The sequence below is a fragment of the Coptis chinensis genome, chromosome 2, assembly GCF_015680905.1.
Source record: "Coptis chinensis isolate HL-2020 chromosome 2, ASM1568090v1, whole genome shotgun sequence".
Classification (NCBI taxonomy): Eukaryota; Viridiplantae; Streptophyta; class Magnoliopsida; order Ranunculales; family Ranunculaceae; genus Coptis; species Coptis chinensis.
In genome coordinates, this window is record NC_141457.1 from 110873694 (window position 1) to 110990685 (window position 116992).

At 36.7% G+C, this 116992-nt stretch overlaps 2 protein-coding genes, 4 long non-coding RNA genes and 9 pseudogenes across 17 annotated transcripts; 6 read left to right on the forward strand and 9 right to left on the reverse strand.

Moving 5' to 3' along the window:
* Nucleotides 1-25751: 25751 nt before the first annotated feature.
* Nucleotides 25752-26432, reverse strand: LOC147520594 (IN2-2 protein pseudogene; annotated as a pseudogene).
* Nucleotides 26433-32195: 5763 nt separating this feature from the next.
* LOC147520595 (uncharacterized) lies at nt 32196-84944 on the forward strand. Its single transcript, XM_086592140.1, has 3 exons — nt 32196-32411; nt 82989-83361; nt 84099-84944. The coding sequence occupies exons 2-3, from the start codon at nt 83077-83079 to the stop codon at nt 84732-84734; spliced, it is 921 nt and encodes a 306-aa protein (XP_086448266.1). The 5' UTR covers nt 32196-32411; nt 82989-83076; the 3' UTR covers nt 84735-84944.
* Nucleotides 33313-34534, reverse strand: LOC147520596 (putative aldo-keto reductase 2 pseudogene; annotated as a pseudogene).
* Nucleotides 39509-40748, reverse strand: LOC147520597 (putative aldo-keto reductase 2 pseudogene; annotated as a pseudogene).
* LOC147520598 (uncharacterized) lies at nt 42180-44027 on the reverse strand. Of its 3 annotated transcripts, none has more exons than XR_015212733.1 (3): nt 43880-44027; nt 42728-42867; nt 42180-42468 (listed from the first exon to the last, which is right to left on the reverse strand). It is a non-coding gene; the product is annotated as an uncharacterized LOC147520598 (long non-coding RNA). The 3 variants fall into 3 exon arrangements; XR_015212732.1 differs by having other exon boundaries at nt 43021-44027; XR_015212731.1 differs by having other exon boundaries at nt 42728-44027.
* Nucleotides 50496-51658, reverse strand: LOC147520599 (UDP-glycosyltransferase 84B2-like; annotated as a pseudogene).
* Nucleotides 60373-61922, forward strand: LOC147520600 (putative aldo-keto reductase 2 pseudogene; annotated as a pseudogene). The gene has a single exon (XR_015212705.1). The product of XR_015212705.1 is annotated as a putative aldo-keto reductase 2 pseudogene (transcript).
* LOC147520601 (IRK-interacting protein-like) lies at nt 62410-63583 on the reverse strand (annotated as a pseudogene).
* LOC147520602 (auxin-induced protein PCNT115 pseudogene) lies at nt 72968-73597 on the forward strand (annotated as a pseudogene).
* LOC147520603 (putative aldo-keto reductase 2 pseudogene) lies at nt 74412-76013 on the reverse strand (annotated as a pseudogene). Its single transcript, XR_015212716.1, has one exon. The product of XR_015212716.1 is annotated as a putative aldo-keto reductase 2 pseudogene (transcript).
* A 520-nt stretch (nt 84945-85464) lies between the features above and the next one.
* On the reverse strand, nt 85465-86669 carry LOC147520604 (putative aldo-keto reductase 2 pseudogene; annotated as a pseudogene). Its single transcript, XR_015212715.1, has one exon. The product of XR_015212715.1 is annotated as a putative aldo-keto reductase 2 pseudogene (transcript).
* A 3196-nt stretch (nt 86670-89865) lies between these two features.
* On the reverse strand, nt 89866-99027 carry LOC147520605 (uncharacterized). 5 transcript variants are annotated; one of them, XR_015212730.1, is made up of 12 exons: nt 98860-99027; nt 98533-98758; nt 98246-98440; nt 97599-98139; nt 96630-97472; nt 96136-96337; nt 95456-95618; nt 95296-95347; nt 94262-94389; nt 92840-92949; nt 90304-90420; nt 89866-90176 (listed from the first exon to the last, which is right to left on the reverse strand). It is a non-coding gene; the product is annotated as an uncharacterized LOC147520605 (long non-coding RNA). The 5 variants fall into 5 exon arrangements; XR_015212729.1 differs by having other exon boundaries at nt 97599-97774; nt 97880-98440; XR_015212728.1 differs by having other exon boundaries at nt 97599-97774; nt 97856-98440.
* Nucleotides 90679-92700, forward strand: LOC147520606 (UDP-glycosyltransferase 84B2-like). Its single transcript, XM_086592138.1, has one exon. It carries the CDS (start codon nt 90874-90876, stop codon nt 92323-92325), a length of 1452 nt encoding a protein of 483 aa, XP_086448264.1. The 5' UTR covers nt 90679-90873; the 3' UTR covers nt 92326-92700.
* A 752-nt stretch (nt 99028-99779) lies between the features above and the next one.
* On the forward strand, nt 99780-102412 carry LOC147520607 (uncharacterized). Of its 3 annotated transcripts, none has more exons than XR_015214439.1 (4): nt 99780-100468; nt 100619-101108; nt 101845-101959; nt 102154-102412. It is a non-coding gene; the product is annotated as an uncharacterized LOC147520607 (long non-coding RNA). The 3 variants fall into 3 exon arrangements; XR_015214440.1 differs by having other exon boundaries at nt 99780-100032; nt 100179-101108; XR_015214438.1 differs by having other exon boundaries at nt 99780-101108.
* A 1697-nt stretch (nt 102413-104109) lies between these two features.
* LOC147520608 (uncharacterized) lies at nt 104110-105174 on the forward strand. Its single transcript, XR_015214441.1, has 3 exons — nt 104110-104439; nt 104902-104983; nt 105106-105174. It is a non-coding gene; the product is annotated as an uncharacterized LOC147520608 (long non-coding RNA).
* Nucleotides 105175-116992: the final 11818 nt, after the last annotated feature.

Here is a 116992-nt window from a genome sequence, read left to right on the forward strand (position 1 = left end):
GGTTTAATTAAGTTTTGTTTGGGCGGACAAATTTGGCTTAGTCTATGGGCGATTCGGTTGATGTCAGGGCGGTTTTGTTTTAATTTGTGAACCGGTTTAATTTAAAGTTTTGGGCCGTTTAATATGTTTGGGGGCGGTCCATAGGACTTATTAGAGATCCAATTAGTGCTTTCAACATTTTAAACTTTGTGAGGGTTCGAGGTTTGGGCTTGCCAAATTGGTCCGAACCATGCCCTTAGCCACGAACCCAACAGCAATACGAACTTTGACTTATCCATGAACCATGGCTATGACCTGAAAAGCTTGTCGAACAATGAAACATGCATAATGTTTGACTTTGATCATGATATGTTGACTTTGACCTTTGATGGTTGACTTTGACCTTTGACCATGGCATGTTGACTTTGACCATGACATGTTGGCTTTGACTTTGACCATGACATGTTGACTTTGACCTTTGACCATTGACAGTTGACTTTGACCTTTGACCATGGCATGTTGACTTTGACCATGACATGTTGGTTTTGACTTTGACAATGACATGTTGACTTTGACCATGGCATGTTGACTTTGACTTTGACCGTTGACTGTGGAATGTTGACTTTTCCAGTTTTTCACACTTTTGATTTTATGGACAATTGTAATAATAAAATATTGTCGAATATTGTATAACTTGGTTGGTCATTATCTAATTTAGATTTGATGTGAAGTAGTGTGTAAAACATATATATATTTAGGCTTTGATTGTGTGTTTTTGATTATTGGTTTAATTGTGTTTATGTTTTATTTATATATTATATGGACAAATGTAGTAATAAAAATTGTTGAAGAAGTGATAATTGGTTAGTCATTATCTAAGAAAAATTTGAAAATGATGTTGTGTATTTTTGACACCGCGTGACGATATTGAGATGTTAGGAGACATTATATTCTAATCTGTATAATAAAAATGTAACGATCACGTTGAAGCAATTGTGACATTATATGATATGTTGGGATGTATATATTAAATGCAATAGTTTTGGAGAAATTAATGTATAAACACTCCATTACTTTATCCATGTGAGATGCTAGTAGAGTAATTGTGAATATTTCTATTGGGGATGTGGCTTAGTCAATAATATATTGGCAACGTGAAAGAACGAAAGTGGTTAGGAGATATAATTGAGATATTTAGGAATAGTGTGGCTTATTGCAAAATAAGGTAATTGACCTATTGATATAGTGGAATGATTATGAGTCATTAATGTATGACACTTGAATAAATTTGGTAACGAAAATCCTGTAACAGAATTGATTACCACAACTCATGTGACACATTGGCCCGGCGTTTCGATTGAATCTGAATGGCCTTATATTAGTAATTTGATTGGCCCTTCCGGCATTTCGATTAATCTGAATGGCCATCGGGCGTAAGTAATGATGATTGGTCCTTCCGGGCGTTTGAGTAAAATTTGAATGGCCCTTCCGGGCGAAAGCCGAATAATTGGCTTGATTATTCCGTTCGCAAAATAGAAGCGACGCGATATTTTATGCCGAATAGTGGCCGCCCCTTACATAATGGCTTCGTGGGTGAGGATTTACGGTGTGCGGCATCCCGAAACTTTAGGGTGGTTACGCATCGGAGTGGTTCATTATGTAAGGGGAGGCATGTGGATGTACATGTCGGCGTTGGGTAGCGATTGTGGTAGCTTGGAAACTAGGTAAGACATAGATACGTCTTCGTGATTTTAGGGATAAAAGAAAACCTTAAATTAATATAATTATGGTAATATGTTTGTTAATGATGTATCCGTAGATAGATGATTATATATGGTTTTGCAGAAGGGTGGGTCAAACTAATTACTTGGGCAGACGACTTCTGTGATTGAGCATGAAATGAAATGTTTATATAATATGTTTGTTTGGTTATTTGTTTAGTTCGAACCTCAAAAGCCTCGATGGAGGAACTACATGCCTTATTTATTATCCAGAGTTTGTTGGTGGTTAGTGGGAAGTTAAAAGGCTGCCGATGGAGGAACTCACCGCCTTTAATTATTATACTTAAGGATCTTTGTATTAGTGTTGTTGAAAGTTAAAATGGCCTCGGTGGAGGAACTAAGCGCCTTGTGGATTGTGTATATATATGTATAAGTATATTTGTATTTCTCTATACTCACACCATCTTATTGTTTATGTTTTGACCCGATTTGCATGTTATCTTATGGGTGTGTGGAATAAATGAACATAGTTGATAAGTCTTAGATAGTTTAGTGTTGAAGAAGGTTGGTTGAATGGCTTGTGCTTTAGTTAGCAATGCATCTCGAGTTTTAATTTTGTTTTCCTTAAGGTGATATAGATTTTGGCCTAGACGATGTTTTTAATTTTTTCATTTGTAATTTTAAATAAGGAGTTATTGAAAAGAGATTTGTAACCTAATCTTATTTGTAAATTTTTGTAATGAAGAGGACATTTGTTTAACCACTTTTTTTTATTGGTTTTTATTATCTGCATATTTAAATTTGTTTATGGGTTTTGGAAGTTGAGAGTCGTCACACACTTGGATATCGGGCGGTCGGGGACAAATATGTGTTTTCATGTTTTTGTCGAAATTCGGTAATACTTTTTGCATGTGTATTATACACATATATACATAATGGTGTGTGCATGTGTGATATTACACATGCATAGTAGTGTTTGCATGCGTGTTATACACATGCGTAATGATGTTTGCATGTCTGTTATACAAATACATAATGGTGCGTGCATGTTGTTATACATACACATGCATAGTAGTGTTTGCATGTGTATTGGACTACTACTCTCAAGTCCCAACTTAAAAATATCATTTACGACAACAATATTGAAATCGAGATAAATCACACGATTAATTAACATAATATTCAAACATTTGAATAGGAAATTCTATTGTTGTTCAATTGTTTGTTGAACCAATGTCAAAATCGACCTAATTATTCTTCAATCAACAATAACTTAGAATTTGAAAGTGGAAAAAGTAGATTGCAAAGTGAGAAGAGTGTTTGTCATGAGAAAATAAGATGTTTTCTCACATCTTAAATCCCTAATCACAACACACAAACTAACTAGCTCAAACAAGGAAACAACGAGATCTCAAAAATATTTACAAGTTTATAGTTGAAGTGTTTTTTTTTAGATGGAGAAGAAGGTAGATGTTTGTCATGAGAGTATAAAGTGTTTGATGAGAGAATAAAGAATTGATTGATAGAAGTGGAATTAGGAGTGTAAAAAAGACCCTCGGCCCAGCTCGACCCTCACGTTTTGAGGGGAGGGTAAGGGCCAAGATGTGAAAGCATGAGGGCGGCCCTTAGCTTGACCTTCAAAGGCCCTCACAAGGCCCGCATTAAGGCCCTCGCAACTTTTTTATGTAATTTTATTTATATTTTGTTAAAAAGTACGTAATTGTATAAATAGCAAAATGAAAAATATGTTTTACGTAAGTTAGTGCTTTGTGTAGACTCCTCCAACGTTACATGAAAAATCTAGTTTAAAATAACAAATTGTTCTATTGTCGGGATATGAACCTGGGTCACTTCTCCATGTATAAGCAATAATAAAATATAAATCAGAGTGATGTGATATGATCCTTGGTATATAGTAATGAAGTTAATCAACTTCAACTAATCAAACACAAGTTATTCTACAACCTACAACACCATATCATATTTTTGGTCTCATATACATTTCTTATTGATTCATGGAATACAACGACACATAAAACCTAAGAACAAAACTTTTGAATATTACTATCTTACAAATTTTATCCAAATTATTAACCAAAGTCAAGATTGAGAAAACCTATTATTTAAACTTAACTTGATAATTACTTTATCACGTATCAATTTAGCAAGATTATACTGTAAATAAAGAGTTTAAAATAGTAATCAAATCCGGCTCTCTATCCCGGCCCTAAAACCCAGCCCTCAATTCTTTAAAGAGAGGGCTGAGGTGAGAGTTATGGATTCCCAAATTTAACATTGCCCCTCATAGGCCCGCCCCTCACTACATGAGAGGGTCTAGTCGGCCCGGCCCTCAAGTCATACGGGGTTCTTGGTTTGAGTCGTAAACTTAATCTAAGAACTGCTTAATTGTTTTGTCGTTGTTGTTGTTGTTTTTATTTGATCATTCATAATTATGCTATTGTCCTCTTTCTTGGATTAGTATTTGTGCACATACAATCGTCTCCATGTCATAACAGAATATCACAAAATATATTGCATTAGGCGAAAACAGTTAATTGCATTTCATCTTCACCACCAACTATCATTCCAAACATAGCACAAGGACTCCAGAGACCAGAGTGTTTGGAGAAAACACTCTTAGGCATCCACTGCAAATCTGTTTATTAGTGTTTGCGCTTATGTCGCATCTGTGCATCTCAACAAACATATTGACGTGCAATTTGTGCATAATCCCTCTCTCCCATGGTTAGTTGGTTTTGCGGTGAAACACAACTTCAATTGTGCTATGATGCTTTGAATTCAATCCTGTGTACTTTACAACATCTACTACCACTCCGGCCTATAAGATTTGTTGTTGTCCAACTATAAATGGAAAACCCTTATATCTAGAGAAGGCAGTGAAGTAAGTATTTCCCAGAATCCTAGTTCATTTCACTAGTTAGAAAACGATGTATATTACATAACCAACTCCGTTCCAAATGTTTGAACGAGTTTGTATTTAGGAGGATAGGATTTGTCATTCAGAAAGAATTTGCAGCACAGCTTGTTCCACGCTTGTCTTAATTATTTGTAAAACTTGTTATTAATAAAATTTTACCTTGATTGAAAGAATAATAATAAACTCCCTTCGAAATGCCTCCCATGGTCCCATGGTCAACCACATCCATGCTAACGACCTTGGAGCCCCCATTATTGCAACAACTAAATTTGCCCACAATCGATTGTTCCTGTCTATGGATGTTGATATTAGATTATTAGGATCCATAGTGAGTTCTATCTTTGATGGAAACCTATGTAGGAAATGCAACGAAGACAAGCGGGGTTTGGAGCACACTTGCATCCAATGGCAAACAGAAGCTAGATGCTTCGGTTATCTAGGTTTCATTTGGAAACCTATCCATGTTAGCTAAGCAGATGGAGAACATTGTGACAAAGCAAAAGCGAATTAAAAGTTAAGGTATGAGAAAAGACTCTACAATTTTTTATTATTAACGATTGATTCCTCTGTTTTAGACTATGATCTCTTTTACAGAGTAATTGAAATAGAAATGCTACTACAAGTATACTAATGCCTAATCTATGACTCATAATCTATTTAGGAATAGCTAAATCATAAAGACTAATTATATCCTAATTCTAGAACTACAAAAAAAAAAAAAAAAAAAAAAAAAAAAAAATAGAAACCTAATACTACCTTATTGTCTTGCATCACATTGCAAATGAAGTTACGAATATGAAGTTTGGCGACGGCTCGGGTAAATTACAAATTGGGTATAGAACCAAATGGATGGGAGGGATAGCAGGATGATGGTGCTAGCAAAGTCGATGGTGCTCTCAAGCAAAGCGTGTTGTAACACCCCAGCCATAGCGTGCTTCTTAATTCAAGGCGAGTGGATTCAAGTGTTAGAGGCAATTGCCACCCGGCATGCCGTTGATTTCATTACCACTATTGTGGATCAACCAACCCAATGCGAAGTTTTTAGTGGGACGTATTTGAGGTTGGTGTAAAACCTGTAAAAGCTTAATTAAGAGGGTGAAGATGGGGTGGTCAACAAAGAAGACATTCACAAATGCATATCGAGAAAACAAATGGACTACAATCCATTGAATTAAAGAGGGAGCGATTAAATGAAAACAATCGGGGAAGCGGAAAGAGTTGTCCTTCTCGTGAGGAATTTTCAAATGTTTATCGATAATATTAGATATCCAAGAGTTAATTAAAAATGGAAAATATTAGATATCCAAGAGTTAATTAGATATCGTCCATTGCAGATAATTGGGTACGAAATTAAGAGTGTGTTTGTTCTGAAGGAAAGACTATGGAAAGGAAAGGAAAATAGGTGTGGTCCACCTTTTCCATAGTTTTTTGGCTGTTTGTTTGTCCCATGGAAAGGAATAGGTCATTCCGTATGGAAACAAAACTAGGGAAACAGAAATGGTTTTGTGTCCGTGCCCTACCCCTAAATGGTTTTGTGTCCGTGCCCTACCCCTAAAAAAATCGCGGGAAAAAAAAAAAAAAAAAAAAAAAAAAAAAAAAAAAGGCGACAACTCAAGCCACCACACCCTTCTTCTTCTCTTCTCATCTTACACCACTCAAACTTCATACTCTATCTCAGGTACTTTCTTCTTCTCTTGTCTTTCTGTTTGTGGGATAAGCATATTTTTTAAATATACAATTTTTTTCTTATTATTAGTAATTAATTAACTTGGTAGGACCAACATACTATAATTCCTTAATAAGTTAAATGCATCGCAGCTATTACACAATAGAGTGCCCGTTGATCTAGTAGTGAAACAAAAGCAAGTTCGCTTAGCATCAGGATTCCTTATATGCTTCAGGGTTTAGAAATCAGCGTCACTTATATATATGGTAGTGTGAGATTACTCATACTCAAGAACTTTCAGTACGTGAATTACACGTAGCTGCATCTAAAGTTAAGCTGCTGCACACATGACTTAAAACAAATAAGGGGCATCTATGTCTGCAGGATTCTTAAACTGTTATGGTTTGGAGTATATTTCATCCTTCAAACATATGGATCTTTGTGGATATATTACACTCTACCTTGAATAATATATATATTTTTTATCTCTACGAAGATAACCGACATGGAAATAAATGGGAAGTGATGTTATCAAGGAGATCCCGAAGTTTGCCTGTATTCAAAAAGAGTTTGACCATAAAAGTGCTATATTTATACATAGTTTAGTTTTGAGCAGTAGTGCATGGACTTTTTTCTCGATTAAAAACACCTCAAATCCAGTGGTGTACGAGGAAGGTGGTTCGTGCATATAATTACAAAAGTTATATTCGACAGAAAACGCCATTCCTATTCGGGCTTTGCATTTTCTATTGTTAGACTTTGTGGAAACTGTGGTGGTCTCCTCAAGCAATTCATTAACTTGGGACTGTGGTGGTCTCCTCTTCTTGGAGTAAGGTCCATTTTACTGCTGATTTGACGGTGAACCAGAGAGGTTGATTTACAGTGTATAGATTTACTCTAAACATACAAGATCGGATATCGCAGACATTTTCATGTTAGTTAATATTATATATGTTGTTCTTAATATTTATCTGTTAATTAATTGTATTAATATTAACTCCTTGATAATATTATATGTTTATCTGTTAATTAATTGTAACTCTGTTGATCAATAATGACTGTCTTAGGAATATGGATGACTACGAAATAGTTGCAGTCTTTTGTGTAATTGCTGCATATTTTGTAATGTCACGTATGCTTGAGAACATGCCTATTGAGAGGGTGCCACGTAGAAATCGGGACTACGAGAGACATCTAGCTCTAGAGAGGTCAGATTCGAGGAAGATGATAATAATTGTCATAAAATGCTCCGGTTGAATAGAGTATGTTTTAATACTTTATGTGAACGACTTCAAGAAAGAGGTTTAACTGCTAGTAGGTGGGTTTCTGTAAAGAACAAGTGGCAATGTTTCTTTACATTTTAGGCCACGATACACGTATGGGGCCTACTGCTTGGACTATGATAAGGTCACAAGAAACTATCCACCGACATTTTCATAGAGTTTTGCAATCTGTATTGAGGCTTGGTAGGGAATACATAAGACAGGCACGTCAAACGAACTCCCCAGCAACAGGAAGTAATATGAAGCCTTGGGCCATGAGATATTTTAAGGTAAACCGAGTAAAATACTTACTCTTAAACCTAGCTAGCATTTGCCTTAAAGGTATAAAGTTAGTCGTAATTATATTTATTTTTTATTTCCTCGTTTTATAGGATTGTGTTGGTGCAATTGATGGTACTTTCATACCGGCAATGGTACCTATAGCAGACCAACCACGGTATCGCAACCGGAAGGGGAATTTAGCGCATAACGTTCTAATGGCTTGTACATTTGATATGAAAATATCATATGTATTGGCCGGATGGGAGGGTTCTGCTCATGATAGTCGGATATTGAGAGCTGCTCTAAACCATCCAAGGGAGAGCTTGTTTGTTCCACCTGGTAAATATTACTTAGCTGATGCCGGTTACCCACTTGCCCCAGGCTTCTTAGTTCCGTACCGGGCAACAAGGTATCATTTATTTGAAATTGGAGAAATGGCAGCACGGAACGAGAAAGAGTTATTTAACTTTAGACATTCTTCACTGCGTAATGTAGTTGAGTGTACTTTTGGACTTCTGAAAAAATGGTTCGCTTATTTGAGGGCAACTCCTTTTTACAATGTGGATATACAAGTTGATTTAATCATAGCTTGTTGTATACTACATAATTTCATATGAGAGGTTGATCCTGTCGATGTTGGTGGATGGCGGATGAACCGGATGTGGAGGAACCTAGAGATATGGGTAGCCAAGCTCAGGATTATAGTGCACTGAGGCCAACTAATGAGTGGAAGTTGTTCAGGACCAACCTAACTGAGAGCATGTGGAATGAGCGTCATATGTTTCAAACACAAAGAGAGTGATCGACTACTTTTATGTTTTTTAGTTATTTATATGTTGTATTTGTTTTTGGGTGGTAAGAATATGTACTTGCATCTGACATTTATGCAAAGTGTGAATTGCAAATGCTATGGTTTGATTATATGTTGTTGATTAAAATGATGAAATCTAAATTTTATGGATCTTTTCAATTCCTATGTACGATATTTTTGAATGATTTATATTGTGGAAATAGATGTGTTATGATCATATAATAATTTTAATAGGGATGACAACACAAGCAACACCTCAAACACCACAAGCACCAATCTGTGATCGAAAAGGGAGACTAGTTTGGACTCAAATCTATGGATGATGTCATGTTAGAAGTTTTCTTGGAACATCTTGCGAAGAAGGGTTTAAGGGGAACCGGTGGATGGAAGAAAGAAATCACATTCTTCGCTGCCATCGAGGCAATGAGAGATCAGTTGGGTTTTGCTATCGATATTGAACATGTTGAAAACCGAATCAAGACAAAGAGGGCTGCGGTTAAATCATTCAAAGATTTGAGATCTTTTTCTCATAGTGGTTTTGGTTGGAATCCGGATACAATGATGATAGAAAATGATGCTTCAGTATGGGCAGATGCAATTAAGGTAAGAATGTTTATGCGAACAAGTTTTGTTAGTTATTGTAGTATAGTGAGTACTTTAATTATTTGATTCTTTGATAACATAGTTATTAGTGCCCAAGCTAAGATTTTATGTTCCTTTAATTTTGTGACAAATACTATATTGTGTAAGCAGTTTTTGTTGGTTTAATTTCTGGTGTTGGTTAAGAAGATTCTTGAAAATTTGTGCTTGAGAATTTGGTCTCGGGGCTTGAATAAGATTTTTAGATCTGTGAGTCTGCTTTCCAATACAATTGGATTCATCTTGTTTCGATATTTGCACAGTAAGTTACGACTGTTTTAGTACATAATGGTCAGCCTGGATTTTTCTGACGAAGTTCTGTGTTTGGTGGCGTTCTGTGCATTTTCTGTTGGGAACCTCGTTTCATGGCCTGAAAGTTAGCTGTAGAAAATCTAGTGTAGTTTCATACCCAATTTACCCTGTACTAATCCGAGTTATACAAATAACGTTATGACAGTTTTAGTGCAGATAGGTCAACCAGGATTTTTTTGACAAAGTTCTGTGTTTGGTGGCGTTCTGTGCATTTTCTGTTGGGAACCTCTTTTCATGGCCTGAAAGTTAGTTGTAGACAATTTAGTATAGTTTCATACCCAATTTACCTTGTACTAATCCGAGTTATACAAATAAAGTTATGACAGTTTTAGTGCAGATTGGTTCAATATTTTTTTCTTGAAATCCAACAAATATTTTTTATGTCGCAGGCAAACCCGAAAAGGAGGACCTATAAAGGTAAGAAAATACCTAGGTTGTTGGAGTGGGTTGAAGTGCTTGGAGACAATATTGCTTGTGGTAACATACAAAAAACTGGTCTTACGGTGGATGAGGACGCTACAGTGGCAAGTGAGATGGACATGTTATCACAGGTTCAATATTCAGATACTTTGCTTAGGGAAGGCATGCGTATCCATGTGGATAACTTCCCACCAACTAATAACGAGGGTGGAGGCTCCCACACTGAAACTTCCCAACCATCAAGTCAGTCTGCCCGTCCAAACAAATTGCCTCAGAAGAAGCGCAAGAGCATGGAAGGTGGAGGCAATGATGTTATAGAAGGCATGAGGCTTGTTATGCAGAATGTGGCAGATTCTTTGCGTGTGAAGAGTGAAATTGAGCGTGAGAGGATTGCAGTTGAGACTAGTAAGAACAATGCTCTAGCCCTCACTTGGGACCAAATTTGTTTAGCCATTGATGAAATTGATGTGTTGGATGAGGAACAAAAGATTGCAGCTATGGAGTTGTTTTCACAAGATGGTCTTTGAAAACCTAAAATTTTTTCTCAAGATGAATACTAACAAGCGTGCTAGTTGGTTATTGAAGAAGCTTGGTGATAATTGAGTGGATGGGTTCTCAAGTCTTTTGTGGTTGTTTTAGATACACTTTGGATATGCTTTCATGTGTTCTTTTTCTTTTTATGATGGAGTGTTAAAGTCTTTTGTAGTATTTCAGATCCATTAACTATTTTGGATGTTTTCAAGATTATTGTAGTATTTTATTATTGTTTTAGTGAATGCAACAATAGTTTATGTGTTTGAGGGAGTTCTCTATTATTATTGTTAGACAATATTATATATGAGTTTGGAGGTGTCATACAAGTGTTCATACTCCTAAAACAGGGTAGTTTTTGTGTTTTTTTTTTGTTCTATATGCTAAATTCATTTTAATTTACAAGTTTCATGTATATATCTGCAAAATGAAAAAGGTCATGCCATTTGTTTTTTATTTTATTTTTCCGAGAGCAATGAGTTTTGGAGAAAAATGATAAATAGTTTGGAGAAAAATGATAAGTAATATTGATGAAATATTCATGTTTCCAACTTTCTTTTCCTTTCCACAGCTTTTGCATAACAAACAGGATTATTCCTTTCCTCAGTTTTACTTTCCTTTCCACAGTTTACCAAACAGACACATATTTGAAACTCTTTCCATTCCATTCCTTTCTACAGTGGACCACTTTCTTTATTTCCTTTCCTTTCCATTAGTAAAATTTTAACAAACACACCCTAAATTAAAAATCCAAGAGTTTGTTCAAGATAAACATACCGCTTTATTGAAACAAAAAAGAATGCACACTAACACTCACACCGAACGTAAAGAAAAGTAGGCACACATCACCAAAACTTGTAAAGCCGGTTCCCAATATCAATTATCTTGGCCACTCTTCCATGAAGACAATTCGAGTATCCGATTCCTTCCAAGTCCTTACACCGTTCCATATCTTTTGCCCTTAACAGCGTCTTCGAAGCTAAACCTTCAAGCTCACCCATCTCTTGGTGAAAGCTTAACAGCTAGAGCACCAATATTTTGATTGAGATTGTCAATTTTAGTAGTGCACGGAATTGGACACACATCATTCCCCGGTGATGAACCCATGCCAAAGCAAGTGCGATGGAGTGCATCCCTTTTAAGAGCTATCTCATTTACGAGATTGAATATAAGTTCGTTATGCTCCAGATTCTTAGGTTGAAACCTCGGTAGGTGCTTTCGAAATCACCCTCGGACAAGTTCTCAACCAAACTTTGCACGAGGAAAGAAACCCCTTCCTAAAGGACTATAAGTGATAAGCACCCAAAACTGTAATATTAAACCCCGAGAGACATAGCATTTTGGTCGATTATGTGTTTAATAATCATGTAATAATTATATTTTCGTACTTTTGCGAGGGTTTCGCAATTAAAATGAATATAATGATAAAACATACATCGGCACGGGGAATACGGGGAATATTTGAAGTTTCCACTCAACCCCGTGAAGCCCAACAAAGCCATTGACTAGAGAGCGGTTTCCAAAAGAACAAAACCCGGTCGCGTAACGAGGTCCACATATAAAAAGCAAACAAACTTAGGACTTCAAATCGGATAAATCTAGATGCCGACGGCGTTGGCTAGTGAAGCCGACATAGCAACCCGGCGAATTTAACTCTACGCGAAAGAAGAAAAAAAACGCGCCAAAAAATCTGGCCCAAGCCTTTGGACACACTAAGTGGACCCCACTCTGCGGGCCCCAAGGGCATGACGAGTCAGCATAGGCAGGTGGCAAGTGATGGTTTTAATTTGATGCCACCTCGCAATAAAGAAGACACGTACCAATTCAAACCAGGTGGTTTGAATTGAAATTGGCTAAAAGACAAAACACAAAAGGACAAAACATTAAATGAAAGTTTTGTTTCGTAACAAAACTTTGGGTCAAATTAATTCACATGGAGACAAAGTTTTGATTCTCTCAATTCAACAAAAGACCAAAACCCAATTAAAACCGTCTCCAGTCTCCAGCCTATATATATGAGGGGGTCGCCATCATTATTTCCCCTTCAGTATATTAATGCTTTAGCTACACTTAGTTTTCTTCTTCCAGTACTTACATTCTATCATTTCAATTTTAGCAGTTTAAATACAGTAAGTTATTTTTACCTTAATAACAGTCACTTCTTTTCTAGTTTAATTCTTGTCCTGCATTTATTTACATAATGTATACAGCAAGTTTTATTATTCCTTCTATGATAATGAGCTAATTCTCCTCTGGGGAGGGTTATCTTTCTTTCGTGTGAAAATCGGATTGACTCTTTTAATATTCTAGAATCACTACTTAGGAAGTAGGCTTATATTTGACATCCGGTCCCAAAATGGTGGAGATGTAGATAAAGTTGGATTGCGGATGCTCGAAGTAATCTCGCTTTAGCGACCTGCAGTGTCGACGGCTTTCCAATTTGGTCCGGTGATGTGAAATCGAAGCTAGGAGCGGAAATAATATACCGAGATGCGGTATTATTAAAACTCCTTATGCTAGTGAAATCGACCTAGAGATGTGGGCATGCACTAGGGATCGATACTCACGGCGCCTCCTCGGGCCAGGCTAATTAGAGATGTAGTGATGTGGTAATAAAAACTGTTGAAAAATGATTCTTGCATGAGCATGATTAACTCTCTCCCTGTTTCTCTACTTTTGTTTACCTACATATAATCGCCGTAGTAATTTATATTATTTGCATTACCATTATTTTAATTAAAACCCAACTAAAAGAAACCTAAAAATCCTACTCACTTAAAGTTGTAATTCTAGTTGTGAACCTATCCGAGCCCTAAGGTTTGGACGATCCCTTACTCAACCTATCCTACCAATCCCACGTGAGTAAGGTAACTTGACTAAAACGTACGACTATACGGACGTTGGACTTTGGACTTTGGACTTGGACTGTGGACCTCGGACTTTAGACTGTGGACCTCGGACTTTACTAAGAATAAAAATCCAAATAAACGTATGTAAAGAGCGTTTTATCAAATGGCGCCGCTGCACGCCTAAGGACTCTGGACTTAACGTAATAACTGGAATACATCCATAAAAACCCCCCTCCCCTACCTCCTCATCTTTTTAATTTTCATTTCTGTTACAAATACTAACAAGTTACGTAACTGTTTACCCTAACTTGTTTTACTAACAAATATCTGTGAACCAAGTTTTGTTTATTTTCATTTAGCAGATCCCCTAAGTATTCCGTAGAATTTGAAATCTTGAACAGACAAAAGAGTCTCGGACGAGACCTAATTAGTAGTCTTGCGAGACTAACACGGAGTATCAACACTCCGGTTTTCAGGTTCAGGCCACTTTCCTTTTCAGTACTCTTTTGGACTTTTTGGTCCTGTTAGTCGATCGCTTTTCGAGGAATCGCAGGACGCCAGGTTTCAAACTCTTAAACTCCTCAAACTTTGTCGAGGATATTATTTGCTATAACCTGTTTTATCTCGTATATTTGTATGTTGGTATGAGAACTCCGTGCATGTAAGGTAGTTCGTCATTACATATTCACGTAACACAATTAATATGATTCGAATATATTTTGATATATGTGTAGCGTCAAACCACCTGCTTAGAATATTTTTGTATGTGTATGTTACATCAATTCACGTACACAGTATTCAATTGCATGAGTTCGTTATCGACATTCCCCTAGCTCACGTATAACTTACACATAGTGCACGTATAGGTAATATAGATTTGCATGGGTAGACTGTCTGAGTAAACTAGTATATGTTAGTTAGTTTCTATTTTGGCATCTATCATTTTTAATTGCATGTTCCGTAATCACGTCTCCATAATACATTAATTACGTAAACACAAAAAAATAAAAAAAAATAAAAAAAATATATAATAAAATAATAATAATAATAATAATAAAAATACTAATAATTAAAAATTTCATCTTAATCATCTTAAATAGTACCCTGCATAATACACCTTTTGGCGGTTGAATATTCACACGTTATCCTAGCTTATCTGCTCGAGTTAGCAACAGCTCAAGAAGACGTGTTTCACCTCCCTCCTTCCTAACTTCTAAAACCTCCAGTCATTATTCGTTCCTTATGAGCACTAAATTAAAATTCATATTTGTATGAGACTACGGTCCGGGTAAACATAAGGAATTAGAACTTACATATCATCGCCGAAAAATACAAGAAACAACTGTTTATGTTATCTCCTAGGCATAGTTCCTCCTCCGTAAATCAACCTCGTCAAACATCTCCGTTTCCATTATCTCCTTTAATTATGGTGAAGAAAATCTCACGGTCGAGAAACCCCCTTCGATTTCTATATCGCCTTTACAAGAAGGACTCCGCTTCTGCATTAAACTTCGATGAGATTGCAGGAGATTTTCGTGATTCCGCCAAACATTTTCGGTTGTTACGCATTTTACCATGGTTTAGACCATGAAAACCGTACAATCATCTTCGCCGGATGCAACAAGTAGTCACCACTTTTCGCCATCCGACCGCGTTACTAACGAACAAGTATTGCTTTAGGTTGTTTCCCCTTCACCTTAGTTGATAAAGCTTCGGTTTTTGCACGGACAAGCCGCCTAATCCATTGACACATGGGCCAAACTTGTTCAAGCATTCATGATAAAGTTTTATACTCGAAGAAAACTACGAAATGCTTCAAAAGATTCAATTCTTTTCGCCAAAGACACCCCGTGAATCCTTTTTCGGGCGTGGAGTAGATTTATCGATCTACTTCTCGAATGTCCCCATCATCAACTCGACGGCCGCTGTATTAGTCCGTTCATTCTTTAATGGTCTCTCTCGACCATCAAAAGGAAACATTAGATATCATGAACGGGCGGTTGTTTCATGGACAAGGGCTTTTTACCGAAGCATACACTTTTTCTTGAGAAACAGTTTCACGAAGCACCCCGGGGAAACATCGATTCTTCTAGATCTTCTAAAGACACTCCTACCAAGGTTACGTCTATGTTCGAGGTCAAACCCGATCCGAATTAAAAACTCTAATCGAGTCCCTAAACAAAAGGTCGATGCTCTTTTCGATACAAGTAAATGAACAAAAACCCAAACAGTGTCATGGTGCCAACGCTTCCCCATGTCCTCTTTGCTTAAGTCCCCGAAAGCACGCCGATACTTATTGTCCTTTGGTATACGAGTGCCCTCCCCAACCTTCTGAAGAGGCTTGTGCTTTTAACATCCCTAATGCACCTTGGCGACAGCATCCGAATTTAGCCTGGGCAACCCCTGTCTAACAACAAGCTCCTCCGGGTGTCAACAACGTTCCTGTACGACCACCCGCGAACTACAATTCCTATCGTCAAGGAAATCCTCCGCAATTTCAGCAAGGGCAAAATAATTTTCCCAACAACACCAATATAGGGTACCAAAACAACCGCAACCTTGTTCCCGCTAATCAAGGATATGGCTACCAAAATCAACCCGTAAATAATAACCGTGAACTAGTTCCTGCTGCTCCTTTAATCCAATCCACAGCCGATAAAACGGCTGAAACTTTTCTGACATACATGAACCAACAAAATCAAATCCTAGCTTCTATCCAATGTCTCTTCGGTTGTTAGCTCCGGGATAAAAGTCAAAGGCGTGTTCCCGCCGGCGGTTCCAAACCCTAAGCCTACAAACACTGCCTTTGAACTCAACAATGCACCAGGACCTAGTAATCCAAGCCAGGGTGAGGTAAATGCCATTACCACTCTTCGTTCTGGCCGAACCATCGACAATAATATACGTATGCCAGACGAGGAATCGACGGAAGCCACGACTAACGTCCTTCCAACTCCTACCTCGCAACCTATAACGGACGAAGTTGTACCTTCAAAATCTACACCCACGTCCCTAGGAAAAGATACCACTGATCCTTATACGCGATTCCGCCCAAAAGCTCCGTTCCCTGCCCGTTTGGTAAAGAACAAACATGATGAACATTTTGATGAGATCCGTGAAACCTTCAAAAATTTGACCATAAACTTACCTTTCCTAGATCGCTAAAAGCATTTTTGCGAAGCATGCCAAGTTTTTGAAGGACATGTGCACCACCAAACGGCGACGAATGTACCTCAACAAGCGTTCCTCATCGAAAGGCGGTTTCCTCGATTACCACTACCAATGGTGTGGTAAAGTACAAGGACCCTGTGTCGACTAAACAGTAGATGCGACGCTAGGCGTTAACAAGTATACCGCTACCGCACTTTTAGACCTAGGTGCCGGTGTTAACCTACTTCCTACCACTTATTTAAGCATTAGGTCTTCATGAATTAAAACCTACCAATATGACTCTGCAACTTGCATGGATCGCTTCCATCAAGTACCCAAAGGGCATAGTAGAGAACGTTATAGTAAAGGTCCCGATTTTTACTACCCAACCGATTTTGTCATTCGGATCTTGAAGTAGCGTGATGACTCCATCCCTATCATCTTGGGGCGTCCTTTCCTTGCAATTGCCAACGCTCTCATAAATTTGTCCGGGACGGTTCAATGACATTGTCTTCGGGGAACCTTTTCGTCGAACTCAGCGTGTTCAAATTAATGAAACAATTTCCGATCCTATAATGGAGGCGAGATTAGCTTGGTTGATAGTCCGGAACATGATTATTTCACAAACTCTTTTCCCTAGGCGAGATACACCAATTTCATTCTTTTGATAATCCGAGTTTGACGATGACTTCGTACATAAAGGGATGTCCATGCATTATTAGAGTCGGTACTCTATTTGACCACTAATGCTTTCGGTACAAACTAATTCAGAAGAACCGGATTAAGCTCTTTTCCATTGAAGAGATGATCCTCACAAATCCTTGATCCCCAATCCTCCAACTCCGGATTTAAAACCTCTACCCCCTGATTTGAAGTACGTGCATCTCGATCTCGATGGTAGTCACCCTATAATAATTTTTGCTCACTTGACTACAGACGAGGAGGCACGTTTGATTCATGTCATTCGTGAACACCGCTCCGCTATCGGATGGTCCTTAGATGATATCAAGGGAATAGACCCTAGCATATGTACGCATCGTATACATCTTGATGACGACACAAAGACATCGCGAGAACCACAACGCTGCCTTAATCCCGCCATGAAGGAAGTGGTGAGAGAGGAAGTTTTACGTTTACTTGATGCGAGTATCATATACCCTATCTCCGATAGCGACTGGGTTAGCCCTGTCCACGTTGTTCCCAAAAAGTCAGGCATTCAAGTTGTACAAAATGAAAATGGTGAGTGCATCTCCACTCGAATTCCTTTAAAATGGAGAATTTGCATTGACTATCGCAAACTTAATACCAGAACCCGTAAAGATCACTTCCCTCTCCCATTCATTGACCAGATGCTAGAACGTTTAGCCGGTCATGCTTACTACTATTTTCTTGATGGCTATTCCGGATACTTCCAAATTGTCATAGATCCAGCCGATCAAGAAAAGACAACTTTCACGTGTCCCTTTGGCACCTTTGCATACAGACGAATGCCTTTTGGTCTTTGTAATGCCCCAGGCACCTTCCAACGCTGCATGCTTCACATTTTTAGTGATATGGTGGAACGCCATATGGAAGTCTTCATGGACGACTTTTTTCCATTTACGGAAATTCCTTTGACGGCTGCTTAGCCAACCTTTCTAAACTATAATGGCATAAGAGAGAAAAATCTGGTACTCAATGGGAGAAGTGTCACTTCATGGTTACCAAAGGACTTGTTCTAGGTCATATTGTTTTGAAAAGGCGGGATAGAGGTTGATAAAGCTAAAATTGTTAAAATTGCTTTGCTACCTTTCCCACGGACGACGATTCGTGATATCCGCCTTTTTAGGCCACGCTGGGAGTTTTTGGGAGATTCATTCGGGGATTTTTCTAAAGTTGCTCGACGACCTTTAACCAATCTCCGCGCTTAAGGATGCGATTATTCGACTTCAATTTCAATTGCAAACAAGCTTTTGATACTCTAAAACCGCCTCGACTACGCTCCTATCATTCAACCCCCTGATTGGTCTCAACCATTCGAACTGATGTGTGACGCTAGTGACTTTGCTGTTGGTGCCGTATTAGGCCAACGACGTGATGACAAAACCATTGTCATTTACTACGCTAGTAAAACTCTTAATGACGCTCAACGGAATTATACCACAACTGAGAAAGAGTTCCTAGCTGTTGTCTATGCTTTGGATAAGTTTCAACCCTACCTAGTTGGAACATCCACCATCGTATATACTGACCATGCCACACTTAGGTACTTACTCGCGAAAAAGGACGCAAAACAACGATTACTCCGCTGGATCCTTCTCTTGCAAGAATTCACCCTGGAAATCAAAGACAAAAAAGGAACCGAAAATGTCGTAGCCAACCATTTATCAAGGTGGTTGGTGACATCGATAGTGATTCCGAAGTTATCGGTGATTCCTTCCCAGACGAATACTTGTACTCTATTTTTTCTCATCTCCATGGTAGTGATGCGGATATCGTTAACTACCTAGTTACGGAGGAAGTCCCTTCCTTTTGGTCGCGCCCCGATCATAAAAGTTCTTGTCCACCTGTAAAATATTATTTAAGGATGAACCTACCTCTTTTAAGTATTGTTCGACCAACTCATTCGTCATTTGCATTTCGACCGGGAGCCGACGTATTATCCTTTGCCATGAACAATCTTGCGGAGGCCATTTCAGTGAAAGAAAACTGCGGCCAAGGTGTTACAATGTGGTTTTCTTGGCCTACCCTTTTTCGCGATGCACACGAACATTGCATAGCTTGCATTCGTTGTCGCGACACCTAGGTCGAATTACCAAACGAAATATGATGCCCCTAAATCCTATCTTGATTGTGGAAATTTTTTGATGTATGGGGCATTGATTTTATGGGACCCTTCCCTATTTCTCAAGGTTTTCTATACATTTTAGTTCTTTGTAGACTATGTGTCCAAATGGATTGAGGCACTTTCGCATGTATATAAATGACCATAAGGCTGTCGTGAGATTTGTAAAAGAAAACATTTTCTCGTTTTGGTGTCCCCAAAGCTATCATCGGTGATGGGGGTACACATTTTTGTAATAAAATTTTTGGGTTCTTAATGAAGAAATATGGAGTTACTCACAAGGTTGCTACTCCATACCACCCACAAACGAGTGGCCAAGTGGAAGTCTCCAACAGAGAGATAAAGTTAATTCTAGAAAAAACTGTTAACCCATCAAGAAAGGACTGGTCTCTCCGCTTATCGGATGCCTTGTGGGCATACCGAACAGCATTTAAGACACCTATAGGGATGTCTCCTTACCGCATTGTTTTTGGAAAACCTTGTCATCTGCCAGTTAAACTTGAGCATCGTGCCCTTTGGGCCATCAAAAGCCTCAATTACAATATCATCGAGGCAGGCGAGAAGCGAAAACTGCAATTAAATGAGCTTGAGGAGATTCGGAGTGATGCTTATGATCTCTGAAATCCTACAAAGCTAATATGAAAAGAGTACACGACAACAAGCACATTTTGCGTGGGATTTCAAAATTGGCCAAAAAGTTTTCTTGTCAACTCAGATTACACATTTTTCCCGGTAAATTGAAAACACGATGGTGCGGTCCTTTCATTGTGTCATTTGTGAAACATTATGGGGCAATCTCTTTGCTTAATCCAAAAGATAACAGGTAATTTCAAGTCAATGGACAACGCCTAAAACATTACCCGCGTAATTACGCCACCGATGTTGAGCGACTCTTCTTCAGGATCCGGTCTACACAGACTAGATGTTTAGTTGGCGTACTCAATCTTATTTCTATAGAGGGTACGCCATTTTGGTAGCCGGGCCATCTTCTATCTTATGATCTCCAAAGTTCTTTGAAGTGTGTGGTTGCAAGCGCCGGAACCTTAGTCCACGAAAACTCTATTCCAGAACTGAGTATAAATGTCTTCTGTAACACGAGCAAACGTGCTTTTCGATAAACGATGGGTGCCTAAAATTTCACCTCCTTCCTTCTCCTTCCTTTTCTACTCTCTGCCTCGCGAACTTCAGCTAATCATTTGGTGCAAGTCTCACTCATTACAAATAGGGAATGGTCGTAGTTCTTTTGCTCGTAAACGACGTGCGCGAAGGATGGGTGGTGTATGCATTGTCAAACACCCTTCCAATACAGGCCACGACTTCCTATCCGATACTAGCCGGTTTAAAGTATACTTTTGTCGCGACGGTACTGCGGGATAATCTTTCGCGCCGCTACCGTTTCTCCCGGGTTGGGATTCGTCTTAAGGATCTGACGTTAAAAGACTCGATTCGTCTTGAGGATCTGACGTTAAAAGACTAGATTCGTCTTGAGGATCTGACGTTAAAAGACTCATCTTGTAGATATGTTTATATTGTTGCCTTTTCCCTTTGCATTAAGTTTTGCACATGAGATTCGTGTCCAACCTCGGATGTCGCATACTTGGAACACAAACGGGCAATGGATTCCACCAGACCAACCCTAGAATTGGTTACTTTGAGAACCCTTGGGGCGGTTTGAGGATAGCCGTATGTAATAAGGGCAATTTTATTAAACCATAGCCGCGGTCAGGATGGTACCGCCCCACGCCCTAACCCCATAATACATAAAGGTAAAGCCACAGTTTGGCTGGATTGGGTTCGCTCCAGAGCCGACATGACAGTTGTCTATGATTATAGAAGGTGACTCTTCTGGACATCCAGTATTCTTCACGTATATTTCTTTGTCTACAGGTGGCACCTTTCTTTGTCCGTCTTCTACTATGGCAGCCCCAAAGATAATTCCGGAACAATCCTTCCATTCATTGCTGAATTCTCCTGCGTATGGACATCTCTTCGGAGATTTCATCACACGAGTTGGTTGGAACTCTCTTATTCTACATCCGGAGCAGACATACTCCCCAGGTTTGGCCACTTATTTTTACAATCACATGGAAGATCTACCTGCTGTACAAGGTTTCCCTTTGAACGGATTTACAATCCGTATTGGTAACTTACGACACCCTTTGTAACGAAAGCAAACAAATTCTTATGGCTCTAGACCTTCCTCCTCTTGAGCCAGACTTCCCCCTTCAATACATGATAGAAAATGACTTTAATGACTATTCTAGGGAAGATTTTGCTGCCCGGTATGGCGATGGCCTTGCCCACGTCAGAGAATGTGCCGAAGCTGGCCGATGGCCAGACTTCACTATTCCATTAGCTAGTATGACCATGAATGTTGGAACTGCAATGTTATTTATTCTTCTGAACATCATGGGAGATTGGCATTTTTCCACTGCATCAAAGTCAGCTTGTAAGACATTCCATGCCTTGGCCCAACAACATACCTACTTTGACATTACAGACCTAGTAATTGAGAATCTTAAGAGGGCTCGGTCTTTTCGGCAGCACTATATCACCCTGCCAGTTACAGCATGCAGGATAATGAGGACATACTTCCCGCAGTTTGCGGCAACCTTTCAGGACTGGGTAAAGGTCGACTCTATGTGTCCAACAAACAAGATAATTCGTTCCTTGCGATTTCGGACATGGCGACGCCCCGCTAGGTATCTAAAGAAAGTTCGTTCTTTCCCTGATGATGATAAAATGATAGCTCATCTGGACACTGCAAAGAAGAGGAAGTGGAGCGAAGTCTAGAAAGCTATGATAGATTGGCGTGATGCAAAAGAATGTCATTTCTTCAGAGACGAAGCAAGGATGGACCATCCCCCAGTTCAAGGTTGGGGCAATGTGAGTTGATGCATGTACATATTTGTTTTATGTTTTGATGTGAAATAAATAAATAATCTAACAGTGTGCTTCTACTTTTATGATATATAATATATAGTGTGTTACAATAAAATTCTGTGGAAGATGTCAGCTATATTTTTGCTCAAGCCTCTCAGGTAAACTCTTTCTTCCTCTTAAACACTTTGAGGACACAGCGTCAGACTGTTTGGGGGTGGTGAGAACCTTTTGCAAAAAAATTAGGCATGTATAGTTGTATATAGTTTACTTGATAAACGTATTTAGTGACAAATTCTCGTTTCCCCTTCTATGATGAAAAATATTTAGAATCTCACCCTAGCATCAGAATTAGGACTTGTTCTTAGAAACTTAATTTAATAAGTATATAATAGTTTTTACATCTTTTCATGAGCATTCATGCACTGACTATCATTAAATGTACACAGCAGTAAGTTTCTGGGACCAACGGTTAGACAACTTAATTTCCATATCATGTAAGAATCTAACCAAAAGCCTCAAAATGTGTGATATATGAGTAATGACACAGAGGAGTAGTTCTTCCGAATAGAGAAGTTCACACGTCTACTTACTTGATCACTACCCAAACCCTAGGCGAGAATTTAGGCCTTCTTTGGATCGATATAGCCAAAAATTCACACCTGTAAAAAATTTTACCGCTAGTTAAGCCCCATTGAACCTTTCATTAATCCTTTCTACTTCACAAAAAAATTATTACCCATCTATTAACCACAAATAAATAAGCCTACCTAGATGATGAGTATGAAATAGGATGAAGTCTGAGGAAAAATGAAGAGAAAAACCTTGTCACAAATCAAAATCAGTTACCTGTTTCAGAAGAAAAGAAAAAGAAAATAGAAATATGTTTCCAAAAATCAAAAGAAATATCAAGGTTAGAATTCTCCCCAAATCAAAAGGGAATACAAAAGCTTGAAAAATCCAAGTATGGAAACCATGTTGGAAGCAGGAAAGAAAAAAAAAGGATTTCTCTAGTATAAATATCTCGAAGACCTTATTCTCTCATACTTATCATTTTTGAATTTTCCATTCCATTTTCTTCTACACTACCTCCTAAAACCCAAAAACACCTAATAAAGACCTCTAGCTCAATTAGGAGTAGGATAGTGTGATAATAAGTAGTAGTTGTGACTTCTCGACCTAAGCTCCTCTGATTGTCATTGAGTATGTGAGGAAACGTGTGCCCACTGCACACTGGAGATAGCAAAAATTGAGGAAAAAGAAGAGAGAAATCGTGTTTCGACACATACCGCGGTGAGAACCTACTTAAGGGCCATTTATCCAAAGGATCGAGAAAACGGCCTGCTTTCGTACATTTCATTAAAAGATCACCGCATGCATGCTCATACGTAGATGTTTTGATTATTGTATGTATATTAACTTGAATTTCAAAAGAATTAAATCCTTGTTTCCCATTTAGTGAGATGGCTAGATACACGAGATTAATTAAGGAAACAAGCCTTTGTTACTAAGTCGTTTGTAGTATAAATGAAGTTTGTGAGTATCTTCTCACGGAAAACTCTCACGAGGCTATAACTTCGTCCACTAGGGAATTCCTAGTGGTTTAAGGCCTTGTTGCGTATGGTCAATGCAACCGCAGACTCTATGAAATGAGATTTAGCTTAGGACAACACATTTTGACCACTTATCATTTTAATGTCTCTTCTTTGCTTGAGGACAAGCAAAGTCTTTGTTAAGGGGTGGTGCGATAAGCACCCAAACCGTAATATTAAACCCCAGAGACATAGCATTTTGGTCGATTATGTGTTTAATAATCATGTAATAATTATATTTTCGTACTTTTGCGGGTTTCCGCAATTAAAATGAATATAATGATAAAACATACATCGAAGTACGGGAATACGGGAATATTTGAAGTTTCCCACTCAACCCCCGTGAAGCCCAACAAAGCCTGACTAGAGCCGAAGTTTCCAAAAGAACAAAACCGGTCTGAGCGAGGTCCACATATAAAGAAGCAAACAAACTTAGGCGCCAAATCGGATAAATCTAGATGCCGACGTTGGCTAGTGAAGCTGACATAGCAACCCGGACGACGAACTCTACGCAAAGACAGAAAGTCGTAAAAACGCCAAAATCGGCGCCGCCACTTGACACACTAAGTGGACCCACTCTGCGGGCCCCAAGGGCATGACGAGTCAGCATAGGCAGGTGGCAAGTGATGGTTTTAATTTGATGCCACCTCGCAATAAAGAAGACACGTACCAATTCAAACCAGGTGGTTTGAATTGAAATTGGCTAAAAGACAAAACACAAAAGGACAAAACATTAAATGAAAGTTTTGTTTCGTAACAAAACTTTGGGTCAAATTAATTCACATGGAGACAAAACTTTGTTATTCAAAGTTTTGATTCTCTCAATTCAACAAAAGGCCAAAACCCAATTAAAACCGTCTCAGTCTCGGCTATATATATATGGGGGGTGCCTTCATTATTTCTCAAAGATATTAATGCTTTTAATTTACGCTTAGTTTTCTTCTTCCAAGACTTACATCTCGTCATTTCAATTTCAGCCGGTTTAAATCTGATAGAAGTTATTTTTACCTTTAATAACGATCTTCTTTTCTAGTTTTAATTCTTGTCCTGTATTTATTTACATAATGTATACAGCAAGTTTTATTATTCCTTCTATGATGATGAGCTAATTCTCCCCCCTCAGGGGGAGGGTTATCCTGCTCGTGTGAAAATCCGGATTGACTCTTTAATATTCTAGAATCACTACTTAGGAAGTAGGCTTATATTTGACATCCGGTCCCAAAATGACTGAGACTGTACAAAGTTGGACTGCGGATGCTCGAGAAGGTGATGTCACAAGCGACAAAATGTTCGTAGCGACTCTACAGTGTCGGGCTCTCTCTCGGTCAAAATTGATGTGTGAATCGAGCCGAGGCGGAAATAATATACCAGAGATGCGGTATTATTAAAACTCCTTATGCTAGTGAAATGCGACCTAGAGATGTGGGCATGCACTAGGGATCAATACTCGACGTCGTCTCCGAAATGAGACGAATTAGAGATGTAGTGATGTGGTAATAAAAACTGTTGAAAAAGGATTCTTGCATGAGCATGATTAACTCTCTCCCTGTTTCTCTACTTTTGTTTACCTACATATAATCGCCGTAGTAATTTATATTATTTGCATTACCGTTATTTTAATTAAAACCCAACTAAAAGAAACCTAAAAATCCTACTCACTTAAAGTTGTAATTCCAGTTGTGAACCTATCCGAGCCCTAAGGTTTGGACGATCCCTTACTCAACCTATCCTACCAATCCCACGTGAGTAAGGTAACTTGACTACAACGATCGACGACTATCTACGGACGTTGGACTTTGGACTTTGGACTTGGTGTGGACCTCGGACTTTAGACTGTGGACTTCGGACTTTACTAAGAATAAAAATCCAAATAAACGTATGTAAAGAGCGTTCTATCAATAAGCAACAATTCCAATACCAAGTTCTCTACAAGCGGGAACAATTTCTTCCTCGGCGTCTCTTGTCCACAAAGACCATTCTAAGCTATGCGGCATTAATTGGATGCAACGCGATGTGCTCTTTCTAATTGTTGAAGCGGATGCTTCGGACAAACCAATATATTTAATTCTCCTTCTTCAACTAATTTCTTCAGTTCTCTATCGTTACTTCAATAGGAACTCCGGTATCGACACGATGTTGGTAATAAAGATCGATGCAATCAACTTGTAGCCTCTTCAAACTAGCTTCACACAGGCTGCTCTAACATAGCGGGATCTCCACGTATGCTTATTTTCCCATCGGCGGAATGGAGACCAAACTTTGTAGCTAACTCCACTTTGTTGCGAATGTCTTTGAGAGCTTTGCCTAGAAGGATTTCATTTGTGAATGGACCGCATTACGCGTCGGATGTGTCGAGGAAAGTAATGCCTGTATCGATGGCATGGTGAATTAAATCTATCATGTCGGATTCGGGCTTTGCGGGACCGTAAAATGCCGACATCCCCATACATCCTAGACCTTGTCTAGAAACCTCAAGGCCTTGAGAACCCAATTTTATCTTCTCTATCTTTGCCATCTTTATCTTATGATTTTGTTTTGGATTGATTTGAAATTATCTTGAGTGGGTGAGTGGAATATATAGTCGACTACTTCGACTATAGATAGATTTGGAATAAACAATGTGACGTTTGGAGCGATGTTAATGTCACGGTGGTCCAATGTCCACCACAAAGACGACAAGATTACTTGACCACGGGGCACATAGGATAATATTGAGTTTTAATTTTGATTTTAGCTAAGCGTCGGCATATAATTATGACTCAAGTAGCTTTAATTATTATTATTTTTTAAAACTTAAACTGGGGTTAAAACAGACCCTTGTTGAAGTTATCCCTCACATGAAGATGAGGATGAAAGAGAGAAAGGAGTACTATTCGTGTGAAGAAGTGCCTTGTAGCTCAAATTGGCCTTATTGAGGTCTTGGCTATGCCCCTTGTCGAAAAAAGAAGATAGTCTTTTTTTCAGCCTCTCGCGAAACAATGTTCTTTGGACTTTTTTTGAGGGCTCGAATTGACCTTGCCGAGAGCGCGCCCGCGCCCATGCCTAAACTTGCAGTTTCTATTTCTACAGTAACCGTGAAATTACAAAGTTGAGTATAAAAACACAACAAGTCACGAAAAATAAACCCAATTTTGAGAGAGATCAAAATTGAGAGATAACCTTTGCAGAGAGAAAAGCCTGTAAAGAGAGATGAGTAATCTAGTAAGGTGGAGAGACTTGAGAGGAGTGATTGCAATCTTCCTTCCCAAGTTATAAAAAGATTTGTTCTTGTAGAAGTAGGCACCATTGGCCGAACCACGTTACATCTTTGTGTTGTAGTATGTTTTATCTTCTTTGCATTATTATTACTTGTTAGTGATAGTTGTTGATTACTTGGAAGGTTGGGCTTGTTGTTGGTTGTAGTCGAAATTTAGAATTTGTCTGGAGTAGTTGTTTGTTCCATATTGCAAGTTATCTTAGTAGTGGGGATCGATTGGAATTGTTATTCCCCAACAACCCCACCTGTTATTATTGCAAAAGTTAAACCTTACAAGCCTCCTAAGAGTTAGATCATTAAAAGGAGGAACACGAAAACATTATACCAAGGGCTTCAAGCCTAATATGTATAAGATAACATACTAGTCATTCTACAATCGAACCTAAGAAAGTAGTCCTACTTCCTAGTCATGATTTCTTTAACAATCTTAGGATGATCTTTCCTAAGATGAGTCTGCGCTTTCTCATAGTTGCAAAAGAAACCTTTGTATGCACAACACACATAAGTGAGTCCCAAAGTATCATCCAAATTTTTTTTGGTGTAGTCCTCAAGATTTATCATCTTTTTGTTTTTCGTTAGCGACTTTACTTTATTCATCATTACAAGCGTAGGCTCTATTTCTCTTGAAGAACGCTCTTGGATCCATTTGCTTCTTTTTGACTTTACAGTAGTCCATTGATTTTAATCCTTAGAAGGCGCTACATAAAGTGTTGGGGCTACTGCATCTGTAAAGAACTCAGTCTCATTCTCTGAGAGATCATCATCTTCATCCTCATTTCCAGCAACTAGCCCTTCATACATGTTTTGTTCTCTACTACTTGGCAGTTGGTTAATCGGAATAACTCTAGGTTGACTTTGGATTGGTGTGACCATATTACTATTTTCTCTCTGGTTACTTGAAGTTCCTCTCTGTGAAAAGGTGTTCACATAAAGAGTATCCATAGTTTCACCAATCATATTTACTATTGGAGTTGTTATCTCAGCAGGCACATAAAGTGCTAGCTGAAGTCAAATGGAAGGATCAATTCCCGTCTCATGTACACCAGTATTGAGCTCTTCAACCTCTGTTCCATTCCCCTGAGCATCACTACTCTGACCATTTGGTTCATGTTGGGGCGGTTGTACCCGGTGGAATTTTGCTCCACGATCTCTTCGCCTCTATCATTTCTTATGCAACTTGTTCTTGCACCCGGAGAGGGCACTAGGGCGACTCTAACTCTCCATATTCTTCTATTCACATCTTCTCCACTTCCATTGCCAAAGATACGTTACAATATTCCCTCACAACATTCTCATAGCTTGCATTTGCATTAGGAGTCATTCTTTCATTCGCCTTCCCTCCGTGAGGCTGTTTACATTGTTAGCATCAATCCGGTGGATTTATGCGATTATTGAGTCTACTCATTCTTCCCATGTTTAGTGGTATTCAGCCTTCGGCCTTGACTTTGCATCGGATCACCCAAACATTTTTAGTTTCATACCCAAACTTTTGACACTTCTCACATCTGTTTGGGATCGAGGGTACTCAAGCGAGATAATCCATTCATCTCCTGGTGCTAGTTCAACTGTAAATAAATCTGGAAGCTTGGCAGAAACATTTACCTCGATACATAGTCGAGCATAATCGATTCGCTTCTTTTACTTTGTAGCTTCATCTTGACTGAAAGGAATGCCCACCTTGCTAGCTACGAACCCTAAATCATCATCAGTCCACAACTCCTTAGGGACGTTGTGACATTTAACCCACATAGGGATTGTTGTTACCATTGCTCCCTGTTTTTCAACACCTCGAGTCCATGGATTTATGATAAAACAACGACCACTAAAGATTGGACCTTCCTTTAAAACTGCTTGTCGAGCTTCATTGCTTGAGAGTTTGAAGTAAAACAAATCTTTATCCGCAATAATCTCAAATGTCCCTTTATCTTTCCATCGCTGTTGAATGACGTTTTTCACATTTGGGAATGAGAGGCGCTGCTCTATAAAGAATCCCACTATGTAGTCACTCCATTCATTACATCCTTGCATAATCAGATCCATCGGTACCTGAGTAACACCATTCACTTCTTGTAAAGTGAAGTGCTTTAATGTTTTTTTAAGAGCAGACACCCTATTTTGAAGGAATAAGCTACTCCATGATGATCACGAAGGCATTTGAAACAAGCTGGTATAATTCGGTTGAGGAAGGTGCTGCCACTAAGGAGATAAGTGGCTCAGACGGTGTAGCATCTGCTGAGGGGGAAGGGTCAGCACAAGGAGGCTGAGGAAGTGGAGTTGGATGGGAAGGAAGAGGAGGAAAAGAAGATATACTGCTATCCATCGATAGATCGGTTAAGAAGGATATAGGATCTCGGTTTAGAGTTGGTGACTAGAAAAAAAAAGGCTTAGTCAACCGAAGTCAAGGGAAGAAAAATAACTAAAAAAATAAGCTTTTAATAGGGACGCTATGTTCAATAAAATCTAGTGATAGAAGTCCAGACCTTCTCTCTCTAGAAGCCATTTGAGAGGAATGTTATTTAATTTTGGTTTTAGTTAAGGTCGGCATATAATTATGGCTTAAGGATAGTTTTGTTCAATGACATTTTGCCCTCCACTTTGATGATTTTGGACAAAAACATGTCTTTACTTTGTTTGACCACTTTTCTCTTTTCTTTCTTTCTTTATCTCCCTCCACCAATTTTTGGGAATCAGATTTAATTATAGAGAATGGGCGATTCAGATTTTAGCAACGAATTTACATGCAAAGAGGTGTATGCATGTTTTAATACACATACATAATATTATTTGCATGTGTATGATACACATGTATAATGATGTGTGCATGCGTGATATACACATGCATAGTAGTGTTTGCATGTGTGTTATACACATGCATAATAATGTTTGCATGTCTGTTATACAAATGCATAATGGTGTGTGCATGTTGGTACATACACATGCATAGTGGTGTTTTCTTGTGTATCGGACTACTACTCTCAAGTCCCAACTTAAAAATATCATTGACGATAACAATATTGAAATCGAGACAAATCACACGATTAATTAACATAAGATTTGGACTTTTGAATAGGAAATTCAATTGTTGTTCAATTATTTGTCGAACTAGTGTCGAAATCGACCCAATTATTCTTCAATCAACAATAACTTAGAATTGAAAAATAGATTGCAAAGTGAGAAGAGTGTTTGTCATGAGAGAATAAGATATTTTCTCACATCTTAAATCACTAACCACAACACACAAACCAACTAGCTCAAACATGGAAAACACTAGATCTCAAAAATATTTACAAATTTATAGTTGAAGTGTTTTTTTTTAGATGGAGAAGAAGGTAGATGTTTGTCATGAGAGAATAAAGTGTTTGTCATGAGAGAATAAGGAATTGATTGATAGAAGTGGAATTAGGGGTGTAAAAGAGGCCCTCAAGCCCTCGACCCGGCCTTCACGTTTTGAGGGGAGGGTAAGGGCCTAGATGTGAAAGCATGAGGGCGACCCTCATCCCGACCTTCAAAGGCCTTCACAAGGCCCGCATTAAGGCCCTCACAACTTTTTTATGTAATTTTATTTATATTTTGTTAAAATGTATGTAATTGTATAAATAACAAAATGGAAGTATGTTTTACATAAGTTCAAAATAACAAAATCTAGTTACATGAAAAATCTAGTTTAAAATAACAAATTGTTCTATTGTCGGGATATGAACCCCGGTCACTTCTCCATGTATAAGCAAGAATAAAATATAAATCAGAGTGATATGATGTGATATGATCCTTGATTGGTATATGGTAATGAAGTTTTTAATCAACTTCAACTAATGAAACACAAGTTATTCTACAACCTACAACACCACATCATATTTTTGGTATCATATACATTTATTATTGATTCATGCAATACATTGGCACATAAAACCTAAAAACGAAACATTTTAATTTTATTATCTTACAAATTTTAGCCAAATTATTAACCAAAGTCAATATTGAGAAAACATAGTATTTAAACGCGATAATTAATTTATCGCATATCAATTAGCAAGATTATCTTTGTAAATAAAGAGTTTAAAGAGTAATAAAATCGGCCCTCAAACCAGGCTTTCTGGTCCGACCCTCAATTCTCTAAAGAGAGGGCTGAGGTGAGGGTTAGGGCTTCACAATTTTAGCATTGTCCCTCATAGGCCCGCCCCTCACTACATGAGAGGGTCGGGCCGACCCCTCTCAAGTCATATGAGCTTCATGGTTTGAGTCATAAACTTAATATGAGAACTGCTTGATTGTTCTTTCGTTGTTTTTATTTGATCATTCATAATTATGCTATTGTCCTCTTTCTTGGATTAGTATTTGTGCACATACAATCGTCTCCATGTCGTAATAGAATATCACAAAATTGCGTTAGGCGAAAACAGTTAATTGCATTTGAGCTTCAACACCAACTATCATTCCAAACATGGCACAAGGACTCCGAGACCGAGTGTTTGGAGAAAACACTCTTAGGTCTCCTTGCAAATCTGTTTATTAGTGTTTGCTTATGTCACATCTGTGCATCTCAACAAACATATAAACATGCAATTTGCACATAATCCCCTCTCCCATGGTTAGTTGGTTTTGCGGTGAAACACAACTTCAATTGTGCTATGATAGATGCTTTGAATTCAATCCTGTGCACTTTACAACATCTACTACCACTCCTATAAGATTTGTTGTTGTCCAACTATAAATGGAAAACCCTGATATCTAGAGCTAGTGAAGTAAGTGTTTCCCAGAATCCTAGTTCATTTCACTAGTTAGAAAATGATGTATATTACATAACCAACTCCGTTCCAAATGTTCGAACGAGTTTGTATTTAGGAGGATAGGATTTGCATGTCATTCAGAAAGGACTTTTCGGCACGACTTGTTGCAGCTTGTCTTAATTATTTGTAAGACTCGTTATTAATAAAATTTCCACTTGATTGAAATAATAATAATAAACTCCCTTCCAAATGCCTCCCACGGTCCCATGGTCAACCACATCCATGCTAACGGCCTTGGAGCCCCCATTGCAACAACTAAATTTGCCCACAATCGATTGCTCCTGTCCATGGATGTTGATATTATTTTATTAGGATCCATAGTGAGTTCTATCTTTGATGGGAACCTATGTAGGAAATGCGGCGCAGACAAGCGGGGTTTGGAGCACACTTGCATCCCAATGGCAAACTAAAGCTAGATGCTTCAGTTATCTAGTTTTCATTTGGAAACTTATCCATGTTAGCTATGCAGATGGAGAACATTGTGACAAAACGGAAGCGAATTAAAAGTTAAGGTATGAGAAAAAACTCTGCAAATTTTTATTATTAACCATTGATTCCCCTGTTTACAGACTATGATCTCCTTTTACAGAGTAATTGAAATAGGAATGCTACTAAAAGTATACTAATGCCTAATCTTTGACTCATAATCTATTTAGGAATAGCTAAATCATAAAGACTAATTATATCCTAATTCTAGAACAACAAAAAAAAAATAGAAACCTAATACTACCTTATTGTCCTGCATCACATTGCAATGAAGTTACAGAATATGAAGTTACAGACGGCTCGGGTAAATTACAATTTGGGTATAGAACCAAATGGATGGGAGGGATAGCAGTGCGATGGTGCTTTCAAGCAAACATGTTGTAACACCTAGCCATAGCGTGCTTCTTAATTCAGTGCGAGTGGATTCAAGTGTTAGAGGCAATTGCCACCAGCATGCCGTTGATTTCATTTCCACTATTGACGGATCAACCAACCAATGTGAAGCTTGTAGTGGACGTATTTGAGGTTGGTGTAAACTGTAAAAGCTTAATTCAGAGGGTGAAGATGGGGTGGTCAGCAAAGAAGACATTCACAAACGCATATCAGAGAAAACAAATGGACTACAGTCCATTGAATTCAAGAGGGAGCAGTTAAAATGAAAACAATCAGGGAAGTCCTTGTCAGAGGAATTTTCAAATGTTTATCGATGATATTAGAAGCTGCTCATCTTCTTTCTAAACATGATATTTCATCATCAGTCTGTCCTATTTGTTCACTACAGTGTACAGAGTAAATTCTGGTAGATTTAATTCATATATTTTCGGTCTAATCAATGTGCAAAAGAGGTGAAATGCACAATCTATACGTGGGATCTCAACAAAATTAAAGAAACACCATGTATACAAAATTTAACACCTAGGCAGATAATTGGCTACGAAATTAAATTAAAATTCCAAGAGTTTGTTCGCATAAACATACTGCTTATTGAAACAAAAAGAACGCACACTAACATTCACACTGAACATAAAGAAAAGTAGGCACACATAACCAAAACTTGTAAAGCCAGTTCTCAATATCAATTATCTTCATTCACTCTTCCATGAAGACAATTCCGGAGTATCTGATTCCTTCCAAGTCCCATAACCCGCTCCATATCTTTCACCCTTAACAGCTTCTTCCGAAGCTAAACCTTCAAGCTCAGCCATCTCTTCAGGTGAAAGCTTCACAGATAGAGCACCAATATTTTGATTGAGATTTTCAATTTTAGTAGTGCCTGGAATTGGACACACATCATTCCCCTGGTGATGAACCCATGCCAAAGCAAGCTGCGATGGAGTGCATCCCTTTTTAAGAGCTATCTCATTTTACGAGATCGAATATAAGTTCGTTATGCTCCAGATTCTCAGGTTGAAACCTCGGTAGCAGGTGCTTTCGGATATCACCCTCAGACAAGTTCTCAACCAGCTTTGCACCTGAGGAAAGAAACCCCCTTCCTAAAGGACTATAAGCAACAATTCCAATACCAAGTTCTCTACAAACAGGAACAATTTCTTCCTCGATGTCTCTTGCCCACAAAGACCATTCTAACTGTACAGCAGTAATTGGATGCACCGCGTGTGCTCTTCTAATTGTTGAAGCAGAAGCTTCAGACAAACCAATATATTTAATTCTTCCTTCTTCAACTAATTTCTTCAGTTCTCCTATCGTTACTTCAACAGGAACTCCTGTATCGATGCGATGTTGGTAATAAAGATCGATGCAATCAACTTGTAGCCTCTTCAAACTAGCTTCACAGGCTGCTCTAACATAAGCAGGATCTCCACGTGTGCTTATTTTACCATCGGTGAAACTGGCACCAAACTTTGTAGCTAACTCCACTTTGTTGCGAATGTCTTTGAGAGCTTTGCCTAGAAGGATTTCATTTGTGAATGGACCGTACACGTCGGATGTGTCGAGGAAAGTAATGCCTGTATCGATGGCATGGTGAATTAAATCTATCATGTCGGATTCGGGCTTTGGAGGACCGTAAAATGCCGACATCCCCATACATCCTAGACCTTGTCTAGAAACCTCAAGGCCTTGAGAACCCAATTTCATCTTCTCTATCTTTGCCATCTTTTTTATGATTTTGTTTTGGATTGATCTGAAAATTATCTTCAGTGGGTGAGTGGAATATATAGTCCACCATATCAATAGATTTGGAATAAGCAATGTGACGTTTGGAATGACGTTAATGCTGATTACAATAAAGAGAACGGCCCATTGGACAATATTGAGTTTTAAATTTGATTTTACGTAGCTTCTGCGAAGAAGTTTTAATTTTGGTTAAGCAATGTGACGTTTGGAATGACGTTAATGCTGATTACAATAAAGAGAACGGCCCATTGGACAATATTGAGTTTTAAATTTGATTTTACGTAGCTTCCGCGAAGAAGTTTTAATTTTGGTTTTAGTTGGGTCGCAGTGGGGCGTGAGCTGAGGGTGGAAAAGAGAGAGGAAGAGATGGGTTTGTGGGTGGGGAGATAGAGAGAGAGAGTTAGGGTTATGGTTTACTTGAGAGGGAGAGAGAGAGGTAAGGACAGACTGACAGAAACCAACTAACCTGTTTTTTGTCCGCATACCTCCATTTCTGCCAAGATCGTTCGCTCCGCTCACTCGATTATAGCTCAAGAAGAATAGTTTTTGTTCAATAACATATTTGCCCTCCACTTTGATGATTTTGGACAAAAATATGTCTCCACATTGTTTGATCATTTTTTTTTCCTTTCTTTATTTATCTCCCTCCACCAATTTTTAGGAATCAGATTTAATTACAGAAAATGGACGATTTAGATTTTAGCAACGAATTTATATACAAAGAGATAGGGGTGGGCAATGGGCCGGGTCGGGCTAGCCCGGCCCTAAACATTTAAAGCCCTTCAAATATTAAAATTTTGGTTCGGAGACCTAAAAAGTCACATAAATTAAGATTAATTTGGGTCACAAGTCTAAATCTCGAGCCACGACCTACCCTAAGCCTCTTTTAAAGGCTTTAGAGGGGATTTAGGTCAGCCTATATAATTTTTCTTTTACTACATCAGGTTTTAAAACTCATTTATATTACAAAATGTCTGATGATCTACAAACTCAAAGTCACCAATCTAGTAATAATCTGGATAAGTCCAACAATTTAAAATGCATATCCATAATCTAATGAACTGAAGTACATCCAGAGTTCGGAATTTGTTCATCCTTTTACTTAAACCTCACTAAAATTACATTTAACATTGAAATACATTGACAAATAATTATATTATCATTTTAAATGAAGAAGTAATAGATATAAAGAAGAAACAGAATAGCTTTGGTTAAGGGCTAGGGAAGTTGTTAAACTGTTTCCAATATTATAAATTGTTTCCATAATAGATTCAAACAAATATAATATTACCTTTCTTCTAATTTAAAAGTGATTCAAGCTTTGTATGTGGAAATGAAAATATTGGCTTTTGAACAAGTGATGGAGAAAGGTTTGAAATTACAAATGCCATTTTTCTGACAAAGGTTGTTTTTTGGTTTTTATGTTACAAATGTCTGCTCTGTATTTCGCTTTAATGGTATGGAAGCAAACCTTTAGTTCTAGACTTGGCTTGGATGTGAATAAAAATATAATTTCTAAGAAGTAAGTGGGAAAAGAAATTAAGAATAATAAGTTCTGAACTTTGACTTGATGATCAAAGGAATAAAGTCTTATTTTTTATTAAATTTAGTGTGCTCATCGTTGTTCTTCATGGTACGCTAAGTTGACAAGTTTTTTGTTATATAAGACAAGTTATTGGAAGTACCCTTGGGTGTAAGTGATAAATTTACAAAGGATAATGTTATTTTAATTGAAAATATTTAACAAATAGTAGGACAATTATGGTATGTGTATTTATAGTGAAAGTGTGAAAGCAGGGGCGGTTAGGGCTTGGTTAGGCCTAGGCTAATGAAATTTGAATTAGGGTCGGACCTATGTTTTAGAACCTTAGCCCTAGACCTGCCCTAGAAGGCATTAGGGCCGGGCCGGCCTTGCCCTAAACTCTGTGAGGGCTTTAGTTATGAGGGCTTTATAGGGCTTAGGGTCAGGTCGGTCAAGGCCGGGTTAGAGTCATTAGGGCCAAATTCCCACCCCTAAACCCGACACTCTAGCCCGACCCTTAAACTCGGCCCTCTAGCCTGGCCCTCAATTCTCGGTCTAAAGAGAGGGTTGAGGTGAGGGTTAGGGCTTCACAATTTTAGTATTGGTTACCATGGGGCCCCTCACTATATGAGAGAGGGTGGGGTAGTCCCTCAAGTCATACGAGCTTCATGGTTTGAGTCGTAGACTTAATTTGAGAACTGCTTAATTGTTCTTTTGTTGTTGTTGTTGTTGTTTTTATTTGATCATTCATAATTATGCTATTGTCCTCTTTCTTGGATTAGTATTTGTGCACATACAATCGTCTCCATGTCGTAACAGAATATCACAAAATTACGTTAGGCGAAAACAATTAATTGCATTCCAGCTTCAACACCAACTATCATTCCAAACATGGCACAAGGACTCCAGAGACCAGAGTGTTTGGAGAAAATACATACTCTTCGGTCTCCACTACAAATATGTTTATTAGTGTTTTTGCTTATGTCGCATCTGTGCATCTCAACAAACATATAGACGTGCAATTTGCGCACAATCCCTCTCTCCCATGGTTAGTTGGTTTTGCGGTGAAACACAACTTCAATTGTGCTATGATGCTTTGAATTCAATCCTGTGCACTTTACAACATCTACTACCCCCTCCTATAAGATTTGTTGTTGTCCAACTATAAATGGAAAATCTTGATATCTAGAGAACGTGAAGTAAGTGTTTCCCAATAGCAATGATTGAATGAAAGCGTTCCTCTGGTATTGGATGTCTTCGGTGGCACACAGGAGCAATTATCATTTCAGAGACTTGGATTTAAGCTGGCACTCGGTTATTATGGGATCCGCTCTTGGGGTTACCAACATTTGATAATGTAAGCCTCTCAGTAGGCCTTGTGAGGATCTCACTCACTTGTGTGTACTATGTGATATGCCCAAGTTCATCAATAAAGATTACTTATTAAAAAAATATATATATATATATATATATATATATCCCAGAATCCTAGTTCATTTCACTAGTTAGAAAATGATGTATATTATATAATCAACTTCGTTCCAAATGTTCGAACGAGTTTGTATTTAGGAGGATAGGATTTGTTATTCAGAAAAGAGTTGCGGCACAATTTGTTGTACGTTTGTCTTAATTATTTGTAAAACTCGTTATTAATAAAATTTCCACTTGATTGAAATAATAATAATAATAAACTCCCTTCCAAATGCCTCCCATGGTCCCATGGTCAGCCACCTCCATGCTAACGACCTTGGAGCCCCCATTGCAACAACTAAATTTGCCCACAATCGATTGCTCCTGTCCATGGATGTTGATATTAGATTATTAGGATCCATAGTGAGTTCTATCTTTGATGGGAACCTATGTAGGAAATGGGGCGATGACAAGCGGGGTTTGGAGCACACTTGCATCCAGTGGCGGAGCCAAAATTGTCTCGGGGAGGGGCCTAGTGATTAGTACAGTGCGGAACCTAAACAAGTACTTGTTTTTTTTTTACACTGTGGAACAATATACACTGAGAAGGTATGGTAAACAAAATAGCTATGCATCTGAGAAGGCAAAAGCCTTAGTATTGACAAACAAAGTAGCACTCGGGGTTTAAACAAGTACTACTACTTTTTTTGGGTTTTATAGATGTGCACTCCTATTTTGAAAGCGAAATTAAACTTGCCCCCTCCAAACTCACATACCGTGGTGAAATGTTTTACGTTATCTCGTGGTGAAATGTCCTAACAACCCTTTGTGTAAAAAACATTCTAGTTGTACATTTGTGTAAAAAACATTCATTTTTACCTAAAACCTAACTCCATAACTCCAGACCATTAATGACAAAAGTACATCAAGTTTGTCATTCATAACTCATAGTTCTAACTCAAAGTTCTAATTGGTTTTCAGTCAGTCAAGACTATAAGTACAACTAGAATAACTACACCTGAATTACACTACTTACAAATTTTTTATTTAGACTTGCACCCCCAATATAAACTTATAATTAGATAAACACCCCCAACTTTACTATTTTATTTAGACTTGCCCTCCTAATACAAACACGGAACAAGAAAAACACTCCCATTCTAAGATAACCAAAAGGATAGTTAGGACATTTCATGCGAGATACAGAGAGACGACATTTCCGCGATTGTGTGAGTTTGGGGGGGGGGCAAGTCTAATTTCGTTTCAAAAGAGGGGTGCAGATCTATAAAACCCTTTTTTTCACATGTTCAGGGGGGGCCTACGCCCTACCTGGCCTCTACATAGGTCCGCCACTGCTTGCATCCAATGGCAAACTGAAGCTAGATGCTTCGGTTATCTAAGTTTCATTTGGAAACCTATCCGTGTTAGCTAAGCAGATGGAGAATATTGTGACAAAGTGGAAGCGAATTAAAAGTTAAGGTATGAGAAAAACTATGCAAATTTTTATTATTAACGATTGATTCCCCTGTGTACAGACTATGATCTCCTTTTACAGAGTAATTAAATAGAAATGCTACTAAAAGTATACTAATGCCTAATCTATTACTCATAATCTATTTAGGAATAGCTAAATCATAAAGACTAATTATATCCTAATTCTAGAACTATATGAAAAAAAATAGAAACCTAATACTACCTTATTGTCCTGCATCACATTGCAATGAAGTTACAGACGGCTCTGGTAAATTACAAATTGGGTATAGAACCAAATGGATGGGAGGGGATTGCAGTGCGATGGTGCTCTCAAGCAAACGTGTTGTAACACCCAGCCATAGCGTGCTTCTGAAGTCAGTGCGAGTGGATTCAAGTGTTAGAGGCAATTGCAACCAGCATGCAATTGATTTCATTACCACTATTGACGGATCAAATAACCAATGCGAAGCTTGTAGTGGACGTATTTGGTGTAAAACTGTAAAAGCTTAATTAAGAGGGTGAAGATGGGGAAGTCAGCAAAGAAGACATTCACAAATGCATATCAGAGAAAACAAATACGTCTAGGCAGATAATTGGCTACGAAATTAAATTAAAATTCCAATAGTTTGTTCGCATAAACATACTGCTTATTGAAACAAAAAGAACCCGCACTAACATTCACACTGAACACAAAGAAAAGTAGGCACACATCACCAAAACTTGTAAAGCCAGTTCTCAATATCAATTATCTTCACTCACTCTTCCATGAAGACAATTCCGGAGTATCCGAATCCTTCCAAGTCCTTGAAACCGCTCCATATCTTCCGCCCTTAACAGCTTCTTCCGAAGCTAAACCTTCAAGCTCAGCCATCTCTTCAGGTGAAAGCTTCACAGCTAGAGCACCAATATTTTGATTGAGATTTTCAATTTTAGTAGTGCCTGGAATTGGACACACATCATTCCCCTGGTGATGAACCCATGCCAAAGCAAGCTGCGATGGAGTGCATCCCTTTTTAAGAGCTATCTCATTTACGAGATCGAATATAAGTTCGTTATGCTCCAGATTCTCAGGTTGAAACCTCGGTAGGTGCTTTTCGGAAATCACCCTCAGACAAGTTCTCAACCAGCTTTGCACCTGAGGAAAGAAACCCTCTTCCTAAAGGACTATAAGCAACAATTCCAATACCAAGTTCTCTACAAACAGGAACAATTTCTTCCTCGACGTCTCTTGTCCACAAAGACCATTCTAACTGTACAGCAGTAATTGGATGTACCGCATGTGCTCTTCTAATTGTTGAAGCAGATGCTTCAGACAAACCAATATATTTAATTCTCCCTTCTTCAACTAATTTCTTCAGTTCTCCTATCGTTACTTCAATAGGAACTCCGGTATCGACACGATGTTGGTAATAAAGATCGATGCAATCAACTTGTAGCCTCTTCAAACTAGCTTCACAGGCTGCTCTAACAAAAGCAGGATCTCCACGTACGCTCATTTTACCAATTACGAAATTGGCCAAATCGGTACCAAACTTTGTTGCGAATGTCTTTGAGAGCTTTGCCTAGGAGGATTTCACTTGTGAATGGACCGTACACGTCGGATGTGTCGAGGAAAGTAATGCCTTTATCGATGGCATGGTGAATTAGATCTATCATGTCGGATTCGGGCTTTGCAGGACCGTAAATTGCCGACATCCCCATACATCCTAGACCTTGTCTAGAAACCTCAAGGCCTTGAGAACCCAATTTTATCTTCTCTATCTTTGCCATCTTTATCTTATGATTTTGCTTGGGATTGATCTGAAATTATCTTCAGTGGGTGAGTGGAATATATAGTCAACTGCTCAATGTGACGTTTGGAATGACGTTAATGTCACGGTGGTCCAATGTCCACCACAGCACGACAAGATTACTTGACAGGGGGCACAAAGGATAATATTGAGTTTTAATTTTGATTTTAGCTAGCGTCGGCATATAATTATGACTTAAGTAGCTTTAATTATTATTATTATTTTAAACTTAAACTGGGGTTAAAGCAGACCCTGTTGGAGTTATCCCTTAAAGTAGTACTATTCGTGTGAAGAAGTCTGACCGTGCGCGCTCAAATTGGCCTTGCCCAAGGTGCGCTGCGCCCTTGTCGTGAAAAAGATGATAGTTTTTTTTTTCAGCCTCTCGCGAAACAATGTTACTGGACTTTTGAGGGCGTGCGCGCTTGAATTGGCCTTGCCGAGAGCGCGCCCGCACCCATGCCTAAACTTGCAGTTTTTATTTCTACAGTAACCGTGAAATTACAAAGTTGAGTATAAAAACACAACAAGTCACGAAAAATAAACCCAATTTTGAGAGAGATCAAGATTGAGAGATAACTTTTGCAGAGAGAAAAGCCGTAAGTAAAGAGATGAGTAATCTAGTAAGGTGGAGAGACTTGAGAGGAGTGATTGCAATCTTTCTTCCCAAGTTATAAAAAGATTAGTTCTTGTAGAAGTAGGCACCATTGGCCGAACCACGTTACATCTTTGTGTTGTAGTATGTTTTATCTTCTTTGTATTATTATTACTTGTTAGTGATAGTTGTTGATTGCTTGGAAGGTTGGGCTTGTTGTTGGTTGTAGTCGAAATTTAGATTTTGTCTGGAGTAGTTGTTTTTTCCATATTGCAAGTTATCTTAGTAGTGGGGATCAATTGGAATTGTTATTCCCCAACAACCCCCACCTGTTATTATTGCAAAAAGTTAAACCTTACAAGCCTCCCTAAGAGTTAGATCATTAAAAGGAGGAACACGAAAACATTATACCAACAGGCTTCAAGCCTAATATGCACTACTACATAAAAGCTCATTAACCACTGTTTTGAAACCGTGGTAATAGCCACCGTGACAAATATTTTTAATAAAACCGTGGTATTAAGTATATCTTATTTACCACGGTTTTGGACAAAACAGTGGTATTATGGTATCCGAAACCGTGGTAAATAGTCCGTACAATTTGCAATATTCGGGGAAATATTGAACAATTACCACGGTTTAGTTAAAACTGTGGTTTATATGAGTATATTTTTTTTAAAAAAAAATAAATAAAAGCCCTGAATATTTGATTTTGATCATTTTCAACCTGTAAAATTATTGATAACCCGCACCTGCCCATTTTAACCATGTCCACACTAAATTAAAAAAAGACATTACCCAATATAAACAATGCATAGCGCAACAAACAAAATAAACAAATTTAGACATCCAACACAACAATGAATTACTAAAATAATTTGATAACTTTTTCGATTCAATAGAGAAATAACCATCCAAATCTACTGGTTCTTTCCAAAATATCTAAAAAGTAACATACTTGTTCCATCTATACATCAAAAAGTTTGACAGTGCCAATATACAAACGGTGAGATCTATCCCCAAACCTTGAAGAGGTCCAAACCTAGTTAAGACCCCACAGTCGGCTCGATCGGATTATGCTGGATGAAATTCAAAATTTCAAGTCGAACAAAATCAAATTTATCTTGTGTGTAGCTATCTCTGAGTGTTAATTTTGTCATCTGCACGATCAATGATCAATCAAGAGCTAAGAAAAAACTGCTAAAATATATGATATTATGGAGAAAAAAGTATCTTAAGTTGAGAAAAAAATAATGTCAACCACTTTGAATATATCAACTACTATACATCAAAGATATATACACATTAGGCTCTTCTAAATATATATCAAGTGATATATATATAGTCAATTAGATTAACAAAAACCACATTAAACTACAAAAAATCTTTATGTCAGCAATGTGATATGTGACAACATACCTTAGTCGAAGTACCTACTTATGGAGTTAGCAAACTGGTTAAGACACTTCCTCGTGACACAAGCCTAAGAAACCACAATCCTTGTTGTGTTTCTTGATATCCCTATCCTGTGATTTTGTATCCAATGAGAAAATCAGACTCTAGTCGACCAAAGGAAAACAAAGTTGTGAGAACTTGCAAGCTATCACACTTAACTCATGAAACAATTAAATAAGATGAAGGAAAACAAAAAAGAACCAATTCGTTTACAGAGCACAAGTATAATTAAAAAAATTAGCATTCTTACAACTTACAAGCCGACCAATGTTAATAGATAAAAGACCTAGCAATGCTTATGCAGTGCAAGGACTGATTATATCTTGAGTGTTAACAAAATGTCTTCTTGCACTTTGTTCAGGAGCAAAAGGTGGTCTCTATAGGGTCTTTCAATAAGAGCTCCACAGTGCAAAAACCACAACAGCCCTCATTACGCATCTCCTTGTGATAACGTACAACCGCTCCTTTCCATATTCCAATACAACTTCGACCCATGAACCCCACCACCTCCACCATAACAATAGCCATAAAACTAAAATTAAAACTACATTTTCCACGATAGGTGCAACAACTCATGGACACACACATAGAACAAAATCAAAACAAAGTGAACTTCCTGCACTTACTTTTACAAGCACATTAACCTGCTTCTTTCAAAGTCTATTGATGATTCCTAACAATTTCCCACATAACACATAAAGGAAAATCAAACCTAAGTCAATCAATGTAATGGTGTAGCTCTTTTCCTTTTCCTTTTCCTTATCCTAATATCTAAACTATACACATGGTCTGTATACATGTAGACAACTAAAGCTAGTTTCTAAATTATCATGTTCATGAAAAAAAAACATCTTATTCACATGCCTAGATACTACTGAAAATCAATAACATACATTAGTCTTCTATAAACCACATGAGTTAAACAAACAAGCTCACCTCCGTGATCAAGGTGTTGTTTCTCCAACCAAATTGACATTATCTTATTTTTACAAGTGGTAACCTTTGAAATAAGGCTTTAATGCTAAGACATAGCATGGCCAGAAAAAATGGATCTAAGATGAATGCATCAAAAGGAAAACCAAATAGATTGTACGCATAGCATAAATTGAAGCTAACCATGCATCCAAACTGCCGAGCAAAAGAGTATAAACAATGGACATTGTGGAAACACTGCTTAACCATGTCTCCACACTTCTGCACAGGAAGGAAAACACCAAAGACACACCCTTAAGCATAAGCGTTATATCAATCCAGAAATATTAGTAATACATGTCAGTGCATGTAAGTTAGTCAAGGCTAAAGACAAACTAGAAACTAAAGGGGTAACCACTTCCTGAATAATTCTCTGCTTCTCCAATAATAGTCTTATACTCTTTTAACTATTCTTAATTACACTCAAACTACTCAGCTACAGACAAAAATCCATGAACAAAAGGTGCTATAAAGATCGATGCATATATTAATCAAACCAGCAAACCATGCTTTCTCAAAAAAAAGACTAACTAAATTATGCTGACCAACAAATCAAAGTAGACGCTAATTCAAATAACCTAAACAGTTGCAATAAAAACCCCCAAACCAGTTTCCTATGCAGGCTTAGTTAGTTCAAAGTTAACTTAATTATATTACATAGTATAGACCATCTTGCTTCTATATTTCTACTGCTACGACAAAGAGGGACAGAAAAACAATGGCTATGAAAACCAATAAACTATACACCATTACTGTGACCTTTAGTCAAACACTTTATAGATGGACTGAAAACCCAAAACAGAAAGATAGCACCACCCAAACAACACAATATTTCCAGTTACGCAAATTAAGAAATTAAGAAGAAGACAACTTATAGAGGATGTAATCTAAGTTTCAGATTGGTAGAACTACAATAAATTTTTCCAAACCAGCAAGGAAAGAACAGAAATAGAACAACTCTTTCAAATTTAATTGCCAAGAAGACACGTGAGGATTTCTCAAAGGATCAGTAAAAAGAAACACATCAAAATCGAACTAAAAGCGATAAACTCATACCGGATGAATTGAAAAAAAGCTTAATCAAATCTAACCGAGCATGACAATTTTTGGAAGGACCAGCCTTGCAATCGTATCCAGCGAGAGATAGATTTTCCTATATGATGAACGATCGGGAAAATTCTAGGAGAGAGATAGAGCGAGAAACCCGGTGCGATTGAAAAGAGGGGTTTTAAGCTATGTTTTTGCCCTATTTTCAGTTTAATTTTTGGTTTTTCAATCGAGTGGTTTTGGAGTTTTGGAGACCCCCTTTATCCACGGTAGGCGTAATTTTTAGAAAAACATAAACCACCTTTTTCCAAGAAACAGTGGGGAATTCGAATATCTAAAAACAAATTGGCGATATTTGGTAGTACCGTGGTATATGGGATATTATTTACCACTATATCACGTAAATAGTGGCTTTTGCTTGTACCTAGATTAGAAATGCGAAATGTACCGTGGTAAATGACTATTACCCACTGTTATTATAAACACAGTGGTATATACTATTTCACCTACCGTGGCTAATGCCCTTTTTTGTAGTAGTGATGTATAAGATAACATACTAGTCATTCTACAATCGAACCTAAGAAAGTAGTCCTACTTCCTAGTCATGATTTCTTTAACAATCTTAGGATGATTTTTCCTAAAATGAGTCTGCGCTTTCTCATAGTTGCAAAAGAAACCTTCGTAGGCACAACACACATAAGTGAGTCCCAAAGTATCATCCAATTTTTTTTTGGTGTAGTCCTCAAGATTTATCATCTTTTTGTTTTTCGTTAGCGACTTTACTTTCTTCATCATTACAAGCGTAGGCTCTATTTCTCTTGAAGAACGCTCTTAGATCCATTTGCTTCTTTTTGACTTTATAGTAGTCCATTGATTTTAATCCTTAGAAGGCGCTACATAAAGTGTTGGGGCTACTGCATCTGTAAAGAACTCAGTCTCATTCTCTGAGAGATCATTATCTTCATCCTCATTTCCAGCAACTAGCCCTTCATACATGTTTCGTTCTCTACTACTTGGCAGTTGGTTAATCGGAATAACTCTAGGTTGACTTTGGATTGGTGTGACCATATTACTATTTTCTCTCTGGTCGTTACTTGAAGTTCCTCTCTGTGAAAAGGTGTTCACATAAAGAGTATCCATAGTTTCACCAATCATATTTACTATAGGAGTTGTTATCTCAGCAGGCACATAAAGTGCTAGCTGAAGTCCAATGGAAGGATCAGTTCCAGTCTCATGTACACCAGTATTGAGCTCTTCAACCTCTGTTCCATTCCCCTGAGCATCACTACTCTGACCATTTGATTCAGGTTGGGCAGTTGTACCAATGGGCTGCTCCCTGATCTCTTCGCCTCTATCATTTCTTATGCAACTTGTTCTTGCACCTTCAGAGAGGGCACTAGGACGACTCCTAACTCTCCATATTCTTCTATTCACATCTTCTCCACTTCCATTGCCAGCATACGTTACAATATTCCTCACAACATTCTCATAGCTTGCATTGGCATTAGGAGTCATTCTTTCATTACGCCTTCCCTCCGTGATTTATTTTACATTGTTAGCATCCAATCCGATGGATTGTACAATTATTGAGTCTACTCATTCTTCCACTTCGTTAGTGGTATTCAAACGCCCGGCCTTGACTTTGCATCGAGATCACCCAAACATTTTTTAGTTTCATGCCCAAACTTTTGACACTTCTCACATCTGTTTGGGATCCAAGGGTACTCAAGCGAGATAATCCATTCATCTCCCGGTGCTAGTTCAACTGTAAATAAACCGGAAGCTTGTCGAAACATTTACCTCGATACATAGTCGAGCATAATCGATTTCTTTTTACTTTGTAGCTTCATCTTGACTGAAAGGAATGCCCACCTTGCTAGCTACGAACCCCAAATCATCATCAGTCCACAACTCCTTAAGGACGTTGTGACATTTAACCCACATAGGGATTGTTGTTACCATTGCTCCCTATTTTTCAACACCTCGAGTCCATGGATTTATGATAAAACAACGACCACTAAAGATTGGGCCTTCTTTAAAACTGCTTGACGAGCATCATTGCTTGAGAATTTGAAGTAAAACAAATCTTTATCCGCAATAATCTCAAATGTCCCTTTATCTTTCCATTGTTGAAGGGCGTTTTCACATATGGGAATGAGAGTATTTGCTTCTATAAAGAATCCCACCACGTAGTCACTCCATTCATTACATCCTTGCATAATCGGATCCATCGGTACCTGAGTAACACCATTCACTTCTTGTAAAGTGAAGTGCTTTAGTGTTTTTTTAAGAGCAGACACTCTATTTTGAAGGAATAAGCTACTCCATGATGATGCAGAAAGCACTGAAGCAACTGGTATAATTCCAGCTGAGGAAGGTGTTGCCACTGAGGAGATAAGTGGCTCAGACGGTGTAGCATCTACTGAGGGGGAAGGGTCAGTACAAGGAGGCTGAGGAAGTGGAGTTGGATGGGAAGGAAGAGGAGGAAAAGAAGGTATACTGCTATCCATCGATAGATCAGTTAAGAAGGATATAGGATCTCCAGTTTAGAGTTGGTCAGCTAAGAAAAAAAAGGCTTAGTCAACCGAAGTCAAGGGAAGAAAAATAACTAAAAAAATAAGCTTTTAAGAGGGACGCTATGTTCAATAAAATTTAGTGATATAAGTCCAGACCTTCTCTCTCTAGAAGCCATTGAGAGGAATGTTATTTAATTTTGGTTTTAGTTAAGGTCGGCATATAATTATAGCTTAAGGATAGTTTTTGTTCAATGACATTTTTGCCCTCCACTTTGATGATTTTGGACAAAAAACATGTCTTTACTTTGTTTGACCACTTTTCTCTTTTCTTTCTTTCTTTATCTCCCTCCACCAATTTTTGGGAATCAGATTTAATTATAGAGAATGGGCTTATTCATATTTTAGCAAGCTAATTTACATGCAAAGAGGTGTATGCATGTTTTAATACACATACATAATATTATTTGCATGTGTATGATACACATGTATAATGATGTGTGCATGCGTGATATACACATGCATAGTAGTGTTTGCATGCGTGTTATACACATGCATAATAATGTTTGCATGTCTGTTATACAAATGCATAATGGTGTGTGCATGTTGGTACATACACATGTATAGTGGCGTTTTCGTGTGTATCGGACTACTACTCTCAAGTCCCAACTTAAAAATATCATTGACGATAACAATATTGAAATCGAGATAAATCACACGATTAATTAACATAAGATTCGAACTTTTGAATAGGAAATAATTCAATTGTTGTTCAATTATTTGTCGGACTAGTGTCGAAATCGACCCAATTATTCTTCAATCAACAATAACTTAGAATTGAAAAATAGATTGCAAAGTGAGAAGAGTGTTTGTCATGAGAGAATAAGATATTTTCTCACATCTTAAATCACTAATCACAACACACAAACCAACTAGCTCAAACATGGAAACAACTAGATCTCAAAAATATTTACAAATTTATAGTTGAAGTGTTTTTTTTTAGATGGAGAAGAAGGTAGATGTTTGTAATGAGAGAATAAAGTGTTTGTCATGAGAGAATAAGGAATTGATTGATAGAAGTGGAATTAGGGGTGTAAAAGAGGCCCTCAAGCCCTCGACCCGGCCTTCACGTTTTGAGGGGAGGGTAAGGGCCTAGATGTGAAAGCATGAGAGCGACCCTCATCCCGACCTTCAAAGGCCTTCACAAGGCCCGCATTAAGGCCCTCACAACTTTTTTATGTAATTTTATTTATATTTTGTTAAAAAGTATGTAATTGTATAAATAACAAAATGAAAGTATGTTTTACATAAGTTCAAAATAACAAAATCTAGTTACATGAAAAATCTAGTTTAAAATAACAAATTGTTCTATTGTCGGGATATGAACCCCGGTCACTTCTCCATGTATAAGCAAGAATAAAATATAAATCAGAGTGATGTGATATGATCCTTGATTGGTATATGGTAATGAAGTTTTTAATCAACTTCAACTAATCAGACACAAGTTATTCTACAACCTACAACACCACATCATATTTTTGGTATCATATACATTTATTATTGATTCATGCAATACATCGGCACATAAAACCTAAAAACGAAACATTTTAATTTTATTATCTTACAAATTTTAGCCAAATTATTAACCAAAGTCAATATTGAGAAAACATAGTATTTAAACGCGATAATTAATTTATCGCGTATCAATTTAGCAAGATTATACTGTAAATAAAGAGTTTAAAAGAGTAATAAAATCTGGCCCTCAAACCAGGCTTTCTGGTACGACCCTCAATTCTCTAAAGAGAGGGCTGAGGTGAGGGTTAAGGGCTTCACAATTTTAGCATTGTCCCTCATAGGCTCGCCCCTCACTACAAGAGAGGGTCTAGTCGGCCCGGCCCTCAAGTCATACGGGGTTCTTGGTTTGAGTCGTAAACTTAATCTAAGAATTGCTTAATTGTTTTGTCGTTGTTGTTGTTGTTGTTGTTTTTATTTGATCATTCATAATTATGTTATTGTCCTCTTTCTTGGATTAGTATTTGTGCACATACAATCATCTCCATGTCATAACAGAATATCACAAAATATATTGCGTTAGGCGAAAACAGTTAATTGCATTTCAGCTTCAACACCAACTATCATTCCAAACATGGCACAAGGACTCCAGAGACCAAAGTGTTTGGAGAAAACACTCTTAGGCCTCCACTGCAAATCTGTTTATTAGTGTTTGCACTTATGTCACATCTGTGCATCTCAACAAACATATAAACATGCAATTTGCACATAATCCCTCTCTCCCATGGTTAGTTGGTTTTGCGGTGAAACACAACTTCAATTGTGCTATGATAGATGCTTTGAATTCAATCTTGTGCACTTTACAACATCTCCTACCACTCCTATAAGATTTGTTGTTGTCCAACTATAAATGGAAAACCCTGATATCTAGAGATGGTGAAGTGTTTCCCAGAATCCTAGTTCATTTCACTAGTTAGAAAATGATGTATATTACATAACCAACTCCGTTCCAAATGTTCGAACGAGTTTGTATTTAGGAGGATAGGATTTGCATGTCATTCAGAAAGGACTTGCAGCACAGCTTGTTGTACGCTTGTCTTAATTATTTGTAAGACTCCTTATTAATAAAATTTCCACTTGATTGAAATAATAATAATAAACTCCCTTCCAAATGCCTCCCATGGTCCCATGGTCAACCACATCCATGCTAACAGCCTTGGAGCCCCCATTGCAACAACTAAATTTGCCCACAATCGATTGCTCCAGTCCATGGATGTTGATATTAGTTTATTAGGATCCATAGTGAGTTCTATCTTTGATGGGAACCTATGTAGGAAATCTTGGCCTTGAGACAAAGCGGGGTTTGGAGCACACTTGCATCCCAATGGCATGCTTCAGTTATCTAGGTTTCATTTGGAAACTTATCCATGTTAGCTATGCAGATGGAGAACATTGTGACAAAAGCGAGGCGAATTAAAAGTTAAGGTATGAGAAAAACTCTGCAAATTTTTATTATTAACGATTGATTCCCCTGTTTCTGAGACTATGATCTCCTTTTACCGAGTAATTGAAATAGGAATGCTACTAAAAGTATACTAATGTCTAATCTTTGACTCATAATCTATTTAGGAATAGCTAAATCATAAAGACTAGTTATATCCTAATTCTAGAACAACAAAAAAAAAATAGAAACCTAATACTACTTTATTGTCCTGCATCACACTGCAATGAAGTAACAGAATATGAAGTTACAGACGGCTCGGGTAAATTACAATTTGGGTATAGAACCAAATGGATAGGAGGGGATAGCAGGGCGATGGTGCTAGCAGTGTGATGGTGCTCTCAAGCAAACGTATTGTAACACCCAGCCAGGTAATACAAGTTTCATCAGGTTTCCACATGTCAACACCAATATCATTCGATTCCCCGTTGCCTAACAGTATCGATGGCACAAGAGGGCCTATAGGGATAATGGGACAAATCCCAGTCATTGATTCGATTGCATCTTTCTCTAACTCATAGAATGAGTTTCCTAATACCCACTTCAATTTCTCCATACTCTTGAACATTTCTGAGAATAACTTGGGAAAGCTATTGAAAGTATTTGAAGGAGAACAAAGGATGGTAAATCTTCATAGTGAAGCAATGGAAGACCTGGTAACTCGTCCATTTTGTGGTCTGTTGACATAGGGAAGGTGTTGAGCTGGTTGTAGAAGCGGTAGTAGATGGCATAGAGCTTAACATGGTTGAATCCATAACATGGCACAGGGAATACCATGTTGTGCAGCAACATCGGACACCCATGGAACAAAAGGATTATTAATGATGCAAGAAAACTTCTGCTGACCACCTTGGGAGAAATTATCCATTAAGGTGGATAAATTTTGAGGACCGAATTTGCTAAGGGAATCCATGTAGTGATCTAAGTTGGCCTTTCTGTCATAATCAATGCTCAACCCATCGAGAAAAGAACTTCGAGGCAATTTGCATATTTGAATCATTGGTGATGGTTGTAGTAGAGGAAAGATTGTTTGAATCAAGCATTTTTTGGCGTGCAACTTCAGTGGTGGCTAATGTTACTTGGAGTCCTTTAGAAGCGAGACATTTACCTAACCTAAGCATGGGATTCAGATGGCCTTGAGAAGAAAAGGCAACCAAAAGCACATGAGTTTCTTGTTTCCTTTCATCTTTAAAAGCCATCGGTTTACACAGAGAGAGGTGATCACTGGGATAATTTTTGTGACCTTTTATGACTTAGAACGCTGATAAGAGGTATATGCCAATTGCTATCCAAGTTGAACCACGATTTGGTGTTTGTGGTGTTTCATTAGGAAAATGACAAACTTATATACCAAAATCATAAAAATCATTTACTAAATTATCAATTCCCTAATTTAAATTGATCCGGTAATAATGTCAAAAACTTTTCCTAATTGACATGTATATTATTTAGCTACTAGAATTAGACTCTGCTACAGTAATACATTATGTTAAACATATCTTACCAAATATGACACTTTCTTGAACTCTTCCAGGATATCTGTGCGAAGGATGTCGCTTACACAATTTGCTTGGATTTACAACTGTAAACCTCACCATAGTTGTTAATTTTCTTGTTTGTCTTGGTTTCATATCGTTGATGGCGGTGGACGTCTGCAGCTCCATTTCTTCACGGTGTTGAACAAAAGCTACTTAGAAGATGGAAAAAAATTCGGCTTACATAAGAGTTTTTATAATAGCAAAAGTATGCAGGACTGCCATTAAAGGATGACGGCATAATACATACGAAACTGTCAGGTAAGTTGGATAGGTTATAAATTTTATACCAGGATATTGGATACGATGATATCAAACTGACAACTTAAGTCCATGTTGTTTGTTCCATATAAATGACTATTAAGATACTTCTGTGTTAAACGTGCAGCTTTGGAAGGTACAGCTGCATCTTTGATTTAGCTTTGCAAGTTCATTTCTTGAACTTTTTTTTCCTTGCATGATACAAAATATTATCCAGATCAGGAGCAGTTGTTGAGAGGCGGGAAGAAACGTTTCAATGCTTGTTGAATTTGTCCTTTATTCATTAGGATTTTTTCTTTTAAACGAAGAAGAAACTAGACAGAAATAGCAAGCCATTTCGCAATGGTGGAAAACTAATCATACCTTGAGTTCATACATACAGAAACAATATTTATCACCCTGAAGCAAATTTATGTTTTTCTGGATCACCACCCATTACACTATGCTCTTGGGCTTTGTTGAGAAAGAAGATTGAGTTCGTCCTCTTTACACAACATATATGTCGCCATCAAAAGCATTGTTGTCCTATTCAAACTGTGCAATTAGAAAATACATGATTGAATACGAGTTTCAAAGAACAGACCAGTTAGGTCTTGGACAATGGAACCAAGAGAGTCGCTACTTTTCGTTGTTGGCCGATTGGTCAATTGAATATACATTTTAATGTATGTTTTTATGCAATGTGATGCCATTCTTTACGTCATATTCTTAGGGGGGGCATACAAAATGCTTAGTTATATATAACCAAATCATGGAAGGTAAAGATCAAGGAGGAAGCAGGGGAAAATCCAGCTAAAAAGATGGGTAAGATGGTAGGGATAAGGAGAGTGAAACTGGGTTCACAGGGACTTGAAGTTTCTGCACAGGGACTCGGATGCATAGGCATGTCTCCCCCCCCCCCCCCCAAAGCGACGGGAGTTCCAATTGAAGTCGGCGAACTCAAGGAGTTAGTTGAAGAAGGAAAGATTAATTACATAGGTTTGTCTGAGGCCAATGCTTCAACAATTAGGAGAGCACATGTAGTTCACCCAATAACTGCAGTGCGGTTAGAGTGGTCTTTATGGATAAGAGATGGTGAAGAAGAAATAATACTGGGTAATGTGATAGAGTGGAATAAAAATAGAGTGGGTAATGTGATAAACAGACTTGAGAAGGAGAAAAAGAGAATGGCAGAGGTACAAGACAAGTTGCAACATATGCCACTGGATGAACAGTTAATACAAGAAGAAAGGGAGGCAATTACTGGGTATGTGAGGGCAGCGATGCATGAGGAAGCATTCCAAAAACAAAAATCACGAGATCAAGTAATTGTGTTAGGGGATGACAACACCACCTACTTCTTCAAGTCCATTCAGTCCAGAAGAATGATGAACAAAATCACGTGTCTCAGGGATACTAATGACAAGGTGCTAGAGGACGCTGATGAGATAGGCAGAGAATGTGTCGAGTACTATAGGAACCTCTACAGTCCAGAAAGACTCAATATGCTGGATTTCTCGGTCTTTGAAAGTCTACCGGAAAGGAATCAGATTGACATGGCTATGAAAGAAGGATTAGAGGAAATGGTCACGAGAGACGAGATTGTGGAAGCTGTATCAAGGATTGATAGTGACAAAGCACCAGGTGGGGATGGGTTTGGCGCACACTTCTTCAAAACTGCTTGGAGAATAGTCGGTGATGATTTTGTTAGAGCAATAAAAAATTTCTTTGTGTCAGGGAGGCTCTTAAGTGAGGTAAACTCTACTTGTGTGACTCTGGTGCCCAAGAATCTCAGCCCTGTATCCCTGAACGACTACAGGCCCATAGCATGCTGCAGCGTGGTATACAAATGCATAACTAAGATCATGGCGGCCAGAATGAAGCACATTATGCCCTTGATTGTGTCACCATGCCAGTCGGCATTTATATCGGGAAGAAGCATACAAGATAATATCTTGTTGTCACATGAACTCTTACACAACTACCACAGAGATGTGCAACCACCCAGGATGGCAGCAAAGATTGACCTGAGAAAAGCATATGATTCGGTGAGGTGGGAAGCAGTGGAATTTGCCCTCAAGAGAGTAGGAATGCCTGCTAAATTTGTGGCATGGATAATGGCATGTATACAGGATGCACACTACTCCATTATGATTAAGGGAGCTCCTCAAGGGTATTTCAAAGGGAAGAGAGGCATAAGACAAGGTGACCCCCTGTCACCGTACCTATTTGTGCTCGTTATGGAGATGTTTTCGGACCTTATGATGCAAAGCGCTACAGTGGGAGACTACAAACTACACCACAGATGTCGCGACCCAGTAATAACCCACTTGTCATTCGCGGATGATCTTATTGCATTTATGCACGGAGATTTGATGACAGCCATGACGCTAAGGGATACGTTGAACTCATTCAGCGCATGCACAGGACTAGAAGCAAATTTGCAGAAGAGTCAACTATTTTGCACAGGGATGGATGCAAGACTATGTGAGGCAGCAAGGCAAGCCATTCAGTTTGCCCAAGGTGCGCTCCGGTGAAGTACTTAGGGCTCCCACTCATCACTACCGGTGACCTATATAGATCGCCGACGCCACTTTTGGCAAGCGTAACTTCGAAGAATTCAGAGTTGGAAGGGAAGTTCCTATCTTATGCGGATCTGCTACTGACTTCTCAAGTCCGTGATCAACAACTTGAGTATATTCGGTTGGCAGCATTCATTCTACCACGAGAGTTATCGATGAGTGAAGCGAGAATGTGTAGGAACTTTCTATGGGTTGGACTGGATGGAGGAAACTCTCACGCTCTAATAAGCTGGGAAGATGTATGTTACCCATATGAGGAAGGAGGACTTGGGGTTAGATGCTTGGCTACTACTAATCGGGCAGCAAACCTAAGGCACATATGGCATATTACAAGCAAGAAAGATACACTATGGGTGCACTGGGTACAAAAAAATCTGATAAAGGGGAGGAACTTCTGGAGTTTGAAAATACCAAGTGATTGCTCGTGGAGTTGGAGAAACATCTTGAAGGACAGAGTCGAAGCAAGGGCTATAGCTATGCATTTGATTGGGAATGGCGAAAACACAAGTCCGTGGTATGATCCATGGCACCCAACTGGGATCTTGGCGGGGAAAATTCGATATGGTACTTCTATCGACTCGGTTTGTAACAAAGCGAGCTAAGGTATCAAGTTTCATAGAAGGCGGACAATGGCATATCCCACAACAGTTCAAGAATCACTACCCGAGGCGGTACAAGGAATTGAAGAAGAGGTAGAGATACACACGGGGAGAGGATGAGGTAGTGCGGACGGTGACGAAGCGGCGAAAGTACCAAATGAAGGATACATATGACAATGACATAAAGCGGGTAAGGCGAGCGGCATGGGGCATAATATTATATGGTTCGGGGAACAAAATTCGAGATTCTCCTTCATTCGCGTGGCTTGCACCGGAGAAAAGGATTGAAGACAATTTGCATAAACTAAAGGAATGGAAGGTAGTGGCATCGGACGGTACTGCGTGCTTTGTAAACAAAAGGTGAATCAAACGTAAGAGCACCCATTTTTACATGTGTGTATGGAAGAGAGATATGGGAAAGTCTGCTTGCGAATTTGGGTACAACAGAGGAATTGCACCCACTTGGCGGCAAAGAGTTGGAATGGATTATTGTAAGAGTGAAGGGAAAGGAGGGTTCAAGATGTATTGGCCGCTATTCATTCGGGCTTTATATCTTGGACTTGGAAAGAGAGGAACTGTCGATGCTTTGATCATAAATTATTTTGCTACAACAACGGTAAGCAACCCGATTCTAAAGGATGTGAGGCCAAAATACACGCCTATGGATGTCAAAATGGAGGAGGGGCACGAAAAATACAAATTTGAGCGGTTGTGGCACAAGGGGATAGAGGTGACTACGCCTGGAACAATCAAATGTAAGTGGACTAGGGCTGATGAAGGTAATCATACACTAAACACGCACGGCGGTGTGCAAGGCCTAGTGGGGCAAAGCGCGGTTGTGCCAGGGACGGTAATGGTTTTTGTTAAAGCGGTATATGGCAGATCTGAGTACAATACCATAGCACTTGTGGAGTTACAAGGGTTGGAGCAAGGGCTCAAGCTAGGCGAGAAGTATAACATCGGAAGAGTGGAAGCTCAGACGGATTCATCAAATGTGGAAACCTTTCTAAAAGCAGGAAAAAAAAATATCCATGGCGGTGAAGAGACTTATCAAAGAGCATCGCAAGCATTACAAAGTAGGCTCGGTTTCTTCTCTATTAAACATGTTTATCGAGAGGTGAACAAATTAGCTGATGCTCTAGCAGCAAATGTTCCAAATGTAACATTTATTGAAATTCTTCCTAGCTCCTTTGCAGAGGATGTAAGGAATATTATGTATGATGATGTAATAGGAAAGGAATACGAGAGATGTAATTGAAAGCTTTTGTTATTTAATGAAAAGGGGTAGGGGGCCTCTAAAACAACCTCGCTTACCAACCAAAAAAAAAAAAAAGAAGAAATAATACCAACTTGTCGAGAACTTGGTATCGGTATTGTCGCTTACAGTCCTTTGGGGAGGGGCTTTTTTTCCTCTGGACCAAAACTGGTTGAAAACGTGTCTGAGGTTTCAGAAAGAACTACCAAGGTTTCGACCTGAGAATCTTGAGCATAACAAACTTAAATATGACAGCATACACAAAATAGCTCTTAAGAAAGGATGCACTCCATCTCAACTTGCTCGATCTGGCGTGGTTCACCACCAAGGAAATGATGTGTGTCCCGTACCAGGCACTACTAAGATTGGAAACCTCAATCAGAATATTGCTGCTCTATCTGTGAAACTTGCACCGGAAGAAATGGCTGAGCTTGAAGTCTTAGTGCGTGTTTGGGTCTCATTTTTTCAAAAAATTATTTTTTCTTAAAAAGCACTTTTATGAAAAAAATATTTATTCTAAAAACAGTTTTTAAATAAACATGTTTGGTTGTGATTTTTCTTAAAAACTATTTTATCAAATCAGATTTCGCATGTCACAGCCATCCGAGCAATTCATTTGCCTTTAGCGCCCAAAGTGTTTCTCTTGAAGAAAAATTGTTTTTTAACTTGAAAAACAAGTTTTACCTAATTATCATAAAACTAGTTTTTGGGACCAAAAAGTGTTTTTTGGATGAAAAACTATTTTTTTAAAAAATAGAGACCAAATATATTTATTTTTTAAAAAAATATTTTTTCACTAATAAACACTTTTTAGTAATAAATAAATAGGATCCAAACACCCCCTTAACTTCAGGAGACGTGGTTAAGAGCGACAGATATGGAGGGCTTTCAATGACTTGGAGGGACTCGGGCACTCCGGATTTATCATCATGGAAGCCTGAATAGGGATGTGTAGTTGAGGATTAGCTATCCTGTTTTTTTCTTGTGTGTGTGTGAAGAGTAAGCTTGGGCATTTTTTTTCGCTTGAACTTATTTTGAATTTTTGGACATGGTTGTGAGGTCGTCAGCTGTTTTTCCCAAAAAAAAGTTTGTAGACCTCAAACAAACTGTGCATAGGATGGATCGTCCGATTTAACGAACTTGGAGAACAGAACTCGAGTAATTACTAACTCTGAATTAGCTGAAATATAAGTGACATGTTTAATTATGAGCAAACAACACAAAATTTCCATTAGACACGGTAAATTAGTATCACATGATCGCGACATAGCAAAAGACAACTATTAAGGTATTGAATCTAATAATACACTAGTTTATCAAAAAAAAAAAGAATCTAATAATACACTCTATACACCATGGCCCAAAATATCGCCGAGATATCCGATATCTCGCCGATATATCTCGGTAAATTGGTACACCGATATCGATATTTCCGATATATATCCACCGAATATTGAATCCTTTTTTTCCCGAGATATATTGGAATTTCCGATATGAAACTTTATATCGCCGATATAATCGATATTTTCGATATAATTGATATATATCGGTTGACTTTTTGACCGTTTTTAAATATAAATATGATATTTCTAATATATTTTCGATATATTTCTGATATTTCTGATATTATATGTCCGATATATCCGATATTTCTGATATTTTAAATAGTTTGGACTAGTCACCAAAAAAACTGATATATCCGATATATCTCGATTTTTTAGTACACTGATATAGATATCGAAATTTTGGGCCTTGCTATACACTGATGCATAAATCTAATGAAAGTCGTTCAGTTTCTGTCTTAGTGGTCTTACTAATCGTCATCATCCACACTATTTTAACCATCGTGGTCCTACAATCAATTTTTCAATGGGAACCAAATGTCCAAATCCACTTATTTTTGGAGTCCGCAACAGGAAAAACAAAGGTTACGGACTTTCTGGCGATTCTGATTCAAAGATGGGACCAATTAGCTAAACAAGAGATAAGCTAAAATATCGTCGTTTTGAAATCATTGATAATGGCATTGTTTGACTTATAACTATTGGAAAAATCAGTTTTCATGTTTTAATTATTAATAAAGACTAAGGACAGATTTGATTTTTTTTTATTGATATCTTCGCATATTAAAAAGTGGTATATATTGACACTTGTGCATAATATTTTTTTTATGATGTTTGGTATGCATTTACGTATGTGCATATGCACTAATACTTGTACATATCATGATATTATTGTCTTTTTCAGACAAAAATCAATTATTATTTTTGAAAGTATTTTTGAAAGAGGCCAGATCTTCTCCGCCCGGGTGGAAAAGTTAAGGTTTTACACCTTACAAAAATATATCAACACCTGTCCACTCATTTAACCCCAAAGTTAATGCAACAAACAGTGTTAGATAAAACAAAATAAAAAAATTGCTACAAATTAGGAAGATTCTGTGCGTGGGTTGATAAAAAAAAAAAAAAAAAAAAAAAGAAAGGAAACTTGAATGCATTACTCAGGCTACTTAGGGAATAGTTTTCAATTTGTAGTGACTGTAAATGAATACCATCATAACCATGCTATCATGGAAGTGCTAGAGGCTCTTGTTCTTTGAATTGTCATTGTCTTGTTGTAAACTTATTGTTTTGATGGGCTCTACTTGTGTTTTCCATTTTTCTTTTATCTTAAAATTTGATCTAGTTTAACACTTCTAAGAAGCTATGATCTTTAAATCCTGGCCTCTCCCTCTTGTACTAAAAATTTGGAATTGCTTTTCTGCTAATCCCAAAACTCTTTTCACATTTTCTTCTATCTTATATCTTTCATCTACTTGCTGGAAACCTGTACTGTGAAACCTCAAATCCGTATCCCACCTAAGTCAGTAATAAGTTGGGAGAGTTGTAAATTGGCAAATTTGTATGTTGCTACATATTGCACTTCAAAATATTATAAAAATTCAGGATATTCAGCACACACTCGCGTCAGTTCGTTCTAACTTCTGATAAGAATGTCAGGATATAAAGTATGTGGTTTCTTTTTTACCTGTGGGCTATATGCGCGGTTGCATGGATTGTTTTTTCCTTTGTCTCAGTCTTTCAGACACATGATACACATACACTTGCAGTACCCATTGTTTCTCTACCAAGCTCCCTGTCAGTACATTAATCAGTACTGGTACGTGGTTATATATCACAGGTAATTCCTACAAATCGATAGATACAAGTGACAACGGGATACTACATTATTATTATTCTCTGGATAGCTCTGTTGAAGAGTTTTCTATGTTTAGTTATTTATGCTGATCCTGGAATGAAGTACTAATGTTCTAAAGGGCGGTCAGAGCTGATCTTGAATTGGCAAGCTCTTGATTGTGGTCAGTGTAGACATCCTGCTTGTATCTACTATTCCACTAGTGCATCAGTTTGGTGCAGTTGGAACTTTCAAGGCCAAGGATTCCATTGAGATGAGTCTGAAGTTTTCTGTCGGGAGTATCTTCTACTTACAGAATCTTCCTAATTTGTAGCGATTTTTTTTTTTTTTGGTTTAACACCGTTTATTGCATTAACTTTGGGGTTAAATGAGTTGACAAGTGTCGATATATTTTGGTAAGGTGTAAAACCTTTACTTTTCCACCCGGGCGGAGAAGATCTGGCCTCTTTTTGAAATGCGGGTAGATTTTTTGATTTGTTTTATCAGAATTGTGTTATTTCTAGTTTTGTCCCCTTAGCTGAAATCGGCCAAGAAACAAATTACTGGATAATCATCAGTCTTGTAATCTTGTCGTGCTGTGGTGGACATTGGACACCTCACACCCATGACCTATTAATCAGCATTAACGTCATTCCAAACGTCACATTGCTTAGTCGAGTATATATTCCACTCACCCACTGAAGATAGTTTCAGATCAATCCAAAACAAAATCATAATAAAGATGGCAAAGATAGAGAAGATGAAATTGGGTTCTCAAGGCCTTGAGGTTTCTAGACAAGGTCTAGGATGTATGGGGATGTCGGCATTTTACGGTCCTCCAAAGCCTGAATCCGACATGATAGATTTAATTCACCATGCCATCGATACAGGCATTACTTTCCTCGACACATCCGACGTGTACGGTCCATTCACAAATGAAATCCTACTAGGCAAAGCTCTCAAAGACATTCGCAACAAAGTGGAGTTAGCTACAAAGTTTGGTGCCGATTTGGCCGATTTCGGCGATGGGAAAATAAGCATACGTGGAGATCCTGCTTTTGTTAGAGCAGCCTGTGAAGCTAGTTTGAAGAGGCTACAAGTTGATTGCATCGATCTTTATTACCAACATCGCGTCGATACCGGAGTTCCTATTGAAGTAACGATAGGAGAAATGAAGAAATTAGTTGAAGAAGGGAGAATTAAATATATTGGTTTGTCTGAAGCATCTGCTTCAACAATTAGAAGAGCACATGCGGTGCATCCAATTACTGCTGTACAGTTAGAATGGTCTTTGTGGACAAGAGACGTCGAGGAAGAAATTGTTCCTGTTTGTAGAGAACTTGGTATTGGAATTGTTGCTTATAGTCCTTTAGGAAGGGGGTTTCTTTCCTCAGGTACAAAGCTGGTTGAGAACTTGTCTGAGGGTGATTTCCGGAAGCACCTACCGAGGTTTCAACCTGAGAATCTGGAGCATAACGAACTTATATTCAATCTCGTAAATGAGATAGCTCTTAAAAAGGGGTGCACTCCATCGCAGCTTGCTTTGGCATGGGTTCATCACCAGGGGAATGATGTGTGTCCAATTCCAGGCACTACTAAAATTGAAAATCTCAATCAAAATATTGGTGCTCTATCTGTGAAGCTTTCACCTGAAGAGATGGCTGAGCTTGAAGGTTTAGCTTCGGAAGACGCTGTTAAGGGCGAAAGATATGGAACGGGTATAAGGACTTGGAAGGAATCAGATACTCCGGAATTGTCTTCATGGAAGAGTGAGTGAAGATAATTGATAGTGAGAACTGGCTTTACAAGTTTTATCTGTGAATGATGAGATAGCTCTTAAAAAGGGGTGCACTCCATCGCAGCTTGCTTTGGCATGGGTTCATCACCAGGGGAATGATGTGTGTCCAATTCCAGGCACTACTAAAATTGAAAATCTCAATCAAAATATTGGTGCTCTATCTGTGAAGCTTTCACCTGAAGAGATGGCTGAGCTTGAAGGTTTAGCTTCGGAAGACGCTGTTAAGGGCGAAAGATATGGAACGGGTATAAGGACTTGGAAGGAATCAGATACTCCGGAATTGTCTTCATGGAAGAGTGAGTGAAGATAATTGATAGTGAGAACTGGCTTTACAAGTTTTGGTGATGTGTGCCTACTTTTCTTTACGTTCAGTGTGAGCGTTAGTGTGCATTTTTTTTGTTTCAATAAAGCAGTATGTTTATGCGAACAAACTCTTGGATTTTTAATTTAATTTCGTACCCAATTATCTGCAATGGACGATATCTAATTAACTCTTGGATATCTAATATTTTCCATTTTTAATTAACTCTTGGATATATAATATTATGGGTCTTTTTGTAGTAAGTCACACTATAATAGGGCATATTTGAGTTTAGTCACACGAAGTTCAAATATTTGATTTTAGTCACACTCTGTCAACTTTTCTGTCTCAATCTGTTAGTCAACGTATTTGACTAAGTCAAACAGTACATTGACCGTATATATATACATAACCTTTTTTTTTTTTTTTTTTAATACAATCCATCATCACTCACCACTATACTCGAGGACAATCTCATTGGTAGAAAACAAATTCTATCAATCTGGTCTAACAACTTGAATCTCGATGAATATCGAAAGTCAATTAAATTAGGTACTCAACAAACAAAACTAGGGTTAATGGTTCCCGAAACAAAACAAAACATTCTTCAAAATTACTCACATCCAATTGGGAATTAATGGCATTTGAAAGAAGTTAAGAGGCAGGGACAAAGAGAGATCGCAATTTGTTAACTTCTCCTCAAAAGGTATGTGCTTCTGGAAAATACAGTTTTCAAAGTCTTGGTACAGTGATTGGTTTATAAGAGCTTCCAAATGATACAATACCACTTTTGAGTGCCTTGAGTTCATATTCAGTCTATATGGGTGAAGAAGTAAGTTTAATTTCTCCATTAAGTTGCTATCTGCTTGTTCAATCTGACTGACAAGAGTCCTGCAAAATTGCTTAACTGATAACCTTGCTTCTGATACTATCTGCAAGAAACCTTCTACCATCACTTCATGACTCAGCTCAGGAGCATGACACCATCTTTCTGCTCATTGACCGATTTCCCTATCTTGGGCATTTCTCCTAGTCGCTCAAGGACCTGGCTATCCCTCCCTTGTACTGCTTGCTTCAAAGCCTTGTTGAGCTCTTCACAATAAGTCTCTAGGTGCTCTAGCTTATCTTTCAACTCACCCAAGGAATATTTCATTTATGAAACCTCCATCAAAGCTGCGTCTCTACTTTCATTGGCTTCCATCAATTCTTTCTTTAAGGATTCCATTGACATTATCCCCATGTCCTTGAAAGTTTGTGAAGCTGCCTCAGATTCTACTCGATTAGGTGATGCTTCACTCTTGTTCTTCTTCCTTAGTCGAGGGAATAACCTTGAAAGAAGTGGTCCTTTGTTCTTCGAATGTGATTGAACTGACGAATGAGAATCGGATGGAGGAGCTGTGCTACTGATCAAATTCTTCCCAATTTTGTTACAGATTTCAGTTTCACTACTGATAGTTGCAGGCTTGCAGTTATTGCAAGTCGTTATGGATTTCAAGTCCAGTGAAGCATTTCTTCTGCTTGACTTGATAATGTCTACACCTGGGGATGTTTGAACTTTGAAGTACAGTTGTTATATGATTAGTACAAGAACTTGAAATGGATTTATGATCTTCTTCAGCTGGATAACTCTGTAGCTCTCTGCTAAAAGAAGAAAGTGGCAAAGGCGGTAGCATTGACCCCTTTAACTGATCGCAATTCGAGAGATTGTTAGAGTTGATATATTTGGAGGTTGACCCAACGACTTATACTTCTCCCAACAATTATTTGTTTTCTACCACTGAGATTGTCCTCGAGTATAGTGGTGAGTGATGATGGATTGTATTAAAAAGGGGAGGGTTATGTATATATATACGGTCAATATACGGTTTGACTTAGTCAAATACGTTGACTAAATGATTGAGACGAGAAAAAGTTGACAGAGTGTGACTAAAATCAAATATTTGAACTTCGTGTGACTAAACTCAAATATGCCCTATTATAGTGTGACGTACTACAAAAAGACCCTAATATTATCGATAAACATTTGAAAATTCCTCTGAGAAGGACAGCTACTGCTTCCCTGATTGTTTTCATTTAACTGCTCCCTCTTGAATTCAATGGACTGTAGTCCATTTGTTTTCTCTGATATGCATTTGTGAATGTCTTCTTTGCTGACGACCCCATTTTTGTTGGGGTTTAACACCGATATCAATCGATCCCCACTACACAAATAATTTGTATTTGAACATAATTCAACTCTAGACAAATTCTAAATATTTCCTACAACCAAACTAACATGCCCAACTCGTTAAACAACTATTAACAACAAATAATAATGTAAAGCAGTAAAAGTATACCACAACACAAAAATTTAACGTGGTTCGGCCAATAGTGCCTACTTCCACAAGAGCTAGTCCTTTATAAAGCGGGAAGGAAGATTACAATCACTCTTTGCAGTCTCTCACCTTACTAGATCACTCCTCTTTCTTTACAGGGTTGTATCTCTGTAAATGTTATCTCTCAATCTTGATTGCTTTCAAGATTGGGTTTCTCTATTTGTTCTTGTGTATTTTTGTGTCTCTTCTGAGTCATAGGTTTTGCCAAAAACCCCAACCTTTATTGCAAACTCGCGGTCCACAAAAATAGAATTCTTCGAAAATAAGCATGGCGGAAGCAGGCAAGGCAAAGCCAAGTCGCGCCGGTCGTGAAGAAGACCTAGAAGTCGACCAAGGCATGAGCGCGGGTTGCGCCTTAAGCAAGTTTTATTTGGCGGCGGCTGGTCGGGGCTTTATGCTATAAAGCATAACACCTTTTTTCCTCATGTGAGGGATAACGCCAACAATCTCCCCCTCGAGCGGTGAGGAGGGATACCTCCATGCAATTTCCAAATCAGCAGAGGAGAGTCTGCTACCATTCTGGCGGTAGGATAACAAATATCAAACTTACCTTTCGGTAAGACTTTGGTCATCATATCCGACCCGTTCTTGTTGGTATGGATCTTCTCGATACCACAAATGCTTGTCTTCGAAGTACTTTAATCCAATGATATAGCGACATGTATGTACTTGGATCTAGAATGGAAACTCATATTCTTGCAAATGGATGGATGAAATTTCCGACCGTCACATAGAACTACAAACTGTTTTACGCTTTAGCCCTAGTTCGTCGAAGAACATCTTCATCCATAGCATCTCTTTGCAACACTTTCGGTGGGCCGCAATATACTAAACCTACGTAGTAGAGAGTAACACACTTTTGCAACTTTGATTGCCAAGAAATTGCTCCCCCTGCAAAAGGAACCAGATAACCGGAGGTAGACTTCATCAAGTCAACATCACCTGCCATGCCTGCATCAGTGTAGCCTTGAAGTAAGGGATTACTTCCACCAAAGCACAAACATGATTTGGAAGTTCCCTTGAGATATCTCAATATCCACTTAACACCTTTTCAATGCTATTTTCCCGGATTTGACAGAAAACGACTTACAACGCCCACGGCGAAAGCAATATCCCGTCTTGTACACACCATTGCATTACATTAAGCCGCCCGGCATGCGGATGCATAAGAAATATTTTCCATCTGACTCTGCTCATGCGGAACTGACCACCAAGCGGACAACTGACTGACTTCGCTTGATCCATGTTGAATCTCTTCAACACTTTCTCAATGTAACTTTCTTGAGAAAGCCACACCTTCTCACTCTTTCTGTCACGAGTGATCCGCATCCCAAGTATCTGCCTTGCTTGACCCAAATCCTTCATCTCAAAGGACTTACTCAAGTCTTTCTTTAGCTTGGATATCTTGTTGATGTTTGGGCCAACTATCAACATATCATCCACATACAACAAAAGCACTATGAAATCTCCATCTGGAAATCTCTAAACAAATACACAATGATCAGAAGCAGACTTTTTGTATCCTTGCTTCGCCATAAAGGAATCAAACTTTATGTACCACTGTCTCGGTGCTTGCTTCAACCCATACAAACTCTTTATCAGCTTGCATACTAGGTGCTCCTTGTCTTTGCCCTCAAACCCCTCTGGGTGGTCCATGTAGACATTTTCTTCAAGGTCTCCATGAAGAAAAGCTGTCTTGACATCTAGTTACTCAATCTCTAGGTTCATACTTGCGGCTATACCCAATACCACCCGGATAGAAGTCATCTTCACTACATGAGAGAAAATCTCATCAAAGTCAATCCATTTCTTTTGACCAAATCCCTTCACAACAAGGTGAGCTTTGTGCCTTGGGTGTGGATTGTTCTCCTCATGCTTGACTTTGTAAATCCACTTATTCTTGAGAACTTTCCTTCCTGTGGGTTTCTCAACTAACTCATAAGTGTGATTCTTATGCAAAGAATACATCTCGTCATGCATGACCTTCAACCACTTCTCTTTGTCTGTACCTTCAAGTGCCTCTTGATAGTACATATGTTCTCCACCATCTGATAGTAGCACATACGTATGTGGTGGATACCTGGTTGAAGCTAGTCTCTCTCTGTCTGACCTCCTTGCCCCATCTGCTGGTGCCTCAGGAGGATGCACTTCTGCTTGCTTTGGTGGTGGTTCATGCATCTCATATGCATCTTCTATATCAATAGATTCTATCCCATCATGAGCAATAGGATTCTCATTATGAGCTTCATGCCCATGGTTCTCTGCATTCTCAATGCCTTATGCATGTTCCACAGTAGGAACTTCTGGTTCTGCATCAACAAGATCATTAGTGAAAGCTTGTAGCTTCTCACCCTCCTCAAAATCAGCTATGATTTGATATTCCAAGAACACCACATCTCGACTTCGGATTAACTTCTTGTTAATTGGATCATAGAGTTTGTAACCAAACTTCTCATCCCCATAACCCAGAAAAATGTACTGCTTGGTTTTGTCGTCAAGTTTGGATCTCTTATCCTTTGGAATATGCACAAATGTCCTGCACCCAAATACCCTCAAGTATCCAAAATCAACTTCTCTGCTGACCATACTCTCTCCTGCGGATAATCATTATTGAGAGGCTTTGACAATGATAGGTTGATCACATATAAGTAGCTTAGAGTGAGACAACATGCATCTCATCATCTCTACAATAGTACGGTTCATTCTCTCTACTATTCCATTATGTTGCAGAGGTGTCTTTGGGAACGACCGCGCTCATGGCTTAATCCCATGACTTTGGCAATACTCTTCAAATGGCCCTATGTACTCACCCCCATTATCTGAGTGAATACACTTCAACAACTTCCCAGTCTCTTTTTCTACCATACTGTGGAATTTCTCAAACATGTCAAGTACTTCATCCTTAGTCTTCAGACTATAGGCCCATACCTTTCTTGACACATCATCAATGAAAGTCACGAAGTATAAAGCTCCCTTGTGGGACTTTACTTTTATAGGACCACATAAGTCTGTGTGCACTAGTTTAAGGACAATGTCCTTTCTGTGAGACGAAAATCTTTGGAAAGACACCCTGTGTTGTTTTCCTACCAAACAGTGAGTACATCTATTTAAATAAGTACCGTACCTTTGATGTCTGGCAAGGCCTTCTGCTTAGCAAGAACTTCCAATCTTTTTTTGCCCATATGACATAGTCTCTTATGCCACAGTTCGGAGGAAGTTTCTTCTTCTGCCGCATTTACTTCTGCTTTACACAAACTAGCCTATGTTTTATAAAGAGAGCAAGTTTTCTTTCCTCTGGCTACTACAGTGGAACCTCTGCTCAGTTTCCATACCCCGTTACCAAACGAGTTTGCAAAGCCATCATCATCTAACTTCCTAGCATAAATTAGGCTTAGACGAATGTCAGGGACATGTCTAACATCCTTGAGTGTCAAGGTGTAGCCGACATTGGTTTCTATATGAACATCACCAATGCCTATAATCTTCAAGACTCCAATGTTATCCATCTTTACTTCACCATATTCACCACAGCTGTAGGTAATGAAAAATCCCCTGTGCGGTGTGACGTGATAGGATGCTCCTGTATCTATCACCCACTCTGTATCCTGGCCTAAGATACTAAGACAGCACACACCACAGTCTGACACAATTCCAACTAGGTCTCGAATAATGCGGGTATTATGCGTCCGTTTCGTTTCCTCTTTACCATGTCTTTATGGACACAGTTATTCTTCTCATCCCTCTTCACTGTTCTGCACTCATATCTGAAGTGGCATTTGGTGGCACAGTAGTAACATTGCCTCTCAGCCTTAGGAGTTATAGCGTCACCCCTAGATTAGCTTCTGTCATCACCTCTATGAGATGGTTTTCTACTTCTACCTCTCCCCCATTTCTCTGTGACAAGGATCTCTGAGTGAGAGGAGCTGTTTCTTGTACTCCTTCTAGTCTCCTCATTCAACAGTGATGCGGTCGCCATCTCCATAGAGATAATTCCATCATTGGCCGCGGAAGAGAAACTGCTAATGTCTCCCAACTTTCGGGTAGAGAGTTTAATAGAAACAAAGCCTCAACTTCGTCTCCCATGTTGATCTTCATCAAATGCAGCTGATTGATGGTATTCTGTACTTCATTAAGATGCTCAGACATTGAAGAACCTTCTTGGTACTTCGTGTTGGCAAACTTCTTAATGAGCATCACTTTGTTTCCGCCTGACTTCCTCTTATAGAGGTCTTCGAGTTTCTTCCACAAGCCAAAAGCTGTTGTCTCTTGGGATACATGTTGAAAGACCCTTTCGTTAATCCACTGTCGAATGTACCCAATCGCTTTTCTGTCAAGCTTGTTCCACTCAGTCAAAGCAACCGCTTCCGATTTTTCTTCCCCATTCTCAATGGGTTGTGCCAAGTCCTTGCACTAGAGTAAGTCTTCCATCTTGGCTTTCCAAATGTTGTAGTTCTTCCTATTAAGACTTCGTCATGCGAAGTGTTGTTCGAATGATTCATTTCTACAAGTTATTTAACCTCAAATCTTCTCTCAGGAATTTTGTCAAATACCCTATGACCAAGATTCGGATAACACCCTAGGCTATTCTAACCAAGGCTCTAATACCACTTGTTGGGGTTTAACACCGATATCAATCGATCCCCACTACATAGATAACTTGTATTTGAACACAATTCAACTCCAGACAAATTCTAAATATTTCCTACAACCAAACTAACATGCCCAACTCGCTAAACAACTATTAACAACATATAATAATGTAAAGCAGTAAAAGAATACCACAACACAAAGATTTAACGTGGTTCGGCCAATGGTGCCTACTTCCACAAGAGCTAGTCATTTATAAAGTGGGAACAAAGATTACAATCACTCTTTGCAGTCTCTCACCTTACTACATCACTTCTCTCTCTTTACAGGGTTGTATCTCTGTAAAGGTTATCTCTCAATCTTGATTGCTTTCAAGATTGGGTTTCTCTCTTTGTTCTTGTGTATTTTCGTGTCTCTTCTGAGTCATAGGCTTTGCCAAAAACCCCAACCCTTATTGCAAACTCGCGGTTCACAAAAATAGAATTCTCTGAAAAATAGGCATGGGTGCGGGCCGCTTAGGCAAAGGCAAGTCGAAAGCACTCCGTCATTTGAAGAGCACTGGAAGTCGACCAAGGCATGTGGGGGGCGCTTTTTAAGCCAATTATTCTCGAGCTGGTCGGCTCTCAGGCTTATGCACGCAAGCATAACACCTTTTCTCCTCATGTGAGGGATAACGCCAACAATCTTCACCCTCTTAATTAAGCTTTTACAGTTTTACACCAACCTCAAATACATCCACTAAAAACTTTGCATTGGTTGGTTGATCCGTCAATAATGGTATTGAAATCAACGGCATGCTAGTGGCAATTGCCTCTAACACTTTAATCCACTCGCACTGAATTAAGAAGCACGTTATGGCTGGGTGTTACAATACGTTTGCTTGAGACCACCATCACACTGCTAGCACCATCGCCCTGCTATCCCCTCCTATCCATTTGGTTCTATACCCAATTTGTAATTTACCCGAGCCGTCTGTAACTTCATATTTTGTAACTTCATTACAATATGATGCAAGACAATAAGGTAGTATTAGGTTTCTATTTTTTTTTTTTTTTTTTTTTTTTTTTTTTTTTGTAGTTCTAGAATTATGATATAATTAGTCTTTATGATTTAGCTATTCCTAAATAGATTGTGAGTCATAGATTAGGCATTAGTATACTTTTAATTGCATTTCTATTTCAATTACTCTGTAAAAGGAGTAAACAGAGGAATCAATCGTTAATAATAAAAATTTGCAGAGTTTTTTCTCATACCTTAACTTTTAATTCGCTTCCACTTTGTCACAATGTTCTCCATTTGCTTAGCTAACACGGATAGGTTTCCAAATGAAACCCTAGATAATTGAAGCATCTAGCTTCAGTTTGCCATTGGATGCAAGTGTGCTCCAAACCCTGCTTGTCTTCGCCACATTTCCTACATAGGTTTCCATCAAAGATAAAACTCACTATGGATCCTAATAATCTAATATCAACATCCATGGACAGGAGCAATCGATTGTGGGCAAATTTAGTTGTTGCAATAATGGGGGCTCCAAGGTCGTTAGCATGGATGTGGTTGACCATGGGAGGACCATGAGAGGCATTTCGAAGGGAGTTTGTTATTATTCTTTCAACCAAGTGAAAATTTTATTAATAACGAGTTTTACAAATAATTAAGACAAGCGTGGAACAAGCTGTGCCGCAAATCCTTTCTGAATGACAAGTTTTATCCTCCTAAATATAAACTCGTTCGAACATTTGGAACGGAGTTGGTTATGTAATATACATCGTTTTCTAACTAGTGAAATGAACTAGGATTCTGGGAAACACTTACTTTACCGCCTTCTCTAGATATCAGGGTTTTCCATTTATAGTTGGACAACAACAAATCTTATAGGAGTGGTAGTAGATGTTGAAAAGTACACAGGATTGAATTCAAATCATCATAGCACAATTGAAGTTGTGTTTCACCGCAAAACCAACTAACCATGGGAGAGAGGGATTATGCGCAAATTGCACGTCAATATGTTTGTTGAGATGCACACATGCGACATAAGTGCAAACACTAATAAACAAATTTGCAGTGGAGGCCTAAGAGTGTTTTCTCCAAACACTCTGGTCTCTGGAGTCCTTGTGCCATGTTTGGAATGATAGTTGGTGTTGAAGCTAAAATGCAATTAACTGTTTTCGCCTAACGCAATATATTTTGTGATATTCTGTTATGACATGGAGACGATTGTATGTGCACAAATACTAATCCAAGAAAGAGGACAATAGCATAATTATGAATGATCAAATAAAAACAACAACAACAACAACAACGACAGAACAATTAAGCAATTCTTAGATTAAGTTTACGACTCAAACCAAGAACCCTGTATGACTTGAGGGGCGGGCCGACTAGACCCTCTCATGTAGTGAGGGGCGGGCCTATGAGGGGCAATGCTAAATTTGTGAATCCCTAACCTCACCTCAGCCCTCTCTTTAGAGAATTGAGGGATAGGTTTTAGGGCCGGGCTAGAGAGCCGGATTTGATTACTATCTTAAACTCTTTATTTACAGTATAATCTTGCTAAATTGATACATGATAAAGTAATTATCACGTTAAGTTTAAATAATAGGTTTTCTCAATCTTGACTTTGGTTAATAATTTGGATAAAATTTGTAAGATAGTAATATTCAAAAATTTAGTTCTTAGGTTTTATGTGTCGTTGTATTCCATGAATCAATAAGAAATGTATATGAGACCAAAAATATGATATGGTGTTGTAGGTTGTAGGTTGTAGAATAACTTGTGTTTGATTAGTTGAAGTTGATTAACTTCATTACTATATACCAAGGATCATATCACATCACTCTGATTTATATTTTATTATTGCTTATACATGAAGAAGTGACCCAGGTTCATATCCCAATAATGGAACAATTTGTTATTTTAAACTAGATTTTTCATGTGACGTTGTAGGAGCCTACACAAAGCACTAACTTATGTAAACCATATTTTTCAATTTGCTATTTATACAATTATGTACTTTTTAACAAAATATAAATAAAATTACATAAAAAAGTTGTGAGGGCCTTAATGTGGGCCTTGTAAGGGCCTTTGAAGGTCGGGCTAAGTGCCGCCCTCATGCTTTCACATGTAGGCCCTTACCCTCCCCTCAAAACGTGAGGGCCGAGGGCTTGAGGGTCTTTTTTACACCCCAAATTTCACTTCTATCAATCAATTCCTTATTCTCTCATCAAACACTTTATTCTCTCCTGATAAACATCTACCTTCTTCTCCATCTAAAAAAAAACACTTCAACTATAAACTTGTAAGTGTTTTTGAGATCTAGTTGTTTCCATATTTGAGCTAGTTGGTTTGTGTGTTGTGATTAGGGATTTAAGATGTGAGAAAACATCTTATTCTCTCATGACAAACACTCTTCTCACTTTGCAATCTATTTTTTTTCACTTTCCAATTCTAAGTTATTGTTGATTGAAGAATAATTGGGTTGATTTCGACACTGGTTCAACAAACAATTGAACAACAATAGAATTTCCTATTCAAATGTTTGAATATTATGTTAATTAATCGTGTGATTTATCTCGATTTCAATATTGTTGTCGTCAATAATATTTTTAAGTTGGGACTTGAAAGTAGTAGTCCAATACACATGCAAACACTACTATGCATATGTATATATACCAACATGCACACACCATTATGTATTTGTATAACAGACATGCAAATATCATTACACATGTGTATAACACGCATGCAAACACTACTATGCATATGTATATCACACATGCACACACCATTATGTATATATGTGTATAATACACATGCAAACAGTATTATGCATGTGCATTAAAACATATATACACCTCTTTGCAGGTAAATTCGTTGCTAAAAATTGAATCGCCCATTCTCTATAATTAAATATGATTCCCAACAACTGGTGGAGGCTGATGAATAAGGAAAGAAAAGAGAAAAGTGGTGAAACGTGTCATAGACACGTTTTCGTCCAAAATCATCAAAGTGGAGGGCTGAAATGTCATTTAACAAAAACTATCCTTTAGCCATATGGAAATTATGGCGACCCTAACTAATACCAAAATTAAAACTCCTTGAGGCCATAATTATATGCCGGCCCTAACTAAAACCAAAATTAAAACTCGATATTGTACTAATTAGCATTAACGTCATTCCAAACGTCACATTGCTTATTCCAAATCTATAGTTGAGTAGTTGACTATATATTCCACTCACCCACTGAAGATAATTTCAGATCAATCCAAAACAAAATCATAGTAAAGATGGCAAAGATAGAGAAGATGAAATTGGGTTCTCAAGGCCTTGAGGTTTCTAGACAAGGTCTAGGATGTATGGGGATGTCGGCAATTTACGGTCCTGCAAAGCCCGAATCCGACATGATAGATCTAATTCACCATGCCATCAATAAAGGCATTACTTTCCTCGACACATCGACGCGGTAATGCGGTCCATTCACAAGTGAAATCCTCCTAGGCAAAGCTCTCAAAGACATTCGCAACAAAGTGGAGTTAGCTACAAAGTTTGGGTACCGATTTGGCCAATTTTGTAATTGGTAAAATGGCGATGCGTGGAGATCCCGCTTTTGTTAGAGCAGCCTGTGAAGCTAGTTTGAAGAGGCTACAAGTTGATTGCATCGATCTTTATTACCAACATCGGTCGATCACCGGAGTTCCTATTGAAGTAACGATGGGAGAACCGAAGAAATTAGTTGAAGAAGGGAGAATTAAATATATTGGTTTGTCCGAAGCATCTGCTTCAACAATTAGAAGAGCACATGCTCAGAATAGGCTTGCTTAATGCGTAACCCGCGCTCATGCCTTGGTCGACTTCGTGCTCTTCTTGTAGCGACCGGTGCTCGACTTAGCCTTTGCCTGACACCACGCCAACCATGCTTATTTTCGAAGAATTCTATTTTTGTGGACCGCGAGTTTGCAATAAGGGTTGGGGTTTTTGGCAAAACCTATGACTCAGAAGAGACACGAAAATACACAAGAACAAATAGAGAAACCCAATCTTGAAAGCAATCAAGATTGAGAGATAACATTTACAGAGATACAACCCTGTAAAGAAAGATAAGTGATCTAGTAAGGTGAGAGACTGCAAAGAGTGATTGTAATCTTTCTTCCCGCTTTATAAAGGACTAGCTCTTGTGGAAGTAGGCACTATTGGCCGAACCACGTTAAATTTTTGTGTTGTGGTATACTTTTACTGCTTTACATTATTATATGTTGTTAATAGTTGTTTAGCGAGTTGGACATGTTAGTTTGGTTGTAGGAAATATTTAGAATTTGTCTGGAGTTGAATTGTGTTCAAATACAAATTATCTATGTAGTGAGGATCGATTGATATCGGTGTTAAACCCCAACAAAAATGGGGTCATCAGCAAAGAAGACATTCACAAATGCATATCAGAGAAAACAAATGGACTACAGTCCATTGAATTCAAGAGGGAGCAGTTAAATGAAAACAATCAGGGAAGCAGTAGCTGTCCTTCTCAGAGGAATTTTCAAATGTTTATCGATAATATTAGATATCCAAGAGTTAATTAAAAATGGAAAATATTAGATATCCAAGAGTTAATTAGATATCGTCCATTGCAGATAATTAGGTACGAAATTAAATTAAAAATCCAAGAGTTTGTTCGCATAAACATACTGCTTTATTGAAACAAAAAAAATGCACACTAATGCTCACACTGAACGTAAAGAAAAGTAGGCACACATCACCAAAACTTGTAAAGCCAGTTCTCAACATGGACCAAAATATCGCCGATATATCCGATATATCGCCGACATATATCGGTATTTTGGTACACCGACATCGATATTTCCGATATATATCCACCGAATATAGAACTCTTTTTTTTCCGATATATATCGGAATTTCCGATATAAAACGTTATATCGCCGATATAATCGATATATCCGATATTTACGATATATATCGATTGACTTTTTGACCATTTTTTAATATAAATCCGATATTTCCAATATATTTCCGATATTATATGTCCGATATTTCCGATATTTTAAATAGTTTGGAATAGTCACCAAAATAATTGATATATCCGATATATATCGGTTTTTTGGTACACCGATATATTGATCGATATCGATATTTTGGGCCTTGGTTCTCAATATCAATTATCTTCACTTACTCTTCCATGAAGACAATTCCGGAGTATCTGATTCCTTCCAAGTCCTTATACCCGTTCCATATCTTTCGCCCTTAACAGCGTCTTCCGAAGCTAAACCTTCAAGCTCAGCCATCTCTTCAGGTGAAAGCTTCACAGATAGAGCACCAATATTTTGATTGAGATTTTCAATTTTAGTAGTGCCTGGAATTGGACACACATCATTCCCCTGGTGATGAACCCATGCCAAAGCAAGCTGCGATGGAGTGCACCCCTTTTTAAGAGCTATCTCATTTACGAGATCGAATATAAGTTCGTTATGCTCCAGATTCTCAGGTTGAAACCTCGGTAGGTGCTTCCGGGAATCACCCTCAGACAAGTTCTCAACCAGCTTTGTACCTGAGGAAAGAAACCCCCTTCCTAAAGGACTATAAGCAACAATTCCAATACCAAGTTCTCTACAAACAGGAACAATTTCTTCCTCGACGTCTCTTGTCCACAAAGACCATTCTAACTGTACAGCAGTAATTGGATGCACCGCATGTGCTCTTCTAATTGTTGAAGCAGATGCTTCAGACAAACCAATATATTTAATTCTCCCTTCTTCAACTAATTTCTTCATTTCTCCGATCGTTACTTCAATAGGAACTCCGGTATCGACGCGATGTTGGTAATAAAGATCGATGCAATCAACTTGTAGCCTCTTCAAACTAGCTTCACAGGCTGCTCTAACAAAAGCAGGATCTCCACGTATGCTCCTTTTCCCATCGCCGAAATGGACTCCAAACTTTGTAGCTAACTCCACTTTGTTGCGAATGTGTTTGAGAGCTTTGCCTAGTAGGATTTCATTTGTGAATGGACCGTACACGTCGGATGTGTCGAGGAAAGTAATGCCTGTATCGATGGCATGGTGAATTAAATCTATCATGTCGGATTCAGGCTTTGGAGGACCGTAAAATGCCGACATCCCCATACATCCTAGACCCTGTCTAGAAACCTCAAGGCCTTGAGAACCCAACTTCATCTTCTCTATCTTTGCCATCTTAATGATTTTGTTTTGGATTGATATGAAATTATCTTCAGTGGGTGAGTGGAATATATAGTCAACTACTTGACTATAGATAGATTTGGAATAAGCAAGGTGACGTTAGGAATGACGTTAATGCTAATTAGTATAATATTGAGTTTTAATTTTGGTTTTAGTTAGGGCCGGCATATAATTATGGCCTCAAAGAGTTTTAATTTTGGTATTAGTTAGGGTCGCCATATAATTATGGCTCAAGAATAGTTTTTGTTCAATGACATTTCAGCCCTCAATTTTGATGATTTTGGACAAAAACGTGTCTCTACTTTGTTTTACCACTTTTCTCTTTTCTTTCTTTATTCATCCGCCTCCACCAATTTTTGGGAATCATATTTAATTATAGAGAATGGGCGATTCAAATTTTAGCAACGGATTAACATGCAAAGAAGTGTATGCATGTTTTAATATACATGCATAATACTGTTTGTATGTGTATTATACACATATATACATAATGGTGTGTGCATGTGTGATATTACACATGCATAGTAGTGTTTGCATGCGTGTTATACACATGCGGTATACATAGACATGCATAGTAGTGTTTGCATGTGTATTGGACTACTACTCTCAAGCATGGCCCAAAATATCGCCTAGATATCCGATATCTCGCCGATATATCTCGGTAAATTGGTACACCGATATCGATATTTCCGACATATATCCACCGAATATTGAACCCCTTTTTTTCGAAATATATCAGAATTTCCGATATGAAAGTTTATATCGCCGATATAATCAATATTTCCGAGATAATCGATATATATCAGTTGACTTTTTGACCAATTGTTAATAACTTAATATTGAAATTTCCGAAATATCCGATATATCTGAGATATATCGGCGAGATATCCGAGATATATTGGTGAGATATCTGATATTTTAGAAACTTTGGACTGGTCACCAAAAAAACCGAGATATCCGATATATCTCGGTTTTTGGGTACACCGATATATTAACCGATATCGAAATTTTGGGCCTTGCTCTCAAGTCCCAACTTAAAGATATCATTTACGACAACAATATTGAAATCGAGATAAATCACACGATTAATTAACATAATATTCAAACATTTGAATAGGAAATTCTATTGTTGTTCAATTGTTTGTTGAACCAGTGTCAAAATCGACCTAATTATTCTTCAATCAACAATAACTTAGAATTTGAAAGTGGAAAAAGTAGATTGCAAAGTGAGAAGAGTGTTTGTCATGAGAGAATAAGATGTTTTCTCACATCTTAAATCCCTAATCACAACACACAAACTAACTAGCTCAAACATGGAAACAACGAGATCTCAAAAATATTTACATGTTTATAGTTGAAGTGTTTTTTTTTAGATAGAGAAGAAGGTAGATGTTTGTCATGAGAGTATAAAGTGTTTGATGAGAGAATAAAGAATTGATTGATAGAAGTGGAATTAGGAGTGTAAAAAAGACCCTCGGCCCAGCTCGGCCCTCACGTTTTGAGGGGAGGGTAAGGGCCAAGATGTGAAAGCATGAGGGTGGCCCTTAGCTTGACCTTCAAAGGCCCTCACAAGGCCCGCATTAAGGCCCTCGCAACTTTTTTATGTAATTTTATTTATATTTTGTTAAAAAGTACGTAATTGTATAAATAGCAAAATGAAAAATATGTTTTACGTAAGTTAGTGCTTTGTGTAGACTCCTCCAACGTTACATGAAAAATCTAGTTTAAAATAACAAATTGTTCTATTGTCGGGATATGAACCTGGGTCACTTCTCCATGTATAAGCAATAATAAAATATAAATCAGAGTGATGTGATATGATCCTTGGTATATAGTAATGAAGTTAATCAACTTCAACTAATCAAACACAAGTTATTCTACAACCTACAACACCATATCATATTTTTGGTCTCATATATATTTCTTATATATTCAAGGAATATAACGACACATAAAACCTAAGAACAAAACTTTTGAATATTACTATCTTACAAATTTTATCCAAATTATTAACCAAAGTCAAGATTGAGAAAACCTATTATTTAAACTTAACTTGATAATTACTTTATCACGTATCAATTTAGCAAGATTATACTATAAATAAAGAGTTTAAAATAGTAATCAAATCCGGCTCTCTAGCCCGGCCCTAAAACCCAGCCCTCAATTCTTTAAAGAGAGGGCTAAGGTGAGAGTTAGGGATTCCCAAATTTAGCATTGCCCCTCATAGGCCCGCCCCTCACTACATGAGAGGGTCTAGTCGGCCAGGCCCTCAAGTCATACGGGGTTCTTGGTTTGAGTCGAAAAGTTAATCTAAGAACTGCTTAATTGTTTTGTCGTTGTTGTTGTTGTTTTTATTTGATCATTCATAATTATGCTATTGTCCTCTTTCTTGGATTAGTATTTGTGCACATACAATCGTCTCCATGTCATATGAGAATATCACAAAATATATTGCATTAGGCTAAAAAACAGTTAATTGCATTTCATCTTCACCACCAACTATTATTCCAAACATAGCACAAGGACTCCAGAGACCGAGAGTTTGGAGAAAACACTCTTAGGCATCCACTTTGCAAATCTGTTTATTAGTGTTTTGCTTTATGTCGTGATCTGTGCATCTCAACAAACATATTGACGTGCAATTTGTGCATAATCCCTCTCTCCCATGGTTAGTTGGTTTTATGGGTGAAACACAACTTCAATTGTGCTATGATGCTTTGAATTCAATCCTGTGTACTTTACAACATCTACTACCACTCCGGCCTATAATATTTGTTGTTGTCCAACTATAAATGGAAAACCCTTATATCTAGAGAAGGCAGTGAAGTAAGTGTTTCCCAAAATCCTAGTTCATTTCACTAGTTAGAAAACGATGTATATTACATAACCAACTCCGTTCCAAATGTTTGAACGAGTTTGTATTTAGGAGGATAGGATTTGTCATTCAGAAAGAATTTGCAGCACAGCTTGTTCCACGCTTGTCTTAATTATTTGTAAAACTTGTTATTAATAAAATTTTACCTTGATTGAAAGAATAATAATAAACTCCCTTCGAAATGCCTCCCATGGTCCCATGGTCAACCACATCCATGTAACGACCTTGGAGCCCCCATTATTGCAACAACTAAATTTGCCCACAATCGATTGTTCCTGTCTATGGATGTTGATATTAGATTATTAGGATCCATAGTGAGTTCTATCTTTGATGGAAACCTATGTAGGAAATGCAACGAAGACAAGCGGGGTTTGGAGCACACTTGCATCCAATGGCAAACAGAAGCTAGATGCTTCGGTTATCTAGGTTTCATTTGGAAACCTATCCATGTTAGCTAAGCAGATGGAGAACATTGTGACAAAGCAAAAGCGAATTAAAAGTTAAGGTATGAGAAAAGACTCGCAATTTTTTATTATTAACGATTGATTCCTCTGTTTCTGAGACTATGATCTCTTTTACAGAGTAATTGAAATAGAAATGCTACTACAAGTATACTAATGCCTAATCTATGACTCATAATCTATTTAGGAATAGCTAAATCATAAAGACTAATTATATCCTAATTCTAGAACTACAAAAAAAAATAATAATAAAAAAAGAAACCTAATACTACCTTATTGTCTTGCATCACATTGCAATGAAGTTAGAATCATGAAGTTACGGATGGCTCGGGTACATTACAAATTGGGTATAGAACCAAATGGATGGGAGGGATAGAGGGATGGTGCTACCGGTCGCGATGGTGCTCTCAAGCAAACGCGTGTTGTAACACCCACCATAGCGTGCTTCTTAATTCAAGATGCGAGTGGATTCAAGTGTTAGAGGCAATTGCCACCAAAGATGCCGTTGATTTCATTACCACTATTGACGGATCAACCAACCCAATGCAAAGTTTTTAGTGGACGTATTTGAGGTTGGTGTAAAACCTGTAAAAGCTTAATTAAGAGGGTGAAGATGGGGTGGTCAACAAAGAAGACATTCACAAATGCATATCGAGAAAACAAATGGACTACAATCCATTGAATTCAAGAGGGAGCAGCTTAAATGAAAACAATCGGAAGCAAGAGTCGCCCTTCTCGGAGGAATTTGCAAATGTTTATCGATAATATTAGATATCCAAGAGTTCATTAAAAATGGATAATATTAGATATCCAAGAGTTAATTAGATATCGTCCATTGCAGATAATTGGGTACGAAATTAAGAGTGCGTTTGTTCTGAAGGAAAGACTATGGAAATGAAAGGAAAATAGGTGTGGTCCACCTTTTCCATAGTTTTTTGGCTGTTTGTTTGTCCCATGGAAAGGAATAGGTCATTCCGTATGGAAGCAAAATTAGGGAAACGGAAATGGTTTTGTGTCCGTGCCCTACCCCTAAAAAAAAAAAAAAAAAAAAAAAAAACTGCTCAAGCCACCACACTCTTCTTCTTCTCTTCTCATCTTACACCACTCAAACTTCATACTCTATCTCAGGTACTTTCTTCCTCACTTGTCTTTCTCTTTCTGGGATAAACATATTTTTTAAATAGACAATTTTTTTCTTATTATTAGTAATTAATTAACTTGATAGGACCAACATACTATAATTCCTTAATAAGTTAAATGCATCGCAGCTATTACACAATAGAGTGCCCGTTGATCTAGTAGTGAAACAAAAGCAAGTTCGCTTAGCATCAGGATTCCTTATATGCTTCAGGGTTTAGAAATCAGCGTCACTTATATATATGGTAGTGTGAGATTACTCATACTCAAGAACTTTCAGTACGTGAATTACACGTAGCTGCATCTAAAGTTAAGCTGCTGCACACATGACTTAAAACAAATAAGGGGCATCTATATCTGCAGGATTCTTAAACTGTTATGGTTTGGAGTATATTTCATCCTTCAAACATATGGATACTTTGGATATATTACACTCTACCTTGAATAATATATATTTTTTTTATCTCTGAAGATAACTGACATGGAAATAAATGGGAAGTGATGTTATCAAGGAGATCCTGAAGTTTGCCTGTATTCAAAAAGAGTTTGACCATAAAAGTGCTATATTTATACATAGTTTAGTTTTGAGCAGTAGTGCATGGACTTTTTCTCTGATTAAAAAACACCTCAAATCCAGTGGTGTACGAGGAAGGTGGTTCGTGCATATAATTACAAAAGTTATACCTGGACAGAAAACGCCATTCCTATTCAGGCTTTGCATTTTCTATTGTTAGACTTGTGGGAAACTGTGTGGTCTCCTCAAGCAATTCATTAACTTGGGACTGTGTGGTCTCCTCTTCTTGGAGTAAGGTCCATTTTACTGCTGATTTGACGGTGAACCAGAGAGGTTGATTTACAGTGTATAGATTTACTCTAAACATACAAGATCGGATATCGCAGACATTTTCATGTTAGTTAATATTATATATGTTGTTCTTAATATTTATCTGTTAATTAATTGTATTAATATTAACTCCTTGATAATATTATATGTTTATCTGTTAATTAATTGTAACTCTGTTGATCAATAATGATTGTCTTAGGAATATGGATGACTACTGAAATAGTTGCGATCTTTTGTGTAATTGTTGCATATTTTGTAATGTCACGTATGCTTGAGAACATGCCTATTGAGAGGGTGCCACGTAGAAATCGGGACTACGAGAGACATCTAGCTCTAGAGAGGCTGTATTCAGAAGATGATAATAATTGTCATAAAATGCCGGTTGAATAGAGTATGTTTTAATACCTTATGTGAACGACTTCAAGAAAGAGGTTTTGACTGCTAGTAGGTGGGTTTTCGTGAAAGAACAAGTGGCAATGTTTTTTACATTTTAAGCCCACGATACACGTATGGGGCCCCTTGCTTGGACTATGATAAGGTCACAAGAAACTATCCACCGACATTTTCATAGAGTTTTGCAATCTGTATTGAGGCTTGGTAGGGAATACATAAGACAGGCACGTCAAACGAACTCCTCAGCAACAGGAAGTAATATGAAGCCTTGGGCCATGAGATATTTTAAGGTAAACCGAGTAAAATACTTACTCTTAAGCCTAGCTTGCATTTGCCTTAAAGGTATAAAGTTAGTCGTAATTATATTATTTTTTATTTCCTCGTTTTATAGGATTGTGTTGGTGCAATTGATGGTACTTTCATACCGCAATGGTACCTATAATGAACCAACCACGATATCGCGAACCGGAAGGGGAATTTAGCGATAACGTTCTAATGGCTTGTACATTTGATATGAAAATATCATATGTATTGGCCGGATGGGAGGGTTACGCTCATGATAGTCGGATATTGAGAGTCGCTTCTAAACCATTCAAGGGAGAGCTTGTTTGTTCCACCTGGTAAATATTACTTAGCTGATGCCGGTTACCCACTTGCCCCAGGCTTTTTAGTTCCGTACCGGGCAACAAGGTATCATTTATTGGAGAAATGGCAGCACGGAACGAGAAAAAGTTATTTAACTTTAGACATTCTTCACTGCGAAATGTAGTTGAGTGTACTTTTGGACTTCTGAAAAAACGGTTCGCTTATTTGAGGGCAACTCCTTTTTACAATGTGGATATACAAGTTGATTTAATCATAGCTTGTTGTATACTACATAATTTCATATGAGAGGTTGATCCTGTCGATGTTGGTGGATGGCCGGATGAACCGGATGTGGAGGAACCTAGAGATATGGGTAGCCAAGCTCAGGATTATAGTGCACTGAGGCCAACTAATGAGTGGAAGTTGTTCAGGACCAACCTAACCGAGAGCATGTGGAATGAGCGTCATATGTTTCAAACACAAAGAGAGTGATCGACTACTTTTATGTTTTTTAGTTATTTATATGTTGTATTTGTTTTTGGGTGGTAAGAATATGTACTTGCATCTGACATTTATGCAAAGTGTTAATTGCAAATGCTATGGTTTGATTATATGTTGTTGATTAAAACGATGAAATCTAAATTTTATGGATCTTTTCAATTCCTATGTACTATATTTTTTTTAATGATTTATATTGTGGAAATAGATGTGTTATGATCATATAATAATTTTAATAGGGATGACAACACAAGCAACACCTCAAACACCACAAGCACCAGTACGCGATCAGAAAGGGAGACTAGTTTGGTAGTTTGGACTCAATCTATGGATGATGTCATGTTAGAAGTTTTCTTGGAACATCTCGCGAAGGGTTTAAGGGGAACCGGTGGATGGAAGAAAGAAATCACATTCTTCGCTGTCACTGAGGCAATGAGAGATCAGTTGGGTTTTGCTATCGATATTAAACACGTTGAAAACCGAATCAAGACAAAGAGGGCTGCGGTTAAATCATTCAAAGATTTGAGATCTTTTTCTCATAGTGGTTTTGGTTGGAATCCGGATACAATGATGATAGAAAGTGATGCTTCAGTATGGGCAGATGCAATTAAGGTAAGAATGTTTATGCGAACAAGTTTTGTTAGTTATTGTAGTATAGTGAGTACTTTAATTATTTGATTCTTTGATAACATAGTTATTAGTGCCCAAGCTAAGATTTTATGTTCCTTTAATTTTGTGACAAATAATATATTGTGTAAGCAGTTTTTGTTGGTTTAATTTCTAGTGTTGGTTAAGAAGATTCATGAAAAATTGTGCTTGAGAATTTGGTCTCGGGGCTTGAATAAGATTTTTAGATCTGTGAGTCTGCTTTCCAATACAATTGGAATCATCTTGTTTCGATATTTGCACAGTAAGTTACGACTGTTTTAGTACATAATGGTCAGCCTGGATTTTTCTGACGAAGTTCTGTGTTTGGTGGCGTTCTGTGCATTTTCTGTTGGGAAACTCATTTCATGGCCTGAAAGTTAGCTGTAGACAATCTAGTGTAGTTTCATACCCAATTTACCTTGTACTAATCCGAGTTATACAAATAAAGTTATGACAGTTTTAGTGCAGATAGGTCAACCAGGATTTTTTTGACAAAGTTCTGTGTTTGGTGGAGTTCTGTGCATTTTTTGTTGGAACCTCCTTTCATGGCCTGAAAGTTAGTTGTAGACAATTTAGTATAGTTTCATACCCAATTTACCTTGTACTAATCCGAGTTATACAAATAAAGTTATGACAGTTTTAGTGCAGATTGGTTCAATATTTTTTTCTTGAAATCCAACAAATATTTTTTTATGTCGCAGGCAAACCCGAAAAGGAGGACCTATAAAGGTAAGCAAATACCTAGGTTGTTGGAGTGGGTTGAAGTGATTGGAGACAATATTGCTTGTGGTAACATACAAAAAACTGGTCTTACGGTGGATGAGGACGCTACAGTGGCAAGTGAGATGGACATGTCATCACAGGTTCAGTATTCAGATACTTTGCTTAGGGAAGGCATGCATATCCATGTGGATAACTTCCCACCAACTAATAACGAGGGTGGAGGCTCCCACACTGCTACTTCCCAACCATCAAGTCAGTCTGCCCGTCCAAACAAATTGCCTCAAAAGAAGCGCAAGAGCATGGAAGGTGGAGGCAATGATGTTATAGAAGGCATGAGGCTTGTTATGCAGAATGTGGCAGATTCTTTGCGTGTGAGGAGTGAAATTGAGCGTGAGAGGATTACAGTTGGGACTAGTAAGAACAATGCTCTAGCCCTCACTTGGGACCAAATTTGTTTAGCCATTGATGAAATTGATGTGTTGGATGAGGAACAAAAGATTGCAGCTATGGAGTTGTTTTCACAAGATGGTGCTGAAAACCTAAAAATGTTTTTTCTCAAGATAAATACCAACAAGCGTGCTAGTTGGTTATTGAAGAAGCTTGGTGATAATTGAATGGATGGGTTCTCAAGTCTTCTGTGGTTGTTTTAGATACACTTTGGATATGCTTTCATGTGTTATTTTTCTTTTTATGATGGAGTGTTAAAGTCTTTTAGTATTTTGAGATCCATCCATTAACTATTTTGGATGTTTTCAAGATTATTGTAGTATTTTATTATTGTTTTAGTGAATGCAACAATAGTTTATGTGTTTGAGGGAGTTCTCTATTATTATTGTTAGACAATATTATATATGAGTTTGCAGGTGTCATACAAATGTTCATACTCCTAAAACAGGGTAGTTTTTGTCTTTTTTTTTTGGTTCTATATGCTAAATTCATTTTAATTTACAAGTTTCATGTATATATATCTGCAAAATGAAAAAGGTCATGCCATTTGTTTTTTATTTTATTTTTCCGAGAGTAATGAGTTTTGGAGAAAAATGATAAATAGTTTGGAGAAAAATGATAAATAATATTGATGAAATATTCATGTTTCCAACTTTCTTTTCCTTTCCACAGCTTTTGCATAACAAACAGGATTATTCCTTTCCTCAGTTTTACTTTCCTTTCCACAGTTTACCAAACAGGATTATTCCTTTCCTCAGTTTTACTTTCCTTTCCACAGTTTCACATATTCAAACTCTTTCCATTCCATTCCTTTCTACAGTGGACCACTTTCTTTATTTCCTTTCCTTTCCATTAGTAAAATTTTAACAAACACACCCTAAATTAAAAATCCAAGAGTTTGTTCGCATAAACATACTGCTTTATTGAAACAAAAAGAATGCACACTAACACTCACACTGAACGTAAAGAAAAGTAGGCACACATCACCAAAACTTGTAAAGCCAGTTCCCAATATCAATTATCTTCAGTCACTCTTCCATGAAGACAATTCCGGAGTATCTGATTCCTTCCAAGTCCTTATACCCGTTCCATATCTTTCGCCCTTAACAGCGTCTTCCGAAGCTAAACCTTCAAGCTCAGCCATCTCTTCAGGTGAAAGCTTAACAGCTAGAGCACCAATATTTTGATTGAGATTGTCAATTTTAGTAGTGCCTGGAATTGGACACACATCATTCCCCTGGTGATGAACCCATGCCAAAGCAAGCTGCGATGGAGTGCATCCCTTTTTAAGAGCTATCTCATTTACGAGATCGAATATAAGTTCGTTATGCTCCAGATTCTCAGGTTGAAACCTCGGTAGGTGCTTTCGGAAATCACCCTCAGACAAGTTCTCAACCAGCTTTGTACCTGAGGAAAGAAACCCCCTTCCTAAAGGACTATAAGCAACAATTCCAATACCAAGTTCTCTACAAACAGGAACAATTTCTTCCTCGACGTCTCTTGTCCACAAAGACCATTCTAACTGTACAGCAGTAATTGGATGCACCACATGTGCTCTTCTAATTGTTGAAGCAGATGCTTCAGACAAACCAATATATTTAATTCTCCCTTCTTCAACTAATTTCTTCATTTCTCCTATCGTTACTTCAATAGGAACTCCGGTATCGACGCGATGTTGGTAATAAAGATCGATGCAATCAACTTGTAGCCTCTTCAAACTAGCTTCACAGGCTGCTCTAACAAAAGCAGGATCTCCACGTATGCTCATTTTCCCATCGCCGAAATTGGCCAAATCGGCACCAAACTTTGTAGCTAACTCCACTTTGTTGCGAATGTCTTTGAGAGCTTTGCCTAGTAGGATTTCATTTGTGAATGGACCGTACACGTCGGATGTGTCGAGGAAAGTAATGCCTGTATCAATGGCATGGTGAATTAAATCTATCATGTCGGATTCGGGCTTTGGAGGACCGTAAAATGCCGACATCCCCATACATCCTAGACCTTGTCTAGAAACCTCAAGGCCTTGAGAACCCAACTTCATCTTCTCTATCTTTGCCATTTTATTATGATTTTGTTTTGGATTGATCTGAAACTATCTTCAGTGGGTGAGTGGAATATATACTCGACTACTCGACTATAGATAGATTTGGAATAAGTAATGTCATTATCAAAAAAAAACCAGAATAAGCAATGTGACGTTTGGAATGACGTTAATGCTGATTAATAGGTCATGGGTGTGAGACTGTGAGTTGTCCAATGTCCACCACAGCACGACAAGATTACAAGACTGATGATTATCCAGTAATTTGTTTCTTGGCCCATTTTAGGCTAAGGGAACAAAACTAAAAAGAATAAAATTCGGAAATAATGAATCAAAAAATCCAGCCCCATTTGAAAAACACTTTCAAACACAATACTTGATTTTTGTCTGAAAAACCCAATAGTATTTTGGTATGCATAAGTGTCCGTGCATTAATAGGAGTGTCAAAAAAAACCGTTGACCCATCATTCGGTATGGTACCCGATTTTCACCCGCCACCCAAATCCGCACCGACCCCAAAATAGACCGCCCGCCCGCCGCTTTTTCGTGATCCGGTTATGGGTGTAGGTTCTACGCTCAAACCCGACCCGTCACCCCACCGACTAACCGTATCAAAAGTCATTGACCCAGACCCCATTGACCTGTGATTTTAAACTCTCTAACTCTAATATTTTTGTATTTTGTTTTATATTTTATTTTAACTTTTGTAGGAATTTGAGATATAAACACAAACTTATGAAGTTCAACATCAATTCCAAATATTCAAGTTTGAACATTGGGCAAATATCAAAAGTTCAAATTTCACTTTTGAATTTTGGAAGATTTAATCATTCATCCTTGTATTAATTTTGAATTCTTATTTTAGTTTATATTTTATTGTTTTAGTACCATAGATTCTCGCATTTTCATTTTCATTTTATCATGCTTTATGAAAAATAATCAATTTAAAAATGGTAAATCACGGAAAAAGTTTCAAATTCTAGATATGGTTTTGGTTCAAGTTCAAGTTTTTTATGTTTGTTTATTTTTATTGATTGATTCAATTTTTTTGTTGTGAATTGGAAATATATATATTATTTGCGAATTAGAAAGTTTTTGGGTGAAATTGGGTCAAAATGATAATTTCCACCGACCGCCTAAAACCCGCCCCATAAGCCGACCTAACAGACGTGATGATGAGACTAAGACATGACATTCGCTACAGCCGCCCGCCGTCGGGAATCACTGGATTTGTATCTCTTAGACCCCCCCCAAACCCTATCACTATTTTGGCCGCGAGTTGACCGCCTACGTATTACACCCCTAAGTGCATACCACCTTAGTATGCTACCTTAGGTATGCACAGACGTCAATGCATACCAAACATCACAAAAAAAATGTTATGCACAAGTGTCAATGCATACCACTTCTTCATATGTGAAATATGTACAGATGTCAATACATATTAAACATAGAAGGGTAAAATTGAAAAGTGTAAAAAAAAAAAAAAAAAATCAAGTTTGTCCTTATTAATAATTAAAACATGAAATTTGGTTTTTCTAATAGTTATAAGTCAAAAAATATCCTTATTAATGATTTCAAAAAAAATAAAAAAAATCAAATCTGTTCTTATTAATAATTAAAACATGAAATTTGGTTTTTCTAATAGTTATAAGTCAAAAAAATGTCCTTGTCAATAATTTCGAAACGACTATAATTGAAATTGGAAATTGGACATTTTAGCTTATTTCTTGTTTAGCTAATTGGTCCCATCTTTGAATCAGAATCGCCAGAAAGTCGGTAACCTTTGTTTTTCCTGTTGCGGACTCTAAAAATAAGTGGATTTGGTTCCCATTGAAAAATTGCTTGAGGACCACGATGGCTAAAATAGTGTGGATGATGACGATTAGTAAGACAGGAAGTGGACGACTTTCATTAGATTTATGCATCAGTGTACAGAGTGTATTATTAGATTCAATACCGTAATAGTTGTCTTTTGCTATGTCGCGATCATGTGCTACTGATTTCTGTCAAGATGTATTCTGTTTTTTTGCAGCTGCGTCTTTTTACCGTCTAATGGAAATTTTGTGTTGTTTGCTCATAATTAAACATGTCACTTATATTTCAGCTAATTCAGAGTTAGTAATTACTCGAGTTCCATTCTCCAAGTTCGTTAAATCGGACGATCCATCCTATGCACAGCTTGTTTGAGGTTTACAGACTTTTTTTTGGGAAAAACAGCTGACGACCTCACAACTATGTCCAAAAATTCAAAATAAGTTCAAGCGAAAAAAAATGCTCAAGCTTACTCTTCACACACACACAAGAAAAAAACTGGATAGCTAATCCTCAACTACATATCCTGGGACACATATCATTTCCTTGGTGGTGAACCCACGCCAGATCGAGCAAGTTGAGATGGAGTGCATCCTTTCTTAAGAGCTATTTTGTGTATGCTGTCATATTTAAGTTTGTTATGCTCAAAATTCTCAGGTCGAAACCTTGGTAGATTCTTTCTGAAATCACCCTCAGACATGTTTTCAATCAGTTTTGGTCCAGAGGAAAAAAATCCCCTCCCCAAAGTACTGTAAGCGACAATACCAATACCAAGTTCTCGACAAGTTGGTATTATTTCTTCTTCAGCATCTCTTGTCATAAAGACCACTCTAAGTGCACTGCAGTTATTTGGGTGAACTGCATGTGCTCTCCTAATTGTTGAAGCATTGGCCTCAGACAAACCTATGTAATTAATCTTTCCTTCTTCAACTAACTCTTGAGTTTGCCGACTTCAATTGGAACTCCGGTCGCTGGGGGAGGCCGGGGGCGGGCAGACATGCCCATGCATCCGAGTCCCTGTGCAGAAACTTCAAGTCCCTGTGAACCCAGTTTCATTCTCCTTATCCCTACCATCTTACCTATCTTTTTAGCTGGGTTTTCCCCTGCTTCCTCCTTGATCTTTATCTTCCATGATTGGTTATACATAACTAAGCATTTTGTATGCTCCCCCTAAGAATATGACGTAAAGAATGGCATCAAATTGCATAAAAACATACATTAAAATGTATATTCAATTGACCAATCGGCCAACAAAAGTAGGACTCTCTTGGTTCCGTTGTCCAAGACCTAACTGGTCTGTTCTTTGAAACTCGTATTCAATCATGTATTTTCTAATTGCACAGTTTGAATAGGACAACAATGCTTTTGATGGCGACATATATGTTGTGTAAAGAGAACGAACTCAATCTTCTTTCTCAACAAAGCCCAAGAGCATAGTGTAATGGGTGGTGATCCAGAAAAACATAAATTTGCTTCAGGGTGACAAATATTGTTTCTGTATATGTATGAACTCAAGGTATGATTAGTTTTCCACCATTGCGAAATGGCTTGCTATTTCTGTCTAGTTTCTTCTTCGTTTTAAAAAAAAAAATCCTAATGAATAAAGGACAAATTCAACAAGCATTGAAAAGTTTCTTCCCGCCTCTCAACAACTGCTCCTGATCTGGATAATATTTTGTATCATGCAACGAAAAAAAAGTTCAAGAAATGAACTTGCAAAGCTAAATCAAAGATGCAGCTGTACCTTCCAAAGCTGCACGTTTATCACAGAAGTATCTTAATAGTCATTTATATGGAACAAACAACATGGACTTAAGTTGTCAGTTTGATATCATCGTATCCAATATCCTGGTATAAAATTTATAACCTATCCAACTTACCTGACAGTTTCGTATGTATTATGCTGTCATCCTTTAATGGCAGTCCTGCATACTTTTGCTATTATAAAAACTCTTATGTAATAAGTAGCTTTTGTTCAACACCGTGAAGAAATGGAGCTGCAGACGTCCACCGCCATCAACGATATGAAACCAAGACAAACAAGAAAATTAACTATGGTGAGGTTTACAGTTGTAAATCCAAGCAAATTGTGTAAGCGACATCCTTCACACAGATATCCTTGAAGAGTTCAAGAAAGTGTCATATTTGGTAAGATATGTTTAAAATAATGTATTACTGTAGCAGAGCCTAATTCTAGTAGCTAAATAATATACATGTCAATTAGGAAAAGTTTTTGACATTATTACCGGATCAATTTAAATTAGGGAATTGATAATTTAGTAAATGATTTTTATGATTTTGGTATATAAGTTTGTCATTTTCCTAATGAAACACCACAAACACCAAATCGTGGTTCAACTTGGATAGCAATTGGCATATACCTCTTATCAGCGTTCTAAGTCATAAAAGGTCACAAAAATTATCCCAGTGATCCCTCTCTCTGTAAACCGATGGCTTTTAAAGATGAAAGGAAACAAGAAACTCATGTGCTTTTGGTTGCCTTTTCTTCTCAAGGCCATCTGAATCCCATGCTTAGGTTAGGTAAATGTCTTGCTTCTAAAGGACTCCAAGTAACATTAGCCACCACTGAAGTTGCACGCCAAAAAATGCTTGATTCAAACAATCTTTCCTCTACTACAACCATCACCAATAATTCAAATATGCAAATTCGTCTCGAGTTCTTTTCTGATGGGTTGAGCATTGATTATGACAGAAAGGCCAACTTAGATCACTACATGGATTCCCTTAGCAAATTCGGTCCTCAAAATTTATCCACCTTAATGGATAATTTCTCCCAAGGTGGTCAGCAGAAGTTTTCTTGCATCATTAATAATCCTTTTGTTCCATGGGTGTCCGATGTTGCTGCACAACATGGTATTCCCTGTGCCATGTTATGGATTCAACCATGTTCGCTCTATGCCATCTACTACCGCTTCTACAACCAGCTCAACACCTTCCCTATGTCAACAGACCACAAAATGGACGTAGAGTTACCGGGTCTTCCATTGCTTCACTATGAAGATTTACCATCCTTTGTTCTCCCTTCAAATACATTCAATAGCTTTCCCAAGTTATTCTCAGAAATGTTCAAGAGTATGGAGAAATTGAAGTGGGTATTAGGAAACTCATTCTATGAGTTAGAGAAAGATGCAATCGAATCAATGACTGGGATTTGTCCCATTATCCCTATAGGCCCTCTTGTGCCGTCGATACTGTTAGGCAACGGGGAATCGAATGATATTGGTGTTGACATGTGGAAACCTGATGAAACTTGTATTACCTGGCTGGATGATAAGCTGAATTCATCGGTTATCTATGTGTCATTTGGTAGTATAGTTGTTTTATCAGCAAAACAGATGGAAGAACTTGCATTGGGTCTGAGGAACAGTAACCGTCCGTTTCTTTGGGTAGTTAAGCCTTCAGACTATACAACTAAGGATGGAAAAGGTGAATTACCAACTGGCTTCCTCGAAAATATAGAGGGACAAGGACTAGTGGTGAAATGGTGTCCTCAGACAGAGGTACTTATGCATCCGGCAATTTCTTGTTTTATAACTCATTGTGGTTGGAATTCGACATTAGAGGCAGTGGCTTCGGGAGTGCCAGTTATCAGTTTTCCACAGTGGACAGACCAACCAACAAATGCAAAGCTTATAACAGACGTGTTTCGAAACGGTGTGAGGTTTGGACCTGATCAAGATGGATTAGTTAGTAAGGAAGAAGTTGAGAGATGCATAAGTGAAATCATGGATGGGCCAAAGGGAGAAGAATTCAAAAAGAGAGGACTGAAGTTGAAGGAGGCGGCAAGGAAGGCAGTAGCGGAAGGTGGCTCATCAGATCATAATATCCAAATGTTTATGGATGAAATAATTGGTCGTGATAATAATGATCCAAGTATGTGATCCAAGTAATTGGTCGTGATAATAATTGGCCCTGTAATCTGATCCAAGTACCACAGATGAGAACCACAATAATGATTATAATAGATAATTTGAGTGAAAGCATATGGCCAGTATGTGAATGGAGACAAAGTGAGCCGCATCAACACTAATAAAGATACTGTCCAGGGAGGGTGGTGGCCAAGAGAACAGCCAAGTTCATTTCAAACTCAGCAATGATTTATTTATTATATAAATACTTTTGTTTCTATGTAAGTACGGTTTCCTTGAGGGATTTGATTCTCACCACTAAACGAAAATCAGAATCATCAATTAAAACCTACTAAATAATTCACAGAAATCAATAAGTTGAAAGTTTTTTGTTCTTTAGTTCTTTAACTTTAACTGATTTCCTTTACCATATTTTTGTTCCCATTCTGCCTTCTTGTTTCTTTACAAAAATTTGATGAACAGATAAAATTTTTCAATATTAGTTTAATTTCTAGTAATAGCTAAAGAAGTGGGATTTGCTGAATACCTGCATCTAAGCTTGGTTTCTTTTGAGATGATTACTTATCGTTCCTCTTTTGGAGATTCCAGGAGGAAACATGTGCACCCGTGCAACACAAGGGTTCAGACTTTCGACCACTGCCATACGGAATCCAAATTCAGTAGATATTTATCGAAGGCCAAATATTTCTTATTGATTGCATGACACAAAGCCGTATGGGACACTTTTAATATGAAAGTAAGCATTCTGTCTTTCTTGATGGTCATTGACATAGTTATCAACAACAATTTCATGTAAAATGGACATTTTGATGTCGAAGAAACGGTCTTTTAGTCCTGATGAGATCATCTGGGACCATTAAACAGAAAATAATCTTGTGTCCAACCAAAAGATGTTAGACTGCAGTACTGCTCAAACAAAAATTATCAACAGAGAACAAAAGAGGCAAAGAACCAGCCTAAACTTTCTAAACCACACCTTCAAAAACCAATGTGCTATATTTTGTCCCTAATGATTAATAAATGTGTGTGTCAATAAACATGTAAACCAATGTCCATGATTATTTGGATAAGAAATATTGTGTAAACTTCGAAAACTACTGTGTTCGTTGTAGTTAAGTGAAACGCAAGTCCAAAGCACAATTTTGAAACATTTTACGGTTTGAGGAATGGGACTACCAAATCAATTTTGGTCCAGACAGAATCAACTGGTTCTTTCAGGAGAAAACTTATGTAGGGGGAGAGGTATCTAGTTTATCTGACGGGCTGTCATGAGTCACCGAAAGATTTTTCAGGTAAAGTAAGGTTGACTTTGTATTTTACCATATGTGTGTTCTACACTTCTATGTGTGTTTCTTATTTGCCTTTTCCATTAAAGATTTGGAACACATGAACAACAATCCGATCTATGCTTCTCGTTTAACGGACATGCTGCACAATCGTATAAGTTGTGTTCCATAGCCCAAATTATATAATAAAATAGTCGAATATTCTGTACATATTTTAATAACCGACTTAGCAATGTAGTTCCACAGCTCTTAAAACAAAAGGTAATGAAAACAAAAGTTCTAGATATCAAACCTAATCCTCCAACAAATAAGAATCAGGGTTTGTTTTCTTTGATGTTATGGATCACCTCAACCTATTCCACATGATAAAAATAAAATTGAAGTTTTCCAAGTTATATAACAATGTGTTGTTTAATGCACTTACCAGCCATTAAGACTCAGCTAGGTTGCAGCCTGCGAGATTCTTACAGACATTCAATCTCCCTAAAAGGCGGGGACTTGCCAAATTTCAGTAGGTGAGCAATTTCATAAGTGACAACTACCAAAGGGTAGAAATGTATCACACGAGATTACGAGAAGCACCAAAATGTTAAATTACTGTCACCAGAAATCTTCCAGAAGCATAAATATGATACATGATGAGAAAGTAAACAAATGTATACCTGCAAGGCTGCAACCCAATGCCAGAGAATGGTTTCTTTCCTGATAATGCTGACACATGTGCTTGTCAACGAAGAGGCAGAAAAAGATTTCTTTGCAGCACAAACAATTCTCAGCTGGATGACGGCAACTATTATATCACGTAATAATATCCAGCAAGACAAAAGAGAAGTTTCAGCCCTATTCTTACAACTGCATTTGTCTCAAAACGCTATTACTACGATAGCATTTCTCCTCCAAAAACTTAATACCACAGCACTTTCTCCACATGCTATCGAATAAAAACTATCTTTTATTACTAAATGCATTTATGATAACCAATCAATATTTAAACAGAAGTTTCAACAACCAACTATAGGAAATAGTATTCAATGGAAGCTATTTTATTAGTGAATAAACAAATCAGATTCCATTTCATAATTGAATCCAGATGGATTTGAACCATCAACCTCTCAATAAAGAGCGCTCTTACCATTTTGAGCTTATAAATCCATTTGAGAAAACGCACTGACAGATATATTTGCACCAAATACATATTAGGAGAAGAAGTACTTGTAACCACACAACTTGTACTACAGAGAACTGGAGACTTCTGTCCTAACTGGATTACACCTTTTCCATTGCTCCATTTCTCCAAAATCACCTAAAACATCAGCTCCATATACGTCATATCTTGCTTACTCTAAAGAGAAGTAATGGCCGAATGTTGAAGACTAAACAAATCAAATCCCCATACGGACATAGCACTACTCACCTTCGTTAACAATTACAGTCTTCTTATTCCAACGATCCCAAAGGTTTGTTTTTCATGTTCAGGGCGTCACTCCAATGAAGAGAAGTACCTAAATGATAGTCTTTTGTCATACCTTCATTTCCCACATCAAGCATAAGTGTTTACATGGACAATGTACAGACAAGGTTTTCGCTGCTAAGATTGTTGAATTATGTGCTAGACCAACCACTAACTTCTTTCTTTCTCTCTTCAATACCAACAACAAAGACATAAACAGAAGATATTAACAAGTTAAGATTTTACCTTTCCTGGAAGCAGCGCCCAACCTCAGTTATCTACTCCAGAAACCAAATTCCTATACAATACAAGAGTATATACTAAATAGCAATCAATATGAGACATGTATGAATATACCAGACCTTGAATACAAACAATTTTACATAAAAATTAATCTTACTTTTACCTTTTCCTTAAGGAATTATCTAGCTATTTCCTTCCCGAAAAAACAGGGTCCGTGTCCACAAAACAGTAAAATGAACAGCACATTAGAAGGCCACTCTTCAATTTCATATACTCTAGGTCCCATTGGCTTAAAACTATTCTCAGAGAGTTATTGGTAGTTCAACCTTGTATAAGAGGTACCAGAAAACGGAGTCAGGGCCAAAGACAAATTTGCAAACTAAAATTAGTATGCATAGAGAGAAAAAGAATGAAAAAACGTGCCTCGTTCACAAAATAAAACAGATGCAATCTCATTATTACTTAGTACTGAGGATGGAATAAAATTTAGCAAACAAATAATCTATATAGTTTATAATCAATATATACCCAACAGTCGGGGCCATGAACCATTGACCATTGAGTTATCGTACTTCAAGTAGTTGAAATTGGTGTGAAACAATTGTAGGTCGTAAAGAGAATTAATTATTGTTTTGACTCGTAAGAAATCAGGATTATTCCAATGGTGGGTTTCGATCTAGTGCTCTGCAGAAGCGAAGACAGTAAAAGCCAATGCAACTTCTTTGAACAAAGACAATTATTATAATAGACTTAATAGGATAATTATTTAACCTCAAATCTAGCTCCAGTTCCAGGAACTAGAAACCCGAGAATTAAAATTGGCATAAGAAGAAAGATTATTACCAAACTACCAAGGACTTCCACTTTGAATATGGTCGTTCCAAGAACTCTTCAAAGTACAACATTTGCAATATGTGTACTGGTGGCGTGCCTTCAATTTGCATCCCACAATCGCTAAGGTCTTCCGGCTAAAAAACTTCTACAGTTGGTAATAAATTGATGCTCTCATGAAGCAAATATCAGTTACACCGCACTTGAAATAGATCTAAAAAACACAAGAAGCAATAATCAAACAGCAGGACTCAGTCATTGCATACATAGATTCAAAAATTGGCTTGTAAAGAAACTAGGCGCAAGGAAAATTGTAGAAATAGCTAGCTCCAGGACTTGGGCAAAATGAGCAATGGAACCTAATTGATGCATACACAATTTCAAATCCTGTCTTGTAAAGAAACTACGTGCATGGCTTGCCGCAGGACTAATACACTATGAGCTAGGAAAGAAGAGTGATCAATGCATATACAAACTCAAAGCTTGTGGTAGATATACACTAATACCAGGCGCAAAACGGTGGTAGATATAGCTTGTCACACAGAATCTTGCCAAGACATCTAAAATCTCCCAGGAGACAGTTCTCCATAAAAATAGATAAAGCATAAGTACCAAGATCCAATAGGTGTAGATTTTTGAAGAATCAGTCATTTTTGGGAAAATTGACATTACGGAAAAGAGAAAGTAACATTTGTTGCAGCAAATATCTTCCACATCCCATGTTCCTTTTCTTATAGCATAGCCTATCAATATCCCTCATCAGCATCTCCTACAACGCCACATCCACAAACTCAACACTAAAATCAGTGTAATAGTTGAGAGTTCAGTTAATCAAAATTAAGAATTGATCATGAAGTTAAATCACAAAATGTAACCAAAGCTCAAAAGATATCCATGAGAACAAAAGCTATTAGAGTAACATTCATAGTCACCTGAAGTTGTTTTAAAACTGATATGGTTGTGTAAGGAGAAACTGTAGTTAACATCTTTATCTCACTAATAGTTTGCTGCATCAGTTCGGTTCAGTTTTGAGGAGAACTATTCATTTTCTCCATCTCACCAAGTCCATTTACCTCTTGCTTCCTTCGAAGGACTCAATTTCCACACTTCTAAGTTGCTTCAACATACTATCATTGCAGAACTCGTGTGAATAACCAATTTAATATCCTTAGTATCCCTGCTTCTAACAGAAGGTCTTTGGGCTAATAGGGTGGTAACCTTTCAATGTGATCGAACGTTCATCTACAAATCTCCAGAATATATTTTACCAGGGTGAACCACCAGTTTTTAATTTAGAGAAGGCTGTCTATAAGGCCTGCTTTATTCTTACTATTCCGCCTTGTAGTTCGCTGGAGGTGTTAATAACATTCAGACAATCAATGTTCATAGAAGTTTATAACCTCACCTCTTTACTAACACATGACTAGAGTTATCAATCTTTAAAGCAAACCAAGTAAGGGTGATATTAAGCATACCTCGGTGAAAGCAAATGAGAACTGTTTGTGGGCCCCTTCAAACAAACTATCGCTTAGCTCTGTTTTCATAAATATGCTACCTCTTTCTCCAAAGCAAATACCTACATTCTCATCTTCTTGGCTTCAACCTCCAATCCACCATAGCTTTTGTTAGGGTCTACCTTTTTTACTAGCATCTGTAACCCCATGAGTTGCAACCAGAGTTAGGACAAGGCATAATGACAAAATAAAGGAGAAGATTGCATGATACTTTAGACCTCCTTTGTACCCACATCCAGCACCTGCTAGGTTATTTCATCAAGGTTTCCTTTTGACGCCTCACCATTCATTTCCTTTAGAAGATATTTCGAGTGAACAACTAGAAAGTAGAAACTGCTCAACTTCACACATATTTACCCCATCAAATGGCTGTGAACTCCCATCAAATGACATCGACGCTTGTTTGGCATGTTTCAAAAATGTACTACTAGCTATCTTGTCAGGGGCGAGGTGAGGCATTAGGTTTACGCCTTGGCAGCGCCTTGGGAACGCCAATGATGACCTGCGGGGATTTTCACTAATGATCACCGCCTTTGCTGCCTTGACACCGTGGCCCGTTGGTGCCGCCTTTGACAAAATAAACTACTATAAGAAATTGAAGGCCTCACACTATGAGAGGTCGGTGGTCTCCTCCACAGAAAGTCATTGGAGGTAGATTTTGCAGTCCTATCCACACTGCCCAAGGATTGGCAACGAGAACGTCAAATGCATAAATTTCACCCCAAAACAGCCTGAGTGGTTATTACTTGATGAGGACAACTCAATCCTTATCCTAGAACTTTGAGACGCAATTGATATTTTTCCTGAATAAAATAGAAAACAGATATTATTGAATTTCCTTGGATCAAATGGCTATTCAACAATTAACAGCTAAAATAGAGCATTTATTACTTACATGACATTCTCAAACCTTCTTCTAATACGTACTTCGAGCCGTACTTGATATTTTTCGATAAAAATACATGAAAAGCAGATAGTTCTTTAATTTCCTTCTATCAACTGGATTGTAAGACAATTGATCGATAATTTAGTTATGTCTCTGTTCTGGCAATTAGTTCAGCAAAAGAAAATGTATCTTGGAGCCACTACAGTTCTCCCTGGCGCGAATGGAAAGGTTGTAACTGCAAGCATGCAGATACTAGGAGAAGGTAAAGACTAAAGAGGACACACATTTTTCACATGATGGAATATAAAATATACAAGGAAAATAGCAAAGTCAAACCTGCACGCATCTTAATCGATCTTCACGTCATTCCTTACAGGCATCATATCGTCACTAGCATCTTTCCAGTCATTTGCTATACCACTACTACAGTGACTTGACTCAAAGGTGGTCCCTGCACGAGCCAGTACCCTGTTTCCCTGTCTAGGAAATTCCTCTCATCCTATAAAGAAACAAACATGGAAAGATGATAACTATGTAAGCCTGACATGAAGTTTAGGGAAGATCACATTAATCTCCTAAGCTTTGTGTCGATATTCATGCAGAGCAGTTGAAGCTAGGGCTGTCAACAGGCCGGACCTGAACAGGACACACCTAGGTCCAGACTTGACCCCAAATCATATTTGATATTTTGAGTCCAAGCCTAGCCTGGCCTAGGTCCTATTGGGCAAGTTCGGATTTGGACCAGAGTTAGGTCCATTAGCAATATATAAAAACTGTTATTTTTTTCTAAAATTTAATCAAATTTGTAAATAGCGGTGCCAATGGGTCCCGATTATCCAGAATCGAACCGAAACCGAATATTCTGGTTCTGGGTCTTAAAAAGTTAGACCTATTTAAAATGGGTAATTAAAAACCAAACCGATAAAGAACCAAAATTGTTGAACCGAATAGTAAAAAACCCATGAGTATCCGAACCGAAACCAAAACTGATTATTATGATTTCAATATATAAAATTTAATATTATATTACATTTAAGATAATCAAACTCATACATTATAAAATAAAATATATTTTTTACGTGTAAAAGTATATTAAATATCAACTTAACAAAACAAAGCTGCTTTCTGACTCGCGGCTGGGATGCGTTTTCAGAGGGTATAAATCCAGGGCCACCATTCTGCCACGTGGATTAGGAATAAATGAAAAGTATTAATTGTGAAAACCTTTCGTGTTTCGTGTGCAAACATGAGTTATCACTTTCGCTATAATTAAATGCAACATTCACAACCTCCTCGATATCGTAACTCCCCTCATCATTCATTTGGCCGATAATTTCCAAAAATACCGTAGCTCCCATTAGAGCAGCCATTAAAGTAGTAATGGGTTCTTTGTTCCTATATAAAAGAAAAAAATGATGGTATGATGTTGTTACCATTCTCTCTCCTAAGCTTCAATTCTTGCTGTAACCATCCGCCAGAAAAATTTCATAACACAAGTGGAATTTATAGGTACTTAGTATTTGCCTCTGTTCAAACTTTGAGTGACGCATAACTCATTTGGTCCATAAATCCCGGCCTGTCATCCCTTATTATTTACCTTGTTTATTGTTTTTATTTATTGTTTTTAACTCTACTGCTGTTCTTTGTTTCTGTAGAAAATTTCTTTGTAGCTGATTAAAGTCGTTGACTCATTCATGAGAAACACACAATCAAGGGACAATGGTTCCTTTTTTCGTTTGTTGATTTAATAATTAATTAAGGCAACACTTATGCCCAGTATGTAGTTCCTCAAATAATGACTTTGTTTTGTGTGTCATATACATTGTTTTTGATGAATTTGTATGGGTTTCATTTGTATTGTGAATTTGTGTTGCTTAGTGCATGCATAGTGTTTGACGAATTGCTTACTACCATCCTCCACAAAACCAACGTACATTAAACAAAGGTACGCAGTGTAAGTACTTATAATAGTTTTTTTTTCTTTAAAGATTTTGTATAATAAGTAATAGTGATTTATGAAAATTACTTTTGTTTGTTTTTTTTCAGTGGTTTATCTCTTTAATTCTTAACTACCAAGAGATTGTTATCTTTTCAGTGATAGGAATATATGACACCACCATTTAGAAACATCATCATGAAAAGGACAATCTAAATAGTGTTCAAACACAAATGTAGAATGCCTGAATGACGAACAACATCACGCCCACACCGAGATAACAGATTCGATGCAAAATAATAGGGGAAATATTTTTTTCTTAAATGGAGCAGCTAGGAACAGGAAAAATATTTGTCTACAACACAATTGCTGCAACTTGCCATAGTCAGGGTCATATTGTCATCAATAACACATCATCTTGAATTGCATCACTGTTGCTGTCTGGTGGCAAGACAACACACTCGGCTTTTGCCTCATTTGGATATTATGGACAACACCTTCTACGGGTTTTCTAAAAACTCCATACATGATGATGTTTTCAAGGAAGTTAGCTTGATAATGTCCGGAAACACCTTCTGAGGTCCCGATGCAAAGAGGCACCGCGGTCGGGCCGTTGAAAGAACGAGAGATGTCCCGGAAAATTCAAATGGTAAACATTACATCTCTTTTAAGTTTCCTCTCAAGATTTTGTTTTCAATAGTTTGTGATATTTATTGTTTATATTAGATGCGAACAATAACTATGCAACCTATCATATAGATTCACTTTTAAAAGTTTAGCATTATCTGCAATGCCAATTTAATTTAGGCTCTCGATGGGTATTGCAAATAGTAGTGTTGCAGAAAAGTTATGCATCATTGATGTTTAGTTTCTTGGCTTATGTAGATGTTGATCAGCAAACTATATCATCTATATGAATGATATGTGTAGTTAATGGCAAAGTAGCATCACGTAATATGTAGAACGTGTCAATGGCTTTATGTGTGTAGTTAAAATACGATAATTACTAAGTGGTATTGAATAGATTTATATTAGTTATCAACTCATCTCGATTGAGTATGCAATTTGTTTGTGCAGTTGAATCTCTTCCTCTTTTGAAATTTGTACAACAAATGTATGAAACCATATAGATTGTCATTTTTTCCTTTAATATATACTATTGATGATGACTGTGTTTTAATAAAAAATGTTATTCTGTTCATTGTCTTAACGACAATGGTCATCTTGGTATTTATACTGTATCTATCTCTTCATACAAGTTAAATAACGAACAAAGGGAAAGAAAAAGGTGCAACATGAAAAGCATAGCCGTTTACTAAGGTATGACACAATTTATCAATTGTGTTCTCTTCTTAACAGTGACCAATTTCAGGGTTTCTCTGCAGGTATTCTATTGCTCGATGAAATAAGCAAAGCAAAGTTAATTGCCATGAATACACTATTCAGGAGACGAGTTTTATGATATGTGACAATTTGTTTGGAGATTGACCAGCTATGACGGTAAGACGGCAAACCCAATCAAATCTTAGTGCTGCTCAATTCCATTTTAGTCGTTAATTCAGTTCTAGCCACTTGGCATGTGCCACAGTGTTAATAAGAACTAAAAGACGTGTTTGATTCGAATATAAAGCGATATTCAATTACAGTAGGACTATTGGTGACTGAAGTAGAGATATGTTTTTACATATTTGCAGGGTCTTTGGCCAAGGTGTAGCCAGTTTAATGTGCTACTTATTGAAGATGCAAGGTAATTGATTCTGGGGTAGCTGAATAGATTGCGCTGAGGCGGTCATGCATATGGTCATAGTTATATTTAAAGAAGAATGTGTTAATAATGTCAGATTTGGGTATGCTATTAGTTTGGCTTTTAGGTTTTATTCTGAACACTGTTGTAATATTCATGTTCAATTTTGCTTGGAGTAATAAATGTAATGTTTAAGGAGGCTTGCACAATGGGATCTAAAACGATATGTCGTTGCAAAGACATCCACCAGATTGTATTTTGTAGAACAATGCACATTGCTCTGTCATAAGGAGATGGTTTCTTTTGAAATAGATAATTAGTACAAAAAGCTTTTACAATCTGCATTTGAAGAGGATTTTAAAGCTCTTAGAGTCAACATTCAGTAGACTTTTTTTTTGTGGAGAGTCGGTAAAATTACAGGTCTCTAATTCTCAGATGCGGGGAAGAATCGCCCCATTTCTTAGGTCACTTGATGACCCTTGCCTCCCAAGAATATGGTATGTATGTTGCGAACATTTTTGGTGTTGTTATGGGCCTTAGGCCCATAGTTTTTAGGCCCAACCTATTACAAAGCCTATAATTTAATTTTTGAGAGAGAGAGAGAGTGAGAGAATTGAGATGTGCTGGTGGAGTCTCTGAGTGAAAACTAAATGAGTGAGAAGTATAAGAAAAGAACGTGTCGTAGAGAGCTATTAGTTTGAGCACAAGGTGTTTGAAGAAAGGTCTCAATGACAAGTGAATAAAAAACTTGCTCTTGAGGCCCAAGCCTAAGTGTGGGTAAATGTGGGTTGATCACAAGGTGTTTGAAGAAAGTTCACAATGACAAGTAAAAGGAAATGTAAAAAAGAAATGTTCTTCTACTAAACGACCCATAGATAGGCGCTGCGCTTAAGGGTATCCCACTTCTAAGGTAGCCAATAAGTAAACCAGTTGCTATGTGGTGTCGTATTTCACTGCAGTGAGTTTTGTTGGGGTGTCATCATTAGCAATGTCATTTCTAAATGCACTAAAGAACCTTAATCTGGCCGATTATCATTTTAAAATAGTTTTTGGAGTTCATGTGAAACACCTTTTATGTTTAGTCATGAATCCATAATAAAATATATAGATTTTTCTTAGCTAAGTTTTAAATCACATAGCTAAGTTTTAAATCACATAACTGGTAGTAGATTTTGTGTGTGAAACAAATACGACAATGGTTGAGGGTTTCAAAGTGTACGTTGACGTCTTAAAAGTTGAAAGTGTGAGGTAGATGATTTGAATGGTGTAACGATTTCACTTTGGGGCTGATTAAACTTTTAGTAGGGTTATTTCTTAGTATGCAGTTGGGAATTGGTTGTACCGAACACCAATAAGGCTTGGAAAAGATGATGTCATGAGATGTGGAAATAGCTTGATTTGGGACTCCTTCTCCTAAATTATAGGTTATTATGTGCACTATAGGTTTTAGACATTGTCTGCACGCTCAAATGAGAAATATTTTAAGGTGGAATATTACATGCAAAGTAGCATCACATAATATGTAGGACGTGTCAATGGTTTTATGTGTGTAGTTAAAATACGATAATTACTAAGTGGTATTGAATGGATTTATATTAGTTATTAACTCATCTCGATTGAGTATGCAATTTGTTTGTGCAGTTGAATCTCTTCCTCGAAATTTGTACAACAAATGCATGAAACCGTATGGACTGTCGTTTTTTCCTTTAATATATATTATTGATCATGACTGTGTTTTATTAAAAAAATTGTTTTTCTGTGCATTGTATTAACGACAATGGTCATCTTGGTACTTATACTGTATCTATCCCTTCATACAAGTTAAATAACAAACAAAGGAAAAGAAAAAAGTGTAACATGAAAAGCATAGCTGTTTACCAAGGTATGACACAATTTATCAGTTGTGTTCTCTTCTTAACAGTGTCCAATTTCAGGGTTTCTCTGCAGGTATTCTATTGCTCGATGAAATAAGCAAAGCAAAATTAATTGTCATGAATACACTATTCAGGAGACGAGTTTTATGATACGTGACAATTTGTTTGGAGATTGACCAGCTATGACAGTAAGACGGCAAACCCAATCAAATCTTAGTGCGTTCAATGTATACTTGGCATGACTATTTATAAGCATTTCATTTCTCTTTTAGTGAAGAAGTTTAGAGTTAATCACTCTCTTTCACTGTCATTGTTTGCAAATTAAAATCAATTCCCAGTGGTGGACTTCACATTCTCAACAGGTATTAACTCTTACATCTTCTTCTTTCTCAGATTGTGTTTTTCATCTTATGGGTGAATCATATTTTAAAAAAACTTTGGTTATCGGAATCATATATCACTCTTTAAAACTTTGCTTAATAGTTCCTCCGAATAATGGCCCTTTTCATCAATGTCTAATCCATACCAAATGGCCTTGGATTTTTTAGGTTTTGCTTTGTGTCTTTTTGCATTTCATTTTTGAAGCTTTGGTTTTGAACTGCATACCAAATTCGCCTTGCTTCATTGTTGTTGTGTCATCATCCCTAATCATTTATTTATACCCTGTAATAGTGCTTGGTAGTTCGTTTGACCGAACTGCATTTTCACATTTCTAACATTGTTTAATTATAAATTTTACATTTGTTTCGGAGTTTTGTAATGGAAAAGCATGAAGTTCTTCTTCCATAATTAATTTGTTTCTTCCTTCGTTCTTATTGTTTAAGCGCAACACTTTTTGGTCGCTTTAAGTTTTTAACTTCAAGTATGCCAGAGCAAGTTGAAGCGCACAAGATGATTGAAGTCATGGTATGCCTGAAATTGTTGATTGGTGTTACTGTGTGCACATTCTTTAAAATGTGTTGTATATTTGTACATATACATTTATCGCCTAATGTGTTTTAAGTTTGTCATTCCATTTTACTCTGCAGAGAAATGTAGAAATGTATCAGGCAACAATTCGTGACAAAGTTCAAACTCAAATAATTAGAGAAGTCGAGGTATGTGTATTATTCTTATCACCATTACTGTTTAGGAGGCATCCGCCCCATACTTGCAACTTCATCGATCAACAGTCCACACTACCCAATTTTTTTTTTTTTTTTTAATTACACAAAGTTTGAGGCCGAAGTTCATCGATCAAGGTTAAGGAAGCAACTTCAAACTGAAGTTGTGAAAGAAATGAGGGTACAAGTATATTTTTGGGGTATGCGTATAATTTTTTTTACTAGCAAATTTGTTTTTGCAGCATGTCTTAATTTATTTTCTGACCACAGTCAACTATACAAGTTCAACAAGCAATGGTGAGGTAGAAACTTCGACCTCAAATTGTTAATGAAACCATGGTGCGTATATCTTCTTCCACGATTAAAAAAAAATAATTGTTGATTTTTTTTTTTAATGAATCTTTATATATATATATATATATATAATAGCTCCTTTTGGAGCACATAATCGAGGGTGTCCATGTCATAGGGGATTATGAGAAATCAGAAAAAAAAAAAAAAAAAACAAAACAAAATATATAGAGAATTCACGGCTAAAACCCACCGCACCTCGGCTCTTTCCAAAACCCAAACAATATTTAATCTTCTTCTCCCCATCAAATTCTATTTTTGAAGTTCTTACAACGCCAATTGTTTATAGTCTTATTTTGCAACTATTGCATAGGTTTGGTAGCACAACAGGTCATTAGTATTGTAGTATCCTTGAGTAAATTTTGTTGGCGCATCATCTTATAGTATAGGTTTGTTGCCGCAACATATTGGTCTTCAAGATTTTGTTTATGTATGCACTGTCCTGTCCAAATTTCTGTTTCATTTAATTTGGTTGTTTTGGCAGATTCACGAGTAATGATAGTAGCGGGATTTTCTTTAGATTTACGCACGTGAGATTCCATAGTTGCAATTTCTTGCCTCGCTTTGTTCAGTCCAGACATGCCAAGTATTTTTTTTTTCTTGGGAAATTATATTAAATCACGCGCAGTTGTACAATCTATTTCATTCACCTTTATCTTCATATATATATTATCAAAACTAGCCTTTCCACCATTCCATTCAAAAAATGTGTATAGTTTTGATTAGAAATAGCAAATGGTTGAAATATTAAATATCGTTATGAAGATATAGTGGAATTTTGAAAAAGTATGAAATGGAAAGTTTCAGTTGAATAGCATGTGAATAACTAAGCATTTTGATTGTACAAAAATACAATGAAATTGGACATGATGTTGTATCAGTTTACTACATAGATTTGTGTTAATTAGATCATTTAAGGATAGTTTCGCCAAGAACAACTATAATCAATTATGCCACCCTTTAGTTACCTACCTTCCCAAACTCCTTGCTATAAATGTTTTTTTTTCATGCGCTAGCTAACTCACTTTATACTATTAAAAATGGGTTTCTTTATTATTCCCTAGAAAGACCTTAATTTCTTGAACGCCATTGAGAACATTTAAAATTTTTTCACTATTTTATTAGTTAAGTGCATTGTGTATTCTTGAGTGATCTCTAATTTCCTTATACAAATTAATATGGGTTAAAATCAGTTGGTTATGAGTCCAATAATTGCAATAGAGCAAGCTCCACCATCCCTAAATGGTCTCATCTCTGTGCTCTTTGCACCCTCTCAATAGGAATAGGAAATTGGTTAACACTTTCTCCAAGCTTCTTACATGTTACATTTTGGATTATTTTTCTTTATTTCTAATGTGGTGTTTTCATTTGATAAAATTTTGTCAAGTCTATTAATATGATTAGGTTTTGAGGGTTTCTCGTGTCCTTGGGCTGATATTTGTTCCTAGCTAAAGCTTTAATTTCGATTAAGTTATAGGCTTATAGCTCTAGGTGGACACGTCCCAAACATTTCGAGTGATTGCCTTAAGCAAAAAGAATTGATCTTGTCTGGCTCAATGTGTCAGGATGGTGCCAAAAGAAGCAATGAATATTTCCTTGATAGAAAAAACAAAGCTGAGTTGCTTGGTAACTTATTGTTTATTCTTTGATGCAAATCTTTTTCCTTAATTTGAGTTATAAATTTAAATCTTATTATGTTAAACATCTCTCTTTCCCATCCCTCCCTTTATGTATTTTTGCAGCTATAGGGATGGTATTTGAACTCAATTGTGTTAATTGGTGGATTTATGGTGCTCTGCTATTTAGAGGGTATAAGGAATTTCAACATGCGCTACGTATGTCAACTTGATAAGGCTTTCAAGTTTCAATGATGTAGTTTAGTAAACCATGTAGAAGTGAAAGGTTGAGCTTTTCTCAAAATGGAGATTTTCACTCAAGGTTTTAAAAATTGAAGTCTAAAACCAAGAAGCTCCTACTTTGTAATGCTTATTATCCGGTATAAATAGCATATGAACCTTGAAAACCATGTTGGCTTCTTTGAACTTGATATGGAACTATTTCCTTAACTATTTTCCCTCAATCCTTATATTTTAGTTTCTATTTATCCTAAACTTTACAAACATTTATTTTAGGTTGTATACATAATAATTCAAAAACTACATGCTTTCAAAGCATTTACATATTACCAAATGAATAGATGGACTTGCATAATATTGCTTTTTTTTTTTGCGATAAAGAATCTTACATCATCTTGCTGAACAACTATATTTGATCAGTTGATTAAAAAATGTCCAAATTAGTTCTCATTATCAAATTAGGCCCAAGTCGAGACTTAGCATAAATTTGCCGTGGATATATAATCTAAAATATTTCGTGTCCGTAGGCACGGGCATTAACTAGTATATAACATAATATTGAATGTGTGTAGTTAAATGTATATTTTATAACTATATGTTAAACAAGTGTATCATATATGTTAATAATAATGTCAACGTGCATATTATGAATTAACTAATACATTTTATATTTATTAAATTATGCACGTGTATATTTAAATAAGATACACATGCTTGATATATTGTGGTACACGTATTTATTATAAACCAATATATAGTGTTCATGTTAAAAATTAGTGATGAGATGTAATTGTAAGACGCATGTACTCGCATGTTCGATTTAAAATGCGAGTTAATACACATATACAAATATATGTATATGCACGTAAAATATATCAAGGTAACAAATATATGTGATTGCACGTGTATACGATCGAGTTAATACAGGGAAACAAATATATGTGTATGCACGTAAAAAAAATCAAAATTATAAAGTTAGATGTTTGATTATTTTAATTTCTATATCAAAGGTTTAAATTATCACATGAATAGTAAATGTTTTAACGTGTATGATTGATACGTGTTCATAAATTGATGTAAATATGATTGTTGATACATCACTAATTATATATAAAATATTATTATGTAGGAAAATAAAAAATATATATAAATAAAAACAAGTTTTAGTGTGTTTAACTGATTGAAATTGTTTAATAATCATAATAAATAATAAATACCCGAATTAGAACCGAAACTGATAAAAACCCGTGGGCTTTTATGGTTTTGGGTTGGGTTTTATAATTTTTATACTAAAACCGTTGAGAACTGAAACCGATAAAATCGCAAATAGTAAAACCGAAACCAAAACCGCTAAGACCCGACCCAAAACCGACCCGTTGGCACTCCTATCTGTAAGTGGCAAGAATCGAATCCACATCTCCTGTGTGGCAGACACAATACTAACCAATATGGTTTCCAATTTTCTATATTAACTTTTAATAAATATAATAGATATATTAATAACTAGCTTGTAGGCCTGTGCATATGCACGTGCACTTTTGAAAATATTTATATTTTTTTTAGAAAAATGGGACCATTGTTTTAGTTGTTAACCCGTTTTAATTTTATAACAAATTATTTTTAATTAAGTTTTAAAAACCCATTTTTTCAATTGAGATAGAGATTATGTTTTAATAGTAAAATGATTCTCGCTTTAATTAGAAGTGCTAAAATTTGTTTTAATAGGAGAATAATTCCCGTTATAATATGAGAGGAATTCCAATTGTAAAAAAGGATTTTCGCTTTTCAAATAGGAAAGAAATTTATGTTTTAATAGGAGATGACGTGGAATTTTAATAGAGCTCGAAAAATACCTTTGTGGGAGCTTTAATATTAAGACTAGCTTGTAGGCTCGTGCATACGCACCGACTTTTTTGAAAACATGTATATTTATTTTAGAACATTGGGACTACCGTTTTAGTTGCTAACCCGTTTTAATTTTCTAACAAATTATTTTTAATTAAGTTTTAAAAACCCGTTTTTTCAATTGGGAGAGACATTATGTTTTAATAGGAGAATGATTCCCACTTTAATTAAAAGTGCTAGAATTTGTTTTAATAGGAGAATAATTTCCATTATAATATGAGAAGAATTCCCATTGTAAAAAAAAGATTTTCATTTTCAAATAGGAAAGAAATTTATGTTTTAATAGGAGATGACGTGGAATTTTAATAGAGCTCTAAAAATACCCCTTGTGGGAGCTTTAATATTAAGACTAGAAAGTAGACCCGTGCATACGCACCGGCTCTTTTAAAAATTTGCTCAACAATCATAACAAATTGATATTCCTGTTTTCATCGCTAACCTATTTTAATTTCCTAACAAATTGTTTTAATCAAGTCTTAAAACCCCGTTTTAATTTCTTAACAAATTGTTTCAATTATGTTTTAAAAACCCATGTTTTTTAATTGGGGGAGAGATACCATTTTAATATGGAAATAAAAAGTTTTTATGCTACTATTTGAGTTTTGGTTTTAAAATGAAAGGAGATTCTCATTTGAAGTTGGATTCTAAAAGGAAAAGAGTTTCTCATTTTAAGTTAACTATTAAGTTGATGACGTGAAATTTTAATAGAGTTCGAAAAATACTCCTTGTGGAAGTTTTAATATTAAGACTAGAAAGTAGGCCCGTGCATACGCACCGGCTCTTTTGTAAACATGTTCAACAATCATAACTATATACATATAGAAATTTTCTAACAAATCGTGATTCCCATTTTAGTCGCTAACCTATTGTAATTTCATAACAAATCGTTTTAATTAAGTTTTAAAAACCCGTTTTAATTTTTTAACAAATTGTTTTAATTAAGTTTTATAAACCCATTTTTTAACCCCGTTTTAATAGTTGACTTAATTTAGAAATATGATTTCCGTTTTAATAGGATAATGATTTTCGTTTTAATTAGATATGTTATATTTTTCCTTTTCAATAGGGAAGGAATTCCCGTTTTAATAGGAAAAAAATCCCCGTTTTAATTAGAAGTGTTAGAATTTATTTTTTCTAATAGATATGAGGAGGATTTTATGTTTTAATAGGAAATTGATTCCCATTTTAATTAGAAGTGTCTAATAAATAGGAAAGGAATCCCGGTTTTAATAGGAGATGATGATGTGGAATTTTAATAGAGCTCGAAAAGTACCCATTGTGTGAGCTTTAATATTAAGACTAGCTTGTAGGCCCGTGCATGCATCAAGACCGCTTTTGACTACCGTTTTAGTCGCTAACCCATTTTAATTTTCTAACAAATCGTTTTAAATTAAGTTTTAAAAACTCATTTTTTCAATTGGGAGAGAGATCTTATTTTAATAGGAGAATAATTCTCATTTTAATTAGATATGCTAGATTTTTCCTTTTCAATAGGGGAGGAATTCACATTTTAATAGGAGAATGATTCCCACTTTAATTAGAAGTGCTAGAATTTGTTTTAATAGAAGAGTAATTCCCGTTATAATATGATTCCCGTTTTTCAAATATGAGAGAAATTCTAGTTTATTATTGTAGGCCCGTGCATACGCACCGACTTTTTTGAAAACATGTTCGATTTCTGTTTTAGTCGCTAACCTATTGTAATTTCATAACAAATCGTTTTAATTAAGTTTTAAAAACTCATTTTAATTTTCTAACAAATTGTTTTAATTAAGTTTTATAGATCCATTTTTTAACCCCGTTTTAATAGTTGACTTAATTTAGAAATATGATTTCTGTTTTAATAGGAGAATGATTTTCATTTTAATTAGATATACTATATTTTTCCTTTTCAATAGGGAAGGAATTCTCGTTTTAATAGGAAAAAGATTCCCGTTTTAATTAGAAGTGTTAGATTTTCTTTTTTCTAATAGAGGATGAATTTCTATTTTAATAGGAAATTGATTCCCATTTTAATTAGAAGTGTCTAATAAATAGGAAAGGAATTCCCTTTTCAATAGGAGATGATGATGTGGAATTTTAATAGAGCTTAAAAAATACCCCTTGTAAGAGCTTTAATATTAAGATATAGATATAGACTAGTGTGTAGGCCCGTGCATACGCACTGGTTCTTTTGAAAACATTTAGATTTTTTTTAGAAAATTGGAACTACCGTTTTTGTGCGCTAATCCGTTTTAATTTTCTAACAAATTATTTTAAATTAAGTTTTAAAAACCCATTTTTTCAATTGGGAGAGAGATTTTGTTTTAATATAATAGGAGAATGATTCCCGTTTTAATTAGATACGCAAGATTTACTTTAATTTTCAATAGGGGAGGAATTCTCATTTTAATAGGAGAAAGATTCCCGCTTTAATTAGAAGTGTTATAATTTGTTTTAATAGAAGAAGAATTCTCATTACAATAGGAGAAAAATTCCTGTTTTAATAGGAGATGACGTAGAATTTTAATAGAGCTCGAAAAATACTCGGTTGTGGGAGCTTTAATATTAAAATATAGATATAGATATTAAATATAAAACTAGCTTTCGAACTCGTCCTACGAACATGTGTCGTTATATTAAATTATTTTAAAAAATATTAGCAACTATTCATAGCTATGAGATATGGAAATTATATTAATCACTTGTTTAAATTTCTTGCACCACTCTCTATCAAAAGAAAACACCAAATTTTGGTAAAATCCATCGATTTATTTTTGTTGTTATGTTTAATAATAGAAGTTTGATTGCAATTTTGTGAGAATGCCCAATGTGGCGAAGATGATATTGAAGCTATTTAAATAGCAAGGCATTCTCAATCATAATAAAATAATTATAATAAACACTACTTAAAATGCAAAACTATATTTGTCGAGATATTATATTTTCCCTATATATAATAAAACTATGTTTCGAGGTTAGTTCAATGCATTTGCATCAAGTTTCCGATTTTACGTTAATTATTCTTTGAGGCTAGTTCAACGTAGTTGGATCTAGTTTCCGATTTACCATTAATTATTCTTTGAGGTTAATTCGATGTAGTTGTATCAAGTTTTTGATTTTCCGTTAATTATTCTTTGAGGTTAATTCAATGTAATTGTATAAAAGTTTTTGATTTCCCGTTAATTATTCTTTGAGGTTAGTTCAGTGCAGTTGCACCAAGTTTACAATTTCCCATTAGTCATTAAGGTTAATTCAGTACAGTTCCATATAGTTTTCAATGTTTCGTTAATTACTCTTTGAGATTAGTTAATTGCATTTGCATCAAGGTTCCAATTTTTCCATAATTACTCTTTGAGGTTAGTATAATGCATATGCATCCAATTTCTAATTTTCCGTTAATTATTTTTCGAAGTTAGTTCACATTTAGCTTCCAATTTCCGGTTATTTATGCTTTGAGGGTAGTTCGATGTAGTTACATCTGGTTTCCGATTTCCAGTTAACTATTCTTTGAGGTTATTTCAATACATTTGCATCCAGTTTCTGATTTTCTGTTAAATATTCATCAATGATATTGCATCCAATTTCTAATTTTCCGGCCTGTTAGTTAATATATGATTTTAGTTTAATGTAGTTGCATCCAGTTTTCGATTTTCTGTTAATTATTCTTTGAGGTTAGTTCAATTTCTGATTTCCCGTTAATTATTCTTTTAGGTTAGTTTGATGCATTTGCAGCAAATTTTCAATTTTTTGTTAATTATTTTTTAAGGTTTGTTCAGTGCAGTTGCATCTAATTTATGATTTTCCGTTAATTATTCATTGAGGTTAGTTCAGTGCATTTGCATCCATTTTTTGATGTTTATATATTCGTTAATTGGTCTTTAGATTAGTTCATTGCATTTGCATTCAGTTTCTGATTTCTCTTAAATAATTCTTTGATGCTAGTTCAATATATCTGCATCTAGTTTATGATTTATGATTATTTATGTTTTGAGGTTAGTTCGATGCAATTTCATTCACTTTTTGATTTTTCGTTAACTATTCTTTGAGGTTATTTCAATACATTTGCATATAGTTTCTGATTTCCTGTCAATTATTTTATGAGGTTAGTTCAATGCAGTTGCATTTGGTTTTTGATTTCCTATTAATTATATTTTAAGGTTAGTTCAGTGCATTTGCATCCAGTTTCTGATTCACCGTTAATTATTATTTGAGGTTTGTTTGATGCATTTTTGCATACCGTTTCCGATTTCCCGTTAAATATTTTTCAAAAATTTGCATCCAATTTCTAATTTCCCATTATTATTCTCTGACGTTAGTTTAATGCAATTGCATCTAGTTTCCGATTTATATTTAATTACTTTTTGAGTTTAGTGTATTGCATTTGCATAAAGTTTTCGATTTCCCATTAATTACTCTTTGAGCTCAGTTCAATGTATTTGAATCCAGTTTTCGATTTCCTTTTAATTATCCAATGTCGTGTTTAATTATCCAATGTGGTGTGTAATACCAACTTTTTACTTATGCATCTGTAGTGTCCTTGCAAATATGACATAAAAATAAATTATGCTTGATTTACTATATGGGATCATCAAAGATTATCCAGTTCCCGATTTCCCGTTAATTATTCTTTAAATTATATACCTAACTCACTATGTGGGATCTTCAAAGATTATCTACGAACTGGTCCTGTCATATTAAGTTTTTGAAAAATATATCCAACTATATATGCATAACTATTATATACAAATATTATATTGATCACTCATCCAAATTTCTTATAACATAAAAACCCCACGTACTCTCTATTAAAAAAAATAATAACTCACCATTGATAAAACCCTTCAACTTCATTTGTTGTTTAATAGAAGTTTGATTGAAGTTTTGTGAAATTATCTAATAAGACGAAATTCATATTAAAGCTACTTGAATAGCAAGGTGTTCCGAATTATACGAAAAAAGATAAGATAAACACTGTTTTAAATGCAAAACTATATTTATCGAGACATTCCCACAACATATAACACATATATATTTTGAGGTTAGTTCAATGCATTTGCATCTAGTTTCTGATTTTCTGTTATTTATTTTTTGAGGTTAGTTCAATGCAGTTGCATCCAGTTTTCGATTTTTTGTTAATTATTATTTGCAGTTAATTTAATGCATTTGCACCCAATTTCCAATTTCCTACTAATTATTCTTCGAGCTCAGTTCAATGCATTTGCATCCAGTTTCTGATATCCCGTTAATTATTTTTTTAGATTAGTTTAATACATTTGCATCCAGTTTTCGATTTCTCATTTATTATTCGATGAGGTTGCATTTGCATCTAGTTTCTGATTTCTCGTTAATTATTGTTTGAGGTTGGTTCAATGAATTTGCATCCAGTTTTCGATTTTCGGTTAATTATTTCTTAAGGTTAGTTCAATGCATTTGCATCCAATTTATTTTTTAAAATTAGTTCAGTGTAGTTGCATCTGGTTTCTGATTTCCCGTTAATTATTTTTAAATATTAGTTTCACACATTTGCATCATGTTTCAAATTTATAGTTTTTTTTTAGGTTAGTTCAACACAGTTACATCCAATTTCCGATTTCCCGTTAATTTAATCTCTAAGGGTTAGTTCAATGCATTTGCATTAAGTTTCCGATTTTCCGACAATTATTTTTTGGTGTTAGTTCGATGTATTTGCATCCAAGTTTTGATTTTTCGTTAATTATTCTTTGAGGTTAGTTTAATGCAGTTGTATCAATATTCTGATTGTCCATTAATTAATTTTTAAGATTAGTTTAATGCTTGCATATGCATCCAATTTTCGATTTCCTATTAAATATTATTTGAGGTTAAATGCATCTAGTTTTCTTTTTCTCGTTAATTGTTCTTTGACGTTAGTTTCATGCAGTATTATATATATTTTAAAATATTTGTCATTATTGGTTTTTTTTTTTTTTTTTGTTTTTCATTTGTTATTATATATTTTGTGATATTATTTTCTATATAATTTAATTTTCCACATGTAATTTGTTTTGGTTTGGTTTGGTATATAATTTATTTAAGCCCAACGTCCACTTTAACTAAATCAATAGTTATATAATTTATTTAAGCCAACGTCTATTTTAACTGAATCTTATTATTATTCTAAAATTAGAAATTATAAAATTCATATATTTAATTAGAATATGTCGTAATTATTGTGGCCTATGGTTTATGAAATATTTAACTATGACTAAATGTCTAAATCCCCCATGATGGATGACACCTCAAATTTATCCAACTTTATTTGTTAGGCCCATATATATAGTGCATACAATACAATTTTATTTATTTTGGGTGTACACTATTATTTATTTTATGATTAGTTTACTTTTTTCCTTTTTTCCCAGTCACATGTGTGGTTAACAAATGCATAAAGTAAATGTTCGAGCAACTCAATTCATTTTTTCCTTTGTTCTTTCATAGTTTCATTATCATTTTCTAGAAAGAAACTTTGTTATGTTAAACTTCACCTGAGATTATTGTGGAAACTATTCTTTGTGGCGTAAAGGTTTTAGGAAAATCGTTTTTGGTTGAAAATATTGTTTTTTGCATTTTTTTTTCCCGTAATTAGCTATATTGTTTAGGAAAAGTTGGAGACTTTGAAACTCTAGATGGGACTGTTTATTTATTTATATATATCCTACTTTTTCATATTTAATAATAGAGTTTAGAAAAAACTGGAGTCTCTGTGAGTGATCCAAAAAATAGATTGGTGAGAGTATAACTATAATATATATATAAGGATTTGGATTTTTTTCTTTTTTTTCGTAATTAGTATTAGAGTTTACAAAAAGTTGGAGACTCTGTGGAGCCTTGAAAAATAGAGCCAAGAGGGTATAGCTATAATATATATCTAAAGACACATAAAACTATTATAGATTTCGGGCCGGAACATTATCGGATCAGACATAGATATGTCCAGACCTTGCCCAATAATCTTATCGGGCTAAATTTGAAGTCTAAGTGGGTGTTTGGTTCTCATTTTTTCAAAAAATCATTTTTTCTTTAAAAACATTTTTATGAAAAAGTATTTATTCTAAAAACAGTTTTTCAATAAACATGTTTGGTTGTGATTTTTTTAAAAAGCTATTTTATGAAAACAGATTTCACGACTATGTTTTTCGATATATTTTGGCATATCATTAAGATAAATCATAAAGTCTAAAACATCAGGAGAGTTCATTTGCCTTTAGCACTCAAAGTGTTTCTTTCAAAGAAAAATAGTTTTTTAACTTGAAAAACAAGTTTTACCTAATTATCATAAAACAACTTTTTGGAATCAAAAAGTGTTTTTTGGAAGAAAAACTATTTTTTTTTTAAATAGAAACCAAACACATTTATTTTTTCAAAAAATATTTTTTCACTAATAAACACTTTTTGGCAATAAATAAATAGGATCCAAACACCCCCTAAGTCTTTATTTTATCGGAAGTCTAAGTCTTTATTTTATCGGTTTGGATTCAATCGGGCTTGTCCCGGCCCATTGACAGCCCTAGTTGAAGCAAGTTATGCAAGCAATATTCTACTTTGGCACAGTAGATGCAATTCCAACATCAGAAACTTTAGGGTAAATAGCTGAATTATATGGATTGATAATAATATAACAATGTAGTAAACACAAGGATTATGGCAGAGTTACAATACCCAATAATCAGCCTTGAACCCTATCGTTGGTGTTGTAGTTA

Excerpts from the sequence above, each read along its gene's own strand:
- LOC147520595 (XM_086592140.1), top strand. The coding sequence starts at position 83,077 with ATGGATGATGTCATGTTAGAAGTTTTCTTGGAACATCTCGCGAAGGGT. Across the intron at positions 83,362-84,098 it reads TATGGGCAGATGCAATTAAG|GCAAACCCGAAAAGGAGGAC; the intron begins GTAAGAATGTTT and ends TTTATGTCGCAG.
- LOC147520606 (XM_086592138.1), top strand. The coding sequence starts at position 90,874 with ATGGCTTTTAAAGATGAAAGGAAACAAGAAACTCATGTGCTTTTGGTT.